Below are 108,912 nucleotides of genomic sequence, written 5' to 3' on the forward strand. Positions count from 1 at the left end.
CCATTTTCTCTGCCCTCTCAATCCGTAACGCTTGGATTACCCAACACACCGTACAAAAGGACAGAAATTGAGGGTGCCTGGCTGGAAAATAACATGGCCCCATCAAACATGCCAGGGTGAGTGAGGAATAGGCTGCATCCCAAATGACTCCCTATTGGGCACACAGTGTAGTACATAGAGTGTACAAGTCATTATTTCATACCAGATTCAGCATTCCATCATATCACTTTGTGACTGAGAAGCCACTCTGGGATAAGGACTTTTTATAAGAATTAGCCACAAATTTATAAACTGAAGCCACAAAATGGTATCGTATTATTACAATTTTTGTGTCTTGTGAGAAAGAATGCTTTTACTTTTGAGATAGCAATATGCACACTTCATTTATTCAATATCTTGTGTCAAAAGGATCATTTCTTACAGGCTATTTACCATGTTGTGAAAAATGTAAAGCAATTCATTAAAACTTTAGCTACAGCCCCAGGAATGTGAACATGGTGATGGCAAATACTATATTAATTTATATTATCATCCGCGGAATGACGCATAAAGACATACAGCTGTTGGTGGCATTGCCATAGCTACCTGGTCATTTATATCTTCAGGCTCTTGTTGCATGCACAAACTCAGGAGCTTTTATGCATTGTACTTGATGGCAAACTCAAAATTACAGTCATTATCCCCATTATCACTTCCTCTCGTCATCATTTGATACGTAGCTATTCAACAATATTATTTCCCATCTCTGGCTATGCTCAGTTTCTCAGCATTCTTCTACATATCCATGCGTGGAAATGGAGCACTGCTGACCAGATATCTGTCCAGCTTGTAGGTGTTCAATTAGAGAATATAGCTCAGTTTCAGGCATAATTGGTGTTAATCATTCTCTGGCCCTTTGTCACTGTGAGTTTCTGGTGTTTCGGTTGGTGTACTATTTCTCAACCCAGCAGTGGCAGTTAGGAGTTTAAAAATCTCAGCAACACAGATACACTCCGTGACACACACTAAAATAAAAATATCTTGACAATGGTGGTTCTATGGTGGCCCCTCTCCAATGATGGAGGGAAGGTAAAGGGAGGGCTGTGAGACAGTGCAACACAGTGCAACCCTGGTTTGATCCTGAGCTCAGGTCTGTGTGGAATTTTGGATGATCTGCTTGTATCTGAACTGGTTTCCTCTGGGTTCTCCAGTTTCCTTCTACTGCCTAAAAACATGACACTTGACGTGTCGTTTTTAGATAGTAGTAAATTAGAGTAGACTAACTGCCTACTCTAAAATAACCCTAGGTGTGAATTAGTATGTGAATGTGTATGTGCTTGATGGACAGGCATTCCTTCCAGGGGGTGTTCCTAGCTCACGCCCAGTGTTCCCAGTACAGACTCGAGATTCACCCTGACCCTCAAGAGGATAAAGCAGTTACTGAAAATGAATAAACGTCTGTATGATGGCTGTCATATCCAGTACAAAAGATATCCACTAGGTCACTTCCTGTCATCTACAACTAATCCTTTTTAAATGTAATTAAGCTGCATGCGGACTCTCTTGTCATTTAAATGCACATTGGTTGATCATTCATAGTATTTGAGGCCATCCTCAAACCACGGAAGAAATGCTTTAAAAGAAGGAAAGAATGAGACATTGTTTACCAGTTGGTTCTGGCAGAGAATGTGAAAGACATACTACAACCATGTAATCTTTCACTATCACTCCTCAGCATCATTAACATGGCTGTTGCAGCTTGGAAAGCAAGGTAGCATTAGAAAAATATGGTATCAGCACTCATAATGCAACTGTGTATCATTCATATTGTTTTTCTGGATTTTTATAGGAATATAGATGGAACTGTCAGCCAAAATGTTATTGGAGGCCATTTGTTTTGATTAATCAAAGAGCAGTTTAGCTTCAACACTGCTTAGAAATTCAGCACAGGGAAGCTCAATATCCAAGGAATGGAGGTAGTCTCATTTCTCATTTTTAGTGACAGCGATATTGTGATAAATGCCTGAGAGCAGAGGGGATTCACTTATGAGACTGAAGAAGGCTGATTGGCATGGAATTATTCATGGAACAGCAGTGGTGTCTCCTTCCTTACTGTGCTGATTTAGTTCTATTTTATTTTAAGTCTATGGCATATAGGTGCCCTGAAGGTGATGGCATATATTACAAAGCACAACACGCTGGGAAAGGTCTTTGAAAGCTGTTTAATAGGACCAAAGTTTCTTCTAATTAAAGGCAATGCTAAACTGTGTCAAGAGGTGGAAATCCCTTGATTAGACTTTAGTGATTAAAGTCTTTTTCTGCTCTTTCCCAGGCTTTGAGAAATGTGATTATTGTGCATGACACTAAATCAATGATTTTGGATTTCCAGCCTAGTTAGGCGAGTTAGTTGGTGACGTTAAGGGCCTGAGAAACAGAGCCCCTTAGAGAGATAGAAGAAATGGATCAGGTAGCTCTAAATGGAATCTATCCAGCTAAGGTGTACACCACACATAGTATCTGTTGCACATTCATGACAAGCATAGGAATAAGCTGCCACTAGGTAACCTGGTGCAGTACTTCTGTTCAGCATTTCTAAGGAATGCCTTTATGAAGCATCTATGAAGAAAATGCCATAGAACTTGGTTATTGTGTTAATATGTTGATATACTATATGGCTAAAAGTTTGTGGACACCTGTCCATCATACCTCTATGAGCTTTTTGAACACCCCTTTCCAGATTTAGCCCCTTCACTCTTCTGGGAAGGCTTTCCATTAGATTTTGGAGTGTGGTTGTGGGAATGTGTCCATTCAGCCACAAAAACATTACAGAGCAAGGAGGGCTGGAGTGCAGTTGGCATTCCAATTCATCCCTAAGGTGTTCATTGGGATTGAGGTCAGGGCTCTGTGTGGGCCATTCGAGTTCTTCCACTCCAACCTTGGCAAACCATGTCTTCATGGAGCTCACTTTGTGGACAGGGGCATTGTCATGCTGGAACATGTTTGGGCATCTTAGTTCCAGTGAAGGGAAATTGTAATGCAACAGCATACAAAGACATTCTAGAAAATTGTGTGTCACATAGCCCACAACAATTTTGTAAAATATCCAGGGTGTACAAACAGCATGTGGACATGCAGTGACTAACAGACTTTTTTCTAAGCACTTTCCCTTCTAGGATCTATAGAAGCAAGAAATGCATCCAGTCTCATTTAATGCCTTAGGAAAGACAAAATAAAATCCTCCATTAGTAATTCAGACAGACACCTATTGTGATTTAACACACAAGAACAACATCAACAGGGAACCTGTGTTAGTAATTGTTTTTGGGTTTTTTTTTCTTTTTCAGATTACCAACCCCAGTGCTCAGCCCAGCAGAGGTTCAGGACAACAGATTTCTTCATCCATTTCTTTATCTAGACAGCAAATTTAAGGCTCAGTGGGAATTTAGCCATTAGGTAGTAGACATGTTCAATACATTTACACAGAGATGGTCTTCATTATAACAACAAAGTCACCCATTCATCTGCGACAACTAACTCCAGAATTATTGGCACCCTCTGACAGAATGGGCAAAAGTGTTAAACATTATATGGATTTTAGATGGGTCTCTCAACAAAACAATGACATGAAAATTAATTTAAACATCCATCTAAATCAACACCAAAATAGTTCCTGGACACAATATCAAATTTCACCCTCTCCTGATTTAAACCCCATTGAAACTCTGTCTGAATTTAAAAAGTGCAAACCTAAAAATATGAAAGAGCTTGAAATGTTCTGCATGGTGTTTCAAGATCCATCTACAAGTCTCTCCAATCTTGTTAGCCATTAAAAAAGATGCTCAGTGCTGTTTTTCTCTCCAGCAGCGGCCTCTATCATGACCCTGACCAGTGTGAAGTGGTTATTGAAGAAAAATAAATCAATGAATCAATTTTATTTATTGCTCATAGTTAATAAGGGTACTAATGATTTTGAATACATTAGAATACATTCATTTACATTAGAATAGAATGTATTCCTATTACATCATTCATACTTTAAAATGAAAATCTGATGACAAGTTTTTATTCTAGTTGAAGGTAGACAGCAAAAGGACTTAGTTACGTGACTGAATTCTGCTGTTTCTTTTAGTGACGGTGAATATTTGCATATTGATCTAATTTTAACCACAAATGCATGCTTATGAATTTTTGAATCAAGTCATTAATTAACATGAATGAAGGACCATTTCAAAACATTTTTAATTAGTCAACAAGCCTGGTGTGCTGTGTGCTATCCTGCTGCTTCATTAACTATTGCATCTGGCAAGGATTATTAACATGACATTTCAGTGTACATTTGAACTGCTCTAGTATGCTCAGGGATTAACATATGTATCTAGTGCTTTGTGGAACAAATAAGGATCAAAGATCCTTAAAATGGAAATTATTGAATAAGCATATTTTAGATAGGAAAAATGTATGATTGCCTGAAAGTGCAAAACAAATAACAAACCCAACACACAGCAGCAAAACCAAAATCACAACAGCAAATTCAGAAATGCAACAGCATTAACTGAAACTCTAAGTTGTGGACACTGTAGCTGATTGGACATGGTGTATGACTATGACAATGAAAATTGCACTTTTTCAGTCTGATATCTAGTTACTCTAGTGAAAATTTTATGCAAAATGACTTGCTATTAATGCTATTACAGTGAAGAGTAATTCTTTTTTCTGAATAACTCAGCTTCCTTCAGGCAAGTCTTTAGGGTTGTCATACTCATATTAATGCAATGTTGACAGCATATCTAAAATAACGTCATACGAATGACCTTGATAAAAAATAAATAAGAAAAAGCATCAGTAGATTCATTTGGGCTCATATTTCTTCTTACTGTAAACATCCACCAGTTGCCTGTGTTCTGAGGTCTCTCAGACTGGTGTATGCTGTAGCCAATCAGCAATGAGCATATGATGTTCAAAACCCTATCCTACCCTACCCCTCTGTTTTGAGTTAATACTGATGTGTTTCCAAGTTTTCTTTTGTTTTTGGTTAATGTGTTTTGCACGTATGGCCCACCATAAAAATGATTCACTGCAGGCATTCATGCATTTCACAAACAAAATTCAGCCAAAATGGTAGTAATAAAAATAATAAAACCTTCAGAGCAAGTTTGAGCTTTAACCAATAATAGAATACCGTAAAACTGCCCAAAGAGAACTACCTTATATGCATGCACACACAAAAACAAACATAAAACAGTCTGACACAGTCCCAATCCATCAATACTTCTTTCCTACTCCTTTCCTGCTGCCTTCCTCTGTCAGATGTGCCATTCTTTGTGTCATATGTGGTGAGAAAGGCCAAGAGCTGACAAACAGAGGGCAAGTTAGTGTCTTTAAAATAGTCTGTTCTTTCAAAGGCTTCTCAAAAGCTACCACATGTCAAAACAATGTCAGAAATATCAGATGTGGGCCTGTGTCTAACAAACAAACAAGTCAAACATGAAATATAAAACAGTTTTATAAAATGTTTTTTACTGAAACTGTCGCTGATATTATAAGTATTACCCTTTTAATCAGTAGCCTGTTTATATGATAGTTACTTGGTATTTTTCCACAAATAGGTTTACAAAACTTTGACAGTTTTATATTTTGCAGGGCAAAAATACATTAAAATAATATTTAATTCACAGTGGTGTAATATCCGCTGTCAACATCCCACTGCGACAAAAGAGTAAGCATGAAACTGGATAGATTAGCGGCCTCTAATCCTGTTACCACTGTATGCTGACCAATGCTAATAAGGTTTGGAGTGTATACAGGAGCAGCTTCTCTTCACAGATTAAATTAAAAGGATTTGTCAGAAGACTGCAAAAAAGAAATAATATACTGTACGGTGTGTGCCAGTCTATTTACACATCGTGATGAATTATTTATGGAAAAGTTCTGAGGAGAAGGTGTTGAAAACATTCACCAATAATCTACTTTATTCATTTGACAAGCATCAACTAAATAGTCCAAAAGGTCGATTAAAACCATATTATCCCAAGTAGATAGTAGTAGACCTGAAAAAATATTGTAAGAAAGATGCCACAATGCCATGAGACGATTACACAAGAATACGGCATGCTGCAGGCAGTAAGTGAGGAATCAGTTTCATTAAAGGTGAACAGAAAGAGAAAGAAAGAGATTTTTCAAAAGCATGGTGAACATTTGCAGACAATAACACAATATCTCAATACGTATATCACTAACATTACATCAGAGACACCAGTTAGGTCGTTTCAAAGCCAGATTCCGGTGCCTCCATGTTGTCCCCATCTACTGGCTACATTTTACACACACCAGCCCTTTTCCTTTCATAAAAAAATTACTTTAAGGATAAATTCAACCCCCATCCACACTCAATTATTCAATCAATACAGTGAGAAAGATTCAAGTTTGACCTCTGTTTTTTTCACACAGTATTCACAAATTCACACAGTAATACACACATATACACACAGATGAAAAACTAACCCTAACCCAGATAATCACATGGTATTATCATTTAACCCACTAGCAAACTTCAATACCCGCTTGCACATGAATACCACAGTACCTAGTCAAACAGTGTCGACGTAGTGGGAATATTCCACAGTCTAAGCAGCTGCAGTTGTGCCTCCAGGCAATTCAGATGATAAATACAAGCTCAGAGACTCAGAATACAATAATCCACACAACATTTCATCATATGAGGAAAAACAAAAGTGTTGTACCATGAGTACCTCTTCATTTTAGACATAGAAATTTGTTGGGCAAGGTTGAGAGGTTGGATCCCTGAAGCAATGTTGATTTGTGATCACTGGTACAACGGGAAAATAACAAGCCCAGGTCTTTTCAGCACATGGCATGGATCTGTCCAGCTTGATAGATGAGTCTAGAAAGAAACCAACAGTAAAGGTTTTTTAAATCACAAGAAATATCTTTTTATTGTCTCCATCCTCAACTCAATTGATTCTCCTACAGATATTGTTTACTACCAGGGCCGATCAACTGCAATACTGACCAAAACCTTAATGTGCCTTTCATATGGAATTACACATTTTCTACACATCAGATTATTATTTCATCTCAGCTAACAGGAACTGTTACATTATGAACATTATGGTTCTAGGAACTTTTGGTTCAATCAAGGTATTCTGAGAACATTTTTATATAACATTTTTTTATTTAACATTTATATAACATTGTACCTATAACACTGAGGCAACATTTTTAGTTGTAGGAATGTTAATGCTAATATCTCCATAATGATAGTTTTTGTCTAACTGGAAACATTCATTTGAGAAACATTCTAAGGACGCAAAGCATTATGATAGCAGATCTTTTCTGAACATTGCAGGAACATTATTTTTGAATTGTTGCAGCCTAACCTCCTTAGAATCTTTTAAATACTTACCAAACATTTTAAATAATATTCTCTGTTAGCTGGGATGATACTGATGCATTGTTTATTCAAGTGCTGGATATGGTTGTGTGATATGGTTAAGGTTCACACTTGCCATCACTGGTGTTAACTATTAATATACCAGGGCCAATTTACAAAAGTGACCTTCTGCGAAAACGTAATTGATATCTTGGTTTTATACCACAACACTCTTGAATTCTTGAATCTCATTGGTCAGAAAGTGTTGATTAATTTTCTATAACAGCAGCTCTGACAGTAATTCCATCTGTACATGACAATATGTTATTATTTCTGTGGTAACAGATAATTCACAGGGATTTGTATGGCAAATTCTTCATGGATTTTTAAAAATGTATTGTTACTTAACAAAGAAAAATGGATAACTGCTAATATTGCAGTGGTGGCTTGTCCATAGGAGCAGCGCATCGATTATATCAACCGTTCAACAAATGTTAATTGTCATAAAGTACTCATTGATAATTTAATTCATTTTAAACTCCACTGAAATACTAATTACCCCTTTTGAGTGACCAGGGAGTTCAGAAATTTAGTTATTAGATAGATAAGCCAAATTTCAGTTTTGGCTTATTTTTCAGATCTGCTCATATTTCTAGATGTTGCAGAATTGTTGGGCGGTGCATGCCTTGCCCACTGAGCTTCTATAGAGTTATTATTGCACCTAGTGGTCAAAAATGGGAACTGAAATAAGCGGTAATAAAGATCCATGGGGCGAGACTTGCACTGCCCCATGCTCATTCTATGAACATTTTCAGTAAAGGAGGAGGAGTGGACAGACAGTTAATGACAGGGTTGCTAGACTGGGGCCAATTAATAATGGTCAGCCCATTTATTAATGGCAGCCAAGATCTGTTTTATAGCAAATAGTCTGAATTAAATCAAATAAATTCCTTCAAAATGGCAGCACGTAGTGTGTCTATGATGTAGAGAACAATTTCTCTTGTAAAATACATCGCAAAGATTGGGAGAGGGAAATTATGGAGTGGATAATGTCTGAAATATCAGAAATATGTGTAAAATATTTATTTCCCCATGCAAAGGCTGAGAAAAAGAATAAACATGTCCATCTTTTCTAATGCTCAAATGTTTTGGGCTAGTTTTATGTCCTTTTTGTGGTTTTTGAGCTTTAGTTTAGCTGGAAATTTTGTTAAAACCTATCAAGCCTGGTTAATGACATTAGCTCAAACACAGTTGAAGTTACATTTTATATTTTACATTTTTTTTACATTTATCACTAATTATTAGCCTAGTCAAGTGTGATAGCCTCTCAAATTAATTTAGTTTGAGGCGATGTAGCTATTAATGTTGGCCTGCCCCAACAAATTCTATGGTCATGAGCTGCTGCTGTAATATTGTAAAGTTTTCTATAAGGAGACATTTATTTAAGATTTTTGGAAGTAGTCTCTAGTGTCACTGCTTTGTAACAGTCAAAGCTATATATGTTCCTTTAAATTTTCTGCTTTGGGAGAATATTCAGCATAGATGACTTTGTGCTTTGCGGTTTCTCAGAAACAAGCTGCATTTTTTTGATCTTATTACCCTCAATAGAGTGAAAGAAAGAGAAGCTGGTGAGGGAATGACTGTTTATAGGTGCTATAATGCAAGTGATAACAAGTTAGAAGTTATATCACAGCAAATTGCTTTGGTATAATTTCCGGGTGGTGACAGCCCTCGACTTCGGGTCGAGCTACACCTCACTCCTTTGTTGATTATTGTTCTATAAGAACACACACCATCATGTTGTATTTCTTACATATTGTTGTTCAACAGCATGATAACAGACCATTCTTCCTTCTTTCCTGATAATATTACCCATCATACCTTCAATGGCATTGAAACAGTGAGTATCTATACGAGTAAAATTTAATGACGACATTAAATTCTCCTCCCTAGGCTTCTGTGGATGTTTGCCAAACAGTGAGCTGCAAGGCAGGTTGAGAGGGTGAATAATAACAATGTTCCCATGCACTTCAATCATATAAAATTGTTATCCAGTCAGAGTTAGTAGCCACCCATAAACAAAATCACTGGCTGAGTTTTTGCTGTCATTAGATGTAACAGATGACCGCATGAAGACTTTGGGCATTGAGCCCAGCTTATCCATCATCACATAGCGCAGACAGACGAAAGCCATTACCAGGTCAAAGGAGAACCATTATATCACGGCTCTCCAGTAACACTAGATGTTAAGATGGTATTTATTCTGTTGACTGTGGCAATACTGTGGTACATCAATGAACGACATCCAAGTTTTCTCTCTACTCTTTTTCCCCTACAAAATTAAACAGTGCCCTCTTATGGCCCATTACCAGCAGAGTACTTATTCACCTAACTAGGGTCAGGCCTCATTTTCTTCACACGAAAATGGCATGAACTTGTCTTTTATTTCTGACCCTCTCCTATTCTCAGCTCATTAATGATTTCCATCCAGTAATACAATCGATTTATTACACTGAATAAATCATTTTTTGCATTACCTTAAATTATTCTCCCCAGACCTCAGATCAAAGAGAAAAATGAAATGAATCCTGAGGCTGAGAGACTCAGAAATCCACTGAACGGCGAGTGCCATCAAATATATCCAAGAGGTGAAAGAAAATTGGTCCCAGTCCGTCATCGAAGCCGCAATGCTGTAATCAGGCTGCAGAAACGTGTAGGGAGGTCAAGGGAGCAGGCAAGAATAGACCATTGATCTGAGAGAAAAGTCTTCACACACAACTCAGCACAGCACGAGCTTGATTCTGCTATACTCAGCGCTATTGCTAATTATCCTCAAGAATATGAATAATACTAAGCAAATAAATAGACTGTGTAGTTTAGGAGTGCTGGAAGTTGGAGGAGAAAAAAATGTGGACTATCTGCAGGTCCCTGGGGATTTTTCATGGAAGAAAATGCTAAGATGCTCCATTAGCTGACCATTTCAGTACATTTTCAAAATCTTTTCCATGACCTCGATCAATCCGGATTACTTACTGCACAATAAATAAAAGAAAATCCCAAATAGTAGAGATTCCTTCATCAGGTGTATTGCAGCGTTTCAAGTCAGAGGTCATTTTTTGTTGAAGAAGGTGAGTGACTCTTTTAATCTCACACAAAGCAGAGTTAAAATATATTACAGAAAGAACAGTTTATTGTGAGCAATCAGAAGCAATCTAGTATTTACTGACTGTAATAATGTTTACCTTGTGTCAGATATAATTGTCAAAGCTGGCCCAAAACTAATTTCTCATTTCTGTTCATACTGTAAAGTCATTAGTGTAAAATGAAATAAAGCTGCCATGGAGATCAAATCTGGTCATGAATGCAATTACCAATGCTTTCAAAATGCCCCCAGGGTTTTTGCATTAGCACTGTTGTTTTGAAATATTGGATATGATATATAACGCATCTGTTTAATGTTAGCTTGAGGGGTGCATAGCGCACAGGCTGGTGCATCATGTTCTGGGATACGCTGAGTGTATAGCTCAGTATTTTCAAAACAAATAGATGGAAAATTAATATACAGTACTGTGCAAAAGTCTTAGGCACCCTATTTTTCTTAGTACAAACTTTGTTATAGATTTTTATTTTATGACTTCTACATTATTGATTCAGTACAAAAACATTTTAGATTTCCAAACATTAGTTTTCCAGCACAAAATTAAATGTTACAGAAAAATGTTTGCATGTCAGGAAAGAAAGCAGCATATTACATAAGAGACACTTTTCAGACAAAAAGCATAATGAAGGCTGCTGGGTTTTGCTGCAAAAAAATAAGAAGCAAGTGCAACAGTCAAAGTCTGCAGAAGAACTGTGGCTGGTTCTGCAAGATGCTCAGTAACACTTACAGCTCATTTCCTTATAAAACTGCACAAATTGTACACAGGTTTTTACGTATTGGTGGGGATCGAATGTCCCCACAATGATAGGAATACCTGAGAGGTTTGCACTTTTGAGGGCATTTGGCTGATCCCCAAGAGGAAGCCTGCATTTTTACAAAAAGTGTAGTTTTTATTTAAAAACAAACTGTTTCCTTTTTGTTACTGAGGTCATTTTTAAGCTTAGGTACACAAATCATGTCATTGTTACTTTTTAGAGGGGTTAAGATATCACTTATGAGTTGAAATAAGATATATTAAATAAGAAATAAAACACAATGGGGTGTGCTGTTATAGGACAATAATCAATGACGGAGTGGCATGATATTACCAACAGCATGTCCCAAAGTGTTTTTATTCCTCTTATCCCCCAGCAATTTGCCAACTATTAAATATTTTCATTTGTTAAAGAATTATATCACTAATGTGGCACTAATGTGGAATTAAGAATTCAGTGGCTACTCTGCGGATGGTGCTCAGTCGCTTGCCAGACATCTGTTATTACATTAAACAGGTGAAGCAAAGCAACGCATTCACTAAATGACAGCTTCATTTACCATTTTGCAACCTCTGCAGACAGGAATGCTTTATATTCCTGCAGCTAAGAAGTCTAATCACATCCATTAGTGCAATAAACATGCAGTGATAGATTGAAGCAAATTAAGATGTACACTAAGCAAATTAGTCATGTAGCAGATACACTGCATTTCAAGGTCCAGCTGTCGAGCATTTTTCATAATCGCTTAGAATACTGTTAGAATATTGAGACACATTCTTAGAGGCAGCACATGTAACTTACTACATTGTGCTAATTAGTGTTAGTTAACCCTGTTTAATTGTGTTTTTACCTATGCTACTGAGCGACACGCTGAAGTGTGCCTTCAATGAAGTACAGGCCATCTTGGTTATGATTCCTAACCATAACAGGTCCCGATTAACATGTGAAGTTAATGTAATTTAAAAAAAAAAAAACACTCTTATGTTATTGTAGACCATGATATAAGGTTATGCACTTATCATTAACATTCAATGTCAACACATTCCTAAAGAGACATAAAATATGGATCACTCTAGTCATGCACTTTAGTATTTCACATACATGACAAGGAAGGAAGAAGCTGATGAAACAGGTGTTAAAATATGCCATTTTTTTCTTTTAACTGCACAGTTTTAACTGTCGAGGCAGAACCTATGAATCAGTTTGGCCACATGCTTTAGAGTTGTAAAAAGAAGACATTGCATATAGGCCTAAATAAAGAGTACAGAGCCTACAGTAACAGTTTTTTTAACCTGCTTGTATTTTTGTAGGACCAGTTTGTAATTTGCAGTGGCCTCTGTTGCCTGCAAGGCGAATTGCAATTGCAATGAAACCACTTGACAAGCCTTCTCTTTTAACAGAGCCTGAGAGGCCACAAAATTAATCTTTATTTTTTGGGTAAGATGTATTAAATTGTGCGCACAGTTTAGTTTAACGTGGCCACAGGATACTCAATCGAGGTCTTTAGAGGAGAGAACAAATGAAACAAAAGGTGGACACAAGCATATTCATTTGAGAACTCAAAAAAGCGAATGGAGAGCATAAATAATGTACTGTAAGTCATACAATTTCTTGACCTCGACTTTTTTCTCTCATGGCCATTATACCCTCATTATACTCAATCGTGCACACAATTTACTACTGGCATTTACTGTTGGTACTACTGGTATTGATTATATCCTTTCCTAGCTAACTTCAATTATTTTCTTTTAAGAAAAAGAGGCAGAGCTAATTGCCTGGCCACAAAAAAAATCTAAACCAAAAATATGACATCTACATCAATATTTCAATACCTATAGCTAAATAACTAAACACCTACTGTGAAAGTTTAGATGCTAGCTAGGCCAATAAATGTGAAGCATGTATACTACTGTATAAGCTAGTGAATAACAGAGTTAATGGTACCAAAAGTATCGAATTTTGCAGAAAAACACTTTACACAAATCCATGTGTTCATTTGAAAAAGATAATTATTAGCTAAATAAGTCTTTCTAGCTACCACAATGGTATTAGCCCTGTGTTAATACACAGTATCACTAACTGAGTATTCTCAACTAAACTGTTAGGTTTTTCTTAAACAGTGAAAATTAATGTTTTACCATAGAGAAACATGAAGCACCAATGATTCAAAGAGTTTCTTACGCAAATGTGTGGTACTACTAAAAATAACTGTTATGCTAAGCTATCAGTATACTGTACAATAACATAACATAACGTAAAATACATCTTAGAAGTCTAACATAAAATAACGTAGATGCCAGAAGCTGAATAAGCTGAGCATGGTTACTGGAAATTTTGAGGCAAACAGTGAAGCAATTATTCTGGCCAACATCTTGCCCTATTCAACTGCTTTCCATAAAAGTACATGTTTCAAGCTTCTAAAGAAGGACCAGAAAATAGCAAGCTTATCACTAAATCTTGTATGCTTGGTTTGTCTTATGCAGATCTGCACATTAATTATTAAGTGCAACCTAAACTCATGATTTAAACCTTGCTGTCTCTCTCAGAAACAGTGCGTATGGCTGAGCAACAGTCAGATAAGGGCACTCATTTTGTCTCTGATGGACTACTCAGGATAAAATGCTATAACTCCAGTGTGTGCTGGAGTATGGAGAAAATATGAAAACTTGGTCATGGTGAGTAAATCAACTCATTCCAGTACAGCCTGGCAGCAGCCTTGGGTTTTATTGAAAGGGAACGCATCATTACATTTGGGCTGTTTGAAGTGTATATGGACAAGCTTACAACAAATATGTAGTTAATCTATTCTTAGACAATAACATCTACATATATGATTTTCACTTAATTTTAATGTGAAAATATAAGTTGGCATATAGATATAGTAGCAGATCTCCTTTGTGCTTTGATCTCATTCAAACCTGATCCAGGAACTTTCTTTTGAAGAAAGATTTTGGATTTACAGGTTTCCAGTCCAATTTTGGGTAAATGTTTGTATACCCTTAGGACATCAAATCTCAAACCTTAAAATAAATGCTGCTCCTCTTAAATGATTGGTCAGCCTTACACGGAGGAAGCCATTGCATCATTGCACTAATTTCTGTTTTCCGATTTCTTATCTGCCAGACGTATTCCATCTTTCACCCGCCACCCTGATGTATTGGGTGAATGAAAATCTATGTGCTCAGACACTGACAGTTTGGTACCCTGGAACAGACTACACACAAAAATGGATATGTTTACCTGGGACACAGTAATCTGACTCTTGTGATTTTTGTAATATATTTTTATTGATTGTATGGTTTCAAAATGTAATTCCGTGACAAAATGCCATCATGGATCAGTGTTATGCTGGCATGGGCAAAAATGCCACTTTCACTCGGCGATTCTGAGTGTTTACCTTTCTATTTTTGATACAGCGGGGCATTAGGCATAATGTACTTTGAATATGTTGTCATGTTGTGTTATAAATGGAGGTATGTCTAAAGTGTATTATAATCTTTTTTTCTGAAATTTCACAAAAAATCTAAGTATAGCTTTTTGACTGATATATTGACTGATGTATTATGGCATTTATTCATTCTGACTTTGCCTTAAAGTAATTCATAATTTCTCATATCTTTGCATTTGAATATTTCCTTGTATATTTAATGCACTGCCTGTCTGCAATATTTGGGTTTTAAGGCTGTTCAATTCTGTATTATGTAGAGAGCATTGGTTGTTGGTAGTCTAAGCCTTATTGGGGTCTGCACAGGTCCCAAAGTTGGTGTTAACGATGGATCCTCCGATGGACCAGTCACCTTCACAGTTAAGTCCATCCTCACAAGTGCAGTGGTAATATGTACCATATAGGCTCTGTGAGGGAGGAAAAAAAACACTTTAAATATCAGAACATCTGTGTCTCCCACATTATCCAACATATAGTAAACTGCACACTAAGAGACCACTATAAAAAGACAGATACAGTAACTAGACAGACAATAATTTTAGGAATATTAAGAAGATAACACAATATATGCTTTTCTCCCTATGTGAGGATAGTCAGCTGCAAATAGTCAGCTAATATAACCTTCAGGTCATGCTATCCATCAGCTGGAACACCTGAACCTTCTCAAGCCCAGCTGTAGGCTCTTCCTCTGCACTACGCACAAGTGCTTTTACAAAGTGCTTTCATCACTGTCACTGTTAGGGCAGTGAACAGAAGAAACACTCTTAATTAAAACCCCAGTTAAGTATCATGAAAGAATGCCACTGTTTACTGATAGACAGAATGTAAAATGTACATCATATGTGATAAGTGATGTAGTAAGGCTTCATGTTTTTCTGAACTGCTATTTTCAATCAGTGCTAATTAGTCCAGGATATCTTACATTTAATTAAATGAATTAAAGTATTTAAAAGGACTAAATGTTTCAATTTTCTCCCCTTAGGTAGAACAAAACATTTGTTATACTGACAAAATAGTTTTCCTATTAAATGTTAATTAACATTTCATAGACTGTTTATAGAGTAGGTGGTTATACGGCAAGATTCCACCTTTGTTGAGCCCACTGCATTACCTATGGAGGAAGTGTTTTGCCTCAGCTTTTACAGCACTGTTAGCGTTTTATGCTTAACTTTGCCTTTTTTGTGTGAATACAAATACACGGGCAAGCGCAAATTCAGTGACAGTGGAAAACACCATATTTGTTTGGCTTTTTTTTCACTTTAAAAATGCTGTTATTAAATATTCAGTAATTTTAAATAAATGAAGAAATTGATCAGGTACTTTAGGTTGGCCTGAAATGAATTAGGCAGTAGAGTTATGCTGATCCATGAATAGTTCTACTGCCTAAGTTGTTTTGAAAATGTCTCTGGCATTGCCTTTACCTTTTTGGAGCATATTTCATTCTCTGCAGCGCGTGGGGCACAGCGAGCCAGGCTGGAAGCAGATTGACGAAGACAGCAGGAGCTCTTACACTGCACACTGATGGCACACAGCTCTCCGTTATTCTACAGAGCAGACATTTCAACAAGAAATGCTAATTGGCCAACAGATACAATGTAATGTGCAAGATCAGTCAACCTAGACCCCAAAGAAGGAAGGAAATATAGAACGGTTTATATTTTCGGCTTTCATGGCACATGTACGCTGGCAACTTTAATAATTCAGTTCATCTGCTTGCTTTCAGGGTTCAGTGCTCTTACCAGGTTGATGATAATGCCCCTTTCATCAGAAGTTTCATCAGAAGTGGCCAGAGCCATGACCATCAAGCACATTGCAATCACTAACACAGCCTTCATTGTCTTGTGTCTAGATCCACAGATGCAGCACTTACACCAGTTCTGCACTTTTTTCCTATATAGCAGACCTCCCTTCCTGCACCATGCCCAGAGTAAACAAAGGTCATCTTTCTCAAATACAGTTAAAGTACATGTGACCAGGCCCTAGGGTCTTGACAGCTGTACAAACACAGCTATTCTCCCGTTATTCCATGTTAATGACAGAAGGTTTATTCCCAACGAACTCTGTAACGAGTGGTGTATTATTTAGGCAATATTTCTGTGTTTCAAAAAAGCTACTAAAACAGACCTGGACTAAAATAACTAAAAATGTAATCAATTACAGTATAGAATTACCAAACTTACAACACATGCTGTAGAATTTATTTTAGGGTAGCTTTTTCACAGTTCTGGCATCCCCTGATTGATTCTGAGTCTGGGTTACTGCTTGTGCAGAGTTTCTCATGTTCACTAAATTGCCCCTAGGTATAACTGAGTGTGTGAAATGTGTGTGTGAACTGGCATCCCATCCAGGGTGTATTCCCACCTCATGTCCATTGTACCTGGGTTAAGTTCCGGATCTAACGCAACCCTGACCAGGATAAAGTGGTTACTAAGATGAATGACTTAAAAATTATAAAGTGTTGAGCATTTGTTTATGTTCTAAATTTGTATTTATATGTATTTTACTAACAGTGTTTTAGTTTTTCAGAAATTTTGGCCTTGTTAAACCTGATAAGATTAATAGCAAAACAAACTCAACACATGGGGCACCTAATAGCAGAACACACCAGATACCTAGCCTAATGTGACACCCTAGAGGGTGGGCAGGGAATGAAGACTCAGGGGAGGAGAGAGAGAGAGAGAGAGAGAGTGAGGCTGGACACATTATTCTTTTTTCTGAGATCTGTGGTTTTCAGCCCTGTTTGAGCCAACATAAAAATATTTCACTCAAAACTGAAATCACTAGTAAACACTCACTTGGTGAAGCTCCATCTCTATCTCTGGTATCCTCTCATTAATCACGCACAGATGTAAACACTCACCCATTATTTCTACACAACTCCACCTGCTCATTCACATTCTGCACTTGACCACGCCCTCACTACCACACCTGTTTTGAACGAGTTTTCACTGAATGAAGATTGAATTCTAATCTATTTATGTGCAGTGTTTCCTCCAAATGTGGTGCAGAGATGGTGGAGTAATGGTTTTGCTCAGGTTGAGGAGGTATAGACAGTGTTTGTATTAGATCTAATACAGTTTTTATATACAACTTAACGTTACTAGCTAGCATCTCGTAACATCAAACAATTAGCAGAGAAAGAGAAGTTTTTCCATGTCTGTGAGTTTCTTCTTTCTCCACATTTGTCTTCTCTGCTCCCTCCTTTTCCCTTCCTCCAACCCTGAACCAGAACATCATATCTAAAATGCAAAAGAAAAAAATTACATTTTAATAATTAAATGTAACAAAATATATGAGCAGGGCCCCCAAAGTATAGGTGTTTTCAAGTATGTATAACTTTTTTTCAAGCGTGTATAAACTTACGCTGGATTGTGAACTTTTTTAATTAATTATTAATTTGGATGTACAGCATCATTTGATACAGTTCAGTTAAGGTACTATATCTATTACAGACATCAACATATCTCAGATCTTCTCTCTCAAGGTCACACACACAAAGCAGAGCTTGTAAAATTTAGAAACTGATGTTAAAACCAGTTTCAAACAAAGCACCCCACCCTGTCTAAGTCCTCTTTATGACATTCAGGAAGTAGCTGTACACTTACACCAAGGCTTGTTGTATATCTGATTACTCTGGTCAACTGTTTCCTCACCTTACTCTGATCACATTACCATTTAATATTTATACCCTGTGACACCTCTGTTGGCTAGGACATTGTTTCTGACACAAAAGAACAAGTGTTGATGTCTCATCGGTCACTTTTAAATTGAAGATACATCCCTGTACCAGATCTCCTGAGAGTGTAACAGTAGGCATTAAGGGGGAAAAAAAGACATCAAAGAATCAACCTGGTATCTGTAGTAGTGGATTTTTTGTAGAGTAGCTTTGGCAAGATAAGGGTTTTGCTGAATTTTTGTTAGCTAGTTACAGGTGTTTTGGTTTCCGCATCTTATTGGACGGCTCTAAGTCATTATCAACATGGAGAAAATGCTTCCTGCCACAGAGGCGGTCAAAATCTACCAGACAAACTACGTGAGAAATGCCAGAGCAATTGGTGTCTTGTGGGCAATTTTCAGCATCTGCTTTGCCATCATCACAGTGGTGGTGTTCATTCAGCCCTACTGGATTGGCGACAGTGTCAACACACCACAGTCTGGCTACTTCGGGCTCTTCTACTACTGCATAGGCAACCCCATCACCTCAGAGCTTGTCTGCAAGGGCAGTGTGCTTGACTTTAACTCCATTCCGTCCGGGGCATTTAAGACTGCCATGTTCTTTGTGGGAATCGCAATGCTGCTTAATGTGGCCACCATGGTCTCCTTCAGTCTCTTCTTCTTCTGCAGCACAGCCAGTGTGTACAAGATATGTGCATGGATGCAGACCTCATCAGGTAAAAGTTAAAAGTCTGATTCAGAGTTGATGTTTGGTTCTCTTGTTTGAAAGTTAAATGTAGTGACTTGTAATTTGTCAATAACATTGGCTCATTTTTACATTTGAAGCTAATAGTGAATGGTAGACATCCCTGGTTTGTGAACAAGGGCTTTTCAATCTTAAAGGAATCAGTTCTAAGTAGCTGACTTTCTCGCAAAAAAGTGTTACATTTTTGCATCCAAGTAACTAGCTTCAAAATTAAAAAAATTTTTTCACAATGTACTGATCATTACGTGTAAATACCCAATGCTACCCAGTGAACTCAACAAAAAGTGATAAGCCAATCTCTACAGTGTTTGCATCCATATTAATAACCCTGCAAAACATGGCAGAACTTTGCTGATATAGAAAATTAATCAACACCTTCTGACAATTCTAATCTTGCCATCTTGCCTTGCTACAATCTACAAAGAGGAACATTTCATCACAATACATACAGTGTGCAGATAACCAGAACATAAAAATATACCAGGAGTAAATGAAAGAGTGACCTTGGGTCATTATCGTGATACAGAATGTATACAAGGTGTAAATGGGCCCCTGTTGACTTTGCATAGTATGCAGCAGTATGGGCAATTTTCCTAGTTACTCTTACAGTGGTGTTTATGGAAAAAGAAAAAAAAAACTTTTTGGACCCCCACCAAACACCCTTTACTTACATTCTCCTTCTACTGGCAAATCACTGTTCCATTACCCACAATATACCTACACAGTTTTACTCCTTTTGTACAATATTTTGTCTATACGTCATCCTTATTAAGTTTAAAAGTTGTCAAAAGTTGTTAAACTTCTGTAACTGTACTCACTTGTTCAGGCATGTCTTCCTCATCTCACTTATTTTAATGCTTTCAAGATTTTAAGCCAATATTTAATTTCAAAAACATGTTAGACTAGCTATGATAGCATACTGCTCAGTGAACAGGGATCCTGAGGCCAGAGTTGGGACCAGGAACGGTGACTTAACAGATATATACACTAAGAAAGTTGTTGGGACATTGCACTTTGATTTTAGTGCCATTACATTAAAAGATGTAGACCACACAACAGGTGATTCTAGACTATTTAGAGTGGTTTCAGGTATTGTTATTATTACGTACTCAATTATTCGCATTAATGTTAGCTCAGAAGTTGCTTAGGCCAGGTGGGAAAATGAACAGGGAGTCAAAATAAGAGCAAGAGGTAGTAGTGTGATATGATAAGTGTATATGCACAGCACCTGTGTTGTCCACAATGATTAGAGTTCACCATAAAATAGTTTTACACCTTTATTACCATATTGCCTTCTAGACAAATATAGTCTACTAGTTTTCCTAGTAATATATGTACCTTTTTTTTCGAAATACAAAGGTCAGTATGCAACTAAGCCATTTGTGGATGTTGAAAAGAAGATTTGATGTTTGCTCATGCCACACCATGCATGCATGAGGACAGACTGAACCCGCTATCTACTATCTACCTCCACGAGCAGACTTTTTTTAAAAACTTTGATCTCCTTTTCATGTGGAAAGTCAGTGTTTGCCAGGTTGAGAGAATGTTAATCAGTTGAAACCTCACAGTTCTAACCTACCATACCAGCTAACATTGCATACTTCCTGGAAAGAGAGGTGATATACTGTAAAAGCATGTACACACACACACACACACACACACACACACACACACATAATGTTATTATTACACTTAGTGGTCAAAACCAAAATAGGAACCAAAACAAGCACTAATAGACATCCATATCACTCTATGATATGATATGGCTCGCTCTATGAATATTTTAGTGGAGGAGGAGGGCAGGACACAGTGGTTATTCACAGGGTTGCCAGATTGGGATAGGATTAAACACTCTGCATTCCCCAGTATCTTGCTGGTAAGTGTAGACAGTGTGTCTAGAATGTACAGATATATAAATTTTAGATATATTGCAAAGGTTGGGAGAGGGAAAGGGGGATTATGGAGTGAATAATGTCCATACATCAGAAATGCATGTGAAATACTTCTTTGACTCAAAGGCTGAGAAAAAGAAGAAATGTCTCAATTCACCCAAATGTTTCAGGTATTTTGTGTAGTTTTAGAGGTGCAGTTGTGCTGGAAATTTTGCTGAAACCTGTCAACCTTGGTTAATGATATTAGCTCGAACATTGTTGAAGGTATGTCTATTCCCACTCAGAATGAGCTGCTAAACTGGATGCTGAATGATTGCATGTTACTGACTCTCAACTGCCTAATAGAGGGTTACTCTAAAAAACTCATGGTACATTTACGGCATTTAGCAGACGCCCTTATCCAGAGCGACTTACATTTAATCTCATTTTTTATACATCTGAGCAGTTGAGGGTTAAGGGCCTTGCTCAAGGGCCCAGCAGTGGTAGCTTGGCGGTGCTGGGGATTGAACTCATGACCTTCTGATCAGTAGTCCAGCGTCTTAACCACTGAGCTACCACTGCCCACGGTAGGCTATAGCATAAGTCAAGTCAGAGATCCTGAGCTTTCTAGGGCCACAAGCAATGCCTGTTTGTTTGCTTTCTAACTTAACTTCCAACTCTACCAAAACAGAATAATCCTTAAGTAAGTGTTCTTCTAAGTAGCATTACTGCCTCACAGCTCCAGGGCCCTCGGTTCCATCTTGATCTCGGGTGTGGAACTTGTGTGCATGTTCCTCCCGTGTCCGCAAGGGTTTACTTCAGGTTCTCTGGTTTCCTCCCACCTCCCAAAAGCATACCAGTAGGTGGACTGGCTAAGATAAATTACCCATAGGTGTGAATGTGTGCATGCATGGTGCCCTGCAATGGACTGGCGTTCCATTCCAGGGTGTAACAGCCTCATGCCCAGTGTTTCCGGGATGGGATCTGGATCCACTGTGAGTAAAAGCTCTATTGTGTTCTATTCCTACCAACAGGTAAAATGTGTACTGGCCAAGAAACTATTAAAAAAGAAACAAGGAATTCACAAAAAATCATGTTGCCACACTTGGTGAAAGCATGTTTTGTTCAATGTGATCTCCATCCTGTAGCTGCGCTGTTGGTGATGGGCTGTATGATTTACCCTGATGGATGGGACTCTCCTGAGGTAAAGCGGATGTGTGGCGAGCGGACAAGTAAGTACACACTGGGGAACTGCACAGTGCGCTGGGCCTACATTCTAGCCATCATCTGCATCCTGGATGCCCTCATGCTCGCGCTTGTGGCCTTCACACTGGGAAACCGCCAGGACAAACTGCTGCCTGATGAATTCGAACTGGACTCAGGGGAAGGTAAGATGAAGAAGTAAACAATTATTTAGAAAAACTATTGGTGAGCTTGGGCACTTGATTTAAAGTGTGTCTCACTGCTAAAATCAGACTAGACGATAAAATTCATAAAGCTAGAATTTTCCAGTGTAACGTGTTTGGATTATATGATAAGCATTGCTTAAATTCAGTATTTACACCGATCAGCCATATCAATATTGCCATTGCATTATCCTGCTGAAAGGCCACTGCTATAAATGAATACCATTGCCATGATGGGGTGTACTTGGCCTGCAACAATGCTTATTTAGGTGGTATGTGTCAGTGTAACATCCACATGAATGCCAGGACCCAAGGTTTCCCAGCAGAACATTGCCCAGAGCATCACACTGCCTCTGCCGGCTTGCCTTCTTCCCATAGTGCATCCTGGTGCCATCTCTTCCCCAGGGTACGCGATGCACACGCAACCGGCCATCCACCTGATGTAAAAGAAAACGTGATCCATCAGACCACGCCACGTTCTTCCATTGCTCCATGGTTCATGCCCACTGTAGGTGCTTTTGGTGTTGGACATGGGCACTCTGACTGGTCAGCATGGGCACTCTGACTGGTCTGCAGCTATGCAGCAAGCTGTGATGCACTGTGTCCTGACACCTATCATAGCCAGCATTAAATTTTTCAGCAATTTGTGCTACAGTAGCTCTGTGGGATCAGACCAATGACCTATGACGCTGTCGCTTGTTCACCGGTTGTCCTTCTTTGGACAACTTTTGTTAGGTACTAACCACTGCATACCAGAAACACCCCACAAGACCTGCTGTTTTTTTAGATGCTCTGACCTAGTCATCTAGCTGTCACAATTTCGCCCTTGTCAAAGTCACTCAGATCCTTACGCTTGCCCATTTTTCCTGCTTCCAACACATCAACTTCAAGAACTGACTAGTTGCTTGCTGCCTAAAATATCCCACCCACTGACATGGGGCCATTGCAATAAGATAATGTTATTCACTTCACCTGTCAGTGGTTTTAATGTTATGGCTGATCAGTGTAAATTGCTGAAGCTAGGTACATAATTCAATATTTGAATTTATAATTCAAAGAAAAGTCACAAAATATACAAAACCTATATATACACACAAAGTTTTGGCTTCAAAAACATAATGACAACTTAATTCTTTGTCACTACAGGAAAGGCCTGAATCCAAAAGCTGTTCTGACAACTGTGAAGAATCACAATGGGCATCCTAAAGCCACTGAGTATGACCACTGAGACAGACTCATGAATACTAAAATTGGTAAAATCCAAATAAACATTTTACATTTTTACTTTACTTTTATTCACCCTTTTGAGACACTTTTCAGTGTATGTGGGTTTCACCAATTTTAAATCATTTTGCCATTAGGTCATAAAACACTGCTCAACTACATAAAAAAAAAACAAACAAAAAAAAAACTGAACCTACATATAAAAAAAGAAATCAAAATTCACCCATCTTCCAAATATTTTATTAAAACATTACTGTCCAGCTAAATAATCTTAGTTATCAATAGTAGGATTTCTTTAAAAACTGTACATGGCTGTAATATACAGATCAAGGCAAACTCTTTGGTACACATATATACACTTACAAGACAAACACACACGCACGCACAGATATGTGCGCACTTTTCACAACTACCTTTTGGGTGGTGTTTAACAGCTACTCATTTTCTGGAAGCATAGAAAGCGAGAAAGCAACCCTCCAAGTGTACTCAGATTTGACCAAAAATAACACATAAAAAAAGAAAATAACTGACACTTTTTGAGACAATATTACACAGTGGTATGGCATTTCCTAAAATAAACTACAAATTATTTTAATGCATTTTCTACAGTTACGATGTAAACCTAATGGTTCCTTTTCTATCTCTGGTGTGCGTACTCCCAAAACTAGGAAACATGTAACAAAGTGACCCACAATATGTGCCCTTACATCAAACCATGTTCAGTTAAAGCCTAGCAAAATACAGAAATCTGATCTTTTAGCATGTAGCACACAGCTTAAATAATACAAGAGATGTTCCCTAAAACTGTTGTGCAAATTTAGGGGGAAAAGTAGAGTTTGAGGACAAACGTCGCCTCAGGAAATAAGTCTCAAGACATAAAACCACCAGGAAAACAAAGTATTTCTCAGGTGAAACATACAAGAAACCACACACACAACCAAATAAGTACAAGTACTATTCAGGTAAGCACTCAAACTGGAAAGTGATATGTTGCAGTCTCTCATGTGGAAGTGGAGGAAAATGGGGCTGCGGTGGTTGATATGAGCCACTAGAGGGCGAGCCAGGGGTGGCGCAGGCATTCAGCCGCCGTGGCTCGTTTCTCAGGGATGAGTTCAAGCATGGGGAGCAGGAAGTCTGCAAAGGTTTCGGCGTCCTCGCGGGACCACTCATACTTATCTAACAGCACTTCCAACAGACCCCACGGCTTCAGCTTGGTAATGTGCTTCAGGTCACCTGCAGAGAGAACACATTTAGACCCTGCACAATACCCTCTCTACACGTACTCACCAGCACACAATATGGATTAACCAGTAAGGCATGCATACATGACAGGGGGCTCTACAGTTCTGACAAAAATGATAAATGATTGTTTTTAAAAATATGCATCAACTTGTTACTATTTTTAGTATATACCAAAAACAAATTGGCTAAGATTGTCAAGCTGCATGAAACATTAGTGCTACAACAAATTTGACAATGGTGAAATGATTCAAATTATCTACACTTTTCCAATTAAACCTTTAACTTCCACAGACTTACTCAACTGCTAGACACTGTGTACTACTAAACATTTATGACTCTATTGTTTACATGCAAGGTAGTCACAGCAAAAGGGCGTGAGTTACAAATATTCTTTGATAAGGCAGTGAAAAACATTCACTCTTTGATAAACATCTAAAACATCTGTGACATTTTGGTACCTCATCATTTGCTCAAGCATTTTTGCCTGCCTCAATTCACTTTTGGCAAGGGTCATTTATTGAGTTTTATGCTGTAAACATTTTAAGCTCTTTATTTAGATGTAATGGGGTAATGCCCCACAGAAGAGTCTTAAAATGATTTGTATTCTGTTGCTGGTTTTCTTGTGTTAAATCATTCAAATGAAAAATGTCGAGCTTTGCTTATCATAGCAATAGCAACAAGGACCACGTCTAAGCTGTTAGGCCTTAATTTCGTTCATTTGAACTAAATGTATGCAACCACTATATGGCCGTGTATCCTGTGGTTGTTCCACATATTGGTCGTGTGTGTAATTCAAACTAACTTTTCACAAGATGTAATAGCAATGTAAACAAGGTGACGAGACAGCAGCGGCAAACTGATAACTGTAGGTGTGTCTCCAATCGCATACACATGTTCTACCTAGCCTATCTGAATAAAGTCTTTACGTCACACGAATTAAAATGTGATGTTCTTGCAAAACGATTACTGTTTGAACTGAACAAACCTAAAAATAGGTCTATGTATTACTCTGCAAGATCAGTACATAAGTGCGTTTAAGTGTGCCTTTTTGAGGGAACCTAACAGTGCTGGTATTTTTATGTCACCACTCCACAGAGGCAACATATGCCCTAGAACAGCTGCTGTAAAATCATTATTTACAGGTAAACACAAAGAATCCAGGGATGTTTTTAGCCGTGGGCACACATACAAGTCATTGAGTAAGAACACCAGCATTAAGTATAACATCAGACTTAATGAGCAGCCTTAGTTCAGTGTAATGCTTTTATCCTTTTTTTCCTTCACTCATTTCACATTCCACTTATAGCATGTTCTGTCATCACGCTATACAGCTTAACAGAACTACAGGATGCTTAACCACTTACTGTACAAAGACAAGCAAATCCTTAGACATTTGTCAAAGTGCCCTTCATAGAAATATTTACAGAACTTATCACCATCAATACATTATATAATCTGTATGTGAAATCATTTAAGCTTTATTTCTATTTGAAATAGGTCATACAAAACAAGGAATTCACAAAACAGTATTACCTTTCTTGGTGAAAAAGTCCTTGGAGTATTTTCCTGCAATTATGAGTTTGTGTGGTATCATCCCCAGCAGCTCAATGATCAGAGCAATGTGGTCTGCCATTTTGAAAAAGGGGGTTGTTGTGAAGTGTGTGTGTGTGTTTGTGTTTGGGGGGGGGGTTGTCAGAGGGAGACAAAAACCACACATTGATCAAACATGGTTAATGGTCATTTATCCACTCTGGGAGACGGGTGGAGGAGAGAGGGAGCATGCAGCACAAATCTGACAGCACAGAGATGGTCAGCAGTCTGACTGGTTGCATTATTCCATTTTCTATTTAGCTCCGAATCTCTTAAGATCAGCCAGAAAAATAATTTTGAAGTACAGTTATTGTGATGGCTGTTAATGAGAGCCCCAAATGTCCACATTCCTTTAAAAAGCATTCACTAGCAATGAATTCCCTAGTGGAATGCCTCTAGAAGGACCTCACTTCCGCAGTTGTATGACTTAACTGCAGGTGTTTTATTCTGGAAGCATACTAGCAACAAGTTCATCAACTTAAAACAAAGGAACTTGTATCTTGAAGTAGCTGAAAAATTTAGGAATCCACTGACACTTCGTGCCTTTAACTGTTTGAGAAATGCTAGTTGAAATTGCATGTAAAATGTAAAACGCACTGTCAAAAGAAGCTGCAAAAACCCTCACACTTGCCCTTGAGGCCCAGAGTGGAATTCTTACTGTCATGACACGCGTACCTCTCCGGCTGAAGTATTCCTGTGAGACTTTCCCACACAGAGCATAGTGTCTGGGAATTCTACCCAACAGTTCAATGATCAGAGCAAGGTGGTCTGGAGGAAAATCAAGAGTAGGACAGGAGACACAGAGACAGAATGACAGTAGCAAGGACAAAAGCAAGATGAGCAGTAATAGGCATGATCTTAAAAGAGTTTAAAGCAGTATAAGGGTTACCTGCCAGTCACATAATGATGATGGCTCACACAAAGCATGTTACATGCGTATCAAGATGAAGATGTTATTGTAGATGGAAAAAGTAAATGCTGTCTAGGATTCTTCAACTGAATATTCATAACTAAGAATGTGCTTGTGTATGTAGAACATTCAGTCTAGATCAGGGATGGACGATACCAGAACACGACATCAGAGAACTGAATCTGGTTCAAATCAGACCGTTACAGCAGGGTAAAAACTGCACTATGCACAATGCTTTGGGCCTTGATAACTGAATCCATCACAAAATATCAAAGTGTGTATTTTTTTTTTTTTTTGGGGGGGGGGGTGTCACAGTCACTTTGTTGGGTAGTAAGAATGTGCTGTGCCAACAGTCACCATGTTTGAACTATAGAATTTCATTAACAACAAGACATTTCAGAATAGCTTCATTCAAGGGGCAGAAGAAGTTTATGTTTATCAAGTGAATAATCAGAAACACTCTTTGGGAAGTTGAAACAGACACCTTGTTCTAGTATAAATGCTGTAAAATGTGACGCAGGACAGATGAGAGACAAATGGTTAACAAGACACTGTCATAAAATGTCTGCATTGTAACATTTAGCACATGCACAAAGCATCCAGGCAATTTCCAATAGAATTTCCTGTCTTCTAGAAACTAATTCCCAAGTACACATTTGGGAATAAAAGTAAATTAAGATTACATAAAAGATGACATTCATATTCTGTGATCATGGATTCACTATTGGTGGTAAAAACTAAATGGACAGGTGCTTTTTGTAGTGAGATACTACATTTAAACTGCAGTAGCGTTTGTGAAGAAACAAAAGCACCACAGCTTCCTAAAAATCTGAGTTATGCCAAAGGCTCTCTACACTCTATGTATAGACATGCCAAATGAGTGGAAAGATAAGAGATCTTTTTTAGTTTGGATCTCCCTGGATGCATGCAGAAAGAGCATGATGTGGAATGTAATAAGCATCACAAAAGCACCTGGTTAAGTGGAAGCATGGGGGGGACAAGACTACGAGGCACCTATAAATTTGGATCATTTTAAAAACATCCCTGCAGTTTTGCGGGACTTGGAAATAAGGCTTGAGCCAAATTATCATCTTCTGCATCCTATTACAGGATATAATTTAAAAAGGCAGCAGGTATTAGTGCAATCAGAATGTAGGAGGATGACAGAAAAGGAGGAGAGAATTGAGTGAGAAGGGGAAAAACAAGTAGAGAAGGTAGAGAAATTGGTTCAGATTTTATTTGTTGCTCTGTTAGAAGGGAAAGAGACACAGGAATACAGACAGTCACGTTATCTTTTGTAATGATAAGTCTCAGCATTGTGCTGGAAACAAAAAAGAGCCAAATACTCAATACCTGCAGCTTGGATCACAGATACAGAGTATGTGATGTAATCACAATTCATTAGTCAAACTTATTCTAATGCATATTGCCTACAGCAAGATATTAATTATTCTTAATCTTCATTCGTCAATCATTCACATCAGGAGAGGTACCTCTGAATTGAAAAACTTACAGTAGGCATATATGCAGTGGAAGTGTAATGAGACTATGCTTAACCTTTAGCTGAAACTAGCCAACCATAGGACAGCACTCTAACATCAGTGGGACTTCACTTCTTAGCATGTTAATGGCTAAAAACGACTAGCATCAGCACACAGGACTAAGCATTGTGTTTCGTTTGGAAAAGGAAGTCAAAAGCAAACAAAGTGGAGACAGGAAGAAACTGCTTTACCTTCATCTCTGGAGTAATCTTCACCAGAGTGGGGTTCAAACAAGTAGTCCCCAGTGGCCAGTTCAAATGCCTGCAATGAGAGGAATGAGAAATAGAGGAACAGAGATTCAATTTTGATAAAGAAATCTCAGGAAATAATCAGAAAACTGCTGCAAATGTACTTCCATGCCTATGAATGGTCAAGTAGTCATTAGAAATATATCTAGATTTATTAGTGGTTAACTCAAAGTTTTTACAAACCCACTAATGCTTATTGTGAAATTATGGCACCGGATAGAGCATTAAGTAAATGTAAAGAAGTTATTTGTAGTTATCTAACTACACACTTGTTCAGTGCATGATATTAGTACTGTATTATATATCTCTCACCATACAAGCTGTGCTCCATATATCAGCTGGTGTACTGTAACCTGCACCAATCAGCACCTCCAGGGAGCGATACTGCCTCGTCTGAATGTCCTCAGTGAAGTGTTTGTGCTGCAGGAAAACAGCGCTTTCAGTCATGGGTTCAACCTAACCATATGGTAGGTGTGCACTTAATATCATGTACCAGAAAAAAAAAGCTGATAAATAATCCAACAACTAGCAGCGTTTCCTACAGATCTGAAATATACTTAGGTGAGGGTCATGTCCTAGTATGTTAAATATACTGGGTTACTCTCTACCTGTAACCCAGACCTCTTAATTCTTTCTAACTCACCTGTCAGAACCCGGCATCCGCTAATACTGCTTAAAATTATTTGCTTGTATTTGCATTGTGGCTTCCAATTGCAATTTAACATAAAATTAATCCTGATGTTATAATTATTGGAGTTATTAATTTGACATTTGTTTCTTGATCAAAGCATTTGTTTAGCTTTTTGTGATGAATTTCTGTGTTTAAATCATGGTCATTGACATTCATCAAACTTACGATGCTCTATACAAGTCCTGGACATAAGACTGATCCAAAATAATTTAATCAAAGATCTGTCTCAATAAAGAAATGCTTCCTCGTCCATGGGTACACTGGAAAGTTCAGTCTATTAAGCACATTGTATATCAATTCTACAGCATTTGCACTCATGCAACCACTGCATAAAAGAGTGCCACTATTGCTCCTTATTCACTGTGACTAATGATTATAAATGTTGTACCGCATGATCTCACACACACACCCCCCTGAGGTTTGGCAAGTATACTGAAGAAGGAGGGGAGAAACAACATTGGAAAGCGACACTGCGAATTTTAAAAAGACCCAAAGTCCTACCTAGAACAAAGAAGGAACAAGTTTGTCCTAAACAAATGTTTAATATTATGTACTGAATAGCAAATTCCAATTCCTTAAACAATAACTAAATTGATTAAATGGGTGAATGGGGCAAATGAGTCATGATTGCATGGACCAACTCGCTCAAAACCTGCCAGTGAGTGCATTTACCAAGAGCAATTTTAAGCCACAAGTGGCACATTGGCAAAACTACCGAAACATTGTCATGACTAATTATTTAACCAGCCATTAATATTGCTGGTTTCATTTTCATTTTGTGAGGACATGCTGCAATGTTGGCAGATGACTGGATCAATTCAAAAATCTAATCAGTTTATCTGCTGGTTAGAATCATAATCCCATATAAATCCTACAAACAGTCAACCACTTGTTTCTGAGATACCACACGAACAACAATCTCAAACGGACACACAGATGGATACAACCCAAAAACAATGTCTCCACCACCTACTGGCGGAGGCATAAAAACAATTCTTCAACAGGATATTGGATGTTGATAATCCATAAAAGGTCAGTGGAAAGATGAAGCCTCTTACCACCCAGCATGCATTGCCTAAGTCAGCGATCTTGACCTTGATCTTGTCTGAATTTAGTGGTTCCAATGGATTGATTAGAAGGCTCCCTGCTGTCAGCTTGGCTGCGAGAGGATAAGAGAGACACAGGCAAAGAATTACAAAATGCAATTATCAAAGATAGAATTAGGAAGAAGGAATATAAAGAAAGATGTATTCGCAAGTTTGTGATCAGATTAAAACAAGACCAGGAAGAAGCATTTATCAAGTGTGCAGCTGGCTGACCATTCTGTGGTGTGGACTGCTTGTCTCTGGCAGGCACTGGCCTTCCTTGCAGTTTGACATCTTCTCCCTCCTCCCTCACATCTCCATTACTGTGGCTCTGACCACATTCAGGAGAGTACAGCCCATTACAGTACTCATAAGGACTCTGGGACACATCCCTTGAAGGTCCTGCATTAGCATTGTGCTGGTCCTGTTTCAGCTGCATTTGTTGCTTGACTTCATCTAGTTCTTCCTCTGGTAGGGCTCGGCTGCCAGGCAAGTGGCCATTACAGTTGAGCTCATCTGAGGCACCAGAGGTCAGACGCTCTCTGGGGTTTCCTGGGTCTAGAGGAGGGAGGGAAAAAAAATCCAGTCCAAATGGAGGAGTATAAAAAGCCCACCCCATGCTGAGCACATTCTAATCCAAAACATCTAAGCCCAACAAAGACAATCAAAGATTTTTCAAAGTATAACATCTTTAATTCAATTAAATCTGATGATAAATTGTGAAATGTAAACCAAGCACTAACGGTATTAATGTCCATCTAAGCATTCATTTTCCAAAAAGTAAAATTATTAAAAATGTTACAGGAAAATAGTTTTTTTTTTTTTTTTTTTTTTTTAAACTAGATAGTGTGCCGACAGTTAGGGGTGAAAGGTTTTTGACAGGCTATAGAGCAGAAATCAATGTGGAGCACAAATTACACAGATATGATAACAAAGGAGAACCAAAATTACGTAATAAAAACACACATCAGAAGAAACCAAATGTGATCATTTTGTTTATTCAACTGTATTTTCGCTAACTATACTTAGCAGGCTAGGCCACTACCATAAAACTTGAAGCTACATCAAGTAGCAGGGAAAGTGAGTAAATTAATGTTGTGGTCTTTTACCCTCCAATCAGAGCTAATATTTTAGCTAGCTAAATAAAAAAATATGCATGTCTATGTGTCAAGGTCTGATTATGACTGATTTTAAGACTTCCAATAATTTTCTCCTATGCAAGCTGCAGATTTGACTCGGTATCCGGCAGAGCAGCAGAAAGCTCAACAAGCAAGGTGATCTAAAGTCATCTAAAATACATCTAAATGTTTTCAACTTTTGCACATTAATCTGCAAGCAAATTTCTGTGCTGCCAGTAAAAGAGCAGGAAGCATGGATCATTCATTTCTACAGAATTGTGTCCACCTAAGTGGCAACTGCAAAATATACTGAAAACAGTATAAAACCAGCTTTACCCAATAAAAACTGACCTAGTTCTTCCTCCTCACCAATGTCCTGCATAGAAGCATGTCTAAGAGGTGCACAAATAGGTGACTTAGGGGATTGTGGATCATCCTCCTCCTCTTCTGCACCCTCAGGCCCATTCTCCATCTCTTCTAGGTCCTGAATGCATTTCTCCAGCAGCTCTGCCTGTCGCTTCTGCTTCTTCTTCAGCTTCTTCTTTTTGTTCTTCGACATTTTGGATGCCTGGAGAGAAAAAAAGTGATACAGACAAACTGTACCAATGCTCAGTAAGCTAAAAAGAGTAACAGAAGGAGAACTAGGGTGACGCACTGCAACTGTACAAATGAGGAAAAGACAACATAAAACTTGTTGAGGGATTTTTCTCTGGTTTACGTTCATATATTCTTTATAGTTACGAAACCAATGCGATAACAAGACTTATGACTTGTTTTGGGTAGTTTATAACCATTTCTGAAAGCATAGGCACGCTTACCTGTTTAGGTACTGGTGCTGTACTCACTGAAACACAAAGAGAAACAGATTATATTCAGCACAACAAACAGCTGTGACTGTTAAACACATCACAAATTTCACAGTCGCTCAGGAGCAAAGCAGGACTAAAGAAAGTGATCAGACTGGCTGTGCTAGAGAGCATACGGGACCATGCAAACATCAAAGTGTATACTGAAAATAAGATCACAAAAAGATAGAGAGAGTTCACAGGCAAACAAATAATAGAGCAAGTTCATTCATGTCTGTGTTCAGTGCAAGCAAAGATTTATACACTGTGGAAATAAATTAATACACTGAGCATAAGTCTAGCTGTGTGTGAATGTGAAAGAAAGTGAGTTTAATAATAAGCAGAAAAAAGGGACAAAGAGAAAGTCAGTTAGAGAGACCTGCTGATCCAGAGGGAGGGGGGGCACCAGCTTTCTGCCATTCTGTGGCTTCAGCTGCCAGTTTTCTCACATATGACTCATCCACACTCATCAGTATGTTCTCCGGCTTTATGTCCGTGTGGATAATCTTACACTTTGTGTGCAAGTAATCGAGGCCCTGCAAAACCTACAACAGGATAAAGCATAAGTTACAATTTATTCCCACTAAACAGCATCACTATGATGACAGTTAAATGTATCAGTACACTTACTGGCACAAGAGCCCTAGTTCTTATAGTCTTATTTCATTTCACTAAAAACAAAACACTGACAATTTGCAGTAAATAAAGATTTGCCTGCTATTACAGTGTTGATTTAGTTATTTACCACATGCACTTCGAGAGTATGGGTGTGGTTACCTGCTGAATGATGCTTTTGACGCAAGGGAGAGGTAAACCTTGATAGTTAGACTTAATAATCCACTTGAGTAAATGGTGTCCCAACACTTCAAATACCATGCACACATCTAAAAGGTGAAGTTAAGAAGTAACTCTTCAAACTAATGAGCTAATAAAGACACCTTCAGTGTGTCATGACATGAAAATATTACTGCCAATACAGTCAGATTAAACGCATCAGTAATACAGTTTCATTAACTTGGCTGCTAATACACAATTTTGCTTCAAGTGCTACCATAACACAATACCCAAAAAACAACTTCTAGAGCTCTGAAGACTGTGGTTGGTCCAGTTATGATATTACAATTCACAAAAATGCTGATCTCAGCCGGGTCTACAGCACCTGTATGCGCATCAGCATTCTTAAACACATTTTAAAACAACACAGACACACCAGGTTGCACACAAACATCAGGTCCTTTGTGGGAAGGATACGAGTTCCATTGACCCCAGAGATTTTGAAATCATCCAACAGCTGAACCACCATCTCTCTGTTTGGATCTTCCGGGTCAGTGTTCCTTACCTGAACACAAAATATAAACAGCACAGTCCATCACAACAAACCTGCACATGTAATCTGAAAGGTGACTGTGGACAGGCCTGTAAATGATAGACAGTACTCACAGATCTCAGCAGCTTTATCTCATCCAGGGCTGTCTCTGTGTAGTGCTCTGCACTCTTTACCACTTTCATTGCCACAAATCGCTTCCCTCTGAATAGACAGAAAGAAAGCACAAACAAGAGAGTAGACATCACTGAAATATAGAAATAAATAAGACAGGGAACAAAGAAAGCAGCAAGGAAAGGGTGTGTGGGTGTGTGTGTGTGTATGTGTGGGTGTGTGCACGTTTGTGTAGTTTCTGACATTCCTGTGTAACGAAAGCCGAACTTACTGAATGTCCCAGGCAAGCCACACTGTGGAAAAATGGCCCCAACCCAGCTTACGGATCACATGGTACTTCCCATTATACAGATCTCCTATTTTCACATGGTGGTAGCCACCTAGACAAACAAAAGCAGCAGATTTGTAAACTAATGTTGTCTTCCTTGTTTTCCCTCATCGATACAAGGATTACTTCTCGTCCAAGTGGCAACATCAGACAGAGAACATGAGATACAACATACATTACAAACACACTATATCAAGCAGGTTACCTTTGCAGTAGTCGTTGGGATCTTCCTGCTCCTCATCATCAGAGCCCAGAATCTCCTCATCAGGCTCCTGCTGCTGAGGTTCTGCAGGGAGCTGCTGCTGCTGCTGCTGCTGCTGCTGCTGCTGAGACGCTCCTCTTGGTTGATGAGCTGGCCTGGAAGAACATGATCAATTTAGAATAATGCTAGTACAATGCCCCAGTACTGATGGTCATATCATGGCAAAAAATATCATACCAGGACACTTATAAAGACATTCCAATCCAATGGATTGTTGTTATAGTGAATGCAGTCAGAGTTCAGCCTCAATATCATTTCATCCATCCCTGGGGTATATTCCAGTATGTCCAACAAATCTCACTTAAGCAGCTGACATTCTGAAAGGACACCCTGTCTTTTCCTGGAAATCATCTATGAAAGTCTACCACTACTTCTCTCTTTAACTCCTAGGCAAGTTGTGCATTTAAGTCAGTAAAGTTGAACATAGAGGCTGTTATTAAAAGGTTGGGGGAACGTTTCAGCAAGTTCATAAGCCTGTGCTTTGCATTTGACAGTCCCAAAACACTCCCTTCCATACTTAAAGTAAATCAGCTTCATGTAGGTTTTTGAATGAATGGACTTCTGTCTGTGCAATTTAACAGCAAGGCTAACGTCACCATGGAGTATTATATTTCCTGGTGGCAAAGCCATAAAATCATGAATATAAAGCATGCTGCGTGATCTACAGCTGGGGTCATAAGTTTATATATTCCTTGCAGAGTCTGCAATATGTTAATAATTTAAAAAAAAAATTAAGAGGGATCATAAAAACTACATTTTGTTTTTTATTTAGTACTGCCCTAAATAAGCTATTTCACATAACAGATGTTTCCATATAGTCCACAAGACACAATAATAACTGAATTTACACAAATGAACCAGTCTGTATACGCATGATTCTTAATACTGTGTTGTTACCTGGATGATTAACAACTGTTTTTATGTTTTGTGATAGTTGTTCATGAGTATCTTGCTTGTCCTTAGTAGTTAAACTGCCCACTGTTCTTAAGAAAAATCCTCCAGGTACTGCACACTCTTTGCTTTTTCAGCATCTTCTGCATATTTGACCCCTTTGCAACAGTGGCTATATGATGCTGAGATCCATCTTTCCACATTGAGGACAACTGAGGGACTCATACGCAACTATTACAAAACTTGCAAACATTCACTGATGCTTAAGAAGGCAACACGATACATTAAGAGCCAGAGGGATGTAAACTTTTAAACAGGATGATCGGTGTAAAGTGTTATTATTTTGTCTTCTAGAAAACATGTAAATATCTTATGTAGCTTCTGAAGGGAAGTTGCTATTTTTCTTCTTTCAGCTGCTCTGACTAAGCTTATTCAGGGCATACTAAATAAAAAAACAAAATGCAATTTTTATGATTGCTCTTATTTTTTTTATTTTAATTATTAACATTCTGCAGATTCTGCAAGGTGTATGTAAACTTGACCCCAACAGTATCTACAGTACTTTTCTTGTTTCAAGCAGAATTCATAACACAGTATAGCACTGACTTACTAGCCAAATACTGTCACTGATCACAACGTATTTGGCTATAGAATTTATAGAATAAAAACATCTTGCTAAATCAAAACGGTTTAGATCCATGACGAGGCGAGTTAAGCTTTATTTGTCCCTGGAGGGAATCTGTTTTGCAAAGCGCACATGGCACACTAGTGGACCACAAAATTATCCATAGATTTGCATGTGTATTTATGGCAGTGCAGAAGACCTGCATGGAATGCATTTGCCAGTAACGGCCATAAAGAGCCCTCCATTTTTAGTGTCCAGACACAAACCACTTCAGACTTGAACGAGTCATTGAGACATAATTCTACTGTCCTTCAAGTGAAATTACCCAGCACTGTAGCCATCATGCTGCCATGTTTGTTAAGTACACAAACCAAAACAAACCACTCTTCAAACCACTCAGTACAGACTGAGCAGAAACGTGGAAAGAAGAAGCAAACTTACTTCTTGCTTGCCTTCTTGGCTTTGCCCCTTTTCTTCCTGGCCTGGAGGGCGAGAACTGTTAGGGGGGTAAAAGGGGAAACACTAATTTAGAACACAACAGCTATGTATTTAACTGAAACACACCCACCAGTAACAATGCTGCTAATGAAGGACTGACACTGCAAAACCACAGCATGCATCAGAGACAAAGCTGATTTACACTGGGCTTGTATTCTGCCAGTGAATAATGAATTAGCGTTTCATCCTACTGATAACTAGCTGAAAACGGGAAACTCTATCAGTCATTGTTGTTAGCCAGTTAGCAAGCTGTAGTGCGAAATCCTACAGAAAATGCTCTAGCTTCCAGAAATATCCATTTTACCAAAGGAACAGGGATGCAGAATAATTCATGTGGCTGTAGTTGTGGTTGTATTAGAAGGCCAGGCGCTAAACGACAAGATTCCTGAAGTTTCCATCACGGACAAGACTGTATGAGGTAATTTAGCCTTACACAAAGATTCCTCTGCTACCCTGTACAAACACTGTGCCTCTATACCATCGTTACATGTTTACCACATGGGAACAGGACTACAAATGCGATTAACGGGCAAGCTGTGATTATTCACGCCTAGCTGACTAAACCGAGTGCCTGATACATCGGCTCGCTACGTTAACGTTAGATGTCTGGCTAAAGCTAAAGCTAAAGCTAACCGCTGTGTGACATTAGCGTCCTGTAGCATTTATCGACGTGTCCGCGGCCAAAACGAGATATTTCCAGTTAAATATCAAAATAACATGCTAAAATTCGATCGCACATCGTTTACTATACTAAAGACAACAGTCATACCAAGCCGAAAAGTTCAAAACATGAATAGGTAATGTTAAAAGAGATTACCTTTTTTCTCCATGTTGGCCCGGTAGCTGGTGACTCGAAGCTCCACGCGCCTGCGCGACGCCTCGCGCACACACAGCTGTCTGAGGGCTTATGCGCGAGCCTGCATCCGAAAGCGCATACTACCCGTACTAAAAGTATGGAGGAATAGTATGTAAATAGTGGGAGCGTCCTGTTCTTACATGCTACTAAGCACGGTTGCGTGGGTTGTGTTTGTTGTTGAAAACCTTCACAGTGGTAGTATAGAAACAAAGGAATATATGAACAAGAACAAGACAATTAAATAAAAAACACTGATAGGAAAATACAAAAAAAAAAAAAAAAAAAAAAAACACATAAACGCTACACTGATTAGCTACACATTAAAACCACTGCCAGGTGAAGTGAATAACATTGATTATCTCATTACAGTGGCAACCTGTCAAGGGGTGGGGTATGTCAGGCAGCAAGTGAACAGTCGGTTCTCGAAGTTGATGTGTTGGAAGCAGGAAAAATGGGCAAGCGTAAGGATCTGAGCAACTTTGACAAGCGCCAAATTGTGATGGCTACATGACTGGGTCAGAGCATCTCCAAAACAGCAGGTCTTGTGGGGTGTTCCCGGTATGCAGTGGTTAGTACCTAACAAAAGTGGTCCAAGGAAGGACAACCGGTGAACCACTGACAGCGTCATGGGCGCCCATGGGGTGCAGAAGCTAGCCTGTCTGGTCCGATCCCACAGAAGAGCTACTGTAGCACAAATTGCTGAAAAAGTGAATGCTGGCTATGATAGAAAGGTGTCAGGACACACAGTGCATCGCAGCTTGCTGTGTATCGGGCTGTGTAGCCACAGACCGGTCAGAGTGCCCATGCTGACCCCTGTCCACCGCTGAAAGCACCTTCAGTGGGCATGTGAGCATCAGAACTGGACCATGAAGCAATGGAAGAAGGTGGCCTGGTCTGATGAATCATGTTTTCTTTTACATCATGTGGACGGCTGAGTGCGTGTGCTTCGCTTACCTGTGAAAGAGATAGCACCAGGATCCACTGTGGGAAGAAGGCAAGCCAGCGGAGGCAGTGTGATGCTCTGGGCAATGTTCTGCTGGGAAATCTTGGGTCCTGGCATTCATGTGGATGTTAGTTTGACTTGTACCACCTACCTAAACACTGCTGCAGAGTAAGTACACCCCTTCATGGCAACAGTATTCCCTAATGGCAGTGGCCTCTTTCAGCAGGATAATGTGCTCTGCCACACTGCAAAAATTGTTCAGAAATGGTTTGAGGGACATGACAACGAGTTCAGGGTGTTGAATTGGCCTCCAAATTCCCCAGATACCAATCCGATCAAGCATCTGTAGGATGTGCTGGACAAACAAGTCTGATCCATGGAGGCCCCACATCGCAACTTACAGGACTTAAAGGATCTGCTGCTAACGGCTTGGTGCCAGATACCACAGCACACCTTCAGAGGTCTTGTGGAGTCCATGCCTCAATGGGTCAGAGCCGATGAAGAGAGATGAAGAGACAGGTGCAGTTGCGAAAGAGAGCTATTAGATCTGAAGATATCTGGCCTTTTTATGGAATTGTGCAGTGTATTGTACATTGTGCATGGTTTGTGTTTCACATAATAGTGGCTTTGCTTGAGTACTTTGTTATAATTACTGCTTTGTGATAACTGTCTGAAATGTTTAAAAAATGTTTAGTCACTGTTATACAATGCCAACATTAACACTTTAGCATTAAACACATTAGTATGTTCTCTGTATACCCCCCACCCACATCTTAACTATAATTGTGTAATTTGCACTCAGATGAAGACCCATCACAATACCAATCAAAATAGCAAATAGTTTTCAGGAACAGTTACAACTTCTTTCACTATAGCTCTGATTCATATTATCTACATCTGGCCTAACTATAAAATTAAAGCAATATACCTGTAGATATAAACCAAATAAAAACCACCATTAACCAATATCACCTTGCTTCACCATACATTACATGTTTTGGTCATGCTTGACAAATTAAACCCCACATCTCTGAAAAATATCTGCCTTTATTTTCTTTAATAAACAATGCTTATTTGATTATATTCTCTACAGTTTGATGTAGGAAATAAAGCAGACAGAAGCAGCCACTCCAGTTAATATCACCTCTGCAGTATATAAATATCTCACACTGGTACAATATTGACATTCATTTCATAATTTCTCAAATGACAGCTCAAAAACACAAGAGGACAAACCCCATTCACATCATGCAGTCACATCCTCTCCATCACTCTTACAGTCTTGCACACAGTGACAGCTCAGAAGGGTGAACACACCATAAAATATACAGATGATGAAAAAGATTACAAGAATAACCTTGTCACTGGTGCCAATAAAGTCTTCCAAATAATGGCAGAGTCACTCTAGTTTCTCCAAGTTAAACTAAATGGCACACATTAAAAAAATTTTGTCAACAAAGTTTTTGGGGAATTATACAGGGGTCTCCCCTGGATTGCCAAATATCTCTAGCAAAGCTTCTAAATGTAAGTTAATGCACATACAATGAACTGTTCAACAAAACTTGAGAGTGTAGCTACATGCATCACAGATCCCAGTACCTTGTTCTAAAATATAATCCTACTAGCAGAGAATAAAATGTAAATATTTTATATCTAAAATGAAACCTTTATCTTATTTAAATCAGTCAGGGGTCTAGCCAGCTAGTTTTATTCTCAGCAAAAGTTATTCAGGAAATGTCAAATAAGACATTGGTGGCAGGAGTATTTTTTCTATTTAGGTAATAACACTATAAATAGCAATAGAAACACTATTTCATTGAAAAAAATATTATTCAAGCAGATTTTGGTCATATCAATGATACCAAAGTTGTGTTGAGTTTAGATGAAATTCCAACTTAGAAATAAGAACCATACCTTTTCCAGTGTTAATAGATTTTGTAATGCTCAATCCACTGAATTGTAAAGTTGCTGGGTTGGGACATAGTGTAATAAGCATAAAGCTGTGTTGCCAGGTGAGATGTTTTTATGCAAGTGTGTGAGCTTAAAAATGTTAATATGTCTGTTCATTTGCCTGACAAATGAATGGAAAAATGGCAGGGGGTCAGCACAAACGCAACTCTACTCTACTAGAGGTTCCACTTAAACCTCTCATGAAATGTGTCCCTTTTTCTGTCTTAATATGTTTTGCTCCCTAATTCAGTAGATGCCATTTTTTTAATATACAAAACATTTTTAAAAAGACTAGAACAAAGAAAATAAAGTGGCAGGCACTTAAAAATCATACTGTCGGTCTGGTTAGAGAACTGCAAAACATTACAGTGCTAACAAACAAAGTTGAAAGACTGCTGAAGTTCCCGTCCTGTACGGTTCTCACGATTCCATTTCATCCATATCAAATGCAGGTGGCTTGAAACTGATGACTTCCTCATAGGTCAAACCTGTGCAGGGATGAAAAGTGAAGTGTTACGGCCTACGCTGCGTAAGTATTCTCCATACCCATTTACACAGATAAAGTAATATTAAGGAAATCTGGGCCCACATTCATCAACATTGTGCAGAAACAGATCTACACTGTTTCTTACACAACACTGAGAAGTCTGGTATGAACAATAAAAGTGTTGCAGAAGTGTAAGCAGTGAAGTTCATCATGTTCACAAAATAGTAAAGCCATTGGCAGAAGGAAAGCAAGTGATTTCTTGGAAGTCCTGTTTCACATGTGCATGTTGCACATTGGTAATAAGGGAAGTAGATAAATTAGTAGCCCTATTAGTAATTATATTCCAACATTGCAGGCATAATCCTGCTCTATGCTGGTTATGAAATTATATGCTCAAGTTCAAGTTTCAAGTCTGAAAATGTCAATGTAGCCAAAAATCATATGACTGAAAGGTCGTGACACACTGATTACTAGCCTTTAATGCCAATCACAAACTTGTGTGTATATGACAATTGCTTTCATTCAGTGTAATTCAATGTCAAGTTTACTGCAGTTTTGTTTTTCCTCTGCTAGGCACTTTGCATAAATATACACACGTATCTAAGCAAACGTTCGTTTTGTTCCCGCATTTTGTGTAACTTAGCATGCATGCAAACTTTTCAACACAGATTCATGTATATACACTGTTGGTAAATGAGGGCCCTGATTTCAAAAAAATGGTACAAATCTGCACATTCACATTCAGAAGCAGATTCTGTTTCAAACCTTAATGTTACAAAACCCCACCCCCTCAGGTACATCACTGCAATCTGCAGCCATGACTCACGTTTCCACTCTTCAATCTCTAGTTCCCGACTCTCAAAGCTCTGGTCATAGGGCTCTGCTTCTGGTTCATCATCTGGGTCATGATACTGGGCAAAATATGGATGAGCCAAAGCTTCAGCTGCAGTTATTCGCTTATCTGTATCCAAAACCAGCATCTTCTCGAGGAGGTCCACGGCTGTGACAGTACAGAAACTCCAATCAACAACCAGTGTATAGCAACGACGAAAAGTAGCACCTGAAGTAAATGGCTTGTGTTGTGAGGTACACAGAGTAATAAATCTGATCATACATGACATTAAAAAACTGATAAATGTACATACAAGGGATGCATTGATCTTATAGTACGCATCAGTATGTCGTTTACATGTTTTAGCATCACTTAAAATTTTCAGAAGGTAACAGTTTCTGATATTAAAAGAATAAAGAACACTTGATTGAGCATCTAATACATGCAATGTTACCAACTTATTTTCAAAATCGTGCATCATAAATTCTTGTTTCATAGTGACCCTTAAATATTGTTGCAGATTTTGCATCCCATTGAATAAATAGTAATAAATATTTAAATTAATAGGACAGGAAACTCCATAGTTGCTTATACATACTGGTAACTTTGTATTTCTTACCCAGTGGATTGGCCCCAATAAATACATCAGCAAAATTCCTTTTAGGCATCTGTGGCAGGGAATTAATGTAATTCCTGGCCTGCAAAAAGAAAGGGTTTAACTGTAATTTAAGGGTAAGCTTTAGGGACATAAATCGTAGGATTTATGCAAAGATGATCCTGTTTAAGCTATTTATACTTGCAGTCAGACTTTCTAAATAGACCAGATTAGGGCACAAAAAGCTGTATTAAATGTAAGAGAATCTGTAAACAGAGGTGAAAAAAGCAAGGAAAAGACTAGGACGCCTCATTTCAGGGCCAACTTGCTTCCAAACAATTGTCTCATGATTTATAGCATCTGGTTTATTTATGACTTTACAGGATGAAATTTATGATCTCAGACAAAATGATTTGAATGTATGTTAAAATGTGGTAGCATTTTCAACTCAATCTCCATACACCCTCTTAAGGTGTATGACTGGTTGCTTGTATGATTATTTTTTTTCCCCCCAAATACATTTAAATGCATGCTGTGGCTCAGGAAATTTCTTATTAGTATGCAGCACTGTATAATTAATGCAAGATTCTCCATAGAATGCAGCAGGCTTTGGGCTGGCTTCCATACTCAATGCACATTAGATAATACACAGCAAAGAGCTCAGATTCAGAATGAGACCAGTCACAACAAGAGAGCATGAAAAAGCACAAATCCTCCACAACACATGCTATGTTTCAGATTCATTGGATTTTCATGTTAAGGGATGATTTTGGGGTAAAATCAAGGATTCCCTAAATATGGAGTAAACTGATAATGATATTCATTGTTGTCCCTCCTTCTAGTGCCCTTTCACTATCACAGCAAATGACTGAGTTTATATGAAAAGGTTTTTTTTTCCCCCCATCTACAACCACTGCCAATGCAGTTACCCCAAGAAGGAAAACAATACAGCCTTATGAGCATGAGCAGGCCTGCGCACCTAAAAAACATGAATTATTAAGATATTGTGCGTGGGGCAGGGGCCACAGAAAGCTCACCTCATGACTAGGCATCCTGCTTATTAGAGAGGCAGGGGGAGTTCCTGTCAGCCGCATTATCTGCTGTAGCTGGTTTATATCTATGACAGCCAGGTCAAGGGCTTATAGCAGACACATTTTACAAATTACCTGCTTTTGTTTGTCTCCTATTTAGGAGAGAAGAATGGAAAGAGAAGAGACAGAGAAAGCAACACAGAGGTTTGACATGCACATATGAGACACAATGCTGTAAAGAACAACTCTTTAGATTTGAAACTGTGCATTATAGTCATTCCCAGAGAAAACACAGCCGGCACCAGCAAAGCTAAGATCAAAAATTTGATAATTAATTCATTAAAATCACAAATCAAGCCAATCATCCGGTTTAAAAATCACCACAGTTTACATCTTGAAAAAATTAGTAAAGCATGTAGCACAATACTACTGGTATACATTATGCTCTGTATATAGCCTTCTCTATTTTCCCATTAAGATACATTAGAATAGCCATTACAAAGTGCATTTTTTTCTGTTTTGCACAATAATCAATTCATACATATATATATAGGTTTCATAACTGGAAAAACGTAGGACAAGAAAGACATTTTTCCTCAAGGATTGCATCGGGTAAATCTAAGCAGGAAAATATGGAAGGCTATGTGTAGAAACTATACAACAGATTATGCAAGAATGTGAAAGCATGCTGCAGGAAAAGGCCTCTTGTTGGTGAAGTCCAAAAATCAGTGTACAGTTCAGAAACACTCCAACTTAGCTTCATGTGGCAAAGCATACAGTGTAGCATCCTCCAAACATTACACTCACAGATTCTGATGACATTTTCATCAACAGCTCAGGTCCTGGAGTTCCAACGAGCAGCATTATAAGTTTCAGCTGGTCAATGTCTACATTGGAACATAAAGGAAAAACAGAGGCAAAGCAGAGACACTGCTGCCACACAGCCTCATAGCCATGATCATGCAGCTGTCATCACTGGCATTTCCACAAACATGATTTGACAGGCTGCATAATGTAGCTGCTAGAAGAAAACACTGTATCTCCGTTTGTGCTAAACTTTAACCTCGGGACATTTAAGTAATGTAAGCAAAAACTGGAAAATCCTGGAATTTTCCTAAAAAAAAAAAAAAAAAAAAAAAAAGTTAGTATTTGAGATGTGAATAGAGCATTTTGTTGTACCAGAATTCAGCTACTGTGAAAATGGTTAGTTAACTGAAAACAGAAATTTCTTATTAGTCAAAACACTACATTACCTTTTGCAGGTTGAAAATAGAACTAGTAAAGACACGTAAAATAGTTGTTTTGGTTTAAAGTTAGCAAAAGAAATCCTGTATTATGCCAGCCAAACAAACAGGCTAGACAAAAAAGAAATAAATAAAGGTTCAAACCATCACTGTATTTACATGGTGAACAGCTAAGAGTTTCATTTTACTATACTGCAAAATGTATATTTCAAGCACAACCATATTTGTAGATAGCAATGCATGACGTAATCAGTAAAAATAGCAAAGGCTTGGCCTGATCAAAAAACAAGCCCAGGTGTGTTCAGCCTACCGCAGAGCTAACTGAAGTAAGAGGTTCGTCAGTGGTATTAAGAAGCAAGCAGTCGAGACATGTAAATCTGTGGGACAAAAAATGTGGTATTGTAATGGGGGAAAAATAGGAGCATTAATCATTACAGTGACACCAGAGAAAGAGAAGAGAAGGTGGGGTAGCATGACCAGGAGAGAGAGAGGCATGGCATTCCTTGCAAGGCTGCTCGTTGCTTTCTCAGAAGTGTGGATCATATTTCCTTATTAGCACTCCTTGTGGTGAATAGCCACAGGGTGAGGCTAAAACAGCACACGGAGACACTTTCTACTGTACTGCAACAAACCAACTGCACAATAGCCTAGGGAAAGTAGAAGAAATATTCATATTTCTACACATATAAGCCAGCAAGTTCAAACAAGCACAAATGCTCCAGAGTTTGGCTACATGTGTTTTAGAAGGTTGAAGGATACGGTCGGTGCCAGGGAACAGCGTTCTGCCTGTCAGCAGCTCAGCCATAATGCAGCCAACAGACCAAATATCCACTGGAAAAATAAAGCCAGGCAAGAACACATCAGCAGAACATTAAGCTTATGTTCCTCTAATCTAATCAGATCTTAAAGCTCTTTTGACATGAATGATGGATCTGAAACTTAAGATGACACTTAGGAACAAATGGGAAAAAAACCTGCTTGCATGGCTTATACTTCTGTGTCTGCATATTTGCGAATGCATCAGGGCAGTGTGCGCTGGCAGTCGCATAGGTGTCTGCCTTCATACACTCCTGAGCCAAAAAAAAGAAAAAAAAAAAAAAAAAAGGGGCCAAGCCCAAAAAAAAAATAAGCTTTTAATAGTCTTAACAACAAATCATGGTCAGAAAATTAGCAAGAATTAAACAAATGCACTCCTGAGTGCTCCTGTGCCACCATTTGCTCATTTAATTTTGCTGCAGTGAACTGTTTGGGGAAAAAAGCTAGAAATAGGGAAATTCACTTTCAAACTAACACATGTTTGGGTGTACAAAATTTTCCAAAAATATCTTCTGGGATGTTTTTTTCTTAAAAGATTAGTCATTATTTGGTTATCTGCCACACCTGATACAGCCCATCAATTGCCACAAGGCTTAAACATTTAAAGGAATCAAATGGAAAAGCTATCGCATACTAAGTTCCTTTATCTATTTATTTAATTCTTGTTAATTTCCTGACCAGTGTTTTTTTGTTAAGACCACTAAAAGCTTAATATTTTGACATTTTGGGCTTGGCCCCCCTTTTTTTTTTTTTTTCCCCCCAGTAGTGTACTTACATACAACATGCTGTGACCCTGACCATGTTTGGATCAATTCCATAATCTAATCAGTTCATCTGCTGGATACAATCATAATTTCACACAAATCTTGCAGGCATTCAACCACTCATTGAATAATATTGCACTTAATAGAATCTCAGATGAATGAAAGATGGCTCAAAGCCAAATCTCGACCCTTCAGATTAAGTATTTAATCTGCAGTCAGAGTAAAGATTTATTTTGGCAATATAACTTTGAAACCCACTACAACATCTTGTCATGTTTCCTGGTACACAACTGGATACACCTTAACCAATTTTCGTCTAAAGGGTTTTGAAGGATTGCACGTTAGTGGTTCGGTGCACCACTGCGTGCCACGCTTACCCAGAAATCTCTGTGTTGCGTAATACACTTCAACACTGAAGTATAAACCAGGCTTAAAAACCAATTGTCATTTCAAGAGAGGGGACAGCTGGCATAACAATGATGAAAACAGGCAAATAGTCATGCATTTCCTAAATGAAGAACATCTGCATTTAAATCAAGTGGTGTAGTTTGAAATACACAGTGGACCAAAATGTTCTTATGTTACAGCAATAGGAATTAAAGTAGTTTGTGCTTTCATAGCCTAAATCATGTCATTTTTTTCCCCCAATATAATAATTTTCATGATATTTAAATGGCCTAAGAAAATGTACTACACATGTAAGATAATCCTTCACTACCTGTCATGTTGTAGTGCATCCAGTTAAGCATGATTTCCGGAGCGCGGTACCACCTGGTGGCCACATATCCTGTCATTTCATCATCCGTATGCCGTGCCAGGCCAAAATCAAGGATCTGCGAGAAAGAAAGACCAGAGGAATACACAATTACATTTCAGAATTACAGAGGAAACACTTTTTCACACAGGAAGCAAAGATTTCCTTATTTTCTGACTAGTTATAGCTGGAAATATACCAAGAAAAGTGCTAGACCAACTTCACGTAAAACTCAATACTGGTTCACTAAAAACACTAATGTTTCATAATATTCTTCAACCACACGCCTGGAAATATTATGAAAAGAGCAGATTTACCTTAAGTTCACAATCTTCATTTACAGCCAAATTACTGGGCTTCAGGTCCTGAGGAATAGAGAATAACTTCAAAATTATTTATTGAAAAAGGGCAGTCTATTCTGTTGGTTCTAAATAATTACACACAATTATAACTAGTCATAGGATGACTGGTCAAATGTGCTACTGTACATAATATTTTAAACAATAAACGGGTGCTTAAGCCATTTTATTTTACACTAGGATCACAATTTATTTACATTCACACTAGATCAAGTTTCAGCAAAGCACAATGAAACAAACAAAAGTGAGTAGTCTGTTAGAGGCTTACACATAAAGAGAAATACATACTTTATGCCTTTACCCTGTATGTCTAGAAATATAAAAATACTTACTCTGTGAATGATGTCTGCTGAATGGATGTACTGCAACACAGAAAACAAAAGAACCTCACATATGGCAATATATATGTATATCTTTCTTTTTTTCAGTGATTCTACACAATAAAAAGGAGTGGAATACATTAGAACATGTTTCTGAACATGACTTTATTTACTTTCACGACCTATCTTGTGCACTTTGTTTCACCTTGAGCCCTCGAAGGATCTGGTAGATTAAGAACTGCACATGGTCATCCGTCAGCTTCTGACATTTCACTATGTTATTCAGGTCTGCACCCATCAGGTGAGTCACCAGGTACCTGCCAATCACAGTAGAGCATGTAGTCATCATCTGGACTTCATCCAAGTAACTAACAAAATTAAATCTTCCACACATAATATAATATCTAGCTTTTTATGATGTGTGACGTGTAGAAATTTGGCAAGGAAAATGGAAATTTTCAGATCATTGTTTATTGAGCATGCCCAGAGGATTAAATAAGATAATTGTCAGACTTATTTATAACATATGTCTGAGCTAAGATGCATCAAATAACAAATAACACTTTGAAATCAATAGTGCCATTACAAAAATTGAAAAAACCAAAGTGCTGCAAAAGCATGAGTCAGCAGCTGGTACTGTCGTGGCTACTGCCATTAACTCCCACACATGGAGGCCCTGCACTGAAGTCAACACTGCCTGTGCAGACTTAATTAAGGGGCAGTGGAGAATCAGATGCTTGCTTTAGTAATTGCCTCCCAGTAACTCAACTCTGTTTCCGTTGTTCATGGAGCTAATGCTAACAGCGATTGGCACAATCCCCTAACAGATGATTCACACTGTTCAACAGATAATTCACCCCTAACAGATGACACACGCAGAGTCAGTGGCATTATATGAAACAGAACCTTCCTGGCACTACATAGAAAGGCTTAAAATAAATTCTGCTCAAGCCCACAGAGAGATTTTCCACACCCTCCACACACACACACACACACGGTATCTTAAACAATAAACAAAAAAAAAAAAAAAAAAAAAAAAAAAAAATGCTGCCCTCTCTCACACACTAACACAAACACAAAGCATCAGAGAAAAAAAAGGCACAATCCACCCACACACACATACATACATACAAATACACGCAAGAATCTAATCTTATACAACCAGCTTACACAACACGTGCGCACACACGCGTGCAAGTACATGCACACACAAGCACACACACTTTACAGCTCACTCAGTTCATCAGTCAGGTACTGGAAACAGTGGTATTAATGAAAAGGGTCATTGTTTTTTTTCCCCTGTACTGTAAATCTCCTTTTTTCCAGTACAGATAAAGCAGGGTGAAAAGGGACAAGCAGTGCATGTGTGTGCCATTCATTCAGTGAGACGAATCCAAACATCTATATTTTTGGCAGCAACACACACCACAGCAAGTCATGCAGTCCTGTAGTAACACCCAGGCCCTTTCTTGCACTGCCATCCCCAGCAACATTCATGGCACGTCTAGCTGATCATTTGTTGCGTTTTTATGTGGCACTTACATCGTTACACCCTATTTTCGGGTGTCTATCTTAACAAGAACCAACTGGCCCAAAACTCTACAGCAACTGTTCCACATCTTCCAGTTTTACTTTTTATATTTTTCCCATAAACTATGCGTTGTAAACCTTCTGAGCCTTGAATAGTGTTCTCTATACTTGGCTGTGGGGAACCAGGGATGTGGGCAAGACTAGACTGCACTGTTTACAAGAACTGACACTCAGATAAAAGAGTAGGTAAGAGTTCAGTCAAATTTTACACTGCAAAGTTCAGGTAGAGCCACATTGTATGGTGCTGACTGGCTCAGTGTTCACACCCACTCTTAACTATAAGAATATTAATTGAAATGCTTGAGTAAATGACACAGAAAATTATTTGAAAGCCAGGCAAGACATTTAATAAAATGACCTTAATATATGCTAAGATATGCTAAGTATGCACCATATGACCAAATGTATGTGGACACCTGACCATCACGCCCGTATGTAGTTCTTTCCCAAACGTTTGCCACAAAGTTTGAAGCACACAACTGTCTAGAATGTCTTTGTATGCTGTAACATTAAATTTCCCACCATTGGAACTAAGGGACCCAAACCTGTTCCAGCATGACAGTGCCACTGTGCACAAAGCAACTTCCATGAAGACATGATTTGTCAAGGTTGGAGTGGAAGAACTCAAGTGACCTGCACAGAGCCCTGACCCACTGACTGTAATGCTGTGACTGCACACCAGGCCTCCTCAACCAATATCAGTGCCTGACCTCACTAATGCTCTTGTAGCTGAATGGGAAAATCCCCACAGCCACAATCCAGAATCTAGTGGAAAGCCTTCCCAGAAGAGTGGAGGTTATTAAAACAGCAAAGGGGGGATAATCTGGAATGGGATGTTCAAATAGTACATACGGGTGTATTGGTTATGTGTCCACAAACGTTTGGCCATATAGTATATGCTGATATATATTAATTTATAAACATACTATAGACAACTATCATAACAGCGTTCCTAATATTGAAGTTTTAAAAAAAAATATACTGCATAGCATCACTTTTGTACTAGGCCTGTCCGGAGTCTGTCATGGTCACGATGCCCCTTCATCAACCTTAAACCCCTGTCCTCTGAGACATCAAGGACTTTAGGCCTCAAAATTGGTAGCAACATCTACGGTGAGGGGAAAATTAATCCGCATTAACGCTGTAGCTATAGAAATCAAAGTCACTAAGCAACAACCAAAACTGACTGTCAGCCCATACCATACTCTGACACTTCTACTGTAAGAAACCATAAATATATTTCCCCAAAACAATGTAGAAATGTAAATGTTTTCATTAAACAAGCTTTCTGTGGAGATCACGTTAAGAAGGAAGGAGCCAGTTTAACAAACATGGCTGCAAAAAACAGCTGTAGGTTATGAATGAAGGCAAGTATTTCATGGTCATTTTTTTTTAATTACATCTTAAATTAGTTTGGTGCATTTCATTGAAGTCTGAATGCAATCGTTAAATTCAATTTTCTCAGTTTTTTTCTGAGGTAACCAGATTTTACAATGCTATAACCTTGCCTGTGATTGTGATGTGTGCAAAAGAGAAACATATTTCAGTTCAGGACAACCTGTAGTTTTCAAATTGTAGTAAAAAATGTCAAAACTGAAGGATTTACCAAGGATACCACACAAATTTATCACATTTAAAACAGCAAGGGAAGAACCGCTTTACACAACTGAAGAAAGGTAGTTTTTCCTCCAGTGACATCAGATTCAGTTGACATAGTTTTGCCCAAAAAAAAAACAAAAAAAACAAGCAGCAAAATACAGATTAAACTGGTAAATTTCTGAAAAACAAACTGTACCCCACATAAGAACAAATGAGGTCACTTCATGAAATATTGCTGGATAATAACTGAAGAACATAGTGTTTCATTTTTAGTAAAGCTGTACAGGTGTGAAAAATTATCTGCAAATATAATAAAGTTAAATGATCCATACAAAAATCAGTGTCCACAAACCCCGTGTGTAATGTCTATCGTTACTGATTGTTAAAGAAAGAAGAAAGCATCTGAGAGTCACTTACACATCGCTGAACTCCTCTAGACTGGTGGAAGGGGTGAAAACATCCAGCAGGCCTATTACCTGTAAAAACAACAAGTAATATTAAGATTCTTTTATTGTCCGGTTTCTGTATCCACTAAAGCAAGACACACACTGTACAACATTTACAATCTTGTACAAACACTGCACACTGAAAATGCCTGTTGTGCACAGCCAAATTATATGCTCACACTGTTCGAGTTACACACAATGATGTGGATGTTCACACCGATCATGAAACAGGGGCCCTGCAGTAATGCTTATGTAAACTTTTAAAAAAAAAAAAAAAAAAGTAGCCTTTCCTCCCTTTTTCACACTTGGTGGATCTTTCAGACTGAGTGCAGAAGATACCATTACTCACACTCAGCTCAGGTTATAAGGACACTCTCCTGCCAACATTTCTGCCCATCATCTCAGGATGATGACATGTCAAACAGACACATACAGTGCTGTGCAGAGGTGCCTTTAAAAGTAGTGAAATGAATATAACTTATAAAATGACTCTACCAAACAGGAAACAGTAACAAACTCAACCAAATCAGTATTTATCCCAGTTCTCTTAAGCTCCCCTATAGTTTTATAAGGAAATCAGCTGGCAGGGTTTTCAAAGCATGTTGGAACTATCACCAGTTTCTATCACAACTTCTGGCTCTGAAAGATATTTCCGTTTCTGAGGTAATACCAGACAGCCTCCATCATGTCTTTATCGAAAAAGTGGTCTATTACTTAATATTTTGTTTACTTTAACAACATACAAATGCTTCTCTGTGAGACGTAAGATTTATTTAAAAAAGAGAAATAAAGTGGCTAAGATTTTTGCACAGTACTGTATGTTGCTGCCGGAGCTCAACCACTGTGGCCTCCATGTGGTCTGTGCAGACATCATCTTTTCTGTTAATGTTATTATTACTGACATGCACAGACCCGCGAAATCAGTTTAAGACTTTGAGGAAACACAAGTCATACACTGCAAGACAGCCGAGCATAACTTCTGACACTTCTGTCAGGAATGCAGCTCGATAGGAGCGTGGACAGTTAATCGAGCATCGCTGCCACGCCTACAATGCACATGAAACAATGACTGCAACTGAAATTCAGAGTGATGCTGAAAATCAGAAAAAGGAAAAAAAAAAAAAAACGGGGTCAACTCATATGCTGTTTGTCAGCATGAAGCATGTACGACATAATCCCATAATGCAAAACAGGAAGCAACAAAGGTTCACTTCCCATCTGAGCTTAAAACTGTTTTGATTAAAATACATGTCACCAGTGTAGCATCTCTATATAATAGACACAAGTGTATTATAATTTGTTTGTACTCTATGATCATTTTAAATTTTAAAAACGCAATATTAAATAGCTTTTGGTAATTATTTGTTCCAACTAAGGCCATAACTCAAAAACTTTCAGAACACAGAAGCATGATAAAGAAGAAGAAGGAAAAGAGAAAAGGGAACAAGAAGCAAAGTGCCAGACTAGCACAAAATTTTAAGAGGAACTAGCACAATGGTTCTCAATTGAAGGGTCTCCAAAAAAAACCACAACTTGTATTGTATGGGAGCAAAGTTATCTAGCAAATGAGTTGTAGTGTTCAAACAAGTGCATGTCCATTTTCATTAAAGACACTTATCAGCAAACATAAGAGTGAGGTCAGTGTCAATAAGCAATAACGTAGCACAACCTTTTTAGTACAAAAACAACTAGCTGTTTGACCTCTAAAGCTTGGTATCAGACTATATGAATGATATTTAAATGATGATATGAGAAGTTAGAAACTAGTGGCAAAGCAAAAAAATCATCTGGGATCAGGAATGCAATTTTCTTCAGTCCGTGCCTGGATAATTAATCATGCAGTAATCCAAAGTTAGATCAAGGTGTAGCCATGTATTACGCAACACCATATTACCACTGTGGCCTGTCAACCTACAAGTTGTAGTTTTACAAGTTTACAAAACTTAACAGAACTGTGCAGTTTTCATTTTCAAAAGAAAGGAACTCCAAACTCCAGATTACTTTTCACTTGTAGTCTAATGATAAAAAAAAAAAGTCTCTAAAATAAATAAAATGAAATTGACCTGATTGAAGTTTAAATGATAAAGGATGCAAAGATTTTAAATAATAAAGGACACGTGAGTTCGGAGGATAAACCAGCTGAGAACCACTGATGCAACATACACACTTACGTTCTCATGTTTCATGTGCTTGAGAAGCCGCAATTCTCTGTAGGTTCTTTTGGCATGGATAATGGACTGGAATGGCCTTGAGAGTTTTTTCACAGCAACCTTCAAACCCGTCTTCTCATCAACTGCTGAGCTGGAAAAGACAAACCCAAGACAATGACATAATCAAAAAAAATTTGTCTTCTTTTTAATACATTTATTGGAACACATCAGAGATGTTAATAGAAATTTCATGATAATCCTATTACACTGACTTAGAAGCAATAACCGCTCGAACTGTAAATACAGATTCACAGTTGGATGTAAATTTGATTCATTCTAGGTAGATTCACTCTTTTTAGTAGTATTGATCCTAGAGTTGGTGTCAAGAGACATTAGAGATATGAACAGCTACAAGTTTGAAGTATTACTTCAACTTTTCCCATCAAAAATGTGGTAAAAGGCTGATATAATATTTAATAGGAGCACCTGTACGCCTGCTCAAGAAAATGCCTTGTTGATGAGAGAGATCAGATGAGAATGGTCATACAGGGTCGTGCTGACAGGAAGGCTATGGTAACTCAAATAACCACTTTTTACAACCATGGTGAGCAGAAAAGCATCTCAGAACACAAGACACGTCAAACCTTGAGGCTACAACAGCAGAAGACCACATCGGGTTCCACTGCTGTTAGCCAAGTGCAGGAATCTGAGGCTACAGTAGGCACCGGCTCACTGAACCTGGGCATCTGCGGATTGTAAAATGACTAGGCGATGTGATTGGATAATTGGAGAACTGCATGAATGAGGGGTACAGGTGTTCCTATTCAAGTGGCCAGGGAGTATATGGACAATACACTTTTCTGAGATATCGCAGATATGGTGATTTTTTTTCTAATTGTTTAGAAGAGAATCATGGTTTTTCTAACTAAATTAGATTTTAATAATAATTACAAACTGGTAGCAGCAGATTTATGTTGAAATTTGTACTGAATCTCTAAAAATGATAAACTTAAATAAAAAATCTGTATTCTCCTCTCCACTTTTAGTTTTTTTTTTTTTTTTTGTGTAGACATTAAATTAAAGTATCGTAAAACGCACAGGTTTTAACAGGCTTAATACTGTTTTCTTCAGTTTCTTGGCAAACCTATACACTGTGATTCATACTGAACATCATACAAATGTCTTCGAGTACTGTGACATTTTGTCATATCACCCATCCCTTGGCTCTAGGCATTTTAATGCATAATGTTACAGTACTATTTCTGCAGGGAAAGGTGTTTCAATAAAGAAATGTGAAGCATTTCAACCATCATGGTGTGGCCTCAATAGGTCCTGCGTCATCGGTTTGATATTAAATCGTTCAACGTTTCTAATCAACAAAACCTCAGAGTCTAATTTCGAGACTTTATTTCTCATGGACTGTCCAGACAAAAAGCAAGCTACTCTGACCCAACCCTATCTGTTCTTCAGAGATCCAGTTACATAAGGTTAATGGTGGGTGATGTAAAGGCCCATGAAATATAACCCTAGTGACTCCGTTGCCTAGCAATAAGCTCCTAACATTCTTCTTTGGCACACATAACGCACGCCGTCTACCTGGGGAGCAAAGTTATCTAGCAAATGAGTTGTAGTGTTCAAACAAGTAGTGCATGTCCATTTTCATTAAAGACACTTATCAGTAAACATAAGAGTGAGGTCAATGTCAATAAGCAATAACGTAGCACAACCTCCAACTAGCTAGACCTCTAAAGCTTGGTATCAGACTATGTGAATGATATTTAAATGATGATATGAGAAGTTAGAAACTAGTGGCAAAGCAACAAAAAAAAGTATTCGGGATCAAGAATGCAATTTCTTCAGTCCCTGCCTGGATAATTAATCATGCAGTCATCAAAATTTAGATCAAGGAGTAGCCATGTACTTGCAATCACTGATGGATATTTGCCCAAACTCAGGTAACCCTGGGTGAAAACAACAGGTATGAATCATAACAGCAATCATAGGAAGCAACACCATTCAAAAGGATCAGGTGATCGTATCAAGCTGAGACAAGGAAGTGGGATTATAACAGAGAATCTGGTACAAGATGACCACATGATACTACATGCCATGTAACAGTGATCACATCCTGCATGTCTGAAGTGCATGCAGTGGATTGGTCGTTAGTTAGTAATAGTGCAAAACATACTGTAATCAACAAACTAGCCTTCTGAAGCAACAACAACAATCTTAGACATCTCATCTGTTCACTCAGCTGAACCTGAACTCTAGCATGTGCCAGCACTAAACCATGCTTGTCTGTCTGATTGCTAGCCAAGTTAGCTAGCAGAGCAGCAATGGAGCTACACGCGAAGGCCTGCAGGAATGAATGGAGCACTCTTCTTTTCTGCCCTTGAGATAAAAACAAAAATAAAACATTTACCACACAGATCCGTATGCACCAGAGCCGACTGGAGAGAGGTTCTGATAGCGCACTGGGACCTCCCAAACGGTCTTATTCACCTCCTGTCGATAAAACGTGGCTCTTTCTTTCTGCGACATTCCTGCAGAGCTGAAGCCCGAGGGCAGGCGCAAACTTCTGCTTCAACTCCGCAGCCGCGTCCGGTTCGTGCAGCCGAAATGTAGCTACTGTGAAAAAACAAGTGCACCGTCAGCCGAACACGACGTGCTGCAACAGCCTTTCACCTCCTACAAGTTTAATTCGCACTAATAGTGACAAAACCTCCTGGACTTTCGCAGTCCTTCAGGAGTTTGTCTCCTGTTACGGGTAACTTTAGGACTCTCCGGTGTGCCTGTCCTGGCAGTAGTCACTTCCCTGCTGTCTGCTCCCTCCCTTCGCGCGCTAACCCCGCCAATAACTGAAATCTCGCGAGAATACAAAATGCAGCAAAATGATTCATGCAGCGGTGCCACGGAGAGCACATCTTCTACAGCACAGATTTTTTTTTCTTCATTTACCACCTGTTTCAGCACTTCGGTTAATTGCATTCATGGGCAGAATTCTGTGTCTTAAACTATAGTTTCCCCTTTAGGATCCATTGCTTGTCACCCCAGCAGGGGCAGACTTAGCACTAGGCAAAGTAGGCAACCGCCTTGGGCCCCCTAAAATGCAAATTATATATATTTTTAGTTATTAATCATAAATAAGGTATGCTGAAATTTTAAATATTGATGTTAAAACACTGAAATGAGGGCCCCCAAATCATTAAATCCGCCCCTGCACCCCAGCCCTGCTGAAAAATACACTACTGGCTGCCACAGGCCGAGTTGCCAAGCTGGTAGACCATCTTTACCAGCTGGTAAGTGCTGTTAGAAAGGAAACAATTTCTGAGTTACTGCTACTGCCAATCTCTAGTACACTGCAGACTCTTTCTTTTTTAAGAAAAAAACACAACAGTCAAACATTTATTAATCAACTGAACAAGTAATAAGGAAGCCGGAAAATAGCTTACCCGCTAGCAAAGATGGTCTACCTGTTTGAAGAATTTGGAATTTTCATCAGGATGGACTAGAGTATTTAGCACATATGTACACACTCCATGGCCCCCTGTCTACACTGTCCATCAGGTGGAGAAGCATTGCCAGGATTTTTAAGCCCTTCACTGTTACTGCTGGATTGAAAATAGTCTACCAACCAAAAATATCCAGCCATTAGTGGTACTGCACTGGACTAGAGGATGATTTGCACAAATGTCAGATAGGTTCACCATCCAAATAAGCAGTGGTCCTATGTTGGTCCCTTTCCATTGATAGATGAAAGAGGAATGCACCAATTGTGCACAACAACAGATCATAATTGTATACCAGACAAAGAGCACCTACATGGTAGCTTCACCTGATGAAATGGCCAGTGAGCGTTTTGGAGATGGAGAGAAAATCCACACTTTTTATAATAACTGAAAAGGCATAATTGGAGCAAATACTTTTTATATAACTCACATTCTGTACAGAAAACAATCGAGACAAGTGAAATGTCTTTACATTAGAAGCAGTAGATATTAGGGGTACAATGAAGTCATAGAAGCTTATCCTGCTTCTATAAGAACATAAGAACAAAAGCAGAAGCAAACGTATCTCAGGAAAGACATCAAATCTGCTAACAGATCTGCAAATCTGCTAACCTTAACTGAACACAAATTAACAGACCCGACATGATGTAAACTGTACTACTGGACAAACATTTTTTCCCCAAAGACTGTCTGTGATCAATTTACAGGACTCTAATGCTTCTAGTCTTTATTTATATCGACATGAAAGTATCATAAAATTAAAGAAGGTCAAACAAATTGCTTGCACTCGATAAAAAATCTTGAATAACAAAAATCAAAACGCTGGTGGAACTGTCCCTGTGAAATATGGATTTCTCCAATCTGCCGATGGTTCTTTCTTATATTTACAAAGAGGACATCATAAGAAGCAGTGATTTTCAGAGGGTCGGGATTTCATAGAGCAGTTCCCATTGTCCATTAAAGGTCTAGGTCATCTCCATCTCCATGCCTGAGGATGACTTCAAAGGGACAGAGTCAAAGCCATCTGATGTTCTCTGTAAAGGAACAAGGTCATCTAAATTACTCTAACACTATAATATACAGTATATTACTTTTACATTTTAACATCTGAGCATTTCCATACACTGTTGTCCGTTTGGCAAATGTTATTTGGGAATTATTAGAAGAAGTAGAATTCTAATTACCTGATTAAAAATGAGGATAATCAGTGTTCTGAGTCTAAAACCTCAATCATAATTTACTCATTCATTGCAAATTTCTCTCAAACTTCAAATCATTATTATTCAGTCTGTACCACAATGGCTGTAGAAGATCAGTTTACCTCTCTGGTGAAGGATTTAATTTTGGTAAAAAAGGATTTTTTGGTGAGATAGATGAGATCATCCTCTGCATCTTCTCCCTCCATAATGGCACAACTGTCGGCAGCAGGAAGCTCACACTCTTTTGACTCTGCATTCATCAGCTTTGAGTACTTATACTCCAGCCTGTGGAGTGGATTTGTATATTTACACACATTTACATTAGCACTACATGCACCTTGCATTAAGTGAAATGCTACTTATAGTTAGCATTCAGTAAAATCATATAGCATTCTGATGTTCTAAATTGGTTGCATGCACAGAGTTTTGAAGACTTTTGCCTTTTTTATTATTGTTTGTTAGGAACTGTTGAGATTAAAGCAAACTTTTTTTTTACAAGCTTGAACACTGCTTCAGATGTGCATGTTTCTGCTAAGATCCAAATTTGAGCCTAAGAACAAAACAGACTCTGGTCAATTAAAAGTACAATATATGGCCAAAAGTATGTGGACATCTGACCATCACACCTATACATGCCCATTCCAAAACCATGAGCCTCCACGCTTCCGGGAAGGCTTTCCACTAGATTTTGTAGTGTGGCTGTGGGATTTGTGTCCATTCAGCCACAAGAGCATCAGTGTGGTCAGGCACTAATGTCAGACAAAGGAGGCCCGGTGAGCAGTCGGTGTTCCAATTAATCCCAAAGGTGTTCAGAGGGGTTGAGGTCAGGGCTCTGTGCAGGCCACTCAAGTTCTTCTACATCACCCTTGACAAACCATGTCTTTAGCTCTAGTGAAGGGAAATCTTAATGCTAAAGCATACAGAGACAGTCTAGACAATTGTGTGCTTATAAATTTGTGGCAACAGTTTGGGGAAGAACCACATATGAGTGTGACTGTCAGGTGATGATCACTCTTGGCCATACAGTGTATCTGTTAGGTTGTTTACACAGAATTGAGCAAACTCTTCCAAACATGCTTGATGCACATTAAAACGGACAGGATAGCTTTTTTGTAGCCATTCCAGAGCTATAGAACAGACCTACAGCCAGTGAAAAACAGATGCAACATGGGAAGGAACTTCAAAATCAAAACATGCTCTGATGCAAGCACTCACTTGCGTGTCCGTTTCCAGAAGTAGCAGCTGATGGTGATGAGCAGTATCGCTGCCACCGATCCAACAGAAACACCAAATTTGAGCCAGAAGTCCAAAGTGACACAAGTGCTAATCTGTGGATCTGGCAGAGGCACTCCACCTGTACATTGCAGAGGCTGCTGCCACACATAGGTAGTCCTCTGAACACACACACACACACACACACACACACACACACTTAGAGCATGGCTCTCAAACATTTTGTACTCATGGACGGCTTTTAGTGTAAAAATAAGATCCAAGTACCCTATTATGATTCATTTATTAATTAGTATTCATTTGTATGAATAGTATCATCTAGCTATTTAACTCTAAGGCACATTAGGCAAATATGTACAGTATCATCATATATATTTGAAATATTTTTATATTTTCTGAATAAAACGAAGCCATTTTTCTTCCACAAAATCCAAACTTAAAATGTGAATTCAAAATATTTTGTCATATGAACCAAAAATTTTTGTAGTTTTATTAAAGTTGTGGTTAGTTATTTATTCTTGTTTTTAAGACTGGTTACATAGGAAAGTTCAGCATTGAGCAATGTGCAGTAAGCACATTCAGACACACTGCATTTTTAGACTATGAAACAAACAACTCTCTGTTAGTGTGAGTGGCATATTATATACTTATTTAATAAGGCTTATCAATCAAAATCATAATATCTAAATAATCTCCATCATCATCATGTCCTTAACTGAGCCTACCCTGACTATATTGTGACCTCAATATTATAATGATCTGGCAGTTTGATCGAAAATGAGTTAACCACATAAAAGTTTTGGTGTAATATTTTAAAAAAATGTAACATTCTGTCTACAAACTCTCAGTTAAACTTGGTTTTATATCATCATCCAAGATGAACATAAGATGAATAATAATATAGGTAGCTTGGCCAATCAATATCCACGTTCTACTTGCACTCAGACAGAAAAGAACAGACTTGAAGCCTCAGTACAGAAAGCTGGAGAAGAACATAACTGTAGATGTGCTACATACAGTATGCTCCATGTGAGTAATAAAAAGTGTACAAAACAGGCACAGTACAGATCTACTATAAAAGCTGCTTTTACAGTTTATAAATGTATTTGAACATTAAAAAGTTTTCAGCACAGCTAATATTGTGGCTAACATCAGATAACATTAGCACTAAATATGCAGGCATTAGCCTGCTACATGCAATGTGCCTAAATGTGCTTAATGCACGTTGCTCAATGCTGAATTTTCCCGTGTAACAAGGAACTGAAGGCCATCTACCTCATAAGATGTGTTTGTGTGGCTGCACAGAAACATGTACTATATTTTATATTTATTAAATATTATTTAAAAATTTTAGTATTATTAAATATTTTACAATGAAAATTCAAGGTTTAGGAACATCTTCATATTTTAAAAAGTGAATTTGTATTTTAGATCTTAGAGGACACATTCAGAAATCGAATCTGATTAAAAAGCATATATAATTAAAATGTCATCTTAATTGGCTCAAAATGTCTTTCTCTGCTGAGTTTATTACCATTTATTAGTTATTCAATGAGATGAAGAGAGTGCATAATAAGAAATGGTCAGATTTGACCAGGCAGGATTACAGAATAATAAAGTTCTATCTGTATTCAACTAGTGTTCAAAAAGTTGTCTCAGAATTTCAATAAAATAAATTTGAAGTAACTTTAAAGCATAGGCCTTGTTGAGCTGCATATTATTTTTGGATTTGCTAGCTGGAATGTTCCACATTTCAAAACAGCTCCTCACCCAGAGAGACCCTTATAATTACTAAAGTCACTAAAGTCACTATATGTCACAGACCCCTGGAAGTTCCTGGACCTCTCTCTGACCTCTCTCTCATAGCATTAAGGGTCAAATATTATTGCTGTGTCTTTTGTTCGTTATGATTTTAGGAATTAAACCTACCTGAATCCCACTGATACAGGCACTCACTATCTCTTTATAATTCCTCTCAGAACAGAGAGGACAGGCATACTGAGAACGCCACAGGAAGTGGAAGGAGCAGCCATCACATGTTCCCTCTGTACAGTTACTGCAGAGAGAGGGAGATCAAGAGAAAAAGAAGTAGACTTAAGAAGTAGAAGTAGACTCACAGTTCCTTGCTTTGACCAGAAGGTGTTGCTATGCACAAAACTATTTAGCTGACTCAGCAGCGATTACGCCACATTTGTGGATTACAGGAGATTGCACACAATGGGATTGCATTGTTTTTAGTTCCTATGCTTGTGGCAGTTGGTCTGTTGCCTCTCACTGCCTTCATTTCATAACTCTGCAGTGTACCTTGGTAAGGAAATCTGATCCATTGCTGTCACTGTGGGATCACATCTTAGTCTGATGGAGGTTGATCTGCCATTTTTACATGCCTGCGTTGTTTCACTTGCCCTAAAGACACAAAATGAATGACAGACACAATGACAGATTAACGACAATTCTTCAGCGCAGTTCTTGCTTATGTTCTGTTTGTCTCTGATCTTACCGGTAGTAAAATATGACATCAGGCAGATCAGATTGTGCAGGGAAGGTACTCCCAGAAGATGAGATGTGATCAAGTGTGGAATCAGTGGTTACCCCTAGACAAAATGAAAACAGCAGGTCATTATCTAAAGCCGTACAGCCTTAGTTGTTTGGTTGTAAGTTCACTTAAAACTCACCAATCAATGTGCTTCCAATAAGAAAGGGCTGTGAGGACACCACACTTTGAACTCTGACATCGGTAGGTACTATGATTGACTGGCAGACATAACCATTCACCTCCTTCCTGCTCTCCGTTACATTATCAACACATGAAGCCAGAACGCGGTCCTAGGAGTACACAGCTGGTGGTTAAAAATGGTCAGTTCATCTTGGATGGTTGATTCTGATTATATACTTTGGTGTTTTTGTCACATTTGCAAAGGTCACATTTGTCCATTTTAAACAATCTTAGCACTTCCACAAAAAAGAACCAAGGTGTGGTATGTCCAAGCTCAGTTTGTAATATCACAAAATAGGCTCAGTGTCTGTGATCCAATCACATCACATATGCAAATGTTTAGAAAAGTAAGTGGTGCCCAGAAAAATTTACCCACAGAAATGGCACACTAAGCTATCTAGCTAATACTAGTTTTTTGTTGTTACTGTATATTTTAACAGGTTTGGTTAGTGTTAAATAAAGAGCTGAGAATATGAAGTCAAGATTCTGATACTTAAATCTTACTCATATTTAACTGTGAGAAATGTGAGCTATTTTACTAGCAGTTACCTAACCAGCTATTAGGAATGCACGATTATAGAGGGGTGTTTCCAAATTGTATATTCACCCTGGCATTTTTAATGAGAGTAAAAGTGCAAAAATTAATTATCCTAGGCCAGTTTTAGTAAGACTTTGAGCATTAAAAAACAAATGAAACAATTTAATACTAAAGATAGACTATTTTAAAATGACATGATCAGGAGTAGTTTAACCATATGATATACAGGACATTCATACATGCTGTAAAGTTACAGCATTTTACAGCTTACAGCTCATCTAACCTGCTGAATTTACCTCTGTGCCACACAGCCCCACACTAAACTGATGAACAAAACGAAGACCTCTGTTGGTGAAGCGAGGGCTGCTCTGAAAGTGAGTAACACTGGCCAGGGGAGAGAAATCATACTGCAGAGTTTCTCCTTTATACTGCATAGCCAGAGTGCAGTCACTCACGCAGGCTGAGCGGGCCTGAAAATAGGACAACAGGAAGAGATAATATCAAAACATCAGTACTTTCATGAATACTGTGTATGATACATGTACTAGACGTACGTATCGGTTTGTATGACTGATGTTTTGACCAAATTTAGTACCTCCTGTGATGCAATAAATGACTTGATAGGAAAACAATTTATCAGTGCTTACTTGGTTGCTCTTAGTATTAGGTCCACATGGGATGCAGGCTTCCTCTCCCAGAGGCTGCTCAGGCCTTATGAAGGTGTTTGGTGGACAGCTCCTGCACACTCCAGTGCCATTTAGCATGTAGTGTCCAGGAGGACAGGAGACGCAGGCTGAGTCTGTCCGAGACGAATCTAGTGCACACTGTCGACACTTAGAGGCCACTCCTCCTATGACATTAGTAATGTGAATAGAGTAGATCTTAGCGAAGTCTGAGCTGTACTGCCTCTCCTGCAAACAAAGGAGACAAATGTTTATTATTACATGGTAATACTTTACTGGCACTATTAGATGACACTAACAAACCATGAACTTCAGCATTAAGACACCCTATACCACAGTGCTGGTGAATTCTCGAATCAGATTGATAGAAGATGTTGATTAATTTTCTATAACAGCTTGACTCTGACATGGTGTCAGCTGCAAGGCAAGTCACAGGTTTATAATAATGCACTTGTTCCAAAATGTTATTGTTCTGTAGTAACAACTCAGTCAGAAGGCACATAATCTACTTATCCAATAATTAAATTTTTGTTATTTAACAATAACACAGAGAAATTAATTTAACATTTATGGAAAGAGTCTCAGTGGTCAGTGCTTTGTAACAGTCAGCAGGTTTTCAGCTACATGAAAGTCTTCAGGGTGGAGGGCTTTGAGGTTTCTGGTAATACAACAAGCTGTGCTTTTGTCTTATTAACTTCACGAGAGATAAAAAAAAAAAGAGAGTATAGTCAAGTGACTGCTTATAGCTCCTATAACATAAGTGATAACATTAACAACATTAAACATAACTATAAAATTGTAAAAGTAAATAAATAAGTAAATAAATAAGTAAATAAATAAATAAATACAAAGTTGTGTTCTTCATCAATAAATAAAAAAATTTCATCTTTGGTAAATTGCAATGGTATAAGAGGAATAAAACACTTCAGGACTTGCTATTATAGAAAAATTATCAACTTCAGCTTGCATATCATGCTAGCTGGTAATATCTTTTTTAAAGAATTGATATATAAAGCTATACTTTTGAATATTGAGCCCTCACTACAATATCATATGTAACATGAGATATGTATGTAAATACACATATTTTAATAAAAATCATCTGGAAGCTCTTCTCCTGTTCTCACCATACTGTAGACATCAGTGCGCTGAAAGCCCCAGGTAAAGCTCACAGTGAGATTGCTCTTAATTAGGTAAGAATACGACTGCTTCCCAATTGTGCCTCTCCAAGTCTCCACCACACGATTGTTCCTCTCACTCAAGCCCTGTGACCAAACACACACACACACACACAAACACACAGCATTTCAAGTGCATGAGACCAGCACATTTCTATTTGCATTACTCAACAAGAAAAGTGATTGCAAAGGTGGAATAGTCACTGAATTTCAAAAGTAAGTTATTATACAACTATAAGTAGATAAGTAATTAGTATCCAAACTTAAGTGCTTACTGTCATGAAGTGAAGTGCGCAGTCAGCTGTGCACTTGGTCTCAAAGACAAATGTGATTCTAGAAAGTTCTGCCCTCTCATTATCTTTATCCAGGGAGTAGGGCAAGCTGAGCAAGATAAAGATATGAAATATACGAAGATAAGAAACTTTCACCTTCAAAGAATAAAACATCAAACATAGGCAGACAATACTACTTAATAATACAATAATACTACTTACGTAATATCCATAAATCATACTTGTTGGTTTCATGCATGTAGAATATTAGGTGGGTGTTTGTATCTAGCATTTCTTACCTATAACCAGGGACATTCAGTGTTAGCATCATGTAGTCTGAGTCCAAATCTCCAGGCGTGGTGTAAACGTACTCGCCAGCTACCTCCCATCCTGTTGCAACAAAACACAGTTTTAATTACACAACTGAACTACTGGAGAAATATAAAAGACAATTCTCCGCAACCCCAAACTGGGATTGATCATATAATCTTTAATCTTTGGAGTTATATTATACTGAATTAATAATTTGTCTAAGAATAATGAGCTGATTTAACTGGTCTGCCTTATTATGAACGCATGATTTTTTTCTCCCTTCAGTGTTTAATCTCTGCCTGACAACAACTATAAGACTTTGCTAATAAATCATTATAGTGTCTACTTCACAGACAGTGAGGGTCAGTGAATTGCAAACAACATGTGTTTGGTCCAGACGCACACCATAAGGCTTTGTTTACCTGTGCTCCTCTGAGTGCCGCTATACTCTCGTCTGTAGACTGAACTATTCATGTTGCTGGGCATCCTGTTCCACCACTTATACTCGAAACCTATCACTGGCTCCGTTCCAGCAGGACACTCGGAACATGCTGTAAACACAACATAACATCTTAATCTGTGTGCTTTCTGTCGATTTCTTTCTCGCTATTCTATCAGTTTAACTTCCACATAAAAATTGTAACTTATAATTGAGGCATGTGGTTTATTGTTTGTGTATTGCACCTGTTCCATTGGAGTAGGAGCCTTGTGGACAGGGTTGGCAAGCTGAAGAATTGTTAGCGAAGAATCCAGGATTACATGGAGGACAGGTCTGCATCTTCCCTGAGGCTGGAAGATTCACTGCTCCCTCTGCATTCTCATTGCAGATCTTTGGTTCAATCCATTTATACATCAGCTGTGTCTATGAAAAGACAAGAAGAGAAATGTACATGAAAAAGTAAAAATGCAACATGACTACATGCTACAGATTATCTACTCTATATAGTAGAGTTCGCTAATACAATATACAGTCAAGCGCAAGAGTTTGAATCCCCTCAGAACAAAATGAAGAAGTGTATTTTATACCAGTAAGGCATATACTGTATAGTAGGTTTGTAAAAAAAGAAAAAAAATGTCAGCGTGAGTTTATATATCAAAATGTTAATCCAAAAGTTTGTAATCCCCTTTTGGAGTGTTATATATAAACTATCTAACCATAACTGTAAGAGATTCTTTGCGTATCTGTGTCCTTTCTTTTTGACATATCTGTTAAGAGTTTCATACTCTGCCTTTGTTAAATCAGGCCTTGAGAATCAGTCAGTGGTATCATGGCAAAACTTTAACTTTTTGCTTTTGTTCCATTGCAATCTATTTATCAGTTGATTGTGCCTCGTTTGGACTGTGGCGTCATTACAGGATGCTTTTTCTTTTCTTTTTTTATTATTTAAAAAAATATGGTGATGGAAACTTTTGCACTTGACTGAATGTGGTTTCTTTATTAGCCGTGTAGAGACTAGTAGGAAATACTTGAATATTTTATTTGTTATAGGAAGAGTTTCTCATATTATTTTGGTTTTTAACAATACCTGTCCTTTGGAATCACAAGGAGTGTGAGTGTAAAAGTAGTCGCTGGTTGTGCAGGGTGGCCTCTGCTGACATGTTGCTGACCCAATCCCTAGACACATAGGAAAGAGTAGTCAGCACACACACACACACACATTTAGATCTAGTGATAGCACACACAACAGCCAAGTAGGTAAATCCTACAGCTACATTGCTACAGTATGCAACTCATTTTCATAGGGGTGAGTACTTCACACCAAGGAAAGTAACAAAAGCATTTGCATTCTGGATTAAAAACGTCTAGTCCTGGGATTATCACTTGTATATAACTATGTAAAACATATGAACAAACAGATACCTGAATATTTCTTTTCTTCACACTGCTGGCATGCAGTAGCTCCCTTATTGGAGTAGGTGTTGACTGGACAGGGGGTGCAGTGGGCAGCCCCATGTTCAGCACTGTAGGTACCAGGCTTACAATGGAAACATTCAGATGTGTATGCAACCCCTGTGGAGAGTGGACCAAGTGTTGGAAAGATGTTATTCTCTTATTTTTACTAAAACTGAAAAAGCAAAAATTAACTGTGACAATTTTGAATTGAATTGAATGTCAATTACGACCCAAATGGATGATCATGAAAAAACAGGCAGTTTTTTATTTTAATTTAACTCTGATATTTTTAGGAAGTGACATTTCATCTTCTATGTTAAATGTTTAAGCATTAAACATTTTAAGGGGATACCCAAGTACATTTTTGATATGCAGTATTTTGATCAAACTTTATCTACCAGTGTAGCTCTTTATTAATCAGTGGCAGATTTGACTCATTTTGGGGCAAGTGTGATGAAGATGATGATGATGATGATGATGATGTTGATGCTGTTGATGATGCATTGAACAAACCTGAGATAGCAATGTTCTTCAGTAGAACTGGTTTAACAGCACTACCAGACAGAGAGAACCCAGTGGTTCTCCAGTATAGAACATTGTTCCCACTATTCAATTGCACCTGGTTAGAGTACACAGGACAAAATCAGTATCAGCCACAAAGTTTGTGCATGCTCCTAAAACATGCACAAAACACACCAACACAAACACACAATTGTGCCTGTAAACACACTTACATAGTGATACTCCCAGTCATTTTCAGAAACCTTCATCCAGCGACTCTGAGAATCAGTAGACTGGCACTGGTCATTCTGGACCTAACAACCCCCACACACACATAGGACATGGATAAGAAAAAAACAACCAACACACAGAGGACATGGATAAACAGAGCATTATATACTATATGGCCAAAAGTATGTGGACACCTGATCATCATACCCTTATGTGCTTCTTGAACATCCCTTTCCAAAACCATAGGCTTTAATATGGAATTGGTCCCCTCTTTCTGCTATAACAGCCTCCACTCTTCTGGGAAGGCCTTCCACTAGATTTTTGAACATGTCTTTGGAGCTTTGTGCCCATTCAGCCACGAGAGCATTACTGAGGTCAGGCAATGATGTCGGACAAGAAGGCCTGGCACGAAGGTGATGTTCCAGTTCATCCCAAAGGTGCTCAGTGGGGTTGAGGTCAGGTCACCTGAGTTCTTCCACTCCAAACTAGGCAAACCATATTTTTATGGAACTCGCTATGTGCACAGGGGCATCGTCATGCTGGAAGAGATTTGGGCCCCTTAGTTCCAGTGAAGGGGATTCTTAATGCTACAGCATACAAAGACATTCTAGACAATTGTGTGCTTCCAAATTTGTGGCAAAGGTTTGGGGAAGAACCACATATGAATGTGATGGTCAGGTGTCCACATAGTTTTGGCCATATAGCGTAGTTAAAACATGAATCTTTTTTATATTTTAGCAACAATTCTTTAGTCTATTGAAAGACAAACTCCACCCTGAATCACATTTTGGTGCTAATTTGTTGATTAGTGCTTTTATTATTCCTGTAAGTAGTTAGTAGTTTTCTGCTGTGATGGTGTCACAGGAGGACATTGCTAGCACAGTTTCAATAAGAGCAGAATGATTTTCAACAATCACAACATAAGGGATAAAGGTCAGGTTACACTGTTAGATCTTAAAAACACTCAAAATGTTTCAGCGATCAATGTCAGTTAATGTCTTATTCATGAGAAATCCACTGTCAAAGTACTGGAGGTAACAAAAGTTGGCCTTAAAGGTCCAGAATGCAATGCAGCTGATGACAGCTGCCTACATTGGACATTATAATACTCACATAGAATTCAAAGAAGATGCTGTTATCAGGATAGAAGTACTGGAAAGTGACTGAGCCAGGCTGTTTCAAATTTACAGCATACGACAGTGTGGAGCTGCATTCGTCTGTGTTAGAGGATATGTAGTCCCCCTTAGGAGTCCAAGTTGAGCTGGACCCCATCAAACACACACACACACACACACACACACACAAACAAACAACAAAAACCCACAAGAGCATGGACAAGTATTATTGAAAGTCTTTCAGTTTTAACATGACAATAAGTTATTGTAATTAAATACTATTTATTTGAATTTATACCACAGCATGATTGTGGATTCATTTTTAAAATAACATCCAGGGTTTGTCTATAATTCAAATGATAGGTTTATATTAATACACGTCTTCTAATAAGTTATCATTTTCACAGTAATTACAAATTCACGGGTACTTGTGTGTTTCATATAACAAATTAAGAAAGGGTGTTGTTATTTAACACAGAAAACCATGTAATTGAAGCTTTCTGTAAGGAGATGTTTATTTAACGTTAATGGAAGGAGTCTCGGGTGTCCGCGCTTTCTAAAGGTCAGTAAGCTATCCGCCACTGGAGAGTCTTCAGAACAGAGAGTTTGCACTCTCCAGTTCTTTGGTAATGTGACAAGCTGAGGTTTTTTTTTTTCTTATCAACTTCAAGAGAATGAGAAAAAGAAAGGCTGGTGAGGAAACGACTCTTTATAATGTAATTGATAATAGGAACTAACTTGTCTCATTGATGTTCCACAACATTATATGTAACTGTAAATGGTTAAAAAGCACAATGTATCATTCATTAATAAATGAAAAATTACAATCGTTGGAAAATTGCTGTGGTATAGGATTAATAAGTAATAGTAATAAATTATAAGTAATAAATAAAAAGTAATAATTCCTGTGGTAAAAGGAAAATAATCCACTTCTGGTGGGAACAGTAATGTGGATTATTTCCAGATCACACACCAATGTGTTTTATTCTTTACTTATTTGCTCTGATGTGTGGATGTAATGCTGGGAGCTGACTGATTGTTTGAGCTTTGATCTGAATCTGACAGTTGCCTTTTTTTGCCAAATACCTTCTTTTTACATTCTCTGGTAATTTATATAGTAGTGTAATCCATTTTGTTGACATATGACTCAAATTTAAAAAAAAAAAAAAAAATTAATTAATAATGATCACAGTCACACATACACCCACATACAGTACAATCGGAAATGCCATATTATTAAACGGAGAGTCATAACAACTAAAAATTAGAGCCAGTAAGAGCCACAATTTGACAAAATCCCCATTACAGCTACTCACTTGGTGCAGTTAGTGTAGATGTTTCCTATATCCATATTGATGCCATGGGTGATAAAGCCAGCAGGTAAGTTGTCCCACTCGTCGAAGGCCACTCCTGTACCCAGGGAGTAGGTCCCTGCTGCACACTTCTGACACTCCTGTGACTTCATGTCCAGATATTCACCTTCCTCACAGGAAAATGCTGTCAACAGGTAATAATAGTTAGTGTGTGTGTTCTTGTTAGTATATCCTAATTCTGGCTTGGAATCTGCCTTTAGTTTTTTATGATGTTCACAGTAAATTCACTTTTGTGGCATTCTTTAATAGGATACACAGCACAGATATGACATTGTGTAGGATCAAGAAGCCTAATGAATCAAATTACTAACACCTACAATGTACAGCTAAACAGACTAAGATAAAATGTCCTGAACCATTTGTCATTCTTAGGATTTTGAGCTTCACATTCTAAAAGCAAGAAACCATTAAGGGTTTTTAGAAAACTTATGGGTCCTTAGTTCTAATTGGAGCCCTTCCTGATAGGGAAACACTCAGTTCTAGGGTTTTACCTTTAAAGGTTTAAGTAAACCTTTACTTAAAGTACCTCTAAGGGTCTGTATTTAACCTGTAAATAAGACATGCGTTTGTATTTTCATGAGCGACACGATGCACTCTTACAACAAAAAGGTCCTTCAGGGTTTATAGCTTCCTAAAAGGGATTTATTGGAACCCTTTCTAATACAACCATTCAGTTGTAGGGTTCTACATAGAACGATTAAGCCTTAAGGATTTTTGATTGGATTGTAAACATCCTTTTCTGGCTCATGAATGCTGGAATGAAGCACTGTAAAGCCTTGTTACTCACTGCAGTGTGTTCCTTTAACTGGGTCAGGGAGGCCTGTGCATGTGTCAGGCTTGTTGGGTATCGCCACTCTCCATCTGGACCCCAGAACATCACAGTCTGTGTACTCAAAGTGGTAATCTGACTGAGATAACAATGCAAATACAGACATATTCATTTCATTAGAAGACGATGAGAAAAAAATTCATATGTTTGAAAAGAAAAGCAAGTAGTGTGTTACATTAAGTATTTGGAGTGGTACAAATTTATCATGTCAGTCAACTGAGGTAAACATACAGGTGTCATTATTTTCTCTGACACTCTTACATTTATTTCTTGCTGTGAAAATCTATATTTGATTATGTACAGTTGATAAATGGTAAACCATTATCTGTGGCACTCTGCTACATCCCTGCATGTTTAATTATTCAACCCCCTTTTTAAACACAGGGTCAGATCAATATTTACACAGGCATCCGCCGCACCCTTTTACAACCACCTTCAACTAGGATGTTTAATTCCCAGTCCCCACAAGCTGCTTAACAGGAATTATTTACTTACCATTATGGTGAGGGAGACACTGATAAAGCAGATTCTTAAACAAACGTGCTATTCTGTTCCATGTAAATACAAATATTTGAAAATACTATTAACGAATCTTCTTAAAGTTTTATTAAAGTGGTTCATTAGATGTTGTTTGTTGCCCACTCCTCAGAACATTTACACAAGGCTTTGAGTAACAGTTGGGCAACTAATAAACATGCACCTATCCAAACCTGACAGAATGCCACCTGGAGTAAGATTAGACCACAAGAACTTTGCAAAGTACACTCAAACATCCCACGTGAAGCAGAACTAGGTTAATAGTTAACAAAAAAGAAGGGCACAGGAAAAACGGTTCTGGAAACTGTTTCCTATTAGTGAAGCTACATTAGCTCTGTGCATGAAGACACAGAAGAAAAAAACACTCTAAACACACATATCAGAGCGAAAATATAAAGAGTACATAGGAGAAAATAAGTAAATATTTAATTGTATCAGTCAGGCTTAATGGCAGTCTCCTTGCTAGCACTAATCCAGGCATTCATATTATTATGATAAATCCAAGGCAACAGGACAGAGTGACCCACGTTTCTATGGTGTCTCTGCCTACATTGTCTTCTCTCCTGGGCCAAATGCAAGGTCGTTTAACCTTCGTGAGAGTACAGAGTGAATAATATAATAAATGCAGTGAACTGCACTGCCATACAGGGCCAGGTAAAAGTTATAAAAATACAATGCCTTGGTTTAACAGGACTTACAGGAAATGGTGTCAAGTCATGATGTAATTGTTTCTATATCTCCAGATGTCAATTTCACACAGGTTTTAACCTGTTTTCTTATCGTCTTCTGATAAGATCCTCAGGCTGCCAGTTTCCACACTACTCATACACACTACTCAGTTAACTCAGTTTAACTCAGTGATGGCTGCTTACATAGGAGGAAATGCAAACTGAAAGTTTTGCATTTGCTCTTTGAGGTTCCCAAGCATCACCTATACATCTATCTGAGGGAATCACGGATGACCCAACCACACTGAATGCTGACGTGGATGCCTAACTGATCCAAACACAAAAATTGCTGTATCAATTCACATTACATTACTGAAACATTTATTCCACAGCTCTTTAAACCCTATTCTCTATAATCCTTCCCAGCCTATGATATTCTCTTTGCACTGCAGTCTGCAATCATATGATCAGCTCACGAAGTCTAAGTAAACACCAGTTGAAGCAGCTGCAGCACGTGAACATGACAGCAGAAGACAAATGTCTAATTACCATGCTGTCATGTCATTCATATATCATATACATTTCTAAACAGAGAGAGATTAAATCCATTCACAGACACTATGTCCAGTTTATATAGTATTTTATCAAACTTTTAGTCATGTCAGGAACAATCTTGTAGCTGAGTCAATGTAACATGCCTGTATGAAGAGCGTGGATATACAGTATGTCTCGACATCAAGATATTGAAAGTTCTTTTCAGTTAGAAAATATATTTATTTGTGTACTTTTATGAAAGTCCAGGAGACATTCAACTAACAGTGCAGCAGCATATAAGTAGGGACAGAGAGCTAAAGACATATCAGTATTATTCTAGAAACAGATGTCAGTCAATGTTCTCAACTTCTAATGTGCTTTTCTGTCCATATTCATGATTTCTGCTAGAACAAAGACCTATCAATTATGCATGTAATTAGGAAACAAGAAACGGCATGTTGAATATCCAGTACAGTTGCAGCTGTTCCGAAAGGCCAGAGGATTTTTTTGGAAATACATAGATACAAGTTGTGTCACGACAAGATCCTTAGCACCAAATCAGTACTTTAATAAGATGCAGAGCATATGTGACATTGTGTAGGATCATTTAAAGTTTAAATGTTCATGTTTTTGTTTTCAAAAAAAAAAAAAAAAAAAAAAACTACATGCAGCCAATACAATAGCATGAAGCCTAATGAATCAGATTAATAACACCTAAATGGACAACTAAACAGACTAAGATTTTTAAAAAAATTGTTGAACCATTTGTCATTCTTAGGATTGTTAGCTTCACATTCTTAAAGAAAGAAACCATTAAGGGTTCTTACAACAGTGATGAGTCCTTAGTTCAAAGAGGTTCTACTTGGAGTCCATTATTGATAGGGAAACACTCAGTTGTGGGGTTCTACCTTTAAAGGTGTGTACTAAGAGTGTAAATTAGTTTAGATTAGATTCAACTTTACTGTCATTGAGCAGAGTACATGTACAGGGTCAGTGAAATGCAGTTAATGCAGCATCTAACCAGAAGTGCAAATAGCAATGTGTGTGTGTGTGTGTGTATATATATATATATATATATATATATATATATATATATATATATATATATATATATATATATATATATAAATTAAGTACTATTAAAAACCGTGCAGAGTATGAGGAGAATACTAATAAATAAGACATGCTTTTGTATTTTCATGAGCTACATGGTGTACACTTTAATATTTAATATTTCAACCTTTAAATTTTTTTGGACTTTTTTTAAACGTACATATCTGCAAGTTGTGTCAGGATAGGATCCTTAGCACCAAAACAATACATACCTAAGAACATAGTAACAGTATTGGCAATAGGGTAACATTATATAGACACACACAGAGAGAGAGAGAGAGAGAGAGAGAGAGAGAGAGAGAGAGAGAGGAGGAAAGCAGTCTCAGCCCATCAAGGAGACAGTTATAATAGCTCATAATTTCCCTTTACCTTTTTTGTTTAGAAAATGTAAGGATTGGGGAAGTGAAGACTGGAGAACTCAATCAAGAATAGAGACAAAGTTGGTTTGCAATTAAAAAAAATTTGCTTCTATAGACTATAAAAATCGTAGCATATAAAATGAAACAATTAATATCATGCTCTAGGCGCTTATTCGCATCATTATTATAATATCAGATTTTGTCTTTGAGATTTAAAGAGGAAAAGCCCAGAGGAAGGAGACATACACCGAGATGATATGGTTTATCGCGATATATCGCGATACTTTGGTTTCTGCGCTATATTCCTGGCGTTACAACAATCCGTCCCCAATCATATGGTCCTATAAGCCAAGTTTGTAACTGAGAATAACTCGGAGAAATAGTTCAAAAGACATTAAAAACTTAATTATTTGACTTTTAGACGTTATGAAGTGTTCTTACCTCTTTGCAGCTGGGCAGCTCCTTCGCCTCCAGCGCACCCAATAACAGGAGTGTTAAAAATACTCTCGAAGCGGACAAGCTGCACAGTGAAGTAACTGGAAAATGTAAACGTTTCAGTAACATTATTGCAAAAACACATAAATAAATAAAGAAAGAAATAGAAATAGCGGTGTGCGTGTGAACAGAAAATCTTGTGAGTGAAGAAGAAAAGAGCGTCCTGTCAGAGTGACAGCTGTTACTGTGCCTCGCGCTGCAGCGGCGCGCGCTTTATTAGCCGCGCTGTGCCATGCTGCTGGGCGCTGTGCTCACTTCACTTCACAGCCTAAACCCCCAAAACACACACACACACACACACGCTTCACACGCAGATCTGAAAAGCCTGGACAGGTACGGGATTTAATAGCAATCATTTCCAGACACAGACATAGATGCAGTATTTCAGGCAGTTGTTGTATTTTTTCTATGGATATTTTCTTGCCAAATGCACATCTCATTCACAGTTCCTATTTTCATGCTACAGTTAATGAACTGCTGAACATATATATATATATATATATATATATATATATATATATATATATATATATATATATGTATATATATATATATATATATATACACACACTATATTACCAAAAGTATTCGGTCACCCATCCAAATGATCAGAATCAGGTGTCCTAATCACTTGGCCTTGCCACAGGTGTATAAAATCAAGCACTTAGGCATGCAGACTGTTTTTACAATCATTTGTGAAAGAATGGGCCGCTCTCAGGAGCTCAGTGAATTCCAGCGTGGAACTGTCATAGGATGCCACCTGTGCAACAAATCCAGTCGTGAAATTTCCTCGCTCCTAAATATTCCACAGTCAACTGTCAGCTTTATCATAACAAAATGGAAGAGTTTGGGAACAACAGCAACTCAGCCACGAAGTGGTAGGCCACGTAAACTGACGGAGAGGGGTCAGCGGATGCTGAAGCGCATAGTGCAAAGAGGTCGTAGACTTTCTTCACAGTCAATTGCTACAGAGCTCCAAACTTCATGTGACCTTCAGATTAGCCCAAGTACAGTACGCAGAGAGCTTCATGGAATGGGTTTCCATGGCCGAGCAGCTGCATCCAAGCCACACATCACCAAGTGCAATGCAAGGCGTCGGATGCAGTGGTGTAAAGCACGCCGCCACTGGACTCTAGAGCAGTGGAGACGCGTTCTCTGGAGTGATGAATCACGCTTTTCCATCTGGCAATCTGATGGACGAGTCTGGGTTTGGAGGTTGCCAGGAGAACGGTACATTTCGGACTGCATTGTGCCGAGTGTGAAATTTGGTGGAGGAGGAATTATGGTGTGGGGTTGTTTTTCAGGAGTTGGGCTTGGCCCCTTAGTTCCAGTGAAAGGAACTTTGAATGCTTCAGGATACCAAAACATTTTGGACAATTCCATGCTCCCAACCTTGTGGGAACAGTTTGGAGCGAGCCCCTTCCTCTTCCAACATGACTGTGCACCAGTGCACAAAGCAAGGTCCATAAAGACATGGATGACAGAGTCTGGTGTGGATGAACTTGACTGGCCTGCACAGAGTCCTGACCTGAACCCGATAGAACACCTTTGGGATGAATTAGAGTGGAGACTGAGAGCCAGGCCTTCTCGACCAACATCAATGTGTGACCTCACCAATGCGCTTTTGGAAGAATGGTCAAAAATTCCTATAAACACACTCCTCAAACTTGTGGACAGCCTTCCCAGAAGAGTTGAAGCTGTAATAGCTGCAAAAGGTGGACCGACATCATATTGAACCCTATGGGTTAGGAATGGGATGGCACTTAAGTTCATATGTGAGTCAAGGCAGGTGACCGAATACTTTTGGTAATATAGTGTACATACATCTACACACACATACACACACACACTATTCATTAGAAAAATGAAAAAGTCATCAGCTAAGTCATGTTAGTTTTTGTTCCTCACCTTTAATGTGAAATTGCAAAGTATACAAATAAAGTGAAAAACAATCAGAAACCTTTTTAAGGGAAAAAAAGAAAAATAAAAAAATTTACAATAATCTAGTTGCATAATTGTGCACGCCCCTAAACTAACACTTTGTGGAAGAACCTTTTGATTTTATTACACCACTCAGTCTTTTTGGGGGCAGTCGTGGCCTAATGGATAGAACCTGAAGGTGAACCTGAAGGTTGTGGGTTTGAGTCTCGGGTCCGGCAGGGATTGTAGGTGGGGGGAGTGAATGACCAGTGCTCTCTCCCACCCTCAATACCATGACTGAGGTGAGACCCTTGAGTAAGGCACCGAACCCCCAACTGCTCCCCGGGTGCCGCAGCAAAAAAAAAAAAAGGCTGCCCACTGCTCCGGGGGTGTGTGTGTGTGTGTGTGTGTGTGAGTGAGACTTCACTTCACTTTACTTTTTGGGTAAGAGTCTATCAGTGTGGCTGATACATTTTGACTTGGCAATATTTTCCCACTCTTTCTTGCAAAAACATTCTAGATACATCAAATTGTGAGGGCATCTCCTGTGCACAGCCCGCTTCAGGTTATTCCAGAGATTTTTAGTCGGATTCAGGTCTGGGTTCTCTCTAGGTCATTCAGAAACACTGATCTTCTTTTGGTTAAACCATTTCTTTTGATGTATGCTTTGGGTCATTGTCATGTTGAAAGGTGAAATTCCTTTTCATCTTCAGCTTACTATCAGACACCTGAAAGTTTTGCACTACAATCGACTGGTATTTATAGCTATTCATGATCCCCTCTACCTTGATAAAAAGCCCCAGTTCTGGCTGAAGACAAGCAGTCCTAAAGCATGATGCTGCCACCACCATGTCACCATGTGTATGGTGTTCTTTTGGTGATGTGCTTTTTTTTTTTTGTACCAAACATACCTTTCAGAATTGGTCTCATCAGACCATAACACATTTTGCCACATGGTTTGGGGTGATTTAGTTGAGCTTGGATGTTTTTTTGTGAGAAAGGGCTTCTGTTGTTCTTTGTAAGCTCTTTGCAGACCATGGCTTCAGCAGTTGGATGAAACCAAGAAGATGAAGAAATCCTATAGAAGTGAAGAAAATTCTACAGAAGCAGCTGGTCTTTATTTGTGGTTAATCAGAATAATTTCACTGAAGACAGCTGTATGATAATTACTTTTGAACATGAGATTGAATGTGATTGGTTCATTCTGAGCACAGCCACATCCCCAGTTGTAAAAGGGCATGCACACTTATGTAACAAGGTTATTTTAACTTTTTAATTTTCCTATTTTTCCCAAAAATTTTTCTGATTGTTTTTAATTTTTATACTTTATAATTTCACATTGAGGGTAAAAAAAAGTTCTGACATGATTTATCTTGGTTTCATTTTTTTTTACATCACAAAAACCTGCCATTTTTACAAGGGTATGTAGACTTCCATTGTCCCTGCTCCATCCAGCATTGTCCCTGCTCCATCCAGCATTGTCCCTGCTCCATCCAGTATTGAACACAGTTAAGCACATGCATGTCTAAAACCACTCAAAATGAGCTGCTAGACTGTATGTTGGATGACTGCATGTTGTCAACTTTCAACTACCTATTATGGGGTTACACTAAAAATTCACTAGTGCCCTGTCAAGTGTGATAGCATCTCCACCAGAGGGCTCTCATGATCTTTAAAACAGATATGTAAAAAAAAGCACACTACTGTCATTTGGTTCATAAATGAAAAGAGTTCATAAATGAGGCAGTTGCAGGGGTCCCATTTGTGGTGGGAAAAGAATAGAAACTGCAATTACGTAATTAAATTAGGTAATTAAAATGAGAAGATCACGAAGATACAGTGATCGTGAGGCATTCATATCTATCTGGGTTAGAAAAATGCAAAAAAAATTAATGCAAATTAAATGAATGTAATCAATTTGTGGGTCCCTGGAGGACTAGTGGTTAGGCCTTGGCACGCTCACCGCTGTGGCCAGGGTTTGATTCCCGGCCAGGGAACCAATCCCAGCCACTGTAGTTGCACAACACAGTGCACTCCCAGTTTCGGTCCCAAGCCCGGATAAAATTGGGGAGGGTTGCATCAGGAAGGGCATCCGGCATAAAAACTGTGCCAAATCAAATATGCGAACCAATGATCCACTGTGGTGACCCGTAATGAAGAACAACAACAAATGAATTTAGTCAATGTGTCCACTTTCTTCCACTTGATGTAATTGAAATGGAAAAAGTTAGTGGCTAACTATCTAGCTAGTATCTAGCCTAAGAAGTGTTAGGCTAATCCACATTAAGTTGCTAGCTCATTATTACTAGCTATGACAATAGTAGTCTGTTGACTTTAAAGATAATCAGTGCTCAAGTCAATCACCTACGTTTTTTTCAGAACTATAGCAACTCACATGATCACAACCAGTAAAGAAATTTTCCTGACTTCAAACCTTTCATCATGCTAAATAGTCTAATAGGGTAATGTTCATTTTTCAGGTGCTATAAAGAAATGTTTTGGGGCATTGCCACTGTTAGAACCAACTGAAAGTGTTGCAGGTATTTTTAAGCCAAATTCTACTTGACTATATATAACTCATTATGTTAGCTAAGTTTAACAAGTAGCAAGTATTTTAGTTTTACAGAAAGCAGATTATCCAGTGAGCATATAACAAGTCATCCAAAGAAAATGCCTTCCATAATTATCTTGGATGAGGGAAGACATCAACAAAGGTAATGAAGTATTAATTCTATTTATTCTGGCTTATCAAGTAATATGATTGGTGTGAGTGAGGGCCCCCAGATGTTCAGAAACAACCCCCTGCCTCAGGGTTTGACATTTTCTGTGCAGTAAGATGCTTTTCTGCTCAGTAAGGTTGTAAATAGTGGTTATTTGCATTACCATAGCCTTCCTGTCAGCTCAAACCAGTCTTTCCATCCCCTTCTGACCTGTCTCATCAACGAGGTGTTTCTGACCACAGAACTCTTGCTCAGTGGATGTTTCTAGAGACTGCTGTGCCTGAAAATCTGAGATAGGAGTTTCTGAAAGACTCAACTCAGCCTGTCTGGCACCAGCAACCATGCCACATTCAGAAGCACTGAGATCACATTTTGAATGGCGATCAGTGCAAAATTCTAGTTTGATGGATCCCGTAAATCAGGATATATCGTGTTCAGTCAAAAATTGAATATTTGTTACATCGGCTTTCTGGAAAAGCACCCTGATTTCAATTCCCACTTAGGTTTTCTACGGAGGTAGGAAAGTTCACACCAAATGGAGTCTGTGCAAAAGAAAAGAAAGTTAATGACTAATAGTATAGCATGTTTCATTTATTGGGATATCTAGACTGTTGTCTTAAAGTCTATAACTGTATTTTTTAAAATTGTCTGTGTTTGTAACATTCAGTAACAGCAGGATAAAGGATTTATGCAGTAAAGATATTGATATTGATATTGAAACAGTCTACCACAGAGAGGCACTGCTGAGAAGAGTTGTTTTTTTTTTTTTCCTGTTACAAGTCTCATAGCAACGGTTGGCAAGGCAACGACGCACACCTAATCAAGTTGGATGTTAACCATTTCAGGAGAAGTGTAGCAATGTCGCGAGATCGAGACCCCTTTCCTTTTCCCAAATACGAGAATGATCAGACTTTTACCGGAAGTAAACCATGCCAGGTAACCTTTTTATTGACGTCCTCCTTTAATTAAACTACACTGCGTTTTTACTGAATCCCGTAATAAATCCAGCTGAAGCGTGTTTGTGATCATGTACAGAAACTGCCCTTTAAAAAGCCCACACACATCGCACAGAATGAGGAGCCGTGGAGCCGCTTAAACGACAGCCAGACTTTCTCCAGCATGAAGAGAAGTGTTCTGTACCATAAAGAGGTGAGCTGATCCATGATCAATTATGATCACTTGAGTGACTTCCACTAGCCAAAGTGTCTTTTGTTTTAACTGGAACTTTCCATCAAGGCCCCAAAAGACAGCCTGGACTTCCATCTCAGCGCTGTCTATGATAACCACCTGGACTTCCTCCTAAATAAGAATGAAACTCTGGTCCAGAGAGAGTCTCTGATGAGAGATCATGGGTGAGGATACCAAACTTTGCAGAGTTGGTGGAAATACACTTTATTTTTCTTTAAATAAAATAAATACCATTCTTGCATTGTTGCAGTTTTTTCTAAATTTCATTCCAGGGGTAACAATGACGATGCTCCAAAACAGGAGGATTATAATATGAAAATAAGAGTGTGGGTAAACCCCCAGAAAGCGTCCATTTACAGCACTGAGGGAGCGATTGGTGAGAAACATTTCCACTTTATTATGGGATTTACGGGTCCGACGTTACAGCTCCGCCATCTTGGATTCAGCCTCCCAGTCTGAGCCAGTTTCATTTAAAGCCTCAAATAAGCTTTTTTTTTTTTTATAGACTTTAATTAACTTAGAGCTGACTATGCGTCAGTTAATACTTGTATCATCTCTTTCCTAAATCTTTGCTCGGATTTATTTGGGTAAAAACCCGACAGGACCTTCCAAAACACTTCTGCAGCAGTGTGAAGCGCGTATATAGTTGTTTTGTTGTGCAATGTTGCCTCGTAGTGAACGTGTTGCTGATGTACAGTGACTTATTCGGCTTGTTTGGTCTTTTTTTCCTTTCAGAGTCTCCCCATAACGCTTCTACAAACCGAGGCTACTCCAGGAAGCACGATGGCGGCTTTTATTCAACTTAATAAAAGCCGAAGCTACACCCTTTTCCATTCAGACTTGTTTGCAGCACCTAACAGCTTCTCAGAAATGAGAAAAAAACATCCACTGCCGTAATACAAAGAAATAAAGGACAGAACTACTTTTCGCTAGTCTTTGTTTATTAGTTCGAACTGAAAGTAATACACACGTACAACACATGCTAGCTAGCTAATGCAAAAACCGAGTTTAGCTAAAGCTAGCTCCGGACACACACACACACAGAGGTGCTGCTAGGAGTTATGGTGAAGATCAGAATCGCCTCTATACTCATAGACCAGACAGGAAAGCCTGAAGGAAAACCTCCAAAATCCCACTGGCACTAGTATATCTGATCGATTCATCATTTCTAACCACAATCTCCATTGCGGTGCCCTGAAGCTGCTATCCGGCTATAAAAAGCCCAAACGCTCATCGCCACAGCGGGCTAACGAGTCTCTTCTTATCACTTCTGAATCCGAGCAGGGCAACAACACGGATCAGATCAAATAAGATCATGGTGTAGATTTTTAAAGACTCCTATTTAAGCACACACACATACACACAAAAATGCATTCATCCATACATTCAAACAACACAAACACTCAGATCACTCACGCGCCACACACTCACCCAGCAACACTCACGCATTAGTTCATTTCCGGGTCAGCGGCTTTTTATAGAGGCTGGGTGAACTAGCAAAACAAACACGAACAGTGCCTCCGTGTGGCCAGAGTAGGGTATAAACAGCTTTAATAGTTAGTAATGCTTTCTATATCTTGACTAATATTGTTTCCAGTAGGTCAACTAGTTGTTTAAAACAAGCTGTTATATTCTGAAATCTTGAGTTTACAGCTGACTAGCTTTGATAAGGAATAAAGGTCTTTCACAACAATTGAATTTGAATTGTGATCTTTAGTGGTAAGTCCATGGTTTTTATTTTTTAATTTTTGTTTTATTTATTTTTTATTTTATTATTATTTTTTGTTGTTGTTGATATGTAAATTTGAAGAATTTGTCTTTTCTCTGCAGTGTCCAAGGTCCCAAAAGGAAGAGAAATTCAAATTTATGCTCCTCATTCTACGAGAGTGGAACCCCAGCCAAAAATTGATATTGTAGTTAAAACAATAAAAATGAAAATGCAATCCCCATTTGGCCATATTCCCAAAATCTTTACACAAAATAAAACCCTGCCAAAATAAAAAAAATAATAATAATATTCATATGACATGTCTCAAATATTGGTGAGCATGAGTCATGTGTGATAGATAAAATATAAAAAAATTAAGAAATAATAATAATATAAAAAATAGACATCTTTTTGTCATTTCATTATCTTCATAATGTCTGTGCATGACTAGAATGGAAAACTTAATAGGGAAAAGGAAATTATTGCACTTCTTTAAAAAATATGACAAAACGAAAACTAAAGTGCAATATTTAACCATTAAACAGTTTGATAAACCCATAGAAGCACCCAGTTTCTAATTCAATATTCATCATGACTCCACTTTGTTGAAATGAATAGGTGAAAGTAAATGAACATATATGAACATATATATCTCAACACAGTCCTTTCCTGCCTTGAAATTTGGCAAACGTCAAGGCCCTACAAGATATCATTTTTAGAGCTAGACTATACGGTTGTCTTTGTTAGTTTTACATCTCTATATTTGCCAGACAGAATCAAGAGTTCAGGAATGTATCTTGTTTGTTGTATGACTACATCTAACTGTTGACAGGGATTAGTTAATCTGGGATTGCATTCCAGGTTAATCTTGGGTGGTGTAATGGGATTGCAAGCAACGACTGCAACCCATGTTAACAGCCACTAAGAAACATCATCAGTGCCTCTGGCTTCAGCATCAGGCACAATGAAACAAACAGTTACATGTGTTGGGGTGAGTGGTGTTTAAGGGGTTTCTGTACGAAAATGTGCTGAAACAGGACTTACAATCTGCTTGATTATGTGCGTGCTGTAGAAACAGAGAGTCTATCATGACAGTGATTAAATTTTAGTCTGTTAGTATTACAAATTTACTAATATCACAAATTTGTTGTCACATCATTAAATGTTGAAAACGAATATGGGAGAATGTGGCTTGTCATGGGACATGATATATTTCATATATATTCAGGTTTCTTTGGGAGGGGGTAAATTTTGTTTTGGTTTTACTTTTCAGTGTTTCTATGGCATTAAAGTTTCATAGTTTTGAAGAAGGACTTGGAATCTTTGTATAATAGTTAGAAACCTGCTATAAAAATTACATAGAGTGATATTCAATTATAGGTGAAAATGGTTTAATATTTTCATATGGTAAAACCCCGAAGCAAAATAAAACTTGTAAAAATGATAAGAAATGGTTGTAGTTATTTTTAACTTTTGTACAAGTTTTAGTTGGTTTCAGGGTTTTAACATATAAAAATAATAACCACTTTATTTTTATCTTTACATCACACCTATGATTTACATTTATTTATTTGGCAGAAGCTTTTGTACAATGTTCCTTAGGCATGAAAAAAAAGCTTATAACTATCTTACAACTGTTAACTGAAGTAAGTCAGCATAAATGTTGTATGTCTACTTAGTAATTGTTTTTTTCGTCCCACATTCCCCAATCTCATTGACTGTATATACACAAATACATACTCTTTCTCTGTTGAGTTGGTATGTTTTTATGTTTTTCTGTTGTTGCTATTGTTGTTGTTATTGTTTTAAGCTGTTTAAGCTACTGTTTTGACAGTATGAAATGTTAGAGATGAAACAGCGAGAGTGTCAGAAGGTCAAGTAGGCTGTTATCGTCATTCCTCTCATCACATACTGATGTAAAGTTAGGAATGAAATATAGTTCCCAGAATCACGGTGCTACAATTAAAACAGGGCAACATGAGACATCAGGCGTGAAGACAGTGACAGGCAATTTGATAAAGACAATACACTCTATATTATACAATAGACAATATGGTAACCATTAGACCTTACAGTACAAGAAACCAAAACCTCTATTGCACAGTAGTGGTGATAATGTAAGCAGTGTTGATAGTCCTGAGCACCAGTAGAACATGTAGGGAATATCTGTTATGTGCTGGTCAAGGAAAGGCTGGGACATATACAAGTATCAGAACAAAATAATAGGACAATGTATGGCTTACATGTTCACTGGAAATTTCAGAACTATGTTAAACTTAAAAGAATCAAGCTGCTCAGTTTGCAAAATCTGTCAAAAAAAATAGTGTGCAGCTCACATATGGATATATAGGCAAACACTATATGGTCAAAAAGAATGTGGACAACTGACCATTGAACATCCCACTCCAAAAGCATGATCATTGACATGGAGTTGGTCCCCTCTTTGCTGCTATAACAGCCTCCACTCTTCTGGGAAGGCTTTCCACTAGATTTTGGACAGTGGCTGTGGGGATTTGTGCTCATTCATCCACAAAAGGACAAGAGGTTGGGGCCTGGTGTCCAGCATGAAGGCCTGGTGCACTGTCTGTGTTCCAGTTCATCCCAAAGGTGTTGAGTGGGGTTGAGGTCGGGGCTTTGTGCAGGCCAGTTGAGTTCTTCCACACCAGCTTTGGAAATCATGTCTTCATAGTCCTCACTTTGTTCACAGGGGAGTTGTTATGCTGGAACATGTTTGGGCTCCTTAGTTCCAGTGAAAGGAAATCTTAATGTTATAGCATACAAAGACATTTAGAATAGTTGTGTGTTTCCAACATTGTGGCAACTTTGTGGTAAGGTGTCCACATACTTTTGGCCATATGTACCTTGATTGTAATTACAGATACATGACACACCAATTCATGTGGCTGTAATACTAAGTAAAGTTAAAGTATTGTTTGTTTATTGCATGTAATTGTAGAATTATAAAATTATATAAAGTACCTTAATGTTCAATGCTTTTTTTTTACTTTACATCAAGAAAAATGTTCAAATTTCAAATTAACTAATTAATTACTTTTCCCCATCATATTTTCAATTTCAGTGAACTGATTAATATAAATCCTGCACTAAGAATCACAATGACATTTTCTGTTCAACTAATTACAGTTTTATGTTCATTTGTATAATAGTTATTACATTATATTATATTATAGTATTATATCAATAAGATAATATAAATAGAGGTCATATGCAAGTACATAATCATTTAGGTAATCTTTCTTCTGTGTTGCATATGTAGTGGTTTCTCAGCTTTCTCAAAGCATTGATCAATTACATTTTTAAAAAAACGATTAAATCCATCCATTTTCTGTTCCGCTTATCCTATACAGGGTCCGGGGTGCCTGAAGCCCATCCCAGGGGACTCGGGGCACAAGGCAGGGGACATCCTGGATGGAGTGCCAACCCATTGCAGGACACAATTGCACACACACCCATTCACACACTACAGACAATTTAGAGATGCCAATCAGCCTACAATGCATATCTTACTGGGGGAGGAAACCGGAGTACACGGAGGAAACCCCCGAAGCATGGGGAGAACATGCAAACTCCATGCACACAGGGCGGAGGTGCAAATCAAACCCCCAACCCTGGAAGTGCGAGGTAAATGTGCTAACCAATAAGCCACCATGCCCCCAACGGTTAAATAAACGGTTGAACCCTTAAGTGTTATATGGACTATAGAGGTTATAATGAACTTTTGTGATTACACAATTGCACTTTTTGATCATATAGAATACAGTTTAAAAGGGAACTATTTATAATCGCACTATCCCGTGTCACCCAGATGAGGATGGGTTCCCTTCTGAGTCTGGTTCCTCTCAGGGTTTCTTCTTCATATCATTTCAGGGAGTTTTTCCTTACCTCTATCGCCTCTGACTTGCTTATTGGGGATAAATTCAAAACTTAAAATTTATATCCTTATATATTTCTGTAAATCTGCTTTGTGACAGTGTCCATTGTTAAAAGAGCTATACAAATAAAATTGAATTGAATTTGGTTGTGTCCTGGGAGAAATATATAAAGTTGTACTTAGGGCCCCACAAATGAGTATTTCTATTTTAGAAAAAGTTCCAAGTAGGACATTTTCAAAAACAGAAACCTTTGACCATTTTTTGAAAATAAAAAAAATTGATAATAAAAAAAACTTAAGGATTTTTTCCCCCTAAGACTGTAGTGCTGAGTCCCTGGAGAAGAGTTAGGATCCTAGGAATGTGGCAATGCCCCAGATCCAAACCAGTGAGGTTTTCACCACTGCACTTCAGGGCACACACTGCTCACTGTGCCACACTTGTGACAGTAGATTTCCTGTGTCACTGTCCTGCACTGTTCTAAACTGTGCACACATGCTAGTCAGGTCGGGGGCAGGGGCACTTCTCGTCGTGTTGTTGCACTGTGTGATTTCTGTCGCAAGCTGCCAGTACATTCACAGGTGGGAGACGCTCTAATGCCTTCATCGATAAAGAGCTCCCTGCTGCTTTTCACATGGAAATCAAGCCCTGCTTCATCAGCTGATCTTTCCATTCAGGGAGTGATCCAGCCAAAGAGAGCTGACCATCTGCCAGCCGGATCAGACCATAAAATTAACAAAAGGAGTGTGAAACCTGAAGCTTGCCAAGAATATTATACTGAAAAGAAAGTTGTGGTTTTTTTTTTTTTCGTGGTACAAACTGCTACAGGTTAACGTGACTATGTTCAATACTGACAGCAGTGTTTGAAAAGAAGGGGGCGAGACAATATATAATTATTTCATTTTGTCATTATATACCTTCATCAGCTCAATAGAACTATTGGCCAGCTGTCTGAGGCACTCGCCTCTTGTTTAGCTCTTTTGTCTCCGCTTTCTTCCCGCTTGCTCTATTCAAGCTAACAACAGCGCCAGCACAACAGAAAAGCGTGTGTATTCACACAGCCAGGCACTCGGAGTTTGGATGAAAAGGGGGAGTGGAGACGGGACACAAAAATCTTTTTTTCAATTCTGAATCAACTATATACAAAAAAACTAATTTCTCACCTATCTATATTACTAGTCCAACATTAATCAGGGGTAGGGTTTTTGATAGTAGGTCAATTATCATCAAGATTCGCGTCTTATTTCTATTGACACCCCCCCACTTCGAAATGAAATGGTACGGCCCAGAGGCAGCCGTCTCTTTAGAGTAGGTCCAGCATCTCATCAGCATTTACACCGGAGTGCCTAAGAGTGGGTGTGTGTGCGCGCGTGCCTGTGTGTGTATGTGTATGTGTATGTGTATGTGTGTGTGTAACCTGCTGAGCGTCTGTGTTAATGGATTAAAAAGTTGACAAGCTCATTTACAGACCCATCTCGGAGTGACAACTAAAGAAGGTATGAATGAATAGAAGTTTAAGATATTAGATATCAGCTATTTTTTACTTCATTGGAAATCTGTAGCAATAATATCATCTATCATTATCACTAATAATCATCTTTAATCATCTGTCTTTTATTCTGTCTGTATTTATTATTAATAACGTGTAATTGTGAAATCTTTATGATATTGTGAACTGTATCACAGTAGTAGGCCTAATGCCAAGCTGATAATAATAATAATAATAATAATAATAATAATAATGATGATGATGATGATGATGGTGGCGGTGGTGGTGAAAGGGTGCCTTCCAATCCTTATCAAAAACCAACAAAAATCAAGTATTCATTATATGATAAGTAATATAGCCTACAATAGTTCAGGTTGGTTGTTCACTGTGAGGAGTATTTTGGAAGATAAACTTTATGGATTTTAGAGAACATAATATTTTTCTACTACATTTATATTTGCTTTTCTCAAATAAATGAAAAGGCCCAATTACCATGTGTTTACAGTAAGCATATCAGAGCAGCAGATGTTGCATTCATAAGCTTGATAAGGTCCTCTGTTCACAGTGCCTGTTGAATGCAGGGATATACAATTGATTAAATCATCACAACTATTATGTTAATGACAGTTTGTTAGTTTTTACTGGGGTGTACCAACACAAATGTTTTATTACACAGGCACTCTAAGGAAAATAATATGTACTAGCCTTTGTATCCTTTAACACATTAATATAATTTGCCTTGTCGTAAACAAGAAGTACACTAGTTAAGAGTAATATGTAAAGCAGCACTGGGTTAAGAACTTCAGTTAAACAAAGGACTTGCACTTTGCATTATTAAAGAGAGTATCATAGGAGGTTTAATTTTTGCCTAATATTTTTCTAATATTTTTTGTTATCTGCACTGATTAGAACATCTAATGCAGTATAGTTCTGTGTTGCTCTTCTCTGTCCTCTTTCTACCAAATCTGTTCTGGACATGTCATTTTTTTTTTTATTTGAATAGTTTATGGATTTTCACCAGACACAGAAATAAGTCATACTGTAAAGTCGTTTTGCCTTTCCCATAACATCAGTATGTACGCACTTCAGCACCCCGTTAATTACAGGTTGTGCATACATGCTGGTTCGGGTTCAAGTCTCCCCTCAGACTTTCCAACATCTAGCCCACTTTGGGAATTCCAAACCCTGACCACAGTGGTAATGAATATGGCATTGGATGCAATCCAAAAGATCGCAGCTCCACAAGTAAAGCATGGTGGGAAAGCTGGAGTAGACAACACAGCCTACACTCCATAAACACCCATTTCCTGTGATGTCTCTTTGTTATGCTTCAGTGAGATATGAGGATGGGTGGGTCAGTACACCACAGCATTTTGCTTCAGATGAGCAGATCACTGCTATGTCCTGTTTGCTCATTTAGTGCAATTAGGTGACTAACTGGACAGACATTAAGTCATATTTTCAGGATGGGGTGGAGTGTACTATAAAAGTAGTACGCATTTTTTGGGAGGTTGCAGTGGTCTGAATAGTATGTTGCACTGACGGTATTCATCCCACGGTTCTTACCACATTCTCACACACAGCTAAAAAAGAGAATAGAGAGAGACTTGTATACTCTGCATTCTTAGGTTGAGGCATATTCTACCAGTGAATACTGTCTTCTCAGCAAATTAGCCACACTGCTGTGTTGATAAAGGAGTTCAGGATTTGCACATCATAATGTGCAGGCCAGTCTCTGCTTACATTCATTCTGTGCAAAGCTGCATCCGCTTATATGAGTTATAGGCCTGATTGATCATGAAGCCATAAGAGATTCTACAATAGCCTCCTACGAAATGCACATCATCCAGGAAGAGGCTATGATAATCAAAATAATATCTGGTCTCAAAGGGATGTTAGTATGTTACGCTGCTAATTTGAAAATGATTCAAAACTTGTTTTTGTGTGACCTAGCGTTGACTAGTCATGAGACAGATTAAGATCACTTTCTGGATATGAAAAGGTCTTTTCATCTGATTCAAGGTTATTAAAGGTTAGTCTACACCCTTGCAGACATGTGATAGTATGAGGGAAGTATTTATCGATGTTTAGTTTAATCAAAGTGGCTCAATCAAAATCATACAGGAATAAATATCTTACAAAATCAGACTGAGGGTATTCCTCTTTATAATTCTGATTATTTAAGTTCCACTAAAGCTTGTTATAAGAAGTATGTTGTGATCCTTGAAATAAGAGTGGCCTTAATGGAAATAATAGCACCCTCTCCCTGAGGCAGAGTCAGGCCTCAGACATTGTTCCACTTCAGAGCTGAAAAGGAAGTTTTTTGGTGCGGGGGACGACAGGTGCAGGCTCCGGGAGGGGGAGCGCTCCTATAGCCATCTGGTTTCTTTCGGGGTGTTTAGTTTTCCAAACACATTCACCCACACACTCCATCACCACATCAGCGCGTGTGCACTCGCACACACACACTCACACACACACACACATACGCCTGCAATGGGCCAGGTCGCCATGGCGCTGTATAGAGAATAAGCTCCGGCACATGTGCACGGTCAACCATGGGGTGTGTTTCTATTGTGTTGTGAGACATTAAAGCAGTGGAGGAGGTGTGGGCTTTATGTCAACTAAAGGATGGGTGGATATGCCAAAAGAGAGCAGTTGCACTTTCTCTAGCCTCAGTTGTTGGGTAGATTCTTAGGAGCCAGTGTGCTCAGCATTTGCCTAAGAAGGGTAGGCTATGCATATCACATGCCACAAATTTGGTTGACAAATAACAAGTGGTTCCTAGGCTGAGAGCAACATGATAACAAGGTGTACAAGTTGAAAACAGGAAGTAGACTTGGATTTCACACTGTGTTTCTTATCGACAGAGACTCTGGAACAACTTATATCTCAAAGTAGGAAAAGCATGGACTGCAAGGAAGAAATCAGTGACTCAGACAGTGGGATCATCTTAAATTCTGGTAAGCACTTAAAACTACATTGTGGATTGGAGCAGAAAGTGTTTACTAACCTACAAAATTATGAATAGTACTGATGGACACATCTGCATGAACAATTCTGTAGTCCTGTCAACATCAGAGATAAACTTTAAACTGAAATGTAAGATCTGGCATCCTGATTAAGTTTCTTTATTGAAATATAAAGATATTAACAATATTTTGGAGGACTGATTCTCCATCCGATGTAGATGTAAACATTGTATTCTAATGAAACTAAAAACCATTTGTATACATTTGCAAGTTAATAACCAAGTTTCTCAGTTTCATTTTAATGTGTCACATTAGATTCTGTCCACGATCTCTGCCTGTTCATTTCATTAGTTTTACTTAGCTTAACTTCAGCATAGTTTTAGCACCTCACTTGTATCTTATACTGTATATAGAAGCAAAGGTCCCTGAGAAAAGAAAGTCTCATTAGGCAAAAAGGAAATCTTCTTCTCCTCATAAATGCATTGTGTTCACTTGTGTAGGTCCAGACAGCCCTACATCTCCTGTGAAGGACCTCAGCACTCACACACGGGCCATGAGGCTTAAGCACCAGGCTCTGGAGGACAGACTGGAGCTGTGTCTTCTGGAGCTAAAGAAACTGTGCACCAGAGAGGCAGTGAGTAACATTTTGTTGTCTGTTTTTTATTGAGTATAGAAACCACTTTCACTAATGGAGGATGTGAATTCAGTTCATTGTAATTTTTTATATCTCAGACCACTATAATAAAAGATTCCATGTGAGTTGATTACACAAGTGTGCATCGTAAACACTGGTGAAGAAAAAAATGGCCTTGCAAGTGTTGACGTGATTGATCTTAATAAAGATTGTAAGAGTTGCTTCAAGTGAGTCTTTGAACAAATCAACTATGGTCATGGTGCAGCACTGTGCCTTTGGTGTGCTTTCTTTTGTTCTTCAGAGGAGTCATTGGAGCGAGTCAGCAGTGGGCAGTTGTGAAACAGATACTTCTTTGCAAGATAGTCGGGGTGTTTCTTATTCACACTGAGCCAAGTTTCCATAAGATTTAGTAATCATTCCACCATAAAACCCCTTTGTACAGCGTAAACATCTGCTCAATGACTGATAGCCAATACACCTTACTCCAGAGATTGCTGACTTTGTTCTTGGTTATATTTTTTTGTATTTTTAAAGAAAAAAGTGACAGTCAATTTGTTTTTTTAAAGGAACTTACTGGAAAGCTGTCATCTGACTATCCATTGCTGCCGAATGAGAAACCACCACAGATCAGGCGACGCGTTGGAGCATCCTTTAAACTGGATGAAGGGTTGCTTCCCCATGGAGATGGAGAGGTACAGGAACTTGATTCCTGTACAGGAAGCTGATATTTCCTTCCTGACTGGACATAATTTTTATGTGTATATATATATATATATATATATATATATATATATATATATATATATATATATATATATATATAGTGTGTTAAAGTGCTATCTTTATGTGAGGATTCTGATAAATAGCCTGGTCATCTGAATCTGAGTACAAAACTAAATTAAATAAAATCTGGCAGCATATTTGACCTTAGGGTTTTATATATATATCAGGTCAACACACTTTTCTTGCTCTCACTTTAGGAATCAGTGTTGCATTCACTTGAGGCTGATCTGGCCCTCCAGAGGCAGATATATGAAGCAGCCCGAAGGCTGTCCCTTGAGGAACACATCAGCAAGCCGGTGAGAAAGAGCCGACTGCAGCAATGCAAACGTGAAGAAAAGAAAATGAAGGAGCTCCAGGAAGCTGTGTTAAAGCACTGCATTAACCACGGCTGTGTTTCACCAGAGACCTGCTGTTCCTCCAGGCAGAGAGGTAAGTCTCTGATTCCGACTTGTCCGTGCTGTTTTCTTTACACTGGTTGCCAGGATGATTGTGCCAAAAGTCACTTTATCCCCACATATATAATATGTGTGATATTATTATTATTATTATTATTATTATTATTATTATTATTGTTGTTGTTGTTGTTGTTGTTGTTCAAATAATAATATTAATGTAGATTTGTAATGAACATTTTTATTGCATTTATAGTCCTAATATTTGCTCCAAACCTGTGACACACTGTGGTTGAGCACTTTGTTTAGAATTTAGTTAACATTATAGTCTCTTGTTTTGAATTTGCCATTTTGGAGAAATGTTTTGTGAACTCAGTATTCACAAAATGTAGTCAATCTGCAAAGATATTTGGTGTCTAACATTTGCTTCTTTAGTTTTGCACTGGAGCAACAAGGCTACTGTAGTAACACATAACGAAAGTGTATTTCTCTCAAATTATTTTCCATAAATGCATACCTGTATATACATGCTTCAGATATCAGTTAGGCAGTAACAGTGCATATCTTGAGTGTGTGCATAAACTGACAGAAGAGATCAGGTGAGACTGACTTCCATCACTTGTTAGCTACATACATGCTCAGACGCCGACACATCTTAGCACTTCTTCCTATTTATTTTATTTAATTTGTTTATTTATTTGTGGCTTTTGAATTGACCAATAGGGAGTTATGTCAGAAATAATTATTCAATAAGCTTTTAACTGCAGAATAATGATGAACATGATATGAAACTATGATGCCTATAGTGTGCCTATAACACATTAAAGTACATTTCTGAATGCAAAGTTTTACATAATATAACAACTAACTTTGTACTTTTGTTCTGATTTCCAGACCTGTGCATGTCTGATGACAGCTCGCTGTCTGACGCTGCTGCCCATGATGATGGTGAGGGCCACATCCTTTTATGCTACTCATATGACTGAAATCTACACTTAAGCAGTCTAAATGAAGGCATTTTTCTGTCACAGATTTAGAGCCAGGCCCAATGTCCCCGATGGCTGTGGACTCTGTGACTGGTTTCCAGCATGTGCTGACCCTCTCGCCTTGTCACGGAACAAAACATGCAAGTTCCAGCTCCAGCCTGGAATATGAGCGATCACCCATTCAGAACATGCCATGGAGAGAATCCAGTCTAGATCAGCCATATCAGAAACAGAAGAAACTTCCCTCTGCCAGCAGCAGCAGGTCAAGGTAAAGCTATGGAAAATTTACTAACCTAACCTTCATGAGACTTGGTCATTCACATGATTTGAATCTTTAGAAAACACTAGAATCTATTTTACAGAACTATAAGTGCACCATTATTCTACTGTCAGTTTGCATCCTTGTGGCCAAAATACTGATCACATGACAAGTGTATAATCTGACCATTTTAATGAAGCTATTTGCTGAATGTTGTTTCGAAGGGCCTTTACTAGTGTCATTAATTAGTAATTAATTCATTTCCCATGTAGGCTTTTGTATGTTTTTGGACCTTATTAATAATAATGCAATTAATAATTAAATCAATTAGATTAGACCAGGCTATCGATGATTAAATCACTGTTTCCATAAAGACAAAAGGGTCAATCAATTTAGGATCCACTGTAGAATGAGAGTGATTTATGACATTGTGTGTGTGTCAGCAGCAGTCCAACAGGAACCTCAATAGACCAGAGACTTGATGACATTCCTCCTGCTCCCCAGTTTGTGTTCAAAAGCCTGGCAATGCGCAACAATAACTCCAACAGCGCCCCCTCCACCCCGAAGCTGCCACTGCGCCGCCACATCTCCCAGTCCTTCAGGTAATCCAATCTGAGCATATCCACATGCCACAGATTTAGAATATAGCAAATTTTATTAGAAGGGTTTTGGACTCAGGGTTTTGGACTCTAGTTTTCACAATAATTTCAAACCGTGTGATACTTATGCAATTTGCTGTTTAGTTTAACCATTTTCAGACAGAACTGTACCTGAACCTGTTTTTGGTGTAGGGGCAGAACCAGGGGTTAAATTGGGTGGGTGCAAAGGATAGCTGAGCCCCCACACTTGTGGTTTATGTGAATACCAAGTTTCAGTGGTATAATTTGATGGAAATATAAATCATAATACACAGTAATGCAGTTTCACACTCCTTTATAGAGAAATATTATTTTATTTAAATCTTGCAAAATATATCCCTTCAGTGAAGGCAGTTATTACGTCTCTATTTACATCTAATCAAAATTAAGCTAAATTTTGGTTATGTTTGCATTTTTTTGTAGAAAATAATCAGATATTGAAAGAATCAGACTTAAGGTCAAAACCTTAAGGTCTGGCTACCCACTTATAGTCTGTTCAATTACGCTCTTAATACAGAAACATATATTTTTGTTTCTGTATTATATTTGTTTATATTTTATCTCTTTTCCATTATGTCAGTGCTGAGAGCTCTGTATAATAATCCATAAACTGAACATTGCTGTTCCCACACTGCTGGTGCCTATAATAGTAGCAGGCCTCGCCCCACCTTCTAAATCCCAGTTTAACTTCTGGGCAGAACACAGTGACAAATTTACAGTATAAATATAGAATTCAATATTCTGGTATCTGCTTTCAATTCCACATTTCCAAAGAGCATAATATTTAGTAAGAGAAACTGTGACTCATATAGAGGATTGTTTGCAGCATTCAGTTGTTTAACAGTGTAAAATATAACATTTTTGTTTGATGTTTGTTCTTTCAAAATATTCAGGTTTTATGAATATTGTACCATATGTGGTACTGCATCAAGAAATGTGATCAGCATCTATATGAGTAGAGCATAATGCTAATAAAGATTACGTCAGATTACATTATAACAATATGCTGTTACACCGCATTTGGAGTTTAGCTTTACTGTTGAAGTAAAATAATATTAGAATTAGAAAATGTTAGTGTTAATGGAGAGGATAAACACATTCATGTGGCATAGTTAACAAAATGTATATATTACATATTAAATAAGTTAGAAATTATATATGATTATTAAATATTTAATAATTGGATTTTTAAAAAATTTAATTCAACTATCTGATACAGTTAGATGATGTTTTGATGTTTACAACAGGTTTCCCAGGACCAAGCCAGAAGTAAGCAAACCGAGCTTAGATCTGAGCCGTGGAAGGACGAAGCTCCCGCGTCGCCGCGTCACTGACTTTGCCTTGGCTTACTCAGTGCAGCGTCTGTATCAGTGCAGCTCAGAGGACAGCAGCTCGGAGCACTCCATATCCTCCTATAGCAGCTCATCCAGCCATGAGTTAACATCTGAGGTGACCAAAGCCTGCCCTCCTCCTTACGGTTTCCACCGCACCGCTCAAAACAAGTCCCACGGCCAGTGCTCCACCACCAACATCCTTCCCAAAAACAACCAAACTGTCAACAAACAAATAAACAAACCAACTGTGATCATCTCCTGTCAAGATAATAGCCATGACAGGATGTTGCCAGAGAGAGATATGAGAAAGCTGAACCTGGCTTTGACCTCCCCAAACACAAATAAGCAGCAAGTAGAGGTGACTTCACCTAAGCGTATACTTAAACCCCCTCCACCATACCACAGGCTGACTCGCACACCTTCACTGAAGGAGTATCCCAATCATCCTAGCAGGCTGCTTCCTCGAGATGTGGTGACAAAAGACCTCAGGGCCTGGCATGAGAGGAACAATGCAGGAGAACTCAAGCTTCGGCCACTGGAACGACACGGGTCTATGCGTGCTAAACGCTCACCGGATCAAGAGCCACCACCCTACCACCAGATCCAGTCTCAGAGACAGGTAAAGACTTTGATTGCTGTATTACGCAGTTTTCATGTACTGAACTGATAACATAAATAGATAAGATAATGCTGAGGAAAGTAGTATGAATTAATAACTAATATTTCTTTATAATAATAATAATAAGAAGAAGAAAAAGTATGCACAAAGGTATGTCTGATATATTGTTGTTCTTGTTCTTTGCAGACTCCTCAGAAAGTGATCCTACAGCGAGCTCCTGATGGAACTCCTCTGCAGTGGTATGAAGAAGAAGACTGCGAGATTGTAAGTCAGGTCTAGACCACAGTCAGCGGAAATTCAGAAGCATCTTTCACCACCTTTGTTCTATACATATCTTTTTTTAACCTGTTTATTGAGCCAATGGACTCTGATGCTGTCTGATAGTAAAATGCTGACTCTGAGTAAAAGGTGAAGCTGATGGAGCACAGATTTTCACCAACTGCAGACCCCTTCATCACTTAAACACTGACTGAAATTCAAGTCTGAGAATTACTTAACCGTAAGGCATCATGCCAAATATTCTGTGATGATGATATTATTATTATTATTATTATTATTATTATTATTATTATTATTACTGGTCCATGTGTACAGTTACTATTTCTAAAAAAGTCATATGAAAAGTACATTTTCAAGTATATGTTTGTGTCTGGTACACAGTTTTCTATTCCCTAGTGTTTTGGAGCCCCAATTATTTAATGTAATACATTATGCATTAATATAATATTTATGTTATTTTTACTCTTCTAAGGTTAATCTCAGTCTTTTTCTTACACGTTTTATGGTTTCTACATTTAAATATTATTGATAGATGATGCTGCTACGCTGTTTGGTACTACGCCTTTGTTTTATAAACTGCCTGCTAGATTTTATGAGTGCTGATATTTTTCTTATTCAGGTGTGCTAAAGCAGCAATTCCTCCCTATAATATATATTTGTGTACTAACAACTTTATATGTATTTAATTTTATTTATAATAAAATATACACTATCAAGACTGCTCATAATTTCATCATCTCCTACTACACACAACTGCAATTAAAAGAAAATGCATGATAAATATGACACTTGGATAAAACTTTGCCATCTTTATTTTATGGAATATACCACAAATTTAAAAATCACACATATTGACCAGTAGGACACCCCTTACATATGGATACATATTGAACAGTACAATACTCTCACAGTACCGATATTACCATTTTTGGTATATCATGCTATTAAACAATTTATTTAGGAACACCAGTAGTATTTTTTATTTTAAATTTAGATTTGTTAAGATGAAAGCCTTCTCTGATTTTTGCCTGCTGACTGTTCTTTAAATGATAGTATGCTATGTATTTAAATACCATGTAGCATATTTCCTGAGATATTCAATACCTTTAAATTATTATCCGTATTTATCAAGCCTTTTACATTATAACCACAACACTGGTGCTTGTAGAAACCAGACTGTGATGGCTAATATGATGATAAAACACAGCACTATGAGGTAGAATGCTAGTATTATCCAGCGACAGTGATAAAACCACTGTATCAAGGGCTGATGCCTGCAAACACACACACACACACACAGAGGTGACATGTAGTAAATGTGTGAGTGAATAAGAGAAAGAAAGGACAAGACTGTGAGTGTGAATGATCAAAATAATGAGCTGTGCTGATAACATACCGGCTAGTTGCAATAGTTCTGCACACACTGAGATACTGCTCTGGTCCCTCATGACAGGAAGAGCTCTTTTCCAGTGTTGATTTACTCTTCAGCCTCTGACAAGAAAACATGGGGCCCATCCTATGAAAAATTCAGACATGTTTAGCACATGATAAAACATAAGCTTTAGAGTAAACCACTGTGTTAAATTAATTGTAAGATAATCAGAATCACTGTGAGTTTCCATATGGACACTGGTCATCTTTATAGGCTATTATGACCAAAAACTAACAACAATGTTGAAAAAGGATAGACTAATAATGTGACTGAGTAACAAGTGTCATACTTGTTCATACAAAGCAGGTTTATCTTTTCTTGGTGTTTAGGTGAAGAATTCAGTTTGCATACATTATTATCGTTTAAAAGCCAAAACAGGGTTACATTTACACTCACCGTCCACTTTATTAGTAACATCTGTACAACTGTACATTCATGCAGTTATCTAATAAGCCAATCATGTAGCAGCAGCACAATGTATAAAATCATGCAGATACAGGTCAAGAGCTTCAGGTAATGTTCACATCAAACATCAGAATGAAGAAAAAATGTGATCTCAGTGAATGTAACCGTGGCATGTACGTTGGTACCAGATGGGCTGGTTTGAGTATTTTAGATACTGCTGAACTGAACAGTCTCCAACAGTCTGTAGAGTTTATGCAGAATGGTGCAAAAAACAAAAAAAAACTTCCTGTGTGTGGAGAGTGTTGTGCAGGCTGAAACACCTTGTTGATGAGAGAGATGATAAGAGGAGAATGACCAGAATGGTTTGAGCTGACAGGAAGTCTATAGTAACTCAAACAAGCACTATTTACAACTGTGGTTAGGAGAAAACCATCTCAGAACACACAACACAACAAAACTTGAGGTGGATGGGCTACAACAGCAGAAGACAACATCAGGTTCCACTCCTGTCAGCCAAGAACAAGAATCTGAGGCTATCATGGGCACAGACTCACCCAAACTGGACAGCTGAATACTGGAAAAAATCTTAGTTTGGGTGAGTCTGTGCCCATGATAGACTCAGATTCCTGTTCATGGCTGACAGGAGTGGAACCTGATGTGGTCGTCTGCTGTTGTAGCCCATCCACCTCAAGGTTTGATGTTTTGAGCGTGCTGAGATGCCTTTCTGCTCACCACAGTTGTAAAGAGTAATTATTTGAGCTGCTTACTGGCAGCACGAGGCAATCTGGCCATTTTCCTCTGGTGGAAACAAGGCATGTCCACCCACAGACCTGTCGCTCACTCAGTGTTTTTTGTTTTTCACACCATTCTGTATAAACTCTAGAGACTGTTGTGTGTGAAATTCCCAGGAGATCAGCAATTTCTGAAACCAGCCCTTCTCGTACCAATATCCATGCCACAATCAAAGTCACAGAGATCACTCTTTTTCTTCATTCTGATGTTTGATGTGAACACTAACCAAAGCTCTTGACCTATATCTGCATAATCTTTTGCATTGTGCTGCTTCCACATGATTGGCTGATTTGATAACTGCATGAACGTGCAGTTGTACAGGTGTTCCTAATAAAGTGGACAGTTAGTGTACATTAGGTGTCATTTTATCAATATTTTACCAGGAGAGGTATGTATAAAATTATGATATAAACCAATGTTGTATAAGGTAATTGCATAAACATTACATTCCAGGAGGATGATGATCTATCTCTCGAACTGATTTGGGTTCACTTGAGTATTTCAAATCCTCACTGTGGTTCTGTCCAAATGTCTTCAAACTAGCCACCTCTTCAGATAATAAAGGGACTGATTCTCTTCTACGGTGTTTCCTCTTTAAATAAACAGCAAGCAATACATAATACCCAGCCATTTTACAGGGTCAGTTACTAACTGCTGTTTCCAAGTTCTCAAAATCACCATTAAAATAATAAGAGCAATTATCTACATTTTATAATTTAAAGAGACACTCCAAAATAAAATAAAAAAATATACACACTGATGCATGTGATACATTGATACACTGATAATGCTAATGCTGATACACTGATAATAATCTCCATTGTCAGATTTACTAGGTCTTGGAGGTGGAAGTAAATTTTGAAGGACTACATACATTTTGGGGGCAAAGGTTTGTGGAAATGCTGTTTTTTTTTTTTTTCTTTTACAAGCTACTGCAAAACCACTAAATATCTTATTAAAAAATAGGCTAGTGAACAGACAAATGTTAGTTGGTTACCTAGCTAGGTACCCTTGCCAGTTGTCCTTGATTTGTTGCTAGCAAGGCAGCTTGTTAGTTATTTAGCCAACTTGCAAACCATAAACAGTAAAAAAAACAAAGTTATGCAATCTCACTCCTGACAATTTTAATTCATCAATGCACAGTTACATAACACACCTACGCTGAACCACAGTAACAAACGCTTCCAAAATTCTCAGTCTGTCACTCTGTTACTGCACCCTTTCACTGCAATTATGGTAATTTCCCATGACAAAGAGAAAGTTTCCTTTTTCATTGGCAGGCCAGATTTGACCTGTAGGCTGATCCCTAGAGAAGTATGTGATTCGTAATGATTTGACATGGTCCTTCTTAGAGGTGAGAGATCCACGGATTCTGCGCTGCAAAGCTGGCTGTAATAGAGGAAGAAACCTAATGAAAATGGTACATAAAAATAGATATAGGTACACAAAAATGAAATTTACTTGATCAAATATGTGATGAAAACTAAAGTTTTACCTGCTGTGGTTCTTCAACTCTGCAGTATGTTTCTCATGAACATGCTTGAGATTCTCCACATGAGCGATCATCAGCTTCACTGCATGGCTTACCTTGGCTTCCTGCTCAAAAGGCCAAAACATCAAGGCACATTAATCAGAGATATGTTAATGCTTAATGCTCTAGCTTTAGAGATAATACAGAAGTAGCCTTATATTTTCAGGTATTTTTTTAAACTCCTAATAAAATGCGTATGATTGTAAATCTGTATGATTGCAAAATCAATCTTTGTGCTTTCTGCGCACCAATACTGCTGCAAACAGTCCCAACCTGTGGTCAGTTTCAGAAGGTGTTGTGTATCTGGTGGACAGCTCCCAGCACCTCTGCTGTGCTAGCGACTCGCTGAATAGTACCTTGAATGATGGTCAGACATAAGTCTAATTGCTGTATAATTTTTGAACGTTTGATGTCCGAACACATTCCCTTCAGAGCCTGAAAACAGACATAAAGTGTCTGTGGTATAAAACTAAAATTGGGGGTTAATTTATATCATGTGTCAAAGAAAGACTTTCGTCATGTCTTCTGGCACCTCCAACAAGTCTCGGCCTCGTTCCATTTCCAGTTTCAGATTCTCCTCAGCTTTGTTGTGAGCGTGCTCCTCTACCTGCAGTCTCTGGTTCAGTGTGTATTGATCGCTGTAGAAGGACAGAGCCAGCTGAGAGAACGTACTCTGTAAAAGTGCCATAATAGTGACAAATTTATCCTCAACCCACCAACCTGTACAGTTCGAATCTTTTGCTCAGCCATCAAAGAATACTAGAAGGGAGATCATTATAAATGCTCTGTAGTTAACAGTAATCATCCTTGCTAACAATCGTAACAATAATAACTTGATGATCAAGCTCACAGTCAGTCTATCAGATATCACAGAATACATAAAAAAAGGCCCCACCTCCAACTCTTCTTCTGTCATGTCAACACTGCAAGACAGAGAAAAGAGGATACTGTTAGAGTTCAAGTCATGGGTACAACGACTTATATTTTTAAGTTAGCAATGCTATTGTGCTACCATAAGTAAAACAAAATGACTAAAGATAGCGTCCAGGAAGGTCCACTGACACACTGACATGGATTACGGTTATTTGATAAAAAAAAAAAAAAAAAAAAAAAAAAAAAAAAAAAAAGCAGACCTGTATATCTGTATAGTGTCAATATTTGCTTTCTGCTTTATCTTCATCCTGTGATAGGTCACCTTTTCCACCCCACCCCCTATATTAATTAATTAATTAATTAATAATTATTTTGCTTTGTGCAGCAAATTCTTTATGACTTTCAATGTGTGTGTGTGTGTATGTGTATTTTTAAACCCCAACCCTTTGAATATCATATACAACATGGGGGTTAAGAGTATTGTATGGTGACTTGTGTGTGTGATTTTGTGTTGTTCTGGGCATAATGCTTGGTGGGTCTATCACCTGCTGGGTCTGCGGCGCTCCATGTTGGACAGCTCATTGCAGGCCAGCAAGTCTTCTCGTCTGGACCCTGCAATGTATTTAATGTTTGTTCCTGGGACAAGAAATGCAGTTCTCCTCTATAAACAGCATGCATCTTCACTATAAAAATTTACTCTGCAGAAAAATTTTAGGATCTATAGCCACATTTACCTTCTTCTTCACTGTCCATTGTTCTTTTATTGTTGTAATTGCGTTGGTCTCCATTTGTCTCCTGTGACAAATGAAACAAATTTTAAGACATTTTAATATGAAGTAATTAGAGGGAACAGTAGTAGCACACTACCTGTAAACTCATGCTCTGATATTTAAAGAAATTTGAAGAATATTTATAGATTAGGCATGTGGATTTTGTGGAAAAGTAGCAGCCAAAATACAAACACTACACAAAAAGTCAAACCTTCACAAGAAAGTCTATCTATCTATTCTTGTGAAAACCATATATCTGTGGGAAAGGATTTACCATACACTGCAATATTAAGAAGTCTTCTGGCTTATTTTCATAAAAGAAATTAAAACTTTTACTTGGACCTTTCTGACTGTCATACTGAATGTAAGCTTCGTCTGACTTTGGATTGCCAAATCCTCCAGGTACAGTAAGTTCAGCAAGATAACAGCTGAAAAACACTGAACCATACAATACTTTATACCAAGCTATTATTTTAGAGACTTCGTAAAATGGTCAATATGCAAAGAGTAATTAACTGCCAGACCTCAGCACAAACTCAAGCTTGGGAAATAAAATTTGTTGCATCTGTGCATCTCACCTATTGCTTCACACTGTGACAAACGATGTAATCTTGTTAAGAGATAAAGATGAGCTTCAAAGTGGCCACTAACCCCAGTTAATTCCATTTACCATCATAGCAATGTCTAGAACAGATGGCTAGATTGAGAAGAAACATCAACAAATAATTTGACTCAATATAAGCAGAACAGAAAACGCCAGTTACATATCTATGGTTCCATGAACACAGGAATGGCTGTGGGAATGATCTTGATACCTGCTTGTGCATGTATGCATGCATATCAAGACCTTCAATAAAGTCACAAAGTGACTGTATGACAGTATTTCCAATAAATACCACAATCATACAGCCATCATTCCCTGGAACCTTCTCACAGAGATGCTGCCGGTTTGGCGCTGGTTCTGAATAAAATAGAACCCTGGAAGTTATCAGGTGTTCACAGAACCACAGTCACAGTCACATAACTAGTGTTCTGCTTCACCCCTCCTATATCACCTATAACCTATATCGCAATGTCATGAGGAATCGACCCACCTAAGGACTGACTGGAAATGTGTTCTGAGATGACCAACGGATTCACACTACAGGGATGGACAATCTTAACCTTGTAGAATCTGGAGAAGCTACACAGTGATGATCCTTGTAGTCATGTCATTGTAGGGACCAGGCATCACTCCCATCTGTAGGCAAGGGTTCATTACCCAGTGGGCCAGTCTATGTTTAGACAGGGGAGCTCCACGTCTTTCCCCATGACAAATGACGAATTGATCAGATGATCAAATTGCAGCCATCCAATCCAGACTATTGTATTATATTGTAGGGTGTGTACTCTGCATAATAAAGAATGCTCAGCAGGTTCTTAAGTTCTTTTCTGGACACCAACACATGCAAGCTTATTGCCAAAGCACGTAGCTGTCCCACTCAGAGAGATAATACGAACCCCCTTTCATCAAACTGCATTTTGACAGTTTTTCGTCCAATCAGAGTGTGCCACGTCACGATGTCCCTCCCCTTTTTATCCAATCAGAGCGCACCGTGGTGGGTAGTCCCGCCCCCCTTTCAACCGATGAGATTCTTCTTTTTTTGCAGATGTCCCGCCCCGATCCCCCTCCCTAATTTTTGTGGGTCCGTTCACGCGCATCTGAGTTCCGAGCGGGGGTCCGTTCACGCGCTTCAACCCCCTTTCTCTCTCTCACCCCCTCACCCCCTGGTCAGGGGCCCCGTGCAAATTATCCGGCCTGCGCACGAGGTCGGATTTCAGGCGGCTAGTGTCATGCCGTTCCGGTCTTAAACTTTAGCTAATATTTAATACATCTTAGATAAATTTGGATTAAAGCTAGCTAGCAAAAATTCCCCAATTGGAAGAGTTTAGCAAAAAAAAAAAAAAAAAAAAACCCGGTGCTTAGCATCGGTTAGGTTAGTCTCGCTATTTATATTTAGCCAAGTTTTACCAACAAGCATACATTTAATGCACAATGTACAAATTATTTATGTGTTACTGCTGTGTATAAGCGATTTATTTGAAGCTAGTCAGAGTTGATGGTCGTAGCGATGAACTTTTTTTCCCCTTTCTCCCTGTATCGTGCGATTTCGGATCTTTTATTAATACTTTATTTATTTATTTTTGCAACATAAACGGAATCTCTGTTATATGCAAAAAAAAATAGATTTTAATTCGAGCATCACATTTTATTCTGTTTCCCAGCGCGATCCTCATATTCTGAAAATATATTTTAAAATTATATTTTAATTCATGTACCAGGATTCATTCATTCTGATTCTCTGCGGCCGCAGAGCACGTGTTGACTGAGCAGTCGTGACAGTCTACCCCTCCACCCTCTAAAGAGATGATATGATGCGCCAGGTGTATATGGTTGCTCGAGAACTTGTGACAGGTGTATCGGTGGGAAAAGAACTTTAGGGTATATAAGAAACGAGACGGACTAACATTTTCCATGAAGAAATTCGGGGATCGACATGATGGCTCATGGTAAGAAAACTTGTTGAAATTATAAGGTATTTCTTTTCTCTTAAAAACATTGTTTAAATAATCACTTTATGTATTCTCAGCTTTAAAAGTTCAAGCTGAAATTCACCAGGTGCCTGAGTATCATGGTAAGCTTTTCTATTAATTTCTCTTTTATTTTAACTCTTCTGTACTTTTTTAAATATGTTTTTCTCTTTAATAAAGTTACAGCGGAAGAACTAGAGGGTATTAGCCTCACTCAGACAGACCCAGGTACCGTATCTCTCTCTGTGTTTTTTTTTGTTTTTGACCTCTGTTATTTAGTTCTGGTGAAAAAACTTTTTTTTTTTTACTACGCGTGACAGATTTTACACGGGGAATTAATCCTGATGAGTTTGCGAGAGGATCGGGAAGCGACAGTCTCGCGGACGATTTGGATTTGATTCTAACAGGGGCCTCGCCAGCGATCTCGCGAGATCGTCGCGTTCCCTCCTCTCCTCCGAGAAGCGGAAATGGCGTAATAGAAATATCAACAACTCCGAGACCGGCGAGGCCGCAATTCGCGAGCGTGACACCAGTTTTAAAAGTCTGTGATGCGCCTCGGCGAGCGAAGAGACGGAGATTAGTCAGTAAGACAGCGTCTCTAGTGAAGCGATTATTTACAGGTTTGTATTATTTCAAATTTTATTATTCAAATATATATATATAAATATAAAGGATCATTAGACAATCTTCTTCTTCTAATCCTCTACAGATTCAGTCGAATCACCCGCGTGTTCAACCAGGGAAGGGGGTTGTGGATCTCAAAGCGTGATTAACGGTGTGTTTTATAAATGTGTGTGTGTGTGTGTGTGTGCGCGTGCGCGCGAGTGTGTGTGTGTGTGTGTGTGTGTGTGTGTGTGTGATGATACGTTTTTTTTTTGACACGCGCCTTCTTTTTTTAAAACAGAGACCGAAGCGGAGACCGAATCGGATAACGGCCCAGAACCGAATCAGGAAGCAGAGCGAAGTCGGAGAGAGCGCCAGAGTCCCACTAGACCCCTGTTTAAGCGCAGGTTTCCTCAGGCTGACCCCGCCGGTATGTATACGTTGTATATTTTTGTATTTCTTCTTTATATACCTATACGTATAAGATTTTGATAGGGGTTTTTATTTTTTTCAGCCAGCGTCTCTAACCAGGAAGCGAGACCTGAACGGGCCCGTCGGTTGAGAATAGCGCCACCTCTCCGCCAGCGCCGTGACAGCGGAATCTTGCGACTCGCTGAAATAACTAGCGATTTGATTCGCGACCTGATTCGTGACTACAGCGCCACGTTTTCTAACGCGTGTGAAAAAGGTTTTGTGTGAAAGGTTTGAATGCATGTCCGTGTCGAGCTATATTTTGATGTTGTGAATTCATGTTTTCGAATGTATGTTAGCATCAGGGAAATATTTCTGACATTGTGAATGCTGGGTTATAGATAGGGGAAAATTATATAATAAAAGTGTGCAAGAAAAATAAAAAAAAATCATTTAACCCTGAGGTGTGACGTTTTATTTAGACCCCTCGTTAAAAGTAAAACCATACGAGATAAACCAAAAAACATAACACTATAAAACACTATAAATATAAACACTATAAATATATAAACACTATAAACATTATAAATCATATAAACACTATAAAACATATAAAATAAATACATATATATTAAATATATATATAAAATACATTTCATTAAAAAAAAAATAAAAAAATACATATATAATTTAAAAAAAATGGATGAGACTTTAGAACGGGTCCTTGCCGAATTAAGGCTGAGCGTAGAAGGGCTACGGCTTATCCGCCCCTCCTTTCACATAGACATGCAGCAGGACATATACAATAATGCCTCGATGATCCAGCAAGATCCTCTACAGGCAATAGAAAATGCAATCCTCGGTCTAAATAGGCACGATGATCCATTTCTGGAAATCGAGGCCGCTATTCGTTCTATAAGCACAGAAGAAGAAGAGGGGGAAAGAAGGCCGCACAGTGAGGGGGTAGAAGGAGGTGTGGAGGGTGAGGGGGAGGGGATAGAGGAAGAAGTACCAGAAGGAGGGGTCGCGGGTGAAGCGGTAGAATTGGGAGAAGGAGGGGGTGGAGGGGATGGGAGCGGTGCTGATAGTGAAGAGACACAGGTAGGAGGAGGAGGAGGTGAAAGAGAAATCGAAGTCACGACGCACGAGAATTTTAATACTGTAAAAATGAGACGCGTGTTAACAATCCCTCCACCAGGGGATGAGCCTGATATCGCTACGTTTTATCAAAACGTGATCGGTCTCATTCGGGAATTGGTCGATGATGCGAGAGCCGTAGCTGGGAGGGGGGACTTGGTACAGTTAAGTGTAGAGGGTGAAAATGTAAGAGTTCACGCGTCGGTAGTCGCCGACGGCACGGGTGAAAATATTCTACCCGTTTTTGAAGATATGCTCGATCGGTTAGTACAGTCGAATACCGGGGTTGTGGCGAATGAAAGAGTGGATCTGATTGTTCAGGTGGTGCAGAACCCTAGAGGCGGGGGAAAACGTAAGTTGGAGAAAACTTTAGACTGCGAAATCATATGTAAAAAAAGACGTCACCTGTACGTTACAGAGGACCGCAGAGATCAGCTCTGCTTCGCCATCAGTCTAGCTCACGTGTGTAACGGCAGTTTCACAGATGGGCAGTGCGAGAGACAAGCTAGAGAGTGGCAGCGAGCCGTCGGTCTGGACGAGCAGACACCCGTCGGCTTTAGCGACGTGCGAAAATTCGAAGACATTTTAGAACGTAAAATCGTAGTGTTTTACAGAACGTCTAACACCCTCTCGCATTTTGAAACAGATTTCCCCGACCGTTCCCAAACTTTGTTTTTGTTTTTACTGGATAACCATTATTACGGGATAAAAAACCTCAAGGGTTTTATAGGCACGCGATTCGTCTGTAATTATTGCTACAAGGGTTTTAATTGCTCCTATGTGCATTCCTGCAGGGGCTATTGTCATATTTGTAACAATGGGGAGTGTCCCATGCAAGAGTACAATCCTGTAGAATGCTCGGACTGCCTCAGAAAGTGTCGTTCCCCGGCGTGTTTCGCCCGTCACAAAGAAGGTAAGAGGAACTTTGTAACGGGTAGGTCGGTCAGTCTCTGCGAGCTCGTTAAAAAATGTGCTAGATGCGGCCTGTGTTACAACACAGGACCGAGCACCCGTGTAGGAAATGGTCATCGTTGCGCTAAGCCGAAATGTAGAATCTGTGGGGAGACGTTAACGAGGGAGCTGGAAGCCGACCACAGGTGTTACATTCGCCCTCTCCCCGTGAGAGCCGACCATCCTGATTTGATTTTTTATGACTTTGAAACGTTCGCCACAGAGAACGGCGTGCACGTACCTTTTCTGGTGTATGCGAAAACATTGAAAGGCGAAGAGAAGTGGTTTTACGGTCATGGATGCGTTAAACATTTTCTTATGTATTTCAGAAATGAGCGCTACAGACGTAACGTTTTTATCGCTCACAACGCCAAAGGGTTCGACAGCTATCTGGTTTTGAAAGGTATGCTGAAAGAGGGGTTATCGCCTCGACATATTCTCATGACGGGGAGTAAAATCCTCAGTTTTGAAGATCCTCATTATGAACTAAAATTCATAGACTCTCTGTCTTTCCTACCCATGCGTCTTAGCGATTTCCCAAAAGCCTTAGGTTTCACCGATCAGACCAAGGGGTATTTTCCTCATAAATTCAGCTCGGCCGAACATCTCGAGTACGTAGGACCCTACCCACCCGCCTC

At 38.5% G+C, this 108,912-nt stretch overlaps 9 protein-coding genes and 1 non-coding gene across 17 annotated transcripts; 4 read left to right on the forward strand and 6 right to left on the reverse strand.

Moving 5' to 3' along the window:
* Window positions 1–14,552: 14,552 nt before the first annotated feature.
* Window positions 14,553–16,629, reverse strand: LOC113533292 (colipase). The gene is made up of 3 exons (XM_026925347.3): window positions 16,469–16,629; window positions 16,151–16,273; window positions 14,553–15,136 (listed from the first exon to the last, which is right to left on the reverse strand). The coding sequence occupies exons 1-3, from the start codon at window positions 16,562–16,564 to the stop codon at window positions 15,011–15,013; spliced, it is 345 nt and encodes a 114-aa protein (XP_026781148.1). The 5' UTR covers window positions 16,565–16,629; the 3' UTR covers window positions 14,553–15,010.
* A 1,847-nt stretch (window positions 16,630–18,476) lies between these two features.
* Window positions 18,477–23,660, forward strand: lhfpl5b (LHFPL tetraspan subfamily member 5b). Of its 2 annotated transcripts, XM_026928189.3 has the most exons (3): window positions 18,477–19,120; window positions 22,169–22,408; window positions 23,573–23,660. In XM_026928189.3, exons 1-3 carry the CDS (start codon window positions 18,709–18,711, stop codon window positions 23,581–23,583), a joined length of 663 nt encoding a protein of 220 aa, XP_026783990.2. In that variant the 5' UTR covers window positions 18,477–18,708; the 3' UTR covers window positions 23,584–23,660. The 2 variants fall into 2 exon arrangements, with proteins under 2 accessions (XP_026783990.2, XP_053091958.1); XM_053235983.1 differs by having other exon boundaries at window positions 22,169–23,603.
* A 208-nt stretch (window positions 23,661–23,868) lies between these two features.
* Window positions 23,869–37,912, reverse strand: srpk1a (SRSF protein kinase 1a). Of its 2 annotated transcripts, none has more exons than XM_026928155.3 (16): window positions 37,780–37,912; window positions 36,906–36,960; window positions 34,892–35,043; window positions 34,630–34,738; window positions 34,361–34,448; window positions 34,172–34,259; window positions 33,698–33,804; window positions 33,300–33,465; window positions 32,894–32,919; window positions 32,445–32,643; window positions 31,192–31,515; window positions 30,931–31,031; window positions 29,494–29,601; window positions 29,125–29,194; window positions 26,426–26,518; window positions 23,869–24,883 (listed from the first exon to the last, which is right to left on the reverse strand). In XM_026928155.3, the coding sequence occupies exons 1-16, from the start codon at window positions 37,790–37,792 to the stop codon at window positions 24,699–24,701; spliced, it is 1,884 nt and encodes a 627-aa protein (XP_026783956.3). In that variant the 5' UTR covers window positions 37,793–37,912; the 3' UTR covers window positions 23,869–24,698. The 2 variants fall into 2 exon arrangements, with proteins under 2 accessions (XP_026783956.3, XP_026783946.3); XM_026928145.3 differs by having other exon boundaries at window positions 32,427–32,643; window positions 37,780–37,911.
* A 1,878-nt stretch (window positions 37,913–39,790) lies between these two features.
* On the reverse strand, window positions 39,791–56,538 carry mapk14a (mitogen-activated protein kinase 14a). 2 transcript variants are annotated; one of them, XM_053235981.1, is made up of 12 exons: window positions 56,121–56,538; window positions 53,720–53,849; window positions 51,520–51,578; window positions 48,119–48,230; window positions 47,926–47,955; window positions 47,552–47,599; window positions 47,199–47,313; window positions 45,660–45,731; window positions 43,663–43,742; window positions 42,650–42,728; window positions 42,025–42,198; window positions 39,791–41,199 (listed from the first exon to the last, which is right to left on the reverse strand). In XM_053235981.1, the coding sequence occupies exons 1-12, from the start codon at window positions 56,237–56,239 to the stop codon at window positions 41,132–41,134; spliced, it is 1,086 nt and encodes a 361-aa protein (XP_053091956.1). In that variant the 5' UTR covers window positions 56,240–56,538; the 3' UTR covers window positions 39,791–41,131. The 2 variants fall into 2 exon arrangements, with proteins under 2 accessions (XP_053091956.1, XP_053091957.1); XM_053235982.1 differs by lacking the exon at window positions 43,663–43,742 and adding an exon at window positions 44,464–44,543.
* A 1,055-nt stretch (window positions 56,539–57,593) lies between these two features.
* Window positions 57,594–75,232, reverse strand: elapor1 (endosome-lysosome associated apoptosis and autophagy regulator 1). 2 transcript variants are annotated; one of them, XM_026919724.3, is made up of 22 exons: window positions 74,934–75,232; window positions 71,240–71,360; window positions 70,396–70,576; window positions 69,078–69,225; window positions 67,967–68,047; window positions 67,746–67,851; window positions 67,200–67,349; window positions 66,865–66,953; window positions 66,023–66,200; window positions 65,761–65,889; window positions 65,326–65,416; window positions 65,030–65,135; window positions 64,704–64,841; window positions 63,541–63,804; window positions 63,190–63,363; window positions 62,315–62,465; window positions 62,140–62,233; window positions 61,944–62,045; window positions 61,569–61,695; window positions 59,622–59,800; window positions 58,529–58,691; window positions 57,594–58,241 (listed from the first exon to the last, which is right to left on the reverse strand). In XM_026919724.3, the coding sequence occupies exons 1-22, from the start codon at window positions 75,054–75,056 to the stop codon at window positions 58,173–58,175; spliced, it is 2,964 nt and encodes a 987-aa protein (XP_026775525.3). In that variant the 5' UTR covers window positions 75,057–75,232; the 3' UTR covers window positions 57,594–58,172. The 2 variants fall into 2 exon arrangements, with proteins under 2 accessions (XP_026775525.3, XP_053091955.1); XM_053235980.1 differs by lacking the exon at window positions 74,934–75,232 and adding an exon at window positions 71,777–73,089.
* A 5,190-nt stretch (window positions 75,233–80,422) lies between these two features.
* cfap276 (cilia and flagella associated protein 276) lies at window positions 80,423–82,260 on the forward strand. Of its 2 annotated transcripts, none has more exons than XM_026947120.3 (5): window positions 80,423–80,563; window positions 80,642–80,776; window positions 80,864–80,979; window positions 81,088–81,191; window positions 81,551–82,260. In XM_026947120.3, the coding sequence occupies exons 1-5, from the start codon at window positions 80,486–80,488 to the stop codon at window positions 81,619–81,621; spliced, it is 504 nt and encodes a 167-aa protein (XP_026802921.1). In that variant the 5' UTR covers window positions 80,423–80,485; the 3' UTR covers window positions 81,622–82,260. The 2 variants fall into 2 exon arrangements, with proteins under 2 accessions (XP_026802921.1, XP_026803003.1); XM_026947202.3 differs by having other exon boundaries at window positions 80,663–80,776.
* LOC113537305 (small Cajal body-specific RNA 2) lies at window positions 81,882–82,270 on the reverse strand. The gene has a single exon (XR_003403750.3). It is a non-coding gene; the product is annotated as a small Cajal body-specific RNA 2 (non-coding RNA).
* Window positions 82,271–87,738: 5,468 nt separating this feature from the next.
* Window positions 87,739–97,485, forward strand: inavaa (innate immunity activator a). Its single transcript, XM_026939856.3, has 10 exons — window positions 87,739–87,909; window positions 90,773–90,865; window positions 91,375–91,508; window positions 92,075–92,200; window positions 92,489–92,720; window positions 93,578–93,631; window positions 93,715–93,937; window positions 94,375–94,530; window positions 95,814–96,519; window positions 96,706–97,485. The coding sequence occupies exons 2-10, from the start codon at window positions 90,811–90,813 to the stop codon at window positions 96,796–96,798; spliced, it is 1,779 nt and encodes a 592-aa protein (XP_026795657.3). The 5' UTR covers window positions 87,739–87,909; window positions 90,773–90,810; the 3' UTR covers window positions 96,799–97,485.
* A 107-nt stretch (window positions 97,486–97,592) lies between these two features.
* si:ch211-163l21.11 (uncharacterized) lies at window positions 97,593–104,078 on the reverse strand. 3 transcript variants are annotated; one of them, XR_008302192.1, is made up of 8 exons: window positions 103,696–104,078; window positions 102,566–102,626; window positions 102,377–102,443; window positions 101,854–101,881; window positions 100,923–101,631; window positions 100,584–100,816; window positions 98,195–98,314; window positions 97,593–98,072 (listed from the first exon to the last, which is right to left on the reverse strand). XR_008302192.1 is itself a non-coding variant. In XM_053236519.1 (8 exons), the coding sequence occupies exons 1-5, from the start codon at window positions 102,582–102,584 to the stop codon at window positions 101,244–101,246; spliced, it is 405 nt and encodes a 134-aa protein (XP_053092494.1). In that variant the 5' UTR covers window positions 102,585–104,078; the 3' UTR covers window positions 97,593–98,072; window positions 98,195–98,314; window positions 100,584–100,816; window positions 100,923–101,243. The 3 variants fall into 3 exon arrangements, 1 of the variants encoding a protein (XP_053092494.1); XR_008302191.1 differs by having other exon boundaries at window positions 100,923–101,023; window positions 101,232–101,631; window positions 102,566–104,078; XM_053236519.1 differs by having other exon boundaries at window positions 100,923–101,393; window positions 101,491–101,631; window positions 102,566–104,078.
* A 509-nt stretch (window positions 104,079–104,587) lies between these two features.
* Window positions 104,588–106,750, forward strand: LOC128318682 (uncharacterized). Its single transcript, XM_053235813.1, has 7 exons — window positions 104,588–105,151; window positions 105,232–105,276; window positions 105,353–105,400; window positions 105,493–105,792; window positions 105,882–105,947; window positions 106,077–106,205; window positions 106,290–106,750. Exons 1-7 carry the CDS (start codon window positions 105,139–105,141, stop codon window positions 106,472–106,474), a joined length of 786 nt encoding a protein of 261 aa, XP_053091788.1. The 5' UTR covers window positions 104,588–105,138; the 3' UTR covers window positions 106,475–106,750.
* Window positions 106,751–108,912: the final 2,162 nt, after the last annotated feature.

The sequence above is a fragment of the Pangasianodon hypophthalmus genome, chromosome 8 (genome assembly GCF_027358585.1).
Source record: "Pangasianodon hypophthalmus isolate fPanHyp1 chromosome 8, fPanHyp1.pri, whole genome shotgun sequence".
In the NCBI taxonomy this organism is placed as follows: domain Eukaryota; kingdom Metazoa; phylum Chordata; class Actinopteri; order Siluriformes; family Pangasiidae; genus Pangasianodon; species Pangasianodon hypophthalmus.

What these genes read in the sequence shown, in the direction of transcription:
- lhfpl5b (XM_053235983.1), top strand. Translation starts at nt 18,709, where the DNA reads ATGGAGAAAATGCTTCCTGCCACAGAGGCGGTCAAAATCTACCAGACA. An exon ending in ATGGATGCAGACCTCATCAG is followed by an intron (nt 19,121 to 22,168) that starts GTAAAAGTTAAA and finishes TCCATCCTGTAG; the next exon opens with CTGCGCTGTTGGTGATGGGC.
- LOC113533292 (XM_026925347.3), bottom strand. Translation starts at nt 16,564, where the DNA reads ATGAAGGCTGTGTTAGTGATTGCAATGTGCTTGATGGTCATGGCTCTG. An exon ending in GGGGCATTATCATCAACCTG is followed by an intron (nt 16,274 to 16,468) that starts GTAAGAGCACTG and finishes TCTGCTCTGTAG; the next exon opens with AATAACGGAGAGCTGTGTGC. An exon ending in ATGAAATATGCTCCAAAAAG is followed by an intron (nt 15,137 to 16,150) that starts GTAAAGGCAATG and finishes CCTCCCTCACAG; the next exon opens with AGCCTATATGGTACATATTA.
- srpk1a (XM_026928145.3), bottom strand. An exon ending in AGATAAAGCTGCTGAGATCT is followed by an intron (nt 34,260 to 34,360) that starts GTGAGTACTGTC and finishes TTTTGTGTTCAG; the next exon opens with GTAAGGAACACTGACCCGGA. An exon ending in GCAGTCCACACCACAGAATG is followed by an intron (nt 31,032 to 31,191) that starts GTCAGCCAGCTG and finishes ATCCTCTCGCAG; the next exon opens with CCAAGCTGACAGCAGGGAGC.
- mapk14a (XM_053235981.1), bottom strand. Translation starts at nt 56,239, where the DNA reads ATGTCGCAGAAAGAAAGAGCCACGTTTTATCGACAGGAGGTGAATAAG. An exon ending in CTAGAGGAGTTCAGCGATGT is followed by an intron (nt 48,231 to 51,519) that starts GTAAGTGACTCT and finishes TGTGATTGGCAG; the next exon opens with GTACCTGGTGACTCACCTGA. An exon ending in GCAGGATGCCTAGTCATGAG is followed by an intron (nt 42,729 to 43,662) that starts GTGAGCTTTCTG and finishes TTCTTTTTGCAG; the next exon opens with GCCAGGAATTACATTAATTC.
- si:ch211-163l21.11 (XM_053236519.1), bottom strand. An exon ending in GAGCGCCGCAGACCCAGCAG is followed by an intron (nt 101,882 to 102,376) that starts GTGATAGACCCA and finishes TCTGTCTTGCAG; the next exon opens with TGTTGACATGACAGAAGAAG. An exon ending in TGACAGAAGAAGAGTTGGAG is followed by an intron (nt 101,632 to 101,853) that starts GTGGGGCCTTTT and finishes GCACTTTTACAG; the next exon opens with AGTACGTTCTCTCAGCTGGC.
- inavaa (XM_026939856.3), top strand. Translation starts at nt 90,811, where the DNA reads ATGGACTGCAAGGAAGAAATCAGTGACTCAGACAGTGGGATCATCTTA. An exon ending in TGGGATCATCTTAAATTCTG is followed by an intron (nt 90,866 to 91,374) that starts GTAAGCACTTAA and finishes TCACTTGTGTAG; the next exon opens with GTCCAGACAGCCCTACATCT. An exon ending in CTGTTCCTCCAGGCAGAGAG is followed by an intron (nt 92,721 to 93,577) that starts GTAAGTCTCTGA and finishes TCTGATTTCCAG; the next exon opens with ACCTGTGCATGTCTGATGAC.
- cfap276 (XM_026947120.3), top strand. Translation starts at nt 80,486, where the DNA reads ATGTCGCGAGATCGAGACCCCTTTCCTTTTCCCAAATACGAGAATGAT. An exon ending in CCGGAAGTAAACCATGCCAG is followed by an intron (nt 80,564 to 80,641) that starts GTAACCTTTTTA and finishes ATCCAGCTGAAG; the next exon opens with CGTGTTTGTGATCATGTACA. An exon ending in CAGCACTGAGGGAGCGATTG is followed by an intron (nt 81,192 to 81,550) that starts GTGAGAAACATT and finishes TTTTCCTTTCAG; the next exon opens with AGTCTCCCCATAACGCTTCT.
- LOC128318682 (XM_053235813.1), top strand. An exon ending in CCTCACTCAGACAGACCCAG is followed by an intron (nt 105,401 to 105,492) that starts GTACCGTATCTC and finishes TACGCGTGACAG; the next exon opens with ATTTTACACGGGGAATTAAT. An exon ending in AGTGAAGCGATTATTTACAG is followed by an intron (nt 105,793 to 105,881) that starts GTTTGTATTATT and finishes AATCCTCTACAG; the next exon opens with ATTCAGTCGAATCACCCGCG.
- elapor1 (XM_026919724.3), bottom strand. Translation starts at nt 75,056, where the DNA reads ATGTTACTGAAACGTTTACATTTTCCAGTTACTTCACTGTGCAGCTTG. An exon ending in AGTTAAAGGAACACACTGCA is followed by an intron (nt 70,577 to 71,239) that starts GTGAGTAACAAG and finishes ACCTGTTGACAG; the next exon opens with CATTTTCCTGTGAGGAAGGT. An exon ending in TTCTGGAAACGGACACGCAA is followed by an intron (nt 58,692 to 59,621) that starts GTGAGTGCTTGC and finishes TCCACTCCACAG; the next exon opens with GCTGGAGTATAAGTACTCAA.